Raw genomic sequence first — 129,625 nt, forward strand, 5'->3', positions numbered from 1 at the left:
TGGGAACTCGGGGGAAATGAGAAGAGAGATTGGTTTAGTAGGAGGGAGAGAGCTGAGGAATGGGCAAGCTTTTGAATGCAAGTTTTTCATTTATTGACTCCCATCCTTATTGACGTCTACGCCCATTGTCCATGACAGGTTTTTCAGGCTTTCAACTCCCTTTTCATTCATTCAATTGTATTTATTGAGCCCTTACTGTGTGCCGAGCACTGTACTAAGAGCTTGGAATGCACAATTCGGCAACAGATAGAGACAACCCCTGCCCAACAACGAGCTCACTCGTATATCTCTTCCCCCTAATCTCCTTGCAATGTACTTTATCATTAGAATCGAAACCATTTTAATTGTGATCTCCCTAAAATCTCCCCTGCTCCTCTACAGCCCCTTGCTCCTCCTGCCCCCTCTTCCACACTCATACATTCATTAGTTCACCCATTCTTATTTATTAAGCACGTACTGTGCGCAGAGCAGGGTACTAAGCACTTGGGAAACTACATTACAACGATAAACGGTGACATTGCTTGCGCACAACAAGCTCACAGTCTAGACCAGGAGGAGGCAGACATCAATACAAATAAATAAAATTCCATATATATACATAAGTGCTGTGGGGCTGAGGGCAGGGGGAAGGCAGAGAGCAAAGGGAGCAAGTCAGGGCGATGCAGAAGGGAGTGGGGGATGAACAAAAGTGGGGCTTAGTCTGGGTAGGCCTCTTGGAGGCCTTTCCACTCTCCCATTCCTACCAGCTGCATCTCCCACCTCCTCTCAAATTCTACCCCTTCCACCTGCGCCCAGACCCTATCCCTTCCCACCTTCTCAAACAATCGCCTCCTTTCTTCTCCCCATCCCGAATACAATCTTCAACAGCTCACTTTGCAGGGGTTCCTTCCCTACTGCTTTCAAACCATGCCCCGTTTCTCCTACTCTAAAACACCCTCCCTTGACCCCGTGCCTCAGTTTCCCCAGGTGTAAATTGGGGAGAATAATACCTGAACCCTGCCTCACAGGGGTGTTGCAAGAAGTGGCACTTGGGTAATAAAAGCACCCTCTAGAAACCCAGAAACAGAGTTTCCTGTAAAATGGGGATTAAGACTCTGAGCCCATGTGGGACAACCTGATTACCTTGTACATACCCCAGTGCTTAGAACAGTGCTTGGCACATGGTAAGCGCTTAACAAATTGACTTCTCTGGGCCTCAGTCACCTCATCTGTAAAATGGGGATTAAGACTGCGAGCCCCATGTGGACAGGGACTGTGTCCATCCTGATTAACTCGTATCTACTCCAGTGCTTCCCCAGACTGAGCCCTCCCTTTCCCTCTGCCTCTCCTCCCCTCCCCATCGCCCCTACTCCCTCCCTCTGCTCTACCCCCTCCCCCTCCCCACAGCACTTGTGCATATTTGTATATATTATTTATTACTCTATTGTATTAGTGAAGTGTATATATCTATGATTCTATTTATCGATTTTGATGGTATTGATGCCTACTTGTTTTGCTGTCTGTCTCCCCCTTTTATTCATTCATTCACTCAGTAGTATTTATTGAGTGCTTACTATGTGCAGAGCACTGGACTAAGGGCTTGGAATGGACAAATCGGCAACAGATAGAGACAATCCCTGCCCAATAATGGGCTCGCAGTCTAAATGGGGGAGACGGACAGCAAAGCAAAACAGAACAAAAAGCAAGACATCATCAAGATAAATAGAATCAAGGAGATATACACCTCATTATCGAAATAAATAGGGTAATAAATAATATATACAAATGAGTACAGTACCGAGGGGAGGGGAAGGGGCAAGAGCAGAGGGTGGGAGGGGGGGAAGGGGAGGGGAGGAGGATCAGAGGGAAAGGGGGGGCTCAGTCTGGGAAGGCCTCTTGGAGGAGGTGAGCTCTTTTAGACTGTGAGCTCGTTGGGCAGGGATTGTCTCTCTCTGTTGCCGAATTGTACATTCCGAGTGCTTAGTACAGTGCTCTGCACACAGTAAACGCTCAATAAATAGGATTGTATGAACAAATACCATAATTATTATTATTCCATGGAAATGGCCCTCTCCAAGTAAGGTCCCCCTCAACCTCCTTCTTACCAAATCCTAATCCTCAATTTTTCTGCTGCCTATCACCCCGTAGACCTTCCTCTTCTCCCGGAAGCATCTAACCTTGGCTTCGCCGACACTGTCCTCTCCTGGTTCTCTCTGGTGCCTACTCCTCCGTCTCTTTCACTAGTTCCTCTTCTGCCTCCCACCTTCTAATTCTTTCAGTCCTATTTGAGTGCTTTCTTGTGCCAACTGTAGTGATTGTAAGGATCCCTCAAGGTTCAGTTCTGCCTCCCCTTCTATCTGCCTTCTACACCACTCCCTTGGAGAACTCATTCATTCCCTGGATTTCAACTACAATCTCTGATCTTCCTCCTGTCTTTGTAGTCTCACATTTCCTCCTGCCTTAAGGACACGTCTGGTTGCATGTCCTGCAAACATCTCAAACTAAAACATGTCCAAAACAGAACTCCTCATCTTCCCAACCAAATCCTGTCCCCGCGTCTGACTTTTCTATCACTCTAGACAACACCACAACCCTCCCTGTCTCACATTTCATTACCTTGGCATTATCCTCAGCTCCATGGGGTACTTCGCCAACATCAGTGTCTGCAGCGATCCCGATCTCATCCTTGACAGAGAGGCGCCAGGGGAGTGTATAGCTGTGGGATGGGGTTGGGGAAAGCTGGGCAGAGGACACAGAGTCTGCTTTTAAAATCACCTCTCCATCCTCAGGTCTGCCAGTACCTCTAATAAAAATTATAATACTAATAATTGAGGTATCCGTTAAGCACTTATTCTGTGCTGGGGTGGGCAGCGTGGCTCAGTGGAAAGAGCTTGGGCTTCGGAGTCAGAGGTCACGGGTTCGACTCCCGGCTCTGCCGCTTGTCAGCTGCGTGACTGTGGACAAGTCACTTAACTTCTCTGTGCCTCAGTGACCTCATCTGTAAAATGGGGATTAACTGTGAGCCTCACGTGGGACAGCCTCATTCCCCTGGATCTCCCCCAGCGCTTAGAACAGTGCTCTGCACATAGTAAGTGCTTAACAAATACCAACATTATTATTATGATTATTATTACAAGCAAATCGAGTTGGACCCAGTCCCTGTCCCACGTGGGGCTCACAGTCTCAATCCTCATCTTAGAGCTGAGGTAACCGAGGCCCATAGAAGTGAAGTGACTTGCTTGAGGTCACATAGCAGTGAAGTGCAGAGCCAGGATTAGAACCCATGACCTTCTGACTCCCAGGGCCTTGCTCTTCCTCCCAACAGGATGGTGTGCTGAGTTCATTTCCAGATAGTGGGGCTGGAGCAGACTCCCAGCTGATTGGCAGCGATAGCAGGACCGTTGCCCCGGGGTGGGATACTTGCGAGTCCCAAGGGCATTCTTGGAACCAACCGTACTCTCCCAAGTGCTTAGTACAGCGCTCTGCACACAGTAAACCCTCAAAATACACCACTGATTGAATGGGTGATAGACACGATCGATCTCCTCAGGGCTTTCGAGATCGAATGTGTGTTGTTCTTCTGTGTACTGCCTATGAATCAGGAAGGTGGCCTAGGATAGCCCTTGGGAGGAAGGCCCATAGACATCGCAAGTGTCCGCTGCTCCACTGTCCCTAAGGACTTTATCCTCTTTGCTTGTTCTTACATCACTGTTATAGTATTACTAAATTATTTTATTTCAAGGCTCTCTGTGTCTTCGGTTCAAGGACCCACATAAGGAATAGAGAATCATTAAACTTTCTGGAATATGTATGAAAAAAGGCACCTCACTCCAACGATGTGACCCGTAAGGCTTTCACAGGGAAGCAGCGTGGCTCAGTGGCTTGGGAGTCAGAGGTTGTGGGTTCTAATCCCTGTGTGACTTTGGGCAAGTCACTTATAGAAGCAGCGTGGCTCACTGGAAAGAGCACGGGCTTTGGAGTGAGAGGTCATGGGTTCGAACCCCGGCTCTGCCACTTGCCAGCTGTGTGACTTTGGGCAAGTCACTTAACTTCTCGGTGCCTCAGTTCCCTCATCTGTAAAATGGGGATTAAGACTGTGAGCCCCACGTGGGACAACCTGATTCCCCTGTGTCTACCCCAGCGCTTAGAACAGTGCTCGGCACATAGTAAGCGCTTAACAAATACCAACATTATTATTATTATTATTATTATTAATTCCTCTGTGCCTCGGTTACCTCATCTGTAAAGTGGGGATTAAGATTGTGAGCCTCATGTGGGACAACCTACTTACCTTGTATCTACCCAGCGCTTAGAACAGTGCTTGACACATAGTAAGAGCTTAACAAAGTCCAAAATTATTATTATTATTATCAAGTCCATATCCCTAAGCACTTTGCAACTCACCCCATCCCCACTGAACTTCAATCAGTCATTCAGTCATATTTACTGAGCACATACTGTGAACAGAACACTGTACTAAGCACTTGGGAAAGTACGCTATAACAGAGTTGGTAGACTCATTCCCTGCTCACAAGGAACTCACAGTATAGAGGGGGAGACAGACATTAATATAAATAAATTACAGATATGTACATAAGTAATAATAATAATGATATCTGTTAAGCGCTTACTATGTGTCAAGCATTGTTCTAAGTGCTGGGATAGGTACAAAGTAATCAGGTTGTCCCACGTGGGACTCACAGTTTCAATCCTTGTTTACCAGATGAGGTAACTGAGGCACAGAGAAGTGAAGTGACGTGCCCAAGGTCACACAGCAGACAAGTGGCAGAGTCAGGATTAGAACCCACAACCTCTGACTCCCAAGCCTGAGCTCCTGCCACTAGGCCATGCTGCTTACCGTGGGGTGAAAGAAGGATAGAAATTCAAATGCAATTTCAACACCGAAATGGAGGGAGAGAGTTGAGGGCTCAGAGGAAATGAGTACATATCCTTATATTATTATAACCTATTGCTTCTCCCTTACCTATAATTTATATTTTTGCCTGTCTCCCCCACTAGATAGTAAATTACTTGAGGACAGGGATCTTTTCTACCAACTCTACTCTACTCTCCCAAGTGCTCTCCACCCAGAGAGTGCCCAGTAAATAACCATTGGTTGATTAAATTAAATTTAAATTAAATAATTGATTGCTGGAGTGATTATCCAGCTGAGCACCACGCATCATCCATGCTCTGACAATGACAGATTCAACAGCCTGAAAGTCACTGAAAATAAATGGCACTTACTGAACACCTCCACGTTTTGACCAAGAAAACTCGATGGTTACACTACCGGAGCAACTGCAGATGGAGGTGGGGCGTTCTGGGAGAGATGTGTCCATGGCGTCGCAACGGGTCAGAGACGACTCGACGGCATAAGACAAGGCGATCGAACACTTACGATACGATGGAGTTGGTAGGCAAGTCCACTGCCCACTTTAGAGTCTAAAGGGAGAATAAGTGAAGTTTGTTCTTTGCTTTTAAATACCTTAGCGGGTTTTTAAACAATCGGTACTCTGAGGCAGGGCAAATAAACCGATCCTTAAATTTCAGAGATGGCTATCGCTCCCCTCCCCGCCTTCCCTGAAAGAGACTTCCACATTCTCACCGTGCTCTCGTTAAACACCTTGGACCACACTTTATAGGGAAGCAGAGTGGCCTAGTGGATAGAGTGCCGTCCTGAGAGGTCCTGGGTTCTAATCCAGGCTCTGCCACGTGTCTGCTGGGTGACCTTGGGTGAGTCGCTTCACTTCTCTGGAGTAGTAGTAAGATGAGGATTGGGACTGTGAGCCCCATGGGGGAATCTGGATTTTGTCCAACATGACTAGCTTGTATTTTACCCCAGTGTTTAGTATATAGTAAGCTCTCAATAAATATTAAAAAAACATAAACACTCATTATCCACAGTTACCTTTATGTTTACTCTATCCTTGGACCTTTCTGGGATGTAGTTATAGTTATAACTACATTTATGGGAAGTAGTTATAATGGGATGTAGTTATAATCCCCTGTTTAATTTCTGCTTCGTCCAGAAGAGAGGTTTGGAAGTTTGGACCCCAGCCAGCCAGCCCGTTGGAGTAATTGGAAGCTTTGTGAAGTTTGAAGAATATGTGCTTGTGTGCAAGTGTGTGCGTGTGCATGTTTTCCCTGGGAGCCAGGAGAGAGAGAGCAGCCTAAGAATTTTGGCTCAGGCTTGGAGTATTTCCTCTCTGCGCTCTCACTGAGCCTCTTCATAAAAGCCCAGAGCGGGGATTCTATAGCAGAGGAAGGACTTGTTCTCTTCTACTCGTATCTCGGACTCGAGAGCATCTCCGATTCCCAGCGGGTTGGGGAGGGGCAGCCATGCATTTCGTCTGGGCTCTGGCTTGCATCTTAGTGATCCAGAAGAACGGCTTCTCCGGTGAGTGATTTTCAAATGCCCCCAAGTTCAGACTGAGGCATGTTAGAGAAACTAGCTAGTTCTGAGTGGCGATAGATCCTCTGACCCTAGAGGTTTTGGGGAGTTGGGGCTTCTTTGAGATAGGGGTAGCGGACAAGAATGAATTCTGTCATTTTTTTTTTTTAAAAAGGAGGGAATGGAAAAAGTGTGCGTGCTTGTGGGCTGTTTTGAAAAGTAACCACGGTCCAGAAACTGGAAGCTTACACATAGCGTCATCACAGCCCATGCCATACACGCAAACTTTTGGAAAAAGCCTGGCTGTCCTCTGAAGCTGTTTTGGCACTTGATCTCTTTTTTTCAGGATGATCCTGGTGGAATAAGTGGGGACCTTGTATCAGCCAAACACAGCTGTAACCCCAGCGGCGTCTCGCTTGTGCCCTAAATCAGGAACTTCGCCCAAGGCATCCTTGCCTAAGGCTGCCTTGATTCCAGCTCAGTCCCATAGTGGTCCTAGTCAGATCCCTGTCTCCCCTCCTCCATTCGTTCAATCGTATTTATTGAGCGCTTACTGCGGGCAGAGCACTGTACTGAGTACTTGGAATGTACAATTCGGTTACAAAATTGTAGACTTCTAGACCGTGAACTTCTATTTGTTGCCAAACTGTGCTTTCCAAGTGCTTAGTACAGTGCTCTGCACACAGTAAGCACTCAATAAATATGATTGATTGAATGACTGAATCCCTAAATGGAGAAAGCTGTTTGATTCTTCATCTTTTCTCAAGTACTCTTTTTTTCCTAGCCTCTGAAAACAAGTTTTTTCTCTGAATTATTTTTTAAAGTGTGGAAGTTTGAATTTATTTATTTTTTTTAAAAGCACAGCTGTGCCACCCCTTCTGCAATAAAAGTGATTCCAGGTGTATTTAATAATGTTGGTATTTGTTAAGCGCTTACTATGTGCCGAGCACTGTTCTAAGCGCTGGGGTAGACACAGGGGAATCAGGTTGTCCCACGTGGGGCTCACAGTCTTAATCCCCATTTTACAGATGAGGGAACTGAGGCACCGAGAAGTTAAGTGACTTGCCCAAAGTCACACAGCTGGCAAGTGGCAGAGCCGGAGTTCGAACCCATAACCTCTGACTCCAAAGCCCGTGCTCTTTCCAGTGAGCCACGCTGCTTCTCACGCTGCTTCTCACGCTGCTTCTGTATTTATTTGCCCAGGACACTGGCGTTTGGCTGGCTCAGATTTGTCTGTTGCTGTTATAACCCAAATGATCCTCTTTAAAACCCTCATAGTCATCAGACTGTATTCGGTCCCCCCATCCCACTCAGAATTCAACACCTCCCCCAATTCTGTTCTAGTCATCTTGATTGAGGTCAGAATTTGGAGACTTCACGGCTGCACGGTTTTGACTTTCTGCAGTGAAACTCATGGCTATTTGTTAGGATAGAGTGGGAAGGGGAAAAAAATGTTCCAGGGGAAGGACCGAGTCTAAGTCTTCAGGGCCAAAACAATTCTCTCCAAAAGTCTTCTCTCACTCTCTCCCTACTGGCTCCATGGCAAACCTCTGTCTGGGGTAGGGGGGTTAAAAGTGACTGACTTATTTTGTATTTTCCTGAACTTAGGCAAGCATGAATCAGTGCTTATGATAATAGGGATGATGGTCAAGTTAATGAAGGTGGGAGATTCCCGAGGGAAATTTCTTTTCCAGGGAAACAAGGGGTTTGGAATACAAGTGGTCCCGGAAGTTTCATCTCACTAGCTGCTAACCACTTCGGCTGTTCTTTGAATCTCCTAGTCTCTAGAGGAGCAGAAGCAGAAAATGCTGGGAACTTTGACCTCTCCAGGGACTCTTGGAATGAGGTGATGGCAGTTTCAAAGCCTTTAAAGCACACTTGGATTCTTCTCTCACCACTGCTCTCCCAGTTACCCAAGGATTTTCCAGATCCTTCCTCTACCCACAAAAGGCAAAACAATAATAATAGTAATAATAGTACTTCCTTGCACTCCCAGGGCCTCCTTCTTCCTAAGCATCCAAAAGCACTCTCTCATCCATCTCATTTAATTATTATGGTCTCTCTTTGAGGGAAGAGAGGGAAATAAAAATGATTCCCATTGTACGGATAGAGGAAATTAGTACAGAGAGGTTAAGTGACTTGCTGCAGGTTGCCCAGTGATTTAGAGATGGGACTTGGATGTCAGGCTACAGACTTCCCGCCCAGGATCTAACCTGCTAGCCCACCATTCTTACAGGAGCCAAACCAAACAAAAGCTTTCATAAGTCATAACCGCTCAGATAAGACAGAGCCATTTGAAGAGATTAGCTAATAACCATCCGGTCTCCATGGGAACCAGTGGTGCTTTTATAAAGAAGCAACTTGGCCTAGTGAAAAGAGCACAGGCCTGGGAATCAAAGGATCTGGGTTCTAATACTCGCCCTACTGCCCGCTGTGTGACCTTGGGCATGTCGCTTAACTTCTCTGTGCCTCCGTTTTCTCATCGGTAAAATAGGGATTCAGTATCTGCCCAGTGTGGGACAGGGACCATGCCCGACCTGATTATTTTGTACGTATCTCAATCTTTAGCACAGTCCTTAGCACATAGTAAGTCTTGCCTTGCTTTAAGCCAAGTCATCTCTCCCAGAAGGCCCCACCTCCATCTGCAATCGTTCTGGTAGTGTATCCATTGAGTTTTCCTGGTAAAAATCCAGAAGTGGTTTAGCGTTGCCTTCTTTCACCGACTAAATTTGAGTCTCCGCCCCTGACTCTCTCCCTTGCTGCTGCTGCCCAGCACAAGTGACTTTTGACTTGTAGCAGATTGCCTTCCCTTCACTAGCCACTGCCCAAGCTAGGAATGGAATGGGTAGGCCTCTGCTCGACTCTGCCTGCCCCCGTAGTTGAGATTGGTAGAGTACCGGATACTCTCCAGGTATGATCCTGTGAGGGGACATAGTAAATACTTAACCGGTTATTATTATTATTATTATTATTTTTAGTGCTCCTGCCCTCTTCATTTTAGCTGTAGTTGTACCTGCCCCAAGGAAGTGCTAAATTCTACTGGTTCTTTATTCTCTGTCCAAATGCTAGGTGAACAATCCTCACACTTAACTCTCTCCTTCTTGGGAGCATGGTTTAGTGGAAAGAGCCCCAAATTGGGAGTCGGAGGACCGGGGTTCTAATCCCAACTCCACCAGTTGCCTGCTGCGGGGCCTTAAGCAAGTCACTTAACTGTTCTGGGCCGCAGTTTCCTCAGCCAAGTAAAATGGGGATTCTGTACCTGTTCTCCCTCCCCCTTAAACTGTGAGCCCCCTGTGGGACAGGGACTGTGTCTGACCTGATTATCCTGCATCTACCCCGGTGCCTAGCACAGTACTTGGTACATAGTATGTACTAAACAAGGACCAAAGTTATAATCAGGTGCTCTTGCAGAGGGAGCTGATTAGTGTTGAGTAGGGCCAGTTTCAGACATTTGGCTGCTAGTGTAATGATGATGATGGCAGTTGTTAAGCGCTTACTATGTGCAGAGCACTGTTCTAAGCCCTGGAGAGGATACTAGGTGATCAGGTTGTCCCCCATGGGGCTCACAATCTTAATCCCCTTTTTACAGAGGACGGAACTGAGGCCCAGAGAAGTGAAGTGTCTTGTCCAAAGTCACACAGCTGACAGGTGGCTGAGCCGGGTTTTGAACCCATGACCGACATAATGTGTAACTTAATGTGGTCATCAGCTTGTCCTTTCTTACCTCACTTTGCTACTCTACTAGTACAACCCAGCCCACACACTTCACTCCTCTAATGCTAACCTTCTCCCTGTGCCTCAATCTCACCTATCTCGCCACTGACCTCTCGCCCCTATCCTGCCTCTGGCCTGGAACGCCCTCCCTCCTCATATCTGACAGACTGACTCTCCCTCGCTTTAAAGCTTTACTGAAGGCACATCTCCTTCAAGAGACCTTCTCGGACTAATCCCTCCTTTCCTCTTCTCCCACTCCCTTCTGCTGTACCACTTGCCTGCTGTGAGCCTTGAGCGAGTCACTTAAGGTCTCTGGCCCCCAGTTATCACATCTGTAAAATGGAGATTAAATCCTACTCCTTCCTACTTAGTTTGCGAGTCCCATTCATTTATTCATTCAATTGTATTTATTGAGCACTTAGAGCACTGTCCTAAGCGCTTGCAAAATACAATTGGAAAAATAATACTGGTATTTGTTAAGAGCTTACTATGTGCCAAGCACTGTTCTTAGCGCTGGGTTAGATCCAAGGTTATCAGGCTGTCCCAGAGTCACACAGCTGACAAGTGGTGGAGCTGGGATCCGAACTCACGACCTCTGACTCGCAAGCCCGGGCTCTTTCCACTAAGCCACGCTGCTATCTAATAATGGTATTTGTTAAGTGCTTACTATGTGCCAAGCACTGTTCTAAACACTGGGCTGATACAAGTTAATCAGGTTGTCACGTGGGGCTCAATGTCCTAATCCCCATTTTACATATGAGGTAACTGAAGCACAGAGAAATGAAGTGACTTGCCCAAAGTCACACAGCTGACAAGCGGGCGGAGCCGGGATTCGAACCCATGACCTCTGACTCCCAAGCCCGAGCTCTTTCCACTGAGCCATGCTGCTCTTCAATAGCCACTCTGTTTGACAGGGACTGTGTCTGACCTGATGATCTTGTATCTATCCGCAGTCCACAATACAGGGGGTGGCACCTAGTAAGCGCTTAACAAATACCACAGTTATTATTAATATTATTGTAACCCCTTACTGTAACCCTCTATTAAAGATATAGACATCCTTGGAGGGAGACATTTCGGAAACCCAAATGGTGATGCTCCTAAACGTTTCCACGGCTAGTATTTCAGTGCGATTCCACTTTGTGTTTAGAGATACTAGCAGTGGAAAGTCTGCTCTCTTTTAGAGACGAAACAGTGCAACAGATAATCTGAAAGTAATAATAATAATGTTGGTATTTGTTAAGCGCTTTCTATGTGCAGAGCACTGTTCTAAGCGCTGGGGGAGATACAGGGTAATGGATTGTCCCACGTGAGGCTCACAGTTTATCCCCATTTTACAGATGAGGTAACTGAGGCACAGAGAAGTGAAGTGACTTGCCCACAGTCACACAGCTGACAAGTGGCAGAGCCGGGAGTCGAACCCATGACCTCCGACTCCCAAGCCCGGGCTCTTTCCACTGAGCCACGCTGCTTCTCTGAAAGTAGATTTGAGAGCAATTGTGCTCCTAGACATTTAACTGCAGGTTGCAATCTTTCAGCTGGTTGAGAATGCTTTCTCCCAAAAGGAACCCTCTAGACTGTACACTCTAGACTGTAAGCTCACTGTGGGCAGGGAATGTGTCTGTTATACTGTTGTGCTGTAGTCTCCTCAGCACTTAGTACAGTGCCTTCTACACGGTAAACACTCAATAAATATGATTGATCGATGGATGGATTATAAACTCGCTTCAGGCAGGGATTCTCTATTGCAAAGCAGCGTGGCTCAGTGGAAAGAGCACGGGCTGGGGAGTCAGAGATCATGGGTTCAAATCCCGGCTCGGCCGCTTGTCCGCTGTGTGACTGTGGGCAAGTCACTTCACTTCTCTGGGCCTCAGTTACCTCATCTGTAAAATGAGGATTAAGACTGTGAGCCCCACATGGGACAAGCTGATCACCTTGTATCGTCCCCAGCACTTAGAACAGTGCTTTGCACATGGTAAGCGCTTAACAAATGCCAACATGATTATTACTGCTGAATTGTATTTCCCAAGCAGTGCTTAGTATAGTGCTCTGCACGCAGTAAGCTCTCAATAAACACGATTGAATGAATGGATGAATGACTGTAGAATTTCAGGCCCTTGCAGATCTACTATTCTCTGTGCCTCGATGCTGACCTCTCGCCCACATCCTGCCTCTGGCCTAGAAAGCCCTCTCTTTTCATATCCGACAGACAATTACTCTCCACCTTCAGAGCCTTACCGAGGGCACATCCCCTCCAAGAGGCCTTCCCTGACTAAGCCCTCCTTTCCTCTTCTCCCACTCCCTTCTGCATCACCTTGACTTGTTCATCATTCACCACCCACCAGACTCCAGCTCCCCCCCAGCACTTATGTATATATCTGTAATTTATGTATTTATATTAATGTCTATCTCCCCCTCTGGACTGTAAGCTCATGATGGGCAGGGAATGTGTCTGTCATAGTGTCGTGTTGTACCCTCCCAAGCGTGCCCTGCACACAGTAAACACTCAATAAATATGATTGATTGACTGATTGACCTGAGTCTTCCACCTTTCTTTCCAAGTCATTTATCGTTCCACTCAGGGGCCTTCGAGGAGGATAACAAATTATGTCTGTGATTTTTTTCCCGATAAAAGTTGGGGGGATAATATTAATTGTGATATGTCTCATGCTCCTACTAGGTGCCTAGCTCTGAGGTAGATATAATAATAATATTGGTATTTGTTAAGCCCTTACTATGTGCCGGGCACTGTTCTAAGCGCTGGGGGAGATACGGGGTCATCAGGTTGTCCCACGTGGGGAGCACATTTTCTTTTAATCCCCATTTTTACAGATGAAGTAACTGAGGCGTAGAGAAGTTAAGTGACTTGCCCAAGGTCACACAGCGGACCAGAGGCGGAGCCGGGATTAGAACTCACAACCTCTGACTCCCAAGCCCGGGCTCTTTCCGCTGAGCCACGCATAAGATAATCAGGTAGGACACAGTCCCTGTCCCACAGGTGGCTCACCATTTAGGCAGGAGAAAGAACAGGTATCAAATTCCCACTTTGGATGTGAAGAAACTGAGGCACGGAGAAGTGAAGTGACTTGCCCAAGGTCTCACAGCAGGCAAGTGGAGGAGCTAGGATGAGAACCCAGACCAAGGCTCTTCCAAGGACCAGGCTCTTTCCACTAGGCAACACTACTTCTCATTATAGGCTTGACTCTGATGGTTTTGGTGTGCTTATTTGGAGTTCTAAGGATATGATGGGTACAGGTAAACATCTGTTTTATTTTACTCTTCAAAGTGCTTAGCACAGTACTCCTCACACAGTAAGAGCTCAAGAAATACAAACGATCGATGGGTTGGAAAACCGACTCTTTTTCTTTTATACTCCAAAGTTTCTGTCAATCAAATCTGGCTTCATTTTCGGGGAAATAAAAGCAGATCTCTCAGTTGGCATAGAAGGAGTCAGAAGAGTGAAGCGTGAGATCTACAGATCTGACCCGGCATGGATTTGTATTTTTAGCTACTGTGGTTTAAGTTCCTGTTGTCAGTGGCAGAGGCTGGAAGGCAAGAGAATGACAGGGAGTGTGGGTGGATGGGTGAAAAGAGACTTCTGCTAGTTGTACTTGGATGCATCTGCCTTTTATTATCATTGTTAATAATTTATAATAAAAACTGTGGTACTTGCAATGGTATCGTAATGATATCTGTAAGCTCTTACTATGTGCCAGGCACTATACGCGGCACGATACAAGCTAATCACGTTGAGCACAGTCCATGTACCACATGAGGCTTACAGTATTAATTCCCATTTTAGAGATGAAGTAACTGAGGCAAAGAGAAGTTAATGTTTTGCCCAAGGTTACAAGTAGCAGAGTGGGGATTAGAACCCTGGCCTCCACCTGACTTTCCCATCACTGTAGTCAGCACCACCAACCTTCCTGTTTTACAAGCCCATAACCTTGGCGTTATCTTTGACTCCTCTCTCTAATTCAACCCGTATATTCAATCCACCACTAAATCCTGTCAGTCCCACCTTCACAGCGTCGCTAAAATTTGCCCTTTCCTCTCCATCCAAACGGCTACCACATTAATGCAATTACTCATCCTATCCTGTCTGGGTTACTGTATCAGCCTCCTTGTTGACCTCGCAGCTTCCTTTCTCTCCTCACCCCAGTCCATAGTTCACTCTGCTGCTGCTCAGTTCATTTTTCTACAGAAACTTTCAGGACGTCACCGCCCCCCCTTCTCAAAAAACTCCTGTGGTTGCCCATCCACCTCCATATCAAACAGAAACTCCTCACCATTGGCTTTAAAGCCCCTTCCTACCTCTCCTCCCTTCTCTCTTTCTACCGCCCACCCCGCACGCTCCGCTCCTCCGCCGCCCACCTCCTCGCCGTCCCTCGGTCTCGCCCATCCCGCCGTCGACCCCCGGGTCACGTCCTCCCGCGGTCCCGGAACGCCCTCCCTCCTCACCTCCGCCAAACTGATTCTCTTTCCCTCTTCAAAACCTTACTTAAAAATCACCTCCTCCGAGAGGCGTTCCCAGACTGAGCTCCTCTTCCCGCTCTACTCCCTCTGCCATCCCCCCTTTACCTCTCCGCAGCTAAAGCCTCATTTTCCCCTTTTCCCTCTGCTCCTCCACCTCTCCCTTCCCTTCCCCACAGCACTGTACTCGTCCGCTCAACTGTATATATTTTCGTTACCCTATTTATTTTGTTAATGAATTGTACATCGCCTCGATTCTATTTAGTTGCCATCGGTTTTTACGAGATGTTCTTCCCCTCGACGCTGTTTAGTGCCATTGTTCTTGTCTGTCCGTCTCCCCCGATTAGACCGTAAGCCCGTCAAACGGCAGGGACTGTCTCTATCTGTTGCCGACTTGTTCATCCCAAGCGCTTAGTACAGTGCTCTGCACATAGTAAGCGCTCAATAAATACTATTGAATGAATGAATGAATGAACTCCATCACCTTGCCCCCTCCTACCTCACCTTGCTTTTTTTCTACTATTACCCAGCGCACACACTTTGCTTCTGTAATACTAACCTTCTCATTGTGCCTCCATCTCGCCTGTCTCGCCGCTAACCTCTGGCCCACGTCCTACCTCAGGCCTGGAATACCCTCTCTCCTCAAATTCATCAGACAATTACTCTCCCTGCTTCAGAGCTTACTGAAGGCACATCTCCTCCAGGAGAGCTTCCCTAAGCCCCCCGTTTCCTCTTCTCCCACTCCCTTCTGCATCGCCCTAACTCCCCCTGTTCTTCCTCCCTCCCACCCCCACTGCACTTAGGTACATATCTGTAATTTTTTTTTTATATTTTTGCCTTTCTCCCCCCGTTCTAGACTGCAAGCTCATTGTGGGTAGGGAATGTGTCGGTTTATTGTTGTATTATACTCTCCCGAGTGCTTAGTAGAGTATTCTGCAGGCAGTAAATGCCCAATAAATATGATTGAATGAATGAACTCAGGTCCTCTGACTCCCAAGCCCGTGCTCTTTCCACTAGGCCCTGCAGCTTCTCATTTAGTTTATGCTAAATCGTTGTACTAAGTGTTGGAGTAGATATAGATACAATAAAGTTTGTCAGAGTCCCTTTCCCTCATGGATGCTTACAGTGTAAGGGGCTTTTTGGTATTGGGTAGCTCAGTACATTACATTTATGGATAATCAATGATCTTTATTTTATGCTCACTGGATGCAGAGCACTGTACTAAGCACTCAATACTGGGACAACGTTAGGGATCTAGGTTGAAAGATTAGCTTCTCTCCTCCTGCTCTTCCACGTGAGTATTTGCCTGGGGATCTCTTCCTTAAACGCACCCCTTTTTCTTTAAAGCAAAAGTTGTTTTAGGGAGAAAGTAAGGGACATGCTTGAAACCTAGGTCTCCAACTGTTTCCAGGGGACTATTGTATGTATGGGCATGTAACAATAATAGTAGTAATAATTTTGGTATTTGTGAAGAGAAGCAGCGTGGCTTAGTGGAAAAAGCGCAGGCTTGGGAGTCAGAGGATGTGGGTTCTAATCCCAGCTCCGCCACTTGTCTGTGTGACCTTGGGCAAGCACTTAACTTCTTTGGACCTTATTTACCTCGTCTGTAAAATGGGGATTAAGACTGTGAGTTGACTCCGTTCTCTCATTCTCCCCACACATCCAATCTGTCACCGAAACCTGCCGGTCTCACCTTCGCAACACTGCCAAGATCCACCCTTTCCTCTCCATCCAAACCGCTACCTTGTTGGTACGATCTCTCATCATAACCCGACTGGATTACTGCATCAGCACCCTTTCTGATCTCCCAACGTCCGGTCTCCCCCCGACTTCAGTTCATACTTCACTCTGCTGCCCGGATAATCTTGCTGCAGAAACGCTCTGGGCATGACACCGCCTCCTTAAAAATCTCCAGTGTTTGCCTAACAACCTTCGCATGAAGCAAAAACTCCGCACTATTGGCTTCAAAGCTCTCCATCACCTTGCCTCCTCCTACCTCACCTCCCTTCTCTCCTTTAACATCCCAGCCCACACACTGTGCTCCTTTGCCGCTAACCTCCTCACTGTGTCTCGTTCTCACCTGTCCCGCCGTCGACCCCCGGCCCACGCCCTACCTCTGGCCTCCAACGCCCTCCCTCCTCACATCTGCCAAACTAGCACACTTCAAAGCTCTACCAAGAGCTCACCTTCTCCAGGTGGCCTTCCAAGACTGAGCCCCCCCTTTTCCTCTGCTCCTCCTCCCCTCATCGTCCCTACTCCCTCCCTCTGCTCTACCCCCTTCTCTGTCCCACAGCACTTGTGTATATTTGCATATATTCATTATCCAATTCATTTTAGTAATGTGTATTTCTATAATTCTGTTTATCTATTTTGATGCTATTGATGCCTGTCTACTTTTTTTTTGTTGTCTGTCTCCCCCTTCTAGACTGTGAGCCTGTTGTTGGGTAAGAATTGTCTATATCTGTTGCCAAACTGTATTTTCCAAGTGCTTAATTCAAAGTTCTGCACACAGTAACCACTCAATAAATATGATTGAATGAATGAATGACAACTTGATTAAAACCCTAGTGCTTAGAACAGTACTGGGCACATAGTAAGTGCTTAAATACTATTATTAATCATCACTTAGTCACTTATGCCAAGCACTGTTCTAAGCAGAAGGGTTGATACAAGGTAATCAATCGGGCTGTCTCAGTTGGGGCTCACAGTCTTAACTTCCATTTTACAGATGAAGTAACTGAGGCACAGGGAAGTTATGTTCTCTACAAAGCATGTGTGTTCTATAGCTCTAAAAGACCCACAGTGTATTTCAGATGGCACTCCTCAGTGACACAATCAGTCAGCAATTCTCCGACCTCCGCCCCAGCCGAATTTCTTTCTCGTTACAGAAACAGGACGGCTCCACCCAAGGCACTGCTCCAGCATGAATAGCGGCCACTGTATTTCATGCCAGAACAAAGAGAACAGAATGTGGAGTTGAAAATGGCAATTCCTCCCTAGAGGAAGTTGGACCAAAACATGGGGAATTAGAGAAATTGAGAGTGGGGTTGGTTAGATCCCATTCATTTATTCTTATTTATTAAGCACTGATTGTGTGCAGAACCCTGTACTAAGCAGTGCTGATCTGATTTTCTTGAATCTCAATAATAATGTTGGTATTTGTTAAGCGCTTACTATGTGCAGAGCACTGTTCTAAACGCTGGGGTAGATACAGGATAATCAGGTGGTCCCACATGAGGCTCACAGTTAATCCCCATTTTACAGAGGAGGTAACTGAGACACAGAGAAGTGAAGTGACTTGCCCACAGTCACACAGCTGCCAAGTGGCGGAGCCGGAATTCGAACCCATGACCTCCGACTCCCAAGTCCAGGCTCTTTCCACTGAGCCACGCTGCTTCTCTAATCTCAATCTCAACCGGCACCTAGCACACTGCTTTGTCACATCAGAAGCAGCGTGGCTCAGTGGAAAGAGTTCTAAACCCAGCTCTGCCACTTGTCTGCTGTATAGCCTTGGGCAAATCATTTCACCTCACTGTGCCTCAATTACTTAATCTGTAAAATGGGGTTTGAGATTGTGAGCCCCACGTGGGACAACCTGATTACCTTGTGTCTTCCCCAGGATTTAGAACAGTGCTTGGCACATAGAAAGCACTTAAATACCATTACTATTAATAACATGCCACAGTTTTTATTAGGGTCTTTTACATAATAGGTCAGTCTGGAAGCTGAATTCTCATCTCCACACCCAAGCTCTCCCACCATTAGAACAGGAAGGGCTGAAGAGTTTACTTTGGATCTCGGCCCCCACCCCCGCAGATGGATCTCTGGTCTCTGCCCACCCAAGGACCACCCACCGGGTGGGCTCTGAGCCCCTCTGCTGGAATGCAATAGAAAAGGGCCAGATGGAACAAATGGTAGAATCCAAAGGGTAAAGTCTCTTACCGGAAATAATAATATTATTTGTTAAGGATTTATTTGGTTACAAGCACTGGGGAAGATACAAGATAATGAGTTTGGACACAGTCCCTGTCCCACATAGGGATCACTGTCTAATGGAGAGGAAGAACAGGTTTTACAGATGAGGAAAATGAGGCCCAGAGAAGTGAATTAACTTGAGAAAGGTCACAGAGCCGACAAGTGGTGGAGTTGGGATTAGAAGCCAGGTCCTCTGATTCCCAGGGCCATGCTCTATTCCTGAATTTTCTGGGAACAAATGTGTTTCTACCATAGATCTGGAGTTTTTCATATTAGATATTTAAGGGGGTAGAATACAAAACCGCAAGCGTATAGAGACACTCGTGCATGTGAGGACTTTGCTGGGGTTATCCCAGAGCTAGGGAGAGGCCTGGGTTCACGGAGTTCTGGCCTTGGACAATCTACATATTGGCTGAAACAAACAGTAAACATCGTTCATCCTGATTAACTCAGTGCTTCCATTGTCACTGTGGAATGAATATTTCCAAACAAAGTCAGGAAAGGTTGAAGCAATTCCAAAGAGCGGTAGATGCCCAGGTGAAAATTGTTCTTTTCATATCCAATGCCATAGAGCTGTTATCTTAATTTCAGAAAAACTCTTCTCGGGGGAAACAGTGCTTGGGCACTGTGTTTCCAGATCCTTCACCTCTCTGGGGACAACAGTTCGGAATCAGCAGCACGGCCTAGTGGAAAGAGCATGGGTTTGAGGGTCAGAGAACCTGGAGTCTAATTCTGACCCTGCCACTTATCTGCTCTGTGACCTTGGGCAAGTCACTTAACCTCTCGGTGCCTCAGTTGCCACATCTGTAAAATGGGGATTCAATACCTGTTTTCTCAAATCAGACTGTGACCCCCATGTGGGACAGGAACTGTGTTCGACCTGAATTATCTTGTATCTACTCCAGCACTTAATGCAGTCCTCAACTCAAAATAAAGGCTTAAAACAAGTATCATCATCGTAGTATAGTGGATAGAGCATGGGCCCGGGATTCAGAAAGTCTTGGGTTCTAATCTCAACTCCTCCTCTTGTCTGCTGTGTGACCTTGGGAAATCGCTTCACTTCTCTGTGCTTCAGTTACTTCATCTGTAAAATGGGGATTGAGACTGTGAACCCCACACGGGCCAGGGACTGTGTCCAACCCAATTTTCTTGTATTCACCCCAGTGCTTAGTACAGTGCCTGGCACATAGTAAATGCTTAACCAATCCCATCATTATTAGCAAAGATCTGGTGCAAAAGAACTGAGGCCTTCCCCAAGAGGATTTAGCCCCCTCAGTGCTAGTTGGTTTGTTCCAAAAAGACTGAGACTGGTACCACATCATGCCTGGAGGGGACTACAGGGCATAATCAGAGAAGCAGCGTGGCTCAGTGGAAAGAACCTGGGCTTGGGAGCCAGAGATCATGGGTTCGAATCCCGGCTCTGCCACTTGTCAGCTGTGTGACTGTGGGCAAGTCACTTGACTTCTCTGTGCCTCAGTTCCCTCATCTGTAAAATGGGGATGAAGACTGTGAGCCACATGTGGGACAACCTGATGACCCTGTATCTACCTCAGCACTTAGAACAGTGCTCTGCACATAGTAAGCGCTTAATACCAACATTTTTATAATTAGCCTTGAGCTCAGGGCCAGCCCGGCAGCCGGGCACCAACCTGCTCTGGGAGAAGTCACCTATGCTCAGCAGGGTCATGCCCCCAAGGATGCCCAGCCTGCAGCCAGCCCACACAGACCTCATGCCACCTCAGCTCTCCGGCTCATCTGGAAGTTAACCATCTCCTCGCTTCCCAGAACTGTTCTTCTGGGCAGTGGGGTCTGCTTGCTTTCTTCCAGAAGCCTAGATGACCAGTGGCCTGGGACCTGCTTCTGAGCATTTTAGCGCAGAGATTCGGAGCTTCTGAGCTCCCCCTGCTTCCGAGTACGTGGGGAAGAGAACCCCAGCTCTCTCTTCTGAGAACTTTGGGTCATTCATTTAGTTGTATTTATTGAGCACTTGCTTTATGAAGACCACTGCACTCAGTGCTTGAAAGAGTACAATATAACAATAAACAGACACATTCCCTGCCCACAATGAGCTTATAGTCTAGAGGGGGAGACATAATATAAATAACATGACTAATATAAAATTACAGATATGTATGTAAGAGCTGTGGGGCTTGGGGGGGGGGGTGTGATGAATAAAGGGAGCAAGTGGGGGAGACGCAGAAGGGAGTGGAAGAAGAAAGGAAGGCCTCTTGGAGGAGATGGGATAAGGCTTTGAAAGCGGGGAGAGGAATCGTCTGATTTGAGGAGGGAGGGTGTAAAAAAGTTGGCGATGAGATAGAGGTACAGTATGAAAGGTCACGGAGCCTAATTTCTGCCTGACGGGAGGTAAGTCCGACTCACCTGGACACACTGTCCAACGTGCTTATGTCTCCCAACAGCTGCAGAGCCCTACAGGGCCTCCCAAGGAAGAACGCCCAGGCCTGGCTGGTACAAGGAACACGAGAGTCTGCACCATCGCTTAGATAAGGTCGAAGAGGTAATGGCCCTGAGGGGATGGAGTGGGACAGGAAGGATGGACTCTGTCTGATCTGATTGTATTTGCATCTATCCCAGTGTTTAGCAAAGTGCTCCGCCTATAATAAGCGCTTAAGTTATTACTGAGGAAAAGAAGTTTTCCCAGGCTTCCTTGCCACGGATGCATTATACTTCGATCTCCTCTATCACTCCCAAGACCACTTGTCCACGTCCTCCATGTAGCCGGGAAGTCCCTCCCTTCTCAAATCCGACAATTACTCTCCCCACCTTCAAAGCCTTATTGAAGGCCATCTCCTCCAAGAGGCGTTTCTGAACTAAGCCCACCTTTCCTCCTCTCCCACTCCCTTTTGTATTACCTGGTTTGCTTCCTTTGTTCATCTCCCATCCCATCCCCCTGGCCCTTATTATTATTGTACTTGTTAAGCACTTACTCTGTACCGAGCACTGTTCTAAGTGCTGGGGTAGATACAAGCTAGTCAGGTTAAACACTGTCCCTGTTTTACAATGGGCTCACACTCAATCTCCATTTTAGAGGTGAGGTTACTCAGACCCAGAGAAGTGAGGTGACTTACCTAAGGTCACACATCAGACTAGTGGCAGAGGTGGGTTAGAACCCACATCCTTCTGACTCCCAAGCCTGTGCTCTATCCACTAATGCCACGCTGCTTTTCTTATGTACATGTCTGTAATTTATTTATATTAAAGTCTGCCTCCCCCACTCTAGACTGTAAGCTCATTGTACATTGAACTGCACTCTCCCAAGTGCTTAATACAGTGCTCTGCACACAGTAAGGACTCAAATATGATTGAATAAATACATCGTTCCCACATTGCTCCCACCTTCCCATCTTTCTCACATCTGGCAGACCACGTCTCTCCTCACCTTCAAGCAGCACAGTCCAGTATGGAGAAGCAGCGTGGCCTACTGGAAAGAGTATGGGTTTGGCAGTCAGAGGACCTGGGTTCATTCAATAGTATTTATCGAACACTTTCTACGTGCAGAGTGCTGTACTAAGTGCTTGGAATGTACAATTTGGCAACAGAGACAGACAATCCCTGCCCGGTGTCGGGCTCACGGTCTAAATGGGGGAGACAGACAGCAAAGCAAAACAGAACAAAACAAAAACAAGACAACATCAAGATAAATAGAATCAAGGGGATGTACATCGCATTAACAAAATAAATAGGGTAATAAATAATATATGCAAATGAGTACAGTCCTGAGGGAAGGGGAGGGGGAGCAGAGGAAAAAGGGGGGACTCTGGGAAGGCCTCTTGGAGGAGGTGAGCTCTCCGTAGGGCTTTGAAGAGGGGCTCTGCCATTTGTCTGGTGGGTGACATTCTTCTCTGTGCTTCAGTTTCCTCAACTGTAAAATGGCATTAAAAGTGAGAGTCCTTATGTGACAGGGACTGCTTCCAACATGATCCTAGTGCCCGGCACATAGTAAGCACTTAACAGATGCCGTTATCAATATTTATGGGCTACTCATCCCCTCAGCAATTCTTTCTGGAGTAACCTTGACTCAGCCGGGCTCAATCCCAAGACAGTCTACTTTGGAGTTTTAGGAAGTCCAGGGAAAATGTGTCCCATCATAAAGCCCAAATACACCTGAGCCCATCTGGAACGGGATACTTAGCAGAAGCTCCACTATTTAATTGATAATACTTGTGTCTGGACTTTAGCAGCCTTCTCAGCTTGACTTCTCACAGAAAGGCAAGTCCCTCTCAATTCTTCAGTCAGTCAGTGGTGTTTACTGAGCACACACCGTCTGCAGTGGACTGTACTAACGGTTTCAAAGAAGTGGGAGCAGGCCTGCCTGTCACTTGGCATGACTGACTGGAAAATTCATTTATGTTAATGTCTGTTTCCCTCTCTGGACTGTAAGCTCATTGTGGCCAGGGAATGTGTCTAGAATACAACAGAGTTGGTAATCGCCCAAGCTTTAAGCACAGTGCTCGGCTCATAGTAGGTGCTCAATAAATACCATTAAAGATGGTGACGAGAGTTGGCGGCTCTGTGCTCCTCTAGGATGTGCGTGTAAATGGGAGGCCCCTAGACTGTAAGTTCGTTGTGGGCAGGGGATGTCTGTTTTTATTGTACTCTCCCAAGTGCTTATTACAGTGCTCTGTCTGGGGATAGTGGATAGAGCACAGGCCTGGGAGTCACAAGGTCATGGGTTCTAATCCTGGATCTGCCACTTGTCTGCTGTGTGACCTTGGGCATGCCATTTCACTTAACTGTGCTCCAGTTACCTCATCTGTAAAATAGGGATTGAGACTGAGCCACATGTGACAAAGGGACTGTATCCAATCCAATTTGCTTATATCAACCCCACCACATAGTACAGTGCCTGACACATAGTAAGCACTAACAGATACCATTATTATTATTATTATTACTTTTATCTCACCACCAACCTCTTCCCCACATCCTGCCTCTGGCCTGGAATGCCCTCCCTCTTCATTTCCAACAGCCAATTATTTTCCCCACTTTCAAAGCCTTATTGAAGGCACATCTCTTTCAAGAGGCTTTGCCGGATTAATCCCTTCTCCCACTCCTTTCTGAAGCCACACTGATTTGCTCCCTTTATTCACCACCCATCCACCCTCAGCCCCTTCAACACTTCTGTACCTATCTGTAATTTATTTATATCAATGTCTGTCTCCCCCTCTAGGCTGTAAACTCATTGTGGGCAAGGAATATGTCCTGTTATTGTTGTATCGTACTCAGGGAAGCAGCATGGCCTAGTGGATAAAGCAGGGGCTTGGGAGTCAGAAAGACCTGGGTTTTAATTCTGGCTCTGCCACTTGTCTTTTCTTGACCAAGTCACTTCACTTCTCTGTGCCTCAGTTACTTTATCTGTAAAATGGGGGTTAAGACTGTGAGCCCCATGTAGAACAGGGACTGAGTCCAACCCATTTTGTTTGTATCCACCCCAGTGCTTAGTTCAGTGCCTGGCCCATAGTAAGTGCTTAACAAATTCCACATCAATATTACTCTCCCAAGTGCTTAGAAGAGTGCTCTGCACACAGTAAGTGCTAAATATGATTAAAATACCCAAGACTATTTAGGGTTCTTCTCCCCTACAGTGAAGATCTGATAACAGCTGTTGGAGCCCTAGGCAGGGGGAGGCAGGAAGGACCCTTCCCTCTAATTAGGTTGGCAGCAGGAAATCTCGGGCTTCAGTTTTTCCATGAGGAAAACTGAGATGAGTGACCGCTTCACCGCCTGCCGCTTCTGAGCAGCAAGGACCTCTGTGATAGTAGGTAATTGGGTTGGACACAGTCCCTGTCCCAAGTGGGGCTCACAGTCTTAATCCCCATTTTACAGATGAGGTCCCTGAGGCACAGAGAAGTAAAGTGAATTGCCCAAGTTCACCCGGCAGACAAGTGGCGGATCCAGGATTAGAACCCAGGTCCTGAGTCCCAGGCCCGTGCTCTATCCACCAGACCACGCTGGACAATTATTCACCACTCTCCTCTGTGACTTCTCAGCCTTTATCCCCCTCTTAAACTTCCATAACTCCATCCACCAAGAATAAAAGTCAAATGCTCCTTGAGGGCAGGGATCATGTCTATCAACTGGATCGAACTCTTCCAAGTACTCAGTGCGGTGATCTGCACAAAAGCCGCACTCATTCATTCATATTTAGTGAGTGCTTACAAAGAGCCCTGGCTTGGGAGTCAGAGGTCATGGGTTCGTATCTCCGCTCTGCCACTTGTCAGCTGTGTGACCGTGGGCAAGTTACTTAACTTCTCTGTGCCTCAGTTACCTCATCTGTAAAATGGGGATTAACCGTGAGCCTCACATGGGACAACCTGATTCCCCTGTATCTACCCCAGCGCTTAGAACAGTGCTCTGCACATAGTACGTGTTTAACAAATACCAACATTATTATGTATTGTACAAAGCACGTGGGTGAGTACAATACAACAGACACTTTCCCTGCTCACAACAAACTCATTAAACACTAATGATTGATTGAAATGAACCTCCTTTCCCAAGTATTTTTCAGATACGGTTACTGACCCTATGAGGTCACTGAAGTCCAGCAGAGAACACTAGAATACCCTTGTAATGTCGGTGAAGGACCAAAAAAGTGCTCAAGGAGCAGGAAGCGTGGTTAATGTCTGCTAATTCTGTTATATTGTACTCTCCTCAGTGTTTTATAGAGTGTTTTACACATAACACACGTGGCTTAGTGGAAAGGGCATGGGCTTGGGAGTCAGAGGTCATGGGTTCTAATCCCATTCCATGATTTTGGACCAGTCACTTAACTTCTCTGGGCCTCAGTTACCTCACCTATAAAATGGGTATTAAGACTGTCAGCGCCACGTGGCATAGCCTGATTTCCTTGTACCTACCCCAGCACTTAGAACAGTGCTTGGCACATGGTAAATGCTTAACTACCATCATTAATTAATAATAAAGGAAACAGCTTGGCCTAGTGGATGGAACACAGGCCTGGAAGTCAGGAGGGCCTGGCCGCTAATCTTGGCTCTACCACTTGTCTGCTCTGTGACCTTGTGCAAATCACTCCTCTGTGCCTCAGTTACCTCATCTGTAAAATTGGGATTAAGACTGTGAACCCTATGTTGGACTGTGTCCACCCTGATTAGCTTGTAACTATCCCAGGGCTTAGTACAGTGCCTGGCACATAATAGGCACTTAAATACCAACTCCCAACACCCCACAAAAAACAAAAGTGCTCACAAATGCCACTGATTGACTGATTACATGGTCCACAGCCCTGGCTGTACTGGCCACACATTCCGGACACGGGTGGAATCACGTGCTACTGACCAACCCCAAATGCTTTCCAGAAGTGACCCTACGGTTGAGCTGATAGAGATGGAGTGAGGAGACGGGGCTGCTGCTACTTGAGCATGGATGGCAGCGGAGTGACTCTTGCAGCTGCAATAGCTGACGTACCTTTATCCCGTCACCTCCCTCCCATCCCAATCCTTCAACTTTATCCAGAAACTGGGTTGTTCTACCTTAAAATGGAATGTGAATTCTTTCCTAGGCTCTGTGGTTCAGAATGAGCTGGAGGAAAAAAAAAAAATACTGTCTTGAGCCCCAGGTTCATACCAACCAGGACCTTCCGTCCAGGGAGCCTCGGTGACATATAGTAATAATAATAATGACGGTATGTGTTAAGCACTTACTTTGTGTCAAGCACTGTTCTAAGTGCTGGGGTAGATACAAGGTTATCAGGTTGTCCCACATGGGGCTCACAGCCTTAATCCCCCTTTAACAGATGAGGTACCTGAGGCACAGAGAAGTTAAGCGACTTACCCAAACTCACACAGGGGATGAGTGGAGGAGTCGGGATTAAAACACACGACCTCTGACTCCCAGGTCCAGGCTCTTTCCACTAAGCCATGCTGCAAACCACCCCTCTGTTCACCAAGGTTACTGGGGGAAGTTTTTTATCACTTAGCTTTACCAATATGCAAGAGAATGACACAAACATACTCACTCCACCAAGAGTCCAATACCAGTCTATGGTCAAGGGATCCCATTCTGCCGACGTTTCTTCTTTCTGCTTCCGAGTGCTGCTCTCAGCAGGCTTGCTTCTCCGCCCACTCTGGCTGCTGCCCCTAAGTGCCCCTTTACAATTCAAAGGGGCCTTCTTTTATCTGGCTTAGGTGTCCCAGCTGTGGCTCTATGTTGCAGTCATCGACTGGTCCAAGCCCGTTATCAGGTAGGGAAGGGAGAGAAAAATCCCGCCTTCCTCCATGTTCCTCTCCCACAGGCCCACAATCACCTGTCTCAGGTAGAGCCCGTCAGTGCTTTCGCAAGTCTCTTCCTTCTTGTCGTTTGTGGGTTCACAAAGAGTCACTAAAAAGGCAGCTTGTTGTGAGCTCACCGCATCACCTCCTTCAAAACATTTATTTCTAAGATGGGGGGAAGCAATGCAGTGTAGTGGAAAGAGCACAGAACTGGGCGTCAGAGGACCTGAGTTCTATTCCCAGCTCTGCCACTCGATGGATGTGTGACTCTGGGCAAGTCACAACTTCTCTGTGTCTGTCACCTCACCTTGGCTCAGTGGAAAGAGCCCGGGCTCGGGAGTCAGAGGTCATGGGTTCGAATCCCAACTCTGCCCCTTGTCAGCTGGGTGACTGTGGGCAAGTCATTTCACTTCTCTGGGTCTCAGTTCCCTCATCTGGAAAATGGGGATGAAGACTGTGAGCCTCACGTGGGACAACCTCATTCCCCTGTATCTACCCCAGTGCTTAGAACAGTGCTCTGCACATAGTAAACGCTTAAATACCAACATTATTATTATTATCTGTAAAATGTGGATTAAATCCTAGTCCTCCTACTTCGACCATGTGGGACAGGGACTGTGTCCAATCAAATAATCTTGTATCTACCCCAGCGCTTAGTATAGTGCTTGGCAAATAGTAAGCACTTAAAGTACCATAAAAAAGAATACAAAACCCCCCAGAACAGTCTTAGTTCTTCAGCCAGGTTAGTTGGCTGGACCAAAATACGAAGGAAATAAAAGAGAATGTCAAATCTGTCATTTCAGTAAGAGGCCACAAGAGGGAAGGAGCATAAAAAGAAAGTGAAGTTAGTCTTCAGCTTCTCCACAAAGAGGTGGATTTTGTCAAGGTTTTCTACCTTTGTGCAGTTTTCCACTGGAGTTCTTCTCGATTCTATCCTCATGTCTTTTCCTTGATTAGACAGTGGACAAAACTGTGGAGCACATGGAAAGCGAAGTGAAGAGTTTACTCCGTCTGATGGACAAGATAGCCGTTAACCTGCCGCCCGGCTCCGTCGGCCCCTCCGTGGATATCTTTGGTGACGGTGCGTATCTCCAGCTGCTTTCCACTAAACTCGACCCCTGTTTTCCCTCACCCCCACTGCTCTTCCCCTTTCCAAACCTAATCAGCCTGGCTTATTTTTTTTTTAAAAAGGTATTTATTAAACACTTGCTATAACTGGAAACAACTAGATGGCATCCAATAATATGTATCAGGCACTGTTCGAAACGCTGGGGTAGGTACGAATTAATCAGGTTGGACACAGTCCGTGTCCCATGTGGGCCTCAGTCTCAATCCTTACGGATGATGTAACCGAGGCACAGAGATGTTAAGTGGCTTGCCCAAGGTCGCACAGCAGGCAGGTATTAGGTGCTCTGACTCCCAGGCCTGTGCTCTTTCCACTAGGCCACGATGCTTCTCAGCTTTAAAGAGAGATGGTAATATATTACATAATGTACTATATATATAGTATATACATATTATATATATGTACAATATATATAATGATGATGGTATGTTAAGCGCTTACTATGTGCCAAGCACAATACTAAGCATTGAGGTAGAAACAAGATAATCAGGTCATATACAGTTCCCATCCCACATGGCTTTCAGTCTGAGAGGGAGGGAGAATAAGTGATTCATAACCATTTTATAACAGCTGAGGAAACAGGCACAGAGAATAATAATAATGCTGGTATTTGTTAAGCTCTTACTATGTGCCAAGCACCGTTCTAAACGCTGGGGTAGATACAGTGTTCTACCTCCTTCTCCCCGCCCCACAGAACTTGTGTATATATATGTACGTATTTATAATTATATATCTATTTTTATTAGCGATGGGTATGTATCTATAATTCTATTTATCTATCGTGATGCTACTAATGCCCGTTTACTCGTACTGATGTCTGCCTCCCCCCTTCTAAACTGTGAGCCCTTTGTGGCAGGGATTGTCTCTATCTGTTGCTGAATTGTACTTCCCAAGCGCTTAGTACAGTGCTCTGCACATAGTAAGCACTCAATAAATACTATTGAATGAATGAATACAAGGTAATTAGGGTGTCCACGGGGGGCTCATAGTCTTCATCCCCATTTTACAGATGAGGTAACTGAGGCACCGAGAAGTTAAGTGACTTGCCCAAAGAAGTTAAATGACTTGCAGGATTAGAACCCATGACCTGTCACTCCCAAGCCCGAGCTCAGAAGTGAGTCCCCTCAGCCAGCAAATGGGGGAGGTGGGACTAGAATCCAGGTTGTCTGAATCCCAGGCCCTTGCTCTTTCCACTAGACCACGATGGCAGATCCAGAGCCTAAGTGATCGAGGAGGCAGTCCCACAGCCAACAACAACGACAATCATGATTATCGTGGTACTTGTTAAAGTCTTATTATGTGCCAAGTACTGTTCTAAGCGCTGGAGGAGATACAAGTTAAATCAGGTTGGACAAAGCTCTTGTCCCACATGGAGCTCTCACTCTTAATCCCATTTTACAGATGAGGTAACTGAGGCCCAAAGAAGTGAAGCAACTTGCCCAAAGTCACACAGCAGACACATGGCAGAGCTAGAATGAGAACCCAGATCCTTCTGACTCCCAGGACCATGCTCTAACCATTAAGCCATGCTGTTTCACAGGCAGGGTCTCCCCTCTAATTGGAGTACTAAATGAGGGGGACACTGGTTCTGCCTTTCCAGAACTTTCCGATGCCAGCGCTAAGGCTTCCGAGTATGAAACTTGACCACTGTGTGTTCTTCAGCAGCTGAGGCACCAAAAACAGGTGCCCAAACTCAGGTACGACAGTGTCATAAGGGCACCCCTTCTCCCTTCAGCGTGGCTTGGAGGCAAATGCCTGGGCTTGGGAGTCAGAGGACATGGGTTCTAATCCCGGCTCCACTACTTGTCTGCTGTGTGACCTTGGGCAAGCCACTTCACTTCGCAGTTCCTCAGTTACTTTATCTGTAAAATGGGGATTAAGCCTCACATGGGACAACCCGATGACCTTTTATCTACCCCAGCACTTAGAACGGTGCTTGGCACATAGCAAGTGCTTAACAAATACCATAATTATTATTCCATTCAGCACACAGGTGTGTGAAGAGGGAGTCAGGCCCACTTACCTCTCTCCTCAGTGACACGACCAATCATCCAGTTAGCTTCTGCTTTGCTCTCTCGCTATTACACATTTATCTTTCTTTCAGACCCCATCTGAGCACCCGCAGAGTCAAGTGGAAGATCTAAGGTGTTTAAAACAGTCCATCGGTCCTCGGTCTGGTTCTCTTTCCTACAGTTAGTGGCATTATCACCGCCTTCTTTCTCCCCTCAGTAGAAATGTCTATCATTTAATAAAAGACAGCATATCCCATTTTGGCTGTGATTCCATGAAACCCGTCACTGAAAGGCACCTATTTGCTTCACTTGACCTTTTGTTCCATCGGCTGGACCAGCTGAATCCAATTTCCTCCTAGCTTTCCTCCAAGAGGAAATCAAGGCTGATTCTAGGATCCCGTCAACCGGAGTCGTTTCCAACGACCCCTCCCAATTCCCCTCCCCTAGGCCTTCCTCACTCTTTTATTCCACAGAATGGCAGTCCTAACAGCCTTGCAAATCAAGGGCCAAGGATGTCACATGTTTTATCCATGTTTTATCCCATGGGAAGCAGCGTGGCTCAGTGGAAAGAGCCTGGACTTCGGAGTCAGAGGTCATGAGTTTGACTCCCGGCTCTGCCACTCGTCAGCTGTGTGACTGTGGGCAAGTCACTTCACTTCTCTGGGCCTCAGTTACCTCATCTGTAAAATGGGGATTAACTGTGAGCCTCACGTGGGACGACCTGATTACTCTGTATCTACCCCAGCGCTTAGAACAGTGCTCTGCACATAGTAAGCGCTTAACAAATACCAACATTATTATTATTATTATTGTTATTATTATCCCCCCTCCTCCCCTGACCGTTCAGTCTAGGCCGTTCTGCTAGTGAAAAGAACTGCTCAACCATCAGCGATTTATGGCAGGGATGGGTGGGAAAGCTTTTAGCCCCAGGGAGAACCGTGTTAATGGAAGGTGGATCATAGAGATAATAATGATAATTGTGGCATTCATTAAGCCATTACTATGTGCCACATGGGGCTTCACAGTCTTAATCCCCATTTTAAATGAGGTAACTGAAGCTCAGAGAAGTTAAGTGACTTGCCTAAGGTCTCACAGCAAACAAAAGAGGTACAGCCAAGTTCTAATCCTCCTGACTCTCAGGTCCGTACTCTATCCACCAGGACATGCTGCTTCTAAAACTAGATCCTTAGGTTTAATTGGGAGAGGGCTCTCAATCATATTTATTGAGCACTTACTGTGTGCAGAGTGCTGTACCAAGTGCTTGGGTGAATACGACACAACAATGTAACAGCCATTCCCTGCCCACGGTCTGGCAATGGGGGCTTGGGGGGAGGGTTTGGAGGCAGATATTAATATAAATTACAAATATACATCCTGTGGGGCTGGGGGCGGTGGTACTACAGGAGGGAGTGACGCAGAAGGGAGTGAGAAAAGAGAAAATGAGGGCTTAGTCATCATGCCCCACTTAACCTCCGTAACCAAACTATCTTCCCTTGATGACCAAATTGATACTCTCAACACCACCCTCTCTAATGAACCCAACTCACGTGTTCCCCTATCCCTTGGTCGATCTCTTACCACTAACCCACAGCCCTGGATCACCTCCACAGTTCGCCTCCTTGGCTCTTGTACATGAGCTGCAGAGCGCTGCTGGTGGAAATCTAAACATCAGGCTGACTTCGTCCACTTCAAGTTTATCCTTGCGTGCTTTAACTCCGCCCTCTCCTCTGCCTGGCAAAATTATTTCTCCATCCTTATCGATACCCATGCCCATCACCTTCGCCAGTTGTTCCAGATGTTTAACTCCCTCCTCAGGCCCCCTGTCCCATCCACCCCATCCCTCACCCCAGTGACCTGGCCACCTACTTTATTGAGAAAATTGACACTATCAGGTGTGATGTCACCAGAATCCCCCCTGCCCCTCCCCCCTCCTGCCTTTTTCAATTTTCCCATCTTTCCCAGGAGTTTCTCTAGTTGGGATTGCCTGCTTTCTTTCAAAATCCACTCCTCTCCACCTGCACCTCTGACACCATTCCTTCCCACCTTATCAAAACATCTGCCTCCCCCTGCCATCTTCAACTGTTCATTCTCCAATGGCTTCTTTCCTACTGCTTTCAAACTTGCCCATGTCTCCCCATCCTAAAAAAAAACTCTCTCGACTCCATGAATCCCTCCAGTTACTGCCCCATTTCCCTATCATTCCTCTCCAAACTCCTTGAGTTGTCTACACCAGGTGTCTCAAATTCCTCTCCTCTTATTTTTTTCTTGACCCCCTCCAATCTGGTTTCCATCCCCTTCACTCCACAGAAACCACGCTCTCAGAGTTCAACAGTGATCTCCTTCTTGCCAAATCCGACGACTCCTACTCCACCCTAATCCTCCTCAATCTCTCAAACTGCCTTTGAAACTGTTGACCACTCCCTTCTTCTGGAAAGGGCACCCAACCTTGGCTTCGCTGACTGTCCTCCCCCAGTTTTCCTCATCTCTCTAGCTAGTCATTCTCAGTCTCCTCCTCTGTCTCCCACCCCTTAACTGTGGGATCCCTCAAGGTTCTTTTCTGGGTCCCCTTCTATACTCCACCTACACCCACTCCCTTAGAGAACACATTCATTCCCATAGCTTCAACTAGCACCTCAATACTGAAGATACCCAACTCTACATTTCCAGCCCCGATCTCTCTCCCTCTTTGCAGTCATTTATTTCCTCCTGCCTATAAGACATCTCTACTTGGATGTCCTCCTGTCATCTCAAGCGTCATGTCTAAAACAGAACTTATCTTCCCATTCAAACTTGTCCTCCTCAACTTTCCCATCACTGTAGACAGCACCACCACCCTACCCATAACTTTGTAGTTATCCTTGACTCCTCTCACTCATTCAACCCACATATTCAATTCATCACTAAAGCCATCACTTTGACTTTCATAACACTGCTAAAATCCATCCTTTCCTCTCCATCCAAACTGCTACATTAAGACAATCCTTTATCCTCTCCCACCTTGATTCATGTATCAGCTTTCTCGTTGACTTTCCCAGCCTCCTGTCTCTTCCCTACTCCAGGCCATATTTCACTTGGCTGCTCGGATCGTTTTTCTACAAAAACCTTCAGGCCACATTTCCCTTCTCCTCAAGAACCTCCAGTGATTGTCCGCCCATCTCCGCATCAAACAAAAACTCCTCATCATTGGCTTTCAAGCACTCAATCACCTTGCCCCCTCTTACCTCACCTTGCTATTCTCCTACTACAACCCAGCCCACACACTTCGTTTCTCTAATGTGCTGGGTGACTGTGGGCAAGTCACTTCACTTCTCTGTGCCTCAGTTACCTCATCTGTAAAATAGGGATTAACTGTGAGCCTCATATGGGGCAACCCGATTACCCTGTATCTACCCCAGCGCTTAGAACAGTGCTCTGCACATAGTAAACGCTTAACAAATACCAACATTATTAACTTTCTCACTGCGCCTTGATCTCCCCACCGACCTTTTTCACACATCCTACCTCTGGCCAAGAATGCCCCCCTCATCATATCTGCCAATTACTCTCCTCCACTTCAAAGCCTTATAGCCCCTTTATTCATCCCCTCATTTATGCACATAACTGTAATTTATTCATATTAATCTTTGTCTCCCCATCTAGTTGTAAGCTTTTTGTGGGAAGGGAATTTGCCCATTTATTCTTATATTGTCCTCTCCCAAGTGCTCAGTGCAGTGCTCTTTACACAGTAAGCACTCAATAAATACAATTGAATGAATGAATGAATGAATGAATGAGTGACAGGAAGGCATCTTGGAGGAGATATGTCTTCAGTAAGGGTTTTAAGGTGGGGAGAAAAATTGTCTGTCAGATATGGAAAGGGAGGACATTCTAGGCCATAGGCAGGATGTGGGCAAGAGGTCGGCGGCAAAATAGACGAGATCGACGTACAGTGAGGTTAGTATTAGAGGAGCTGAGTGTGCGTGCTGGGTTGCAGTAGGAGATTACCCAAGTGAGGGAGGGGAGGGCTAGGTGATTAACTGCTTTAAAGCTGAAGGTAAGTGGAGATGGATGCGGAGTTGGATGGACAACCATTGGAGAATCACCAGTCTTCTGGAAGGAAAAGTCAGTGCAAATCCCTGGTCAAGTTATGTAAGGGCAAGCCATCGCTTCAGTGAATCAACCAATTAATTGTATATATTGAGCACTTACTATCTTCCGAGCACTGTACCATTTGCAAGAGTACATCGTAATAGAGTTGGTAGACATATTCCCCGCCCACAGGAGCTTAGAGGCTAGAGGAGGAGCTTACAGCCTAGAGGGCTGGAGTCAAGACTGCCCTCCCTTCACATTTCTGCCAAATCCCCCATCTAGGAAGTGGAGACCTGCAGCTCATCACACCTGAGAGAAGAGAGTGGAGACAAATGACAAAGCATAGATCCTGGCTTTCAGTTTTGTTTTGTTTTTAGAAAACTCAAGACTAAGCCCTCATTTTCCCATACTCACCCTCCCCTCTGCATCAACTGTGCACTTGACTGTGTAGTCTTTAGCATTTGATGTACCAGCCCCACAGCATTTATTTACATATTCTGATACCTTACTATTTCCCTTATCTTTAATCAGTCAATGGCATTTATTGAGTGCTTATAATATGCAGAGCACTGTACTAAGTGCTTGGGAGAGTAATAATAATAACAGTGATAATCATAAAAACAACAATCGGTATTAGTTAAGTGCTTACTATGTTCTAGGCACTGTTCTAAGCTAAGAGGTACATATAGATGATCAGGTTGGACCTAGTCCCTGTCCCACATAGGGCTCACAGTCTTAATCCCCATTTTCAGAGGAGAGAATTGAGGCACAGAGATGTTAAGTGACTTGGCTGAGGTCACACAACAGACAAGTGGCAGAGCAGGATTAGAACCCAGGTCCTTCTGTCTCCCAGATCCATGCTCTATTCACTAGAGAACACTGCTTCTTTTCCAATACAGCTGGCAGACACATTTCTTGTCCACAGTGAGCTTAAAGTAATGTCCATCTCCCCCTTCAGACTATAAACTTCTTAATTAATGGTGGTATTTGTTAAGCGCTTACTATGTGCAAGGCACTGTTCTAAGCGCTGGGGGATACAAGGTAATCAGGTTGTCCCACGTGGGGCTCACAGTTTTAATCCCCATTTTACAGATGAGGTAACTGAGGCACAGAGAAGTTAAGTGACTTGGCCAAAGTCACACAGCTGGCAAGTGGCGGAGCCGGGAATCGAACCCATGACCTCTGACTCCCAAGCCCGCGCTCTTTCCACTGTACCACGCTGCTTCTCTAAACTTCCTGTAGACATGGATTGCATTTACCAACTATTTTATGGTACTTCTCCAAGTGCTCAGTACAGGGCTCTGCGCAGAGTCAGTGCTCATTAGATACAACCGATTCACGGATTTTTCTAAATGTATTTAGCTCTCAGGGATTTCCCCTACAGACGCCCATCCTCACAGGGAAGATTCCAACGTACAAACCCCACCCTCGGGAACAATCTCCAAAGATGAACTTCAAAGTGATAGAAAAAGCCCAGGGCCCAACTCCATCCCAAGTTAGCCACAAAGTTGATTGATGGGCAGGTATCTGTTAAGCGCTTACTATGTGCAGAGCACTGTTCTAAGCGCTGGGGTAGATTCAGGGTCATCAGGTTGTCCCACGTGAGGTTCCCAGTCTTAATCCCCATTTTACAGATGAGGGAACTGAGGCCCAGAGAAGTGAAGTGACTTGCCCACAGTCACACAGCTGAGAAGTGGCAGAGCTGGGATTCGAACCCATGACCTCTGACTCCCAAGTCCGGGCTCTTGCCACTGAGCCACGCTGCTTCTCTAGCAGCCGTTGCTCTGTGGGCACTGCTCTGTTTCAGCGCCTTCTCTACGTGCGCCCTCTACCCCAGTGGCGCCCGTAGCCGGTAGCTCTGACTCACCGGCCACGGGGATATGGTGGCGCTGAATGAAAAGAAATGAAAAATTCATTTCTATAACATCAAGGTGGAAGTTTTTAATTTTACAGTTGGCTTTAAGATACAGATATTGAGGCTAAAGGCACATTCTCAAACAAGGAAGAGCCCTGTGTTTCGTTGGGAATCCTTCTTACATTCTTGCAAAGAAGATTAAGCAGATAACTTCTCTTAGGACAGTCATTTTGGGCAACAATTAGACACATTTTCATCGGACACACCAATGAGCCTCAAATATCCTTCTGTAATGAGGATGGTATTCCACATTTTGTATACAAACATAAGCTGGAGACTCGGCCATGGCGCTGACTGTTAAAAAAACAATAAAATAAAAAGGTGTGGCTTCAAAAAATATAAGGCACAAACTAAGAGCAACATGATTTAGGGGTCCAGCAGGAAAATGGGACTGTGCAATACCGGGAGGGAAATAACTTCTCTAGAAGCAGGATGTAATAAGCAATGTGATGAATCTGTGGCTCCAGAGTAGAGGTTGATTGAAAAAAACATATATATATATATATATATCCTGAGAGAGCAATCTAAAATTAATAGCCACTTCCTTCTGCACTGCTCTACTACTGGTGAAGGGAGAGGACGCAGGCCGTTCCTCTACTAAGTTTTACTGAGCTGAAAAAAAAAAAGTTAAGGGTTTCTTTTTTTTTTAATTTTTTAGTCTTTTGTTGTAATATTCTTCTTGGATGGCTCGTATGCTCAGTCATTACCCCCGCAGAGCTTCAGCAAGATCTTCTTGTAGTCCCCCGATGTATCTCCCTGGTCATGGAAACAGAGAAATAAACCAGGAAAGGGAAACCAGGCTCCTTTTCCACATCTCTACTTCCCCATTTTCCCCTCCATCAAAAAGGTCTGTTCCAGGGCTCCCTCCAGGCCGTGAATCAACGTGAGCCCAGTTATGCCGTTCGGCTCGTCTCCCATGGCAACAGGCTCCAGGAGGCCTAAGGGCCCAAGTCCCTGGCTGTATCATACTCCAAGCGGCTCTGGAAAGACGCCCACGAGCAGGCTGGTTCAAGTCAGAGCGTTACCAGCTGGACTAACCCCATGGACCTCACCATTAGGCACGTTCCCGTTTATAATAAAATAATAGTTATGGCATTTTGTTAAGCACTCACTGTACTAAGCAGTGGGATGGATACAAGCAAATGGGGTTGGACACAGTCCCTGTCCCACGTGGGGCTCACAGTCTCAAACCCCATTTTACTGATGAGGGAACTGAGGCCCAGAGAAGTGAAGCAACTTGCCCAAGGTCAAACAGCAGGCAAGTGGTGGATCAGGATTAGAACTCATGACTTTCTGACTCCCAGGACCGGATTAACTGTGGCCCCAACAAAGTCAGCATGAAAATAGGCACCAAGGTTCTTTTCTTTATGGTACTTGTTAAGCGCAAACTATGTGCCAGGCACGATACTAAATGCGGGGGTAGGTTTACGTGGGCCTCACAGTCTTAATCCTCTTTTTACACGAGGTAATTTGAAATACAGGGACGTTAACTGACTTGCCCAAATGGGGCTCACAGTCTTAATCTCCATTTTACACATGCGGTAATTTGAAATACAGAGAAGTTAAGTGACTTGCCCAAGGTCACAGAGCAGACAAGTAGTGGAGTCAGGATCAGAATTCTAGAACTCAGGTCCTCTGATTTCCAGGCCCCTACTTTTTCCACTAGACCATGTGCCAATTCAATAGCTAAGCACCTATTTCTTGAAAATCATGGGGAAAATCATAAAAAGGTGTGGCTTCAAAAAATATAAGGCACAATAAAATAGATAATATATTAAAAAAAAAGAGAGCCACAAAGACTAGCATCAGTTTACCTTGGAGTCATGATGAAAGTCATAATTTTGAAATTATGAGCTCCCTGAGGGACAGGGACCATGTCTAATGCTCAACTGTATATACTCTTAGAATTTAGTACAGTATTCTGCAAATATTAAGTGCTTAATAAATACATTGCTACTACTAGTATTTACTGAGCACCTGGGTGCAAAGCACTGTTCTAAGCAGTTGGGCTAAGTGCAGGACAGAATCACAAGGAGTTTTCAATTTAATTTACAAAACTTACAGGTAGGATGAAAAAGAGAATGGAAAGGTGAATCGGAAAGTAAATACTTGGATAACAATAACAACGGTGGGGGGTTTTTATGGTATTTGTTAGGCACTCACCATGTGCCAGGCACTGTACTAAGCACTGAGGTAGATACAAGTGAATCTGATTGGACACGGTCCAAGTCCCACATGAAGCTCACAAACTTAACCTCCATTTTAAGTGCTCTATCCACTCCGCCATGCTGCTTCTTGAATCCCCACTGAATGTATGAGGAAACTGAGGAAAAAATATACATTGATATGCCCAGATGTGCTATGCTTTGGGGCAGCAGCTCTGAGTGCTTGAGTGCCAAGGAGGTAGTTGGGAAGATGTCACCTGGAGAAAAGAAAGGTACTCGGGGAAGACCTCTTGGAGGAGGTGGGATTTCAAGGAGGGCTCCGAAGATGGGGGAGAGGCAGGGTCAATTGCACACCAGCTCTACCCCTTGTCCGCTGGGTGACCTTGGGCAAGTCACTTAACTTCTCTGGGCCTCAGTTTCATCATCTGTAAAATGGGGATTGAGACTGTGAGCCCCACATGGGACAGAGACTGTGTCCAACCCCATTTGCTTATATCCGCCCCAGCGCTTCGTACACTGCCTGGCACATAGTAAGCGCTTAATAAATACCATAGTTGCTACTACTATTATTTTAATGAGCAAACCACACTCAGGTTCCTGTTTTTTTTTACATCCGGCAGAAGGGCCTCTGACATTCAGACTTACCGAGATATCCGTGTACAGGGACTTGCCGTACATCTTCTTGTACTCAGCTCGGATGTCCAGCAGGTCAATCTCACTGCGAGACACCAGGATCCGGATGAGGGTGCGATCTTTAGTCCCGGCTCCCTAAAGAAAGTTCCCAGAGAGCGTGAGCAGAGAGGCCGCTATCACCTTCCTCCTTCTCAAAGTGTGGAGGAGGAGGGAGAAGAAGGGAGGAGAGGGAGAAGGAGACATTTTAAAGTATTGGGGACCCCGACTGGCTTGCTGAGGAAAACTTGAGGCTGCTTCTTCCTTTAGGAACAAATTTACTCAATTCCTCCCCTTGTCTAATGGGAGCCGGACTTCTCCACGGCAATTAATCAATTAATGGAATTTATTGAGTACTTCCTGGGTGTAGAGCACGGTACTAAAACATCTGTCTTATGCCGTCGAGTCATTTCCGACCCATATAGACACTCCAGACACATCTCTCCCAGAACGCTCTCCATCTCCAATCGTTCTGGTAGTGTATCAGTAGAGTTTTCTCGGTAAAAATATGGAAGTGGTTTATCTCGGGAGAGTACAATACAATGGAACTGGTAAACACAAACCCTGCCCTCAAGGAAATTGCAAGCTAGTGGGAGAGTTCTGAACCAGACAGGCCAGGGCTGAAAGAGGAATCGTCCCAGGAGAGGCTGAGGAGAAACTCGGAAGACGTTCTTTCAATGCTGTTCTCCTCGAGCCCATTCGGGAAAGTTTTTCTCACTGCATAGACGGCTCTTGGGTCCCAGGACTTACCCTCATAGCTTTATTGAGTCTTTCGGCAAAGAAAGCTGGAGTGTTCTTGAGGCATTTTACTGAAAAAGAGAAACCCCGGGGTCGGTTAGACTTCTCTACTGGATTCCGACTAAATCCATGCCCTGCTCAGTGCTCGTTCTCCTCTCGGCGAGCACTGCGGGTAGACGGGAACAGCCCCCCTCTCGGTTTGGCCGTTGAGACTTCACAGTTCCCCAGAGCCCCAGTGTACCCGGGGCCAAGCACTCACTTTGGGGGTCCCTGAAGCCAGTGTGAATCACTGGAAATAATCCAGAAATGAAAACGGTGACACTGAGTTGAACCTGTCCCAATCGTGGAGGAGTAGAGGAAAGGAAAGGGGGCGAATAAACGGTTAGTGCATTTCCCTCGCTTAGATCCTAACTCGGGGCTCGTTTATGGTAAGCACTGAATAGGAACAAATAAGCTAAAAGAAAACTAGTGAGCCTGTTTTCTGACTCAGTCAGGACATAGAGAGGGCAGAAACTTGCCAGGACTGGTTTGGGAAATTCCAGTTAAAAGGCTGACATATTTTAGGGCAGTATTTCCTCCTTAAACCCACTCGCCCAGCAACCTCCAACTTCCTGAGAGTCACTTACATCTCGCTTGTCAAATGGAAGACCCCTGCTGATAGTTCATTTTTCCCCAAACTTTTACCCAATCATGACTGACAAGAAACAGGCAGAGGAGTTAGGATCAGGGAGGGGACCGGGAAAGTTGGAGAAGCAGCCTGGCTTAGTGGAAAGAGTACGGGTTTGGGACTCAGAGGTCGTGGGTTCTAATCCCAGCTCTGCTACTTGTCAGCTGTGTGACTTTGGGCCAGTCACTTCAGTTCTCTGTGCCTCAGTTACCTCATCTGTAAAATGGGGATTAAGACTGTGAGCCCCACATGGGACAACCTGATGAGATGAGCCTGTATCTACCCCAGCGCTTAGAACGGTGCTTGAGACACAGTAAGCGCTTAACAGATACTATCATTATTATTATCTGGTCGTTATGATAGCTCTCTCTCCGGATCAAGAACATGAGTTTGCTTTTTAAAACTCTATCAACACCCTTGCCTTCTTTTCGGTTTGTACCCTATCATATTATCTATTTTGTCAGAGGGATAAAAGGATCAAATAAACTCACTGGGCTGTTGGAGTGGTCAGAGTGACAAAGCCGCACCCCAGAAAAAAAGAGGAAAAGTGACAAATGTAGCTCTGAATCTGGCTCCATATTTCCCCTAAATGGCATGCAGGTTACAAAAGTCAATCAGAAATCAAGCCATACTCTTACTTGGAAAGGTGTTTGGTAACTAAGATAGTGAGAGGCAAATGGAACTCTGATCAGGGTAAGATGAGAGAATCTTGAAGGGCACAAGTGTTCAGGTCCACACAAATGCATTATTTTACAGAGATTGGGGGAAAAAAAAAACACACACGAGTTGAGATGTAAAGTACAGGAAAACCCACTCAGTCGCTCATGAGAGGGGCAAAACTGGAAACACCAGACAGAAATGCACACAAAAATATATGAAATGAATGTTTCCACAGTAATGCTTGCAATTCAATAAGTACACCACCAAAAAATTTGGATAAAATACGTGGGAATTACCATATATGCCATCCAGAAAGCTTCGAAGAAGGCAAACAAAAGAACAAAAAACATTTTGCCAATTAGACTTTGGGTGAATGTGTTGACAAGGGAGGGATGGGGGGGAAAACAGGACACAATGAGCCTTACAGTGTGTCATAAAAATGAGTGTTTTCAGGATCTCCAAGTTTTCCTTTCACCCAGGGGTTGGATTCTTCCAGATACTACTCACCCATGATCCGATATTGTCCTGGCACACGTGCTATTGGAAGAATGTTCCCTAATCTCTCCATTACCATCAGCCAAAACACAGTTTGAGAACCCCATTTGAGCAAAACTGAGCTTACTATTTCAGAGAGTACTCACTCCAGACTGAACGTGGACCAAATGCCATCACCTTATTTGCAAACCAAATTGTTCTGGGGCATTTACAAATGTGAGAAGCATCTTCTGAAATCCAACACTGAATGAACGTTTGGGGTTGGGGGGCTGTATATTTTTACAGAATTTCCAGGATGTGATTCAATTTCCTCAGAGACAGCAGTACCCATACATACAACCCATACAATGATATTCTGGAAATTCCCTATTAATATGCAATCACTATTTTCTTCAGAGCTCCTAGGCTCTAGAAAACGGTTTGAGAGGGAAAGTGGACTAAATAAACAGAGGTAGCACCGTTGCCAGTATCACTTACATAAGGCTACATTCTGGCAAAGGGAGAGGAGTAGAAAGTAAGTGGAAGTAAGTGGGATCCGGGATTTTCCAGAAAAAGGAAAATGTAGTGGGAGAGAAAGAAAAAAACAAAAACAAAGTGTATGTTTCATAATTTGCAAGCAGGAGGAGTTTCCTAGTAACAAACAAAAACAGACTAGCAATTTAACTCAGTTTAACCCAGTACTCCCCAAAGCACCGGACACAGACCAGGATGCATGAACTGACTCCTTTCCAAATTCAGACTCGGCCTATTGGCTAAGCACTCCCTTCCCTAACCTCACAGCTATCTGTTTAGGAACCGTCACACTGAACCCAGGGGCCGCTACTGGTGAGGCCAAGCCAGAAGAGAAAGATTGGGCTGACCAGCGACAGGTAAAAGCACCGCTGACCCGAGGGAGTGAGAGCCCGGGGCTGCTGGTTCTGGGCCCTCAGGGGAGGAGACCGTTGAGAGAGATACACACCCACGGCCAGCATCCCTTGCTCCAGGTCTCCGGACATCTCCCGGCAGATACTCTTCTCGATATCCCGGTTACTCATGCGTTGATACTCGTTGAAAACTAGGAGGAGAGAGGAATCTTCATTATTCATTCATTTATTCATTTGCATTTATTGAGCGCTTCCTGTGTGCAGAGCATTGTACTTAAATGGTTGGGAAAGTACAATTATAACAATTAACAGACACATTCCCTGCCCACAATGAGCTTTCAGTCTAGAGGGGGAGACAGACATTAACTGAAATACATAAATCACAGGATTTGACCCTGCTATAAGGAACATGCTGACTTAATATTCTTTCTTACCTGTTGACCTAATGACCTCTCAGGAGGACTCCCTTACCTCAAGGAGCCTGGAATGGAGACGGAGGGCCCAAGCGCTTATAGCTGGAGTCAGCAGCACCGTATCGCTCTCCAGACGACACTCCACACTGACAGGGGAATGGCTAGGCCCACGTCGGGGAACCCTGGCCCACCCACAACTCTCTCTCACCCATGGGTCTGCTACACCCTCCAAAGCTACATACAAGCCAACAAGAAGAGGCTCTGGACCTCTCCGTTTTCTTGGGGGTGGTCTAGACGTCAACCCAGGGGATGAAACACACTTGATACTCCCCTGAGTATGAGAGGGGTTCCATTTTCATCATGTGAGTGTCCTTGCCTGTCCTGTCCTCTAGACTGTAAGCTTGTTGTGGGCAGGAAATGTGTCTCATATACTGTACTCTCCCAAGCGCTTAATACAGTGCTCTACGCAAATTAAGAGACCAATAAATGCGATTAACTGACTGACTTGCCCCAGAGAAAGGTGACTTGTTACTAAAATTGTCACCATTTTTAGGCACGTTTCCATTTTATTCCCACTCCTTAAGGCAAGCTCATACACACACAGCTCTCCTGTAAGACAGGGGTCGCATTCTTGCACAACTCGTATTAAGAAAATTTCCCACTGCAGCGCTCACCCTCTCTGATGCCAGGACCTGCATACAAACCATTTGGTCCCAAAAGCGGTAATTTGCTATATCCTAAAAGGCTCGCATTGCTGTTCTGACAGTCCCTGGTTCCCTAACAACATTCTAGCCCAGCATGGACTGAAATCCCAAGTTAAACAGAATTGAATGTATACTCCCCTCTTCCTCCTACCCCTTGGGTATTGAGGCTCTGAATCAACATAGTTCAAACAAAAAGGGTCCATCCAACTAGACTGTAAGCTGCGTGCGGGAGGGGATCAGCTCTACCAAACTCTATCGTACTGGACTCTCTCCAGGGTTTAAGTGTGCTCTGCACACTGTAAGCATTCAATAAATACCACTGATGAAGTGATAATGGTTTCTACAGTATTTGTTAAGCATTTTTGTGCCATTTAATATTGTCCCCATCCCCAACCCCACAGCCCTTATGTACATATCTTTAAATCTTATTAATGTCTGTCTCCCCATCTAGACTGTAAGCTCGTAGTGGGCAGGGAATGTGTCTGCCGATTCTGTTGTATTGTGCTCTCCCCCGAGCTTAATACAGTGCTCTGCACATATGATTGATTGATTGCCAGGCATTGTACTAAGTCTTGGGGTAGATACAAGTTATTCCGGTTGGACACAGTCCCTGTCCCATATGGGGCCCACAGTCTTAACCCCATTTTACAGATAAGGGAACGGAGGCCCAGAGAAGCCAAGTGAGTTGCCCAAAGTCACACAGCAGACAAGCGGCGGAGCTGGAATTAGAACATAGGTCCTTCCGACTCCCAGGCCCAAGCTCTATCCACTAGGCCACGCTGCTTCTCAAATCTGAAGGGGTCAATCTGGGACACTTCACCTGCAGTCAGGTGTGCCCTGCTTCGGGTGCACAGAATTGCATTGAACTTGGATTCATCGGTGCCAAGACGGTTCTCTCCAGCGGCGTACAGCTCCTAGCAGGAAAGGAGAATTCATACAGCTCAGAAGCAGAGACCATTTCCGAGGATTCTATTTTCTTATAAATGAAACTTATCTTGTTCATTAGTTTCTGAAGCCATGCCACTAAGGAGACCTCAGCCTGGACACACTTGGGACAGACAATCAGGAGAAAAAAATGCTGAACCTGATTCACTCAATAATCAAAGCAACTGCTTCCCTGCTTTTTATGTATTTGTTACGTGTTTACTATGTGCCAGGCACTGTATTAAGCTCTGGGGTAGATACAAGCTAATGAGGCTGGACTCAGTCCTGGTCCCAACATGGGGTTCACAGTCTTAATCCCTCTTTTATATATGAGGTAACTCAGGCACAGAGAAGTGAAATAACTTGTCCAAGATCACACAGCAGACAAGTGGCAGAGCTGGGATTAGAATCCAGGTCCTTCTGACTTCCAGGCCCATGCTCTATCCATGAGAGCCGGGTTCTAATCCCAGCTCTGCCAACTGCTTGTTGTGTGACCTTGGGCAAGTCACAAACTCTGTGTCTCAGTTTCCTCAACTGCAAAATGGGGATTCAATATCTGTTCTCCCTCCTACTTAAGACCATAAACCCCACGAGGGACCGGGACTGTGTCCAACCTAACTGACTTGTACCTACCCGAGCACTTAAACAGCATTTGATGCATAGTAAGCACTTAAAAATACCATAAAACAAATTAAAACACACAGATACTGAATCTCTATTTTACAGATGAGGGAACTATGGGACAGAGAAGGGAAGTGGCTTGGTCAAGGTAACACAGCAGATAAGAGGCGGAGCTGAGATTAGAACCCAGGTCCTATGACTGCCAGGTCCTTGCTCTTTCCACTAGGCCATGCTGTTTCTGGAAGCACACATTTGTGAATTGATAGTTACTCCGTAAGTATCCGATCAGAAAATGGTAGAGCCTCAAGGAGGCGTCCATGCAAGCGCTGATGCTCTGTAGGTCTGCTCCTGATATAATTGGCTAGTTTGTTGATGGAGAATGTCCTGGAGAGACTTTAGACGACATATCCCCAGCCACTGAAACTGGATTGAAGGTGTGCTTCTCTGGCTCTCTTTAAGGAAGTCCCAGGCTCTCCAAGAGGGATAACAAGATTGTACACAAAAGGTGGGGAGAGAGAAAGGAGACACACACACACACACACACACACACACTCCCCCCCCCCCCCCCCCCCCCCCCCGAGAAAGATCTCTGATATCATCAAGTCCTTGCTAGGATCACCTACCAGGGAAGGGAAGCTCTTCCAGGAAACAAATACAATTCTTAATTTCTATACTACCAACTTTCACAGCTCAGGTTTGTAACTAAAAACAAATGTTAATCAACACCAAAAGCACCCCCCCCCCCAAACCCCGAATCACACCCTTCCTCTTCTTCCCATCCTCCTACCGCTAAGGCTTCTTAATGCATTCTACAAAGGCAGTAACTTCGATAGTGATCACCCTGAAATTCCCATTTATTAACAAAGGCCATAGAAGCTGTGTGCACTGAAGGGAAATGCAGTGTTCATTGCAACTGGCTCAGAAAACTCCCTAGTGGACTGACAGAGGACATGGATGTGTCACTAACCTGGGCATCTCTTTGGGCGAGGGAAAGGTCGACATTTGTGCTTTGATCTCGGTTGCCCTGGAAAAGGGACAAAATTACACTTAAGCACAATTCAGCAAACCATCACTTCAGGTAGGCAATTACTGATTTTGGCCTCTGTAGCTGGTTGGCCAAGAATTTCCTTCATTGCTCTGAATAAAATCGTTCACGATCATTTCGCAGTTCAGATGACAAACACCCTTTGTTTTAAAACCCCAAACACCGAGTTGACAGAATACCTGGGCAAGCGATATTAAAAGCCTCTGGAAATGTCCTGACGTGTCACTTCGAATGGCGTCCTCGAGAGTTTTCTTGAATTCTGAAAGGAAGACACACTTAGAACTACCTGCCCACCCCAAGACCGCTGGGAGAAGAAAGCAGTTAGACAGATTTTGGGAAAGAGAAACCAGAAACCATTAGAATCCTGACCTAGAATTCAGGCTTTGTATGGCACTGGAGGAGGATGGGAGGAAATGGGCTGGAGGGGGATGGGAGGGGGCAGATTTAAAACAACAACAACAAAAAAACCCAAACCAAAAGCCTTCCAAGGTAGAAGGGAGAACTTTTCTGGGTTTTTAGAATTCCCAGGCCAGAAGAGACTTCCAGAGATCACCTCCTCCTCCTCCCTGCCTCTACCTAGACTGGGTGGCAATTCAACTATTCCAGATGGAGAAGAAGCTTTTTCTGAAGCCTTGTATGAAAACACTCAGGAACTCCTTCCAATGTTTACATATAATTGCAAGGGAGGGTTGCAGATCAAAATATGAAATGTAATGTAGGGTAATGGAGGTACTCTCCCAAGTGCTTAGTACACTGCTCTGCACACAGTAAACACTCAATAAATATGATTGAATGAATAATAATAATGGTGCTATTTGTTAAGCACATACTATGTGCAAAGCACTGTTCTCAGTGCTGGGGGACACACAAGGTGATCAGGTTGTGCCACGTGGGGCTCACAATCTTAATCCCCATTTTTCAGATGAGGTAACTGAGGCACAGAGAAGTTAAGTGACTTGCCCGAAGTCACACAGCTGACAAGCGGCTGAGCCGGGATTTGAACCCGTGACCTCTGACTCCAAAGCCTGGGCTCTCTCCACTGAGCGATGAATGAGGTGGGTGCCCCAGGATTAGGGGAAAGCAGAACTAAGGCCCGGGGCTCAGGCTCAGAAACCACACAGCTTCGGCTGCTTCGACCGAGGGGCTCTGTGTCTGAGGCGACCAAGTCGGAGGCCTCCAGCCGGACGAACCTGCTTTGTACGTCCTGTTGATTTCTTGGATGTGCTCGTTACTGCGGGAGGCTAGGATTTCGATCAGGCATGCTTCGTCGGTGCCAGCACCCTGTGGGAGGAAAAACCCCACACACTCATGCACAAACATCTGGACTTTCCAGAACACAGGGAAAAACATCTGAGGGGACACAGCTAGCTGGGATCCTTCCCGGGCAAACTTAAAAAAAGAAGGGATCTTTTTTAAAAGAGCATCTCTCTTCTTCTGGCCTTTGGCCCTAGATCTGACTCGACTGGCCTCTACAGATTGCCTATAAACTCGCTGTGGGCTGGAAATATTGTATTCCCCCAAGCGCTTAGTACAGTGCTCTCCACTCAGTAAGCACTCAATAAATACGCTTGACTGACACTGCAGGCCCAAAGGACAGCAAACGTCTCTCTAACCAGTCCCCTCTCTTGGGACCTTCCTATCCACAAGGACCTCGGGAAAAGAGAGACAATAATTCCTCTCCATTGGCTTTAAAGCACTCCATCACCTTGCCCTCTCTACCTCACCTCGTTTCTCTCCTTCTCCAACCCAGCCCACACACTTCGCTCCTCTAGTGCTAATCTTCTCACCGGGACTCGATCTCACCTATCTCGCCACCGACCCCTAGCTAACGTCCCGCCCCTGGCCTGGAACACCCTCCCTCCTCTAATCTGACAACCACTCTACCCCACTTAGAAGCCTTATTCTCCTCCAAGCAGCCTTCCCTGACTAAGCCTCACTTTTCTTCATCTCCCACTCCCTTCTGTGTCATCCTGACTTGCTCCCTTTGCTCTTCCCACCTCCCAGCCCCAAAGCACTTATGCACACATCTGTAATTTTACTTATTTGTATTCATGTCTATCTCCCCCACTCTAGACTCTGAGCTTGTTGTAAGCAGAATGTCACTATTCATTGTTGTATTGTACTTTCCCAAGTGCTCTGCACACAGTAAGCGCTCAATAAATACCACTGAATGAATGATGATTCCCAAGGAAAATCAATTTCCTAGTAGCTAAGGGACCTCAATATCACTTTGTTCAGCACCAGAACATGAAAGAACTTCTTTTATCCCAGGTCCAGGGACCCAGCAGAAAGGCCCCTCTGTTAGTGAGGACAGTCTAAATATATTTGGAACTATAGTAATAATAATGATGATGGTACTAAGTACTTTTTATGTGCCAAGCACTGGGGTAGATAGACGATCATCAGTAGTTTTTACTAGGGCTTACTGTGGGCAGAATGCTGTACTTAACATTCAAGAGAGAGTAAGTAGGCAAGATCCCTGAGCTCAAGAAGGTTACTATCTTCCCAGAGGCAAAACAGGGAGCGGATGCTAAAATAAATAACAATAGTGGGAAGCGTTAGACTTTAAAATTCTGTTCCTAAGCGTTGCCAAGGAGGGAGGAGTTTGAATACCCAAATGCTTAGATGACACAGAAGTGGAAACAGAGCAGCAAGATGAGATATTAATCAGGGAAGGCTTCTTGAAGGAGACACAATTTTAGCTGGGCTTTGAAGGTGGGGAGGATGTTGGTCTGTCACACCAAGAGGGAGAGTGTGAGCAAGGGATTGATAGCTAGAGATATACCATCGAAGCAGAGTAGGTGGATGTTATAGCAGCAAAATGTGCAAGCTGGGCTGTAGTGTGAGACAGTGAGGTGGAGGAGGGAGAGAACTGATTGAGTGAGTGCCTTAAAGCTGCAGGGAGGATGGTGGGGAAACAGCTGGGCAACCTCAGTGAGAGACTGACTTGAGTGCTTTTGAAAGATTGGACACAGCCCCTGTCCCACATGGGGCTGACATTCTAACAGAAAGGAAGAACTGATATTTATTCATCATTTTGCAGATGAAGAAATTGAGGGACAGAGAAGTTAAGGAGCTTGCCCGAAGTCATCCAGCAAGAAACTAGTAGAGCCAGAACTGGAGTCCTGGTCTCTAGATGCCGTCAACATCCACGTCCTACCTCTGGCCTGGAATGCCCTCCCTCCTCACATCCGCCGAACTAGCTCACTTCCCCCCTTCAAAGCCCTACTGAGAGCTCGCTTCCTTCAGGAGGCCTTCCCAGTCTGAGCCTTCTCTTTTCCTCTGCTCCTCATCCCCTCCCCATCGCCCCAGCTCCCTCCCTCTGCTCTATGCCTCTCCCCGCCACACAGCACTTGTGTAAATATGTACATATTTATTATTCTATTTATTTTATGATGTGTATATATCTATAATTCTATTTATTTATATTGATGCCATTGATGCCTGTTTGTTTTGTTTTGTTGTCTGTCTCCCCCCTTTAAGACTGTGAGCCCACTGTCGGGTAGGGATTGTCTCTATTTGTTGCTGAATTGTACTTTCCAAGTGCTTAGTACAGTGCTCTGCACACAGTAAGCGCTCAATAGGATTGAATGATCTCTCCCCTAGGCCACACTGCCCCCTTAAAGCCCTTCTCATTATGCCCGAAACCACACTTCCTTGCTTTTCCCCCCTCCTTCTGGTATCTGTTAAACGCTTACTATGTTCATCTCCTTTTGGGGCCCTATTATATCGAAAGATGAAACGTGAGGGGTATCCCTTCAAAACTGAGGAAACAGTTTCCCGATCTCCCTCACCCACCTCAGTGACCATCATCAATGCTGAATAACTCCCCAAATACCCAAAGTCATCAATTAGCTAAAAACAAGTCTGTTACCAGCAAACTACTCGCAGTTTATGGAAATAAACAAGGGAGAATCAACTGTAAGCTCCTTGTGGTCCCAGATTGTGTCTACTAACTTTATTGTGCTCTCCCAAGCAACTAGCATAATGATTTGCACAAAGTAAACTATAAGATCCCTGAGTGCAGAGATGCTATCAATTCACTCTCCCAAATGCTCAGTACAGAGTAAGCAGTAATTTATATTAATGTCGGTCCACCTCCGTCCCCCTCAGACTGTTAGCTCGTGTGGACAGGGAACATGTCTGATAATAATAATTGTAGTATTTGTTAAGCGCTTACTACGCGCCAGGCACTGTACTTAAGCGCTGAGGTGGAGACAATGAAATCAGGTTTGACACAGTCTCTATGCCGCATGGGGCTCACAGTCTTACGTCCCATTTTACAGAAGGGGTAACTGAGGCACAGAAGTTGTGACTTACCCAAGGCCACAAAGCAGACAAGTGGCAGAGGCGGGATTAATAATAATTGTGGTATCTGTTAGGCGCTTACTGTGTGCCAGGCACTGTACTAAGCGCAGGGGTGGACACAAGCAAATCGGGTTGGACACAGTCCCTGTCCCACATGGGGCTCACAATTTAATTCCCCATTTTACAGATGAGGGAACTGAGGCCCAGAGAAGTGAAGTGACTTGCCCAAAGTCACACAGCAGACAAGTGTTGGAGTCAGAGTAGAGCCCATGACCTTCTGCCTCCCAGTCCCGTGCTCTATCCACTAGGTTGCACAAAATGTAACTCAACAAAATGTGGTATTTGTTAAGCGCTTACTGTGTGCAAGGCACTGCACTAAGCACTGGGGTAGATACAAGCAAACTGGGTTGGACAAAGTCCCTGTTCCACACGGGGCTCACATTCTGTTGTACACTACACTCTCAGGTGCTTAGTACAGTATTTTGAACCCAGTTAGTGCTCAATAAATCTCTGATTAATTGATTGGTGACTCTCTTGAGTTACCTCCTCCCACCTACCGACTCTTGTATTGCACTTTCCCAGGTGCTCAGTACAGTGCTCTGCACATCGTAAGCTCCATAAATACCACTGATTGAGACACCCTTCTGTTAACAGGGGATTTGTGGAAAGGCATGTAATCCTTACCACCACTTCCTTCTAGATCAAACAACCGAAAACAAACCTTGATAGCTTCCTTTATTTCAGAGACATCATAGAGGACCGGTGTCTTCATCATGGCTAAGATGGTTTTCTCGAAGTTTCCTGAGAGCTCTGATTTCAGGTCCTTGATCAAATCCTGAATGGAGATGAGAATAAAAAAAGCCTGAATCTCACAAGTTTTTGTTTTTTGAGTTACTCTGAACATCACCACCACTCATACAACAGCAACCTGTTGTTATTTGCCAAAACCTCTCCATGTCCCCCCTCGCAAACATACAGATGATCTGAAATACGTTTCAGGGACCAGTGATGGTCTTCTGAAGGACATTCAGCTCTGAGGGCAGGAGGACCACATACAAGGAACGGGGCATACTTATTAAAAATAACATAATAATAATTGTGCTATCTTTTAAGTGCTTACTAAGGGCTAAATATTTGAACTGATAAAATCCAATCAAAAAGGACACAGTCCTTGTCCCATATGGGGCTCAGAGTCTAAAGGGGAAAGAGAACGAGTACATTAATCCCATTTTACAGATGAGAAAGGGAGACAAGTTAAGTGATTTGCCCAAGACAAGTGGTGGAGGTGGGACGAGAACCCAGGTCTCCTGGCTCCCAGACCTGAGCTCTTCCTACAGACCCATGCTGCTTCTCATCACAATTCCTGTATGCTTGAAAGCCACCTGTCTTTTTGCCTCAATCTCTCTCTTAAAATGGGAACCAATCTCTGTTTCCTTGCCCTCAGAGGCAAGATCAGTCCCAAATGATGCCCGAGTCCTTGGAGAAGAGGCTGATGGCCACCGGCCAGTGGTCAATGAGTGTTCCAAACCCCCAAATCTAGGACACCAACGAATGCAAGTGAGCACTGAAGTGCCTCCATCACAGTTTACCTTTCCATAGGCAGTTTTGAATGACAGGAGGATCTTCTGCCTTTGCTTGTTGGAGCGGCTTCCAAGACAGTCGATGATGGCCTGCTCGTCGGTCCCTGGGGACAGAAGTCAAAGGTTCTGGCAGGGGTCAGGGCAGAACTCACCTAAGGGATGTAGTTATTGAAATGGCCTTCTTCATCCCTAGCCACACTTTCAGGGAGGTAGGAAGGAAAATCTCTCCCCCTAATATAGCTATGTACATGCATATATACATAACAAATATATATACGCTTCCCCTAGCTACAAATTATTTTAATGCCTATCTGCCCTGATACTACTTAAGGGCAGAGGGCACAACTACTAACTCTACTGTGCCCTTCCAAGTATCTTGTTCTGTACACAGAGAACACAGATATTTTGGGCTGATTGATTAGTCATGCTGAGAGGATCACACCTCTTGTATCTTTGTTCATAGAGAATCACTCAGTAGCATTTATTGAGCACATACTCTGAACAGCACCGACGGGTATAACATGCTCCCGGCTCTCAAGGAGCTTGGAGGTCAAACCCAGGCATAGGACCTGTTTTGTGTGGCCACATATGATTCCGATTTCTACTTCTGATGTCTCCCTCCCATTTTGACCGTGAGCCCCATGTGGGGCTGATTAACTTATATCTACCCCAGCACTTTTTATGGTGGGACACATGCTAAGGGCTTAACAAATGCTGTTACTATTATCAGATAGCCAAACCACCAGCCGCAGAATCCCACTTTATCCCTCTACTACTTGTCCCAGGGCTTGAGGAAGATGAGGAGACTCTTTACCCTAATATTTCTCCCCCGGCCTTCCTGGCAGACTGCCATCTTCAGAACAAACATTTTGGGTCACTCACCAAATCCCTTCATAGCCTTCCTCAGAACTTCTGCATCCCTCAGAGGGTCGAAGCCTGGTGCATCACTGATAGTGCCTCGGTTTCCAAACTAATTAGATTAAAAAAAATACACAAAACAGAGGTGAGGGCTGGTTTGAAACTTGCCCAAGTGGCAGCAGATGAACACAGCATAAACAAGGGATAGTTTCATAGGGAAAGTTCCCTTTCTCTAAAGGACGGCACAATCCTTATCTTTCTGCCACCCTCCACAATTTCTGGAAAGAACAAAAAACAAAGGAAAATTCCAGAGTTAGGGCAGCCCAGTGAAGCTCATTCTAGAGACAGAATTCTTCTTGAAGGTGGCTTGGGTAGAACGACAGCAACAATGTTGTTTCTGACCTTAGACGTACAGCTCCTTATTTCTCTTTTAACAACCTACTGCCGGAATATACATAATGAGGGCCCTCAAGTTCTCATTGACGGTGATTAGAAAGGAGATGTCCAGGTGTGAGGGTGGGTGGAGAAAAGACCAGGTTATTCCCATTCTGCAGATAGGGAAACAACCCCAGAAGCTTAAACAGTGTAACCATGGTCCCAGGGCAAGTTGGTCATGAAGCTGGGACTAGATTTCCTGATTCCTCATCCAATGTATAAATCATTTGGAAAGGAGCATTATAGACTACACTTTAAACAACTCTTGATTATTCAAAGGTTGACAATTCAGTTTCTATCTCAGGCCCCCAGCTTCTCTTCCTTCCTTCTGCCCATCTTTTGACGACTTCTCTGCTCTCAGCCCCGTTCTCTGTCTCATGAGCAGGAACAGGAGATGAAGGGGGGGGAATACAAACCAGTTAATTTTAGTATTTCTATGAGGAGAATGTTGAAGTAACGGTTAGGAGGAGGTCTTCTCACTTTGTCAATTTTAACCAGTTTTCATATCTGGGATCAACTGCAATCCAATTAAGGGAAGATGGGAAAGGAAAATATCAGATGGAGGGAGAGTGGAAAGAAGAAAGGGCCACTTAAAGAAAACCAATCTATCTTCTCCGTAAACCCTAGCTGGATGAAATGAAAGTTTCTGCTTTCCCAGCTAGCTCCTCTCCCTTGGTTCACCACGAGCGTCGAACGCTGCTCACCCTAGCCCCTTAGGCTGTCCCCCTCTCAAGCCCTGGGGAGTGGTATTCGGGTTCCGGATACGCAAGAAGCCCCCACCTGCGACGGAGTGACAGCTGGGGTCACGGATCCGGAGTAGGAAGGCATGGAGGGATTGCCCGCAGGGATGTTCGGGTAACTTGGCATCGGCTGCTGTTGCCCAGGCGGGGGCATCGGCTGCTGCCCAGGGTAGGCGAGCGGCGGCTGCCCCGGGTAGGCCCCCGGGGGGTGCTGCCCGGGCGGTGGCATGGGCTGCTGGCCTGGCACGGGAGCGCCTGGGTACCCTGGGTAAGCTGGCATCCCCGACGCCGGGTTCCCTCCGGGCGGGGGGTACATTCCGTACGGGGGAACTGGCTGCTGGGCTGGAGGAGGCTGGCCGAAACCTCCGGGCGGTATCGGGGGGTAACCGCCCCCTCCGGGAGCGCCGGGGTACATGTTGGGTGGCATATTCGCGCCTCCGAAAGTGCCCGACATGTTGGACGCCTGTTAAAAGACAAAGAAAGGTGAGTAAGGCCCCTCTGGACACCAGAAACACGAAGCCATCGGTAACAGGGACAAACAGCCTAGCTACCGTGTGCCACTGCCCCAGAAGCGCCCGGCACTCTGGCCCTCCGCTGAGCTGGATCGCTATATGGACGAAAGCCAGCTGGGCGGCTTCCTCTAGGGAGATTGCACAGAAGCCCTTATGGCCTGGAAGGGCAGACGGCTGTCCTGCACACGGTGAGCACACGAGTACCATCGATTGATCGTTAGCACCCTCTCCTCTGCTGGCTTGGGAGGTGAAAGAATCAAAAGTCTACGTTTGCCCCTTCAATCCCACATAGTCAATCCATCACTAAATCCTGTCAGTCCCACCTTCACAAAATCCCTAAAATTCACCCTGTCCTCTCCATCCAAACTGCTACAGTGTCAATACAATCACTTACCTTATTCCACCTGGATTACTGCAGCAGCCTCCTTGCTGACCTCCCAGCTTCCAGTCTCTCCCTACCCCAATCAGTACTTCACTCCGCTGCTGCCCAGATCATTTTTCTACAGAAACGTTCAGTACGTGTCATCTCCTCAAAATACTCCAGTGGTTGCCTATCCACCTCCGCATCAAACAAAATCTTCTCACCACTGGCTTCAAAACTCTCCACCACATTGCCTCCTCCTACCTCACCTCGCTTCTCTCCTTCTACAACCCAGCCCGCACACTTCGCTCCTCTAGTGCTGACCTTCTCACTGGGCCTCCATCTCGCCTGTCTCACCGCCGACGCCGGCCCACTTCCTGCCTCTGGCCTGGAACGCCCGCTCTCCTCAGATTCATTCATTCATTCATTCAATCGTATTTATCGAGCGCTTACTATGTGCAGAGCACTGTCCTAAGCACTTGGAATGTACAACTCGGCAACAGGTAGAGACAACCCCTGCCCAACGATGGGCTCACAGTCTAAACGGGGGAGACAGACAACAAAACACAACAAAACAAATTCGAAAGACAATTACTTTCCACTCCTTCAGAGCCTTATTGAAGACACATCTCCTCGAAGAGGCCTTCCCAGGCTAAGCTCTACTTTTCTTCATCTCTCACTCCCTTCTGCATCACCCTGACTTGCTCTCTTTGCTCTCCCCTCTCTCCGAGCTCCACAGCACTTATGTACATATCTGTAATTTTATTTATCTGTATTGATGTCTGTCTCCCCCACTCTAGACTTTAAGCTCATGTGGGCAGGGAACATGACTGTTTATTGTTGTACTGCACTCTCCCAAGCACTTAGTTCAGTGCTCTGCACACAGTAAGCGCTTAACAAATACATTGAATGAATGGAAAGTCCCCAGAGCTTGTCCATGACCTGCCCAAGCCCTAAGACAGTTCACTCCCAGGGCCTAAAGGCTCTGGACTTGCAAGATCAGCATTTTTTCAATCCGGCCGTGATTCTTCCCCTATGGACTCATTTTAGTGGCCTTCTGCCAGCTCCTCTGTACGGCAGTAATAATAATAATAATGTTAGTATTTGTTAAGCGCTTACTATGTGCCGAGCACTGTTCTAAGCGCTGGGGTAGATACAGGGGAATCAGGTTGTCCCACGTGGGGCTCACAGGTAATCCCCATTTTACAGATGAGGTAACTGAGGCACAGAGAAGTGAAGTGACTTGTCCACAGTCACACAGCTGACAAGTGGCAGAGCCGGGAGTCGAACCCATGACCTCTGACTCCGAAGCCCAGGCTCTTTCCACTGAGCCATGCTGCTTACTCTAGCCACGCGTACTAATAATAGTGGGAGCAGCAGTGACAGTATTTATTAAGTGCTTTCTGTGTGCAAAGCACTGTACTAAGCACTTGGAACTAGACATGGTCCCTGTCTCCCAAGGGGCTTAAAATCTAAGAATAAGAAAAGGAGAAGGAGTTGGCAAAAGACACCTACAGAAAAATGAAGGACATCACAACATAGAGGACAAAAACAATAAAAAAACCACCACAAGAATAACAGGGTACTGGGATTAGAAGGGCACAATTCCAGGATCCATGTGGCTCAAAGGCCAACAATTCCCTTCGTCTTAGGAAGCAGCATGGCACAGTGGATACAGCACGAGCCCGAGAGTCAGAAGGTCATGGGTTCTAATCCTGCCTCTGCCACTTGTCTGCTGTGTGGCCTTGGACAAGTCACTTCACTTCTCTGTGATTCAGTTACCTCATCTGGAAAATGGGGATTGAGACTGTGTGGCCCACCTGGATCAGGGACTGCGTCCAACCCAATCTGTTGGTATCCACCACAGCGCTTAGTAAAGTGCCTGACACAAAGTAAGTGCATAACAAATACCACAGTTATCATTATTATTGTTGGGGGTGCAGACTCCCCAGAGTTCATGATGACTGTAATGAGATTTACTGCACCCTCAACTGGGTGCAATAAACTCTACTATGAGACAGCTTTCCCTAGGCTACCCCACATAAACTTAAGCATGATAATGTCAATCAATCGGTGGCATTTATTGAGCGCTTATTGTGTTTAGAGCACTGTGCTAAGATCTTGGGAGGGTAATTTTTTTACGGTATTTGTTAAGCACTTACTATGAGCCAGGCACTGTACTAAGTGCTGGGGTAAAAACAAGCGAATCGGGATGGGCACAGTCCCTGTCCCACAAGGGGCTCACAGTCTTAATCCCCATTTTACAGATTAGGTCACCGAGGCACAGAGAAGTTCAGCGACTTGCCCAAGGTCACCCGGCAGACAAGTGGCAGAGTCGGGATTAGAACCCAGGTCCGTGCTCTATCCGTTAGGTCACGTTTGGAAAAGATGCTAGGAAATCATGACACTCACCATTCCTGCAAGGTAGTCCTGATTGAACTGACCGGCGTAGGCGGACACATTGTCGAGCCCGATGGGAGGCCCGCCGGCCGGGGGGTAACCTCCGCCAGCACCCCCCCAGAGACCGCCACCTGGAACCCAACACAGAAAAAGATGATCAGTCCAAAGCCGAATACTCTGATGAGTCTCAGACTCTAGTCATTTATAATAATAATAATAATAATAATGTTGGTATTTGTTAACCGCTTACTATGTGCACAGCACTGTTCTAAGCGCTGGGGTAGATACAGGGTAATCAGGTTGTCCCACGTGAGGCTCACAGTTAATCCCCATTTTCCAGATGAGGTAACTGAGGCACAGAGAAGTTAAGTGACTTACCCAAAGTCACACAGCTGACAAGTGGCGGAACCAGGATTAGAACCCAGGTCCTTCTGACTTCCAGGTCCGGGCTCTATCCACTACACCACGCTGCTCAAAAGTGGATCTCCATTACACAATTGATACAAAACATTGCATGGAGAAACGCAGGTTTTTCCCACAACAGAAGTCTCTCCTGGTACTACAGAGCCAATCGAAGGTATTTATTGAGCGCTTACTGAGTGAGAGGCACTGGATTAAGCGCTGAGGGAAGACAATACAGGAACAGGTTGGCCCAAGTAGATTCCATGTTGGAGGGAACAGCTGTGTATGTGTCTGTGCTGTCAGTTGAGGTACGAGGCTGTTCGTTTCCAGCCTCTGCCTCAGCTTGACTGCTCCGTACCGCCCAACGCTATAGGCCGCACACTCAGTTTTTCAGCCAAACTTGCACACACGGATGGGAGCTTAACATCAGCAGCCTCATTTAAATAAATATTATATTTAAGAGTGTATTATTATTTTTATTATTAATAATAATAATAATGGTATTTGTTATGTGCTAGGAACCGTACTAGGTTTGGGGGAAGATTCAAGCATATTGGGTTGGACACAGTCCCTGCCCTACATGGGGCTCACAGTCTTACTGCCCATTTTACAGATAAGAAAACTGAGGCCCAGGGAAGTAAAGTGACTTGACCAAGGCCACACAGCAGCACAGGTGGTGGAGCCGGGATTAGAACCCATGACCTTCTGACTCCCAGGCCCTTGCTCTATCCACTACGCCACGCTGCCATCCAGATAGCTTACTATGTATGAAGCACTACGCTAAATGTTGGGGTGGATATAAGTTAATCAGGTCAGAGAGGGTCCCTGAATCACATGGGTCTCACAGTCTAGGAAGGAGAATTGGTATGTAAGCTCGTCATGGGCAGGGAACATGTCTGACAATCTGTTGTACTGTACTCTCTGAAGCGCTCAGTACAGTGATCTGCACATAGTAAGAACTCAATAAATGGGAATGACCGAATCCCCCTTTTACGATGAAGAATCTGAGAACCAGAGAAGTTACGTGACTTGCCCAAGGTCACAGTCATTCATTCAGTCATGTTTATGGAGTGATTATGGCGTGCAGAACACTGTACTAAGCGCCTGGGAGTGTACAATACAACAATAAACAGCACACTCCCCGCCCACGGCGAGGTGGAGCTGGGAAGGAAACTCTTTCCGCTCGGCCCCGCTGCTCCTCAAAGATGAAGAACAGAAATACATACATACTTCATTGTAGTGCGTATACAAGCACACACACACACAATACCACGCAACACTTTGTGATCTTTTAACTTTCTAGTATTTAGACAGCAATGAGTGGCAAGTGTGTACAGCTTTCTATTATTGGACATAATGGAGAAATGTGCATAGAAAAGTGTCCAACATGGTGCTATCTTTGAACCATCTGCCCTCTAATCCTGTAAGCCCATCAATGGGCAGGGACTGTCTCTATCTGTTGCCGATTTGTCCATTCCGAGCGCTTAGTACAGTGCTCTGCACATAGTAAGCGCTCAATAAATACTAGTGAATGAATGATTTTTTTTAAATTGAACTTGTTAAGCATTTACCATGTGCCAAGCATGGGGCTAATCACTGGTGTAGCTATAACAATCAGGTTGGCCACAGTCGTGTCCCACAAGGGGCTCCCAAAGGCGGAGGAAGAAGGATTTACTCCCCATTTTACAGATGAAGTAACTGAGGCACAGAAAAGTGAAGTCACTTGCCCAAGTCCACAGAACAGACAAGTGGCAGAGATGGGATTAGAACCCAGGACCTCAGGCTCCCAGGCATTTGCTCTTTCCACTCTCAGACCACTGATTACAACCTGATTTTACTCCTCCATGACATTCTTCAAGAAGAAAACTTCTGCATTATTGGAGACCTCCCTGTAAATGTGTTTTCTCTTCCAATGAGTTTGAAAGGCCAGAGTAACCTGAGAAGCCCTCCCCCACCCCCCAATAAGTTTTTAAACAGGTTTGTGGCATACAGAGCTTTTTAATCAAGTATTTAATGAGGTTCTTCAATTAGCATAAGGAAGAAAAATCAATGGCTGGAACCTATAAACAGCAAAATATTCATTTCTACCTGATGAAATAATAATGATGATGATATTTGTTAAGCACTCACTGTGTGTCACGCATTGTACTAAGTGCCGGGGTGGATACAAATAAATCGGGTTGGACAAAGCCCCTGTCCCACATGGGGCTCGCTGCCTTAATCCCCATTTTACAGATGAGGTAACTGAGGCACAGAGAAGTAAAGTGACTTGCCCAAGGTCACCCAGCAGAAGATAATAGCAGCGTGGCTTAGCGGAAAGAGGCTGGGCTTGGGATTCAGAGGTCGTGGGTTCTAATCCCAGTTCTGCCACTTGTCTGCTGTGACACCTTGGGCAAATCACTTAACTTCTCTGTGCCTCAGTTACCTCATCTGTAAAAATGAGGATTAAAAAATGTGAGCCCCACGTGGGACAATCTGATTACCCTGTATCTACCTCAGCGCTTAGAACAGTGCTCTGCACACAGTAAGCACTTAACACATACCATAATCATTATTATAATAACAGCAATAATAATAATTATAGTATGTGTTAAGTGCTTACTGTGTGCCAGGCACTGTTCTAGGCACTGGGGTAGATCTGAGCAAATCAGGTTGGACACAGTCTCTGTACCACGTGGGGCTCACAGCCTTAATCCCCATTTTACAGATGAGGCAACTGAGGCACAGAGAAGTGAAGTGACCTGCCCAGGGTCATCCAGCAGACAACTGGCAGAGTTGGGATTAGAACACGGGCCTGACTCCCAGACCTGTGCTCCGTCCTCGAGGTCACTAGGAGTGGAAGAGCGGGACCGTAAGGTTTACGGTGGTGTTGCCTGAAGACAGGAGGCTGGACCGGCTGAACTTTCCTAGTCCTTCCCAGGCCTACGATTCTGCGACTCAGCTAGCAGTAGCGTGGCTCAGTGGAAAGAGCCCGGGCTTCGGAGTCAGAGGTCATGGGTTCGACTCCCGGCTCTGCCACTTGTCAGCTGGGTGACTGTGGGCAAGTCACTTCACTTCTCTGGGCCTCAGTTCCCTCCTCTGTAAAATGGGGATGAAGACTGTGAGCCTCACGTCGGACAACCTGATTACCCTGTGTCTACCCCAGCGCTTAGAACAGTGCTCTGCACATAGTGAACGCTTAACAAATACCAACATTATTATTATTAGTATGTCATAGTATTTATTAAGCACTCACTATGTGCAGAACACTGTACTAAGCCCCGGGTATGAATACCTAGGAGGGGATTAGACACGGGACCTGCAAGTCAGTGTTTGCCTCACTTCACAACTCTTCTTCGGGGTTCAAGGCTGCAGCACGGGTGTCCTGATGAAAGACAGAAGGTCACTGGACCCACTGACCCTAGGGGGGAGACCCCTCAAATAGTGCTTCCCTGCTAGTCCAATCGACAGGACTAGAACGTCATCTCGTGGCTCAGTGGAAAGAGCCCGGGCTTTGGAGTCAGAGGTCATGGGTTCGAATCCTGGCTCGGCCACTTGTCAGCTGTGTGACTTTGGGCAAGTCACTTCGCTTCTCGGTGCCTCAGTGACCTCATCTGTAAAATGGGGATTAAGACTGTGAGCCCCACGTGGGCCAACCTGATTCCCCTGTGTCTACCCCGGCGCTTAGAACAGTGCTCGGCACATAGTAAGCGCTTAACAAATACCAACGTTATTATTATTGTTTATCCGGGAGAATTAGGATCCAACCAAGGAGAGAGTCTGAGGTCGAGGGTCACAAGTGAGAAGCAGCGTGGCCTAATGGATGGGCCTGGGAGTCAGGATGACCACGTTCTAATCCCCGCTCTGTGTGACCTTGGGCAAGCCACTTGGCTTCTCTGTGCCTCAGTTACCTCGTCTGTAAAATGGGGATTAAGACTGTGAACCCCCTGTGGGACATGGACTGTGTTCAACCTAGTTAGCGCTTAGTACAGTGTCTGCCACACATTAAGCGCTTAACAAATACCAGTTAAAGAAAAAAAAAAGTCCCAGTCTAGATCTCTGGCTCATTCCCCCAAGGTCTGGGGAGCTGTGTACTGGACCTAGGGGATTAGGCCGCACCCTCAGGAACGGTTGCTCTTACTGCGGCGTTTAACTGTGGCTCGTGAGGTGGATTTTCCTCTCTTTCAGCAACTAGGTTTGCTTTTCCCCAACAGGGAGCAAACTATGTTCCAGGAAAAATGGGAGGGAGAGGGGAAAAAACAGCTTGGGGGCTGTGAGCAGAACAAAAAAGGTTATCACTGGCACCCATGGGGACAGGCTGACCAATAAATACCACACTCCATCACCTGTATCTGTTAGTGCAGTCTAACTTCTCAGCCCCTTCTCCTGGCAGGCTGCCTTCTCTGACTCTGAAAGGTGGCTAGTTCTCAGGGTCTGAAATCTCTCAATCTCTCTCACTCACACAGTCACTCTCCCAATCTCTCTCCCTCTCAATCTCCCTGACAAAGAACAAGCAGAGTTCAGGTGTGTGACTGCAGTCCCTTCTGGAAAAAATCTCTTTCACTTAAAGAAACCGAATTACTTCAAACTCTTCTTACCTGGAGCCGCTGGAGGGTAGCCTCCGGCCGGTGGAGGATAACCTGGATAGCTCATTGCTTAAACCTAAAATGAAGAGGAAAGTACATTATTCCCTTTTCTTCCTCTCTCAAGCTTTATTACATTTTATGTTAGCCGAAGATTTCTGGATCAATACCACAACTGTTATCATCATTTAGAATTTAGCAACTTTCAAGCACCTCCAATAATAACCAGTGTGACTCTTTCAATCCCGTTATTTAACTGGCTGAGTTCTTTCCTTCTCGCTCCTTGTTCGATGGGGATGTGCAGGAAATGAAAAGGGACTACGGTGCCCCAATTTCCTCAACTTTGTACCAGAGGCCTTGCTCCCACACAAATATCCTATGTATAGAACGGACAATGGAAAAATGGCCTTTGGGAAAACATGAGAAGAAGAAGGAAGAAGAAGAAGGAAGAAGGAAGAAGAAAGAAGAAGAAAGAAGGAGAAGAAGGAGAAGTCCTTCTTCCTGACTGGCACCACAGGACAATAATAATAATGATTATGGTACTTGTTAAGCACTTACTATGTGACAAGCACTGTTTTAAGCACTGGAGTAGATACAAGTTGGTGAGGCTGGACACCGTCCCTGCCCACATAGGGCTCACACTCTTAATCCCCAGTTTACAGATGAGGTAACTAAGGACCAGAGAAATGAAGTGACTTGCCCAAGGTCATACAGCAGACATGAGGTGGAGACAGGATTAGAACCCATGACCATGGCAAGGCTCATGCTCCCTAACTTCAATCAAAAGTCTTGATTACGATTTTCAATAATAATGATAATGTTGGTATTTGTTAAGCGCTTACTATGTGCAGAACACTGTTCTAAGCGCTGGGGTAGATACAGGGTAATCGGGTTGTCCCACGTGAGACTCACAGTTGATCCCCATTTTACAGATGATGGAAATGAGGCACAGAGAAGTTGAGTGACTTGCCCACAGTCACACAGCTGACAAGTGGCAGAGCCGGCATTCGAACCCATGACCTCTGACTCCCAAGCCCGGGCTCTTTTCACTGAGCCATGCTGCTTCTCTAATGATATTTATTCATCATCATCATTGATACTTACTAAGCACTTATTGTGTGTGGCGCACTAAAGAGTGCTTGGGAGAGTATAATGCAACTGCGTTGGTATATACGTTCCCTGCCCTAGTGCTTATTCATTCATTCATTCAATCATATGTATTGAGTGCTTACTGTGTGCAGAGCACTGTACTAAGCACTTCGGAAGTACAATTCGGCAACAGAGAGAGACAATCCCTACCCATCAACAGGCTCACAACTAGAAGCGGGGAGACAGACAACAAAACAAGTAGCTTACTGTGTGCCGAGCACTGTACTAAGTGCTTGCGAGAGTCCAATACAACGGAGTTGGTAGACATAGTCCCTTCCCATTCATTCATTCATATTTATTGAGCGCTTACTGTGTGCACAGCACTCTACTAAGCGATTGGAAAGTATAATTCAGCAACAAAGAGAGACAATCCCTACCCAACAACGGGCTCGAGCTTACAGACTAGACAGGGAGATGCACATTAAGATAACTACGGATATTCATTCAATCATATTTATTGAGCCCTTACTGGGTTCAGAGCACTGTACTAAGCGCTTACCTAAGTGCTAGGGGGCTGAAGGTGGAGTGAATACCAAGTGCCTCAAGGGTACAGATCTAAGTGCACTGTAGTGCAAAAGGGAGAGGGAGTAGGGGAGATGAGGGTTTAGTTGGGGAAGGCCTCTTGTAGGAGATGTGATTTTAATAAGATTTTGAAGGTCGGGAAAGTGGCGGTCTGTCCTATATAAAGGGGGAGGGTGTTCCAGGACAGAGGGAAGCCATGGGCAAGGGGTCACTGGAGAGATTGATGAGCTCGAGGTACACCTCGTGTCCAGAATTTATTTTTACCCCATCACCCTCCCCTCCCCATCTCCCAGCTCAGTCCCACTCCCAGCCAGGAGGGGAAAAACTGGGGGAAGGAAGGGTATTTGGTATTTGTTAATTGCTTACTATATGCAGAGCACTGTTCTAAGCGCTGATGTGGGAGGGGATGAGGGGTGCGAGGACAGCTCGATGCTACTGGCCACCAGGCCTGCAGCGACGGCTGGGACCCCATTCTACCCGGATCAGTCCCCGCCTCCACCTCGGGTTGGAAAGGGGAGAGGGGCTGGTGAGGGAATTCCGAGACCGGTTGCTATTCCTGGCCTAGGGCTGGCAGAAGGTGTGCTCGATCCAGCTCTTGTGGACGAACTTTGATGGGGCTGGGGGCCGCTAGGCCTGTTTGGATGGCCGTCCACGGCTTTCATCCAGTTGCTCGGGGGGGAGGGGGATGTGTCGTCTATCTTTTGATGGACAATCATCAGCATGAGTCATTTCCAGTTTAAAGTTCACGGAAATCCTTTTCCCGAATTGGAACCAGAGAGTTGTTTTGTAAGCGCAATTACTGCCCCTGGAAAACGGACAAGCAGCTGTAACTGAGCTCAGCTCGGCCCTGGTTTCCACCTGCCTCGGGGGGACACTTCACCTCCAAAAAGAAGGAACAGAATGGACAAGAACCGCCAACAGACCTCCCTTAATCCTCTGCTTATTCCACCAGTCCCTCCAGGAAAACAGATGGGAGGCCTTAAACAAAGCAAATGTGTTCCAAACACACCTTCTTCCGAAAACTAAATAAGCTGAGTCAGAGCAGGGAGAATCAGCCCACGCCCTTTGCCAAAGTTAATATCACCAAGGAGGAATATGAAAATATACACACCTTCAACGGACACAGGTAAAGTAAAAAAAAGCCCCAAGAATTCAGAGTTGTTCCCTTTTCCACCATTCACTGGGTCCTGTTTGCTTTGCAGGGTTTACTCACATGCTGGATCCATCCACCTCACCCTTAGCCTCCTGCTGCAACTGAGATTTAGGATGGTCTAAGAGTAATCAGTGGAATTTTCTGAGCACTTGCTGTATGCGGAGTACTTCTACTAAGAACTTGGGAGAGTAAAATACACCAAAGTTGTAGACATGTTACCTGACCACAACGAACTTACAGTCTAGAAGATACAGGAAGAACCACTGTGCTACTGGGAACAGGTGACAAAACGTCGGCTTTTTTTAATACTGGGTTGTACAAGAGAAACGCTGTATCTATTCCTCTAAGCTTCTTCCTGTAAGTACATTTTCCCAGCTTCCTATGGCAACAGAAGCTGCAGTTCCTCCAGAGAAAAAACGGTTTCTTAATGGGGATTTAACCGAAGTAGGAGGGATAACAGGCACTGAATTCCCATTCTGCAGATGAGGGAACGGAGGCCCAGAGAAGTGAAGTGACTTGCCCAAGGCCACACAGCAGGTAAGTGGTGGAGCCAGGATCAGAACCCAGGTCCTCTGGTTACAAGACCCGTGCTCTATTCACTAGACCACTCTGCTTCACTGGTGGATAGTGCATTATCATTACATTATTAAAACATTATTTGTTGAGTGCTTACTGTGTGCAGAGCACTGTGCTATGCTCTTGGGAGAGTACACCACAACAGAATAGGCAGACATATTCCCTGCCTACAAGGAATTCGGTCTAGAAGGGGAGACAGACAATTAAAGAAATTATATAAAGTATATAAGTGCTGTGGGGAGGCAATGGGATTTGAGGTGGCTTTTAAAGAGGGGAGGACTGTGGTCAAAAGGTTTTGAACAAAGAGGGGTCCCAGGCAGGAGTAATAATAATAATAATACTGATGATACTTGTTAAGGGCTTACTATGTGCCAAGCACTGTTCTAAGCGCTGGGGTAGATACAAGGTAATCAGGTTGTCCCACATGGGGCCCACAGTGTTAAACCCCATTTTGCAGGTGAGGTAACTGAGGCCCAGAGATGTTAAGTGACTTGCCCAAAGTCACACAGCTGATAAGTGGCAGAGCCGGCATTAGAACCCACCACCTCTGACTCCCAAGCCACTAAGTCATGCTGCTTCTCGACACAGCAGGAGGAAGGAGGAAGAGAGTGAGCAAGGAACCAGAAGTAGGACAGTTAAGAATGAGGAAAAGTGAAAAGGTTAGATTGGGAGGAATGAAGAGAGCGAGTTGGTGTGAAATGGGAGATGGGTTGATAAGTAAGAGGGAGTGTCATTCACCCAGTTCTATTTCAGAAAGTCTGGTTTTCAGCAAGTTGGTCCCTTGGCAGGGATCGATATAACACTGACTCTTTTTATTTTTAAATACCCAATCTTCTTTTGATTCCTGCACCACAGGAGTGGTGTCTGCATATATAAGGACATGAGAAGGGATGCAATCGTTCTGGTCAAGGGTGAGGAAAAGGGAGGGGGTCAAGCCTAATCCTCCCCATAAAAGAGAAAATGTTCTACATTCTGGACAGACTTCGGCAAAATGGTCCCTTTCCTATATTACATTACACTGAATGCCCAACATATGGTATCAAAAGTGACTTGGGTAGAAAGAGTGAGAGAGAGAGAGAGAGGGGAAAAAGACGGAGAAAGAGAATGAGAGAGAAAGCAAAAGAAAGAGAAAAGTGATGTAATGCCTTAGAGCTGATGGCCTAGAATCTCTGCTTTATGTAGTGAAGAAGTGGCAACTTCTGGAGTGTTTTGAGAGGGGAGCTGTGTGCATAATGATGTTATCGGTCAGTGTGGAGAAACTGGCTGCCCATTGGATATGAGATATTCCTATGCAGGTCTCATTTTTACTTGGATCCATCGCAGCTCTTAGTACAATCCCTGGCACATAGTAAATGCTTAAATACTATAATTATTATCTTTCTAATTTCCCAACTATGTACAGTTATGGGCTCTTCTCTCTTGGAGAAACGGAAAAATTGGACTGCAAGCAAACAGAGCACTGCTCCCCAAACTGAAGGAGCCAGACAGGAATCCTGAGGGTATCTCACTGTCCCTCCCACATGGGCTTGAGAGTGTATTCTCCCAAGAGTTTAGCATAGCACTCTGCGTACAGTAACTAAGAACTCTATGAACACACTAAGAAGCAGCGCGGCATAGTGGATAGAGCACGGGTCTGGAAGTCAGAAGGACCTGGATTCTAATCCCCGCTCTGCCACTTGTCTGCTGTGTCACTTTGGGTGAGTCATTTCACTTCTCTGTGCCTCAGTTACCTCATCTGTAAAATGGGGATCAAGACTGTGAGCCCCTTGTGGGTCATGGACTGTGCCCAACCAGATTAGTTTGTAACCACCCCAGAGCATAGTACAGTGTCTGGCACATTTACTAAGTGCTTAACAAATACTATATATTAAAAAAAAGACAAATTCCTCCTGGCACACCTGAAGGGAGACCTTATTCTATTTTTTGTTCGGATTTCCCTCCTCGCCCACTTCTGTTTTATTTTTGTCTCTCCTTTTTTCAGTTCTCCTTTTCCTTCAGGGATTTCTCCATTTTGCCCCTCTTGCCCATGGAGCTTTTTTTTTCTTTAGGGTTGTGATCTCTGCTTCATCCTTGGTGGTACTTTGAGTCAAGCTCTGCAGAAAGGAGGCATGTGAGGATAGGAGGACTCTTGTTGCTAAGTCACTGTGCCCAGTCACAAGGGACAGGGGGTGGGGGCAAAGAAGAGAAGTAGCCAGGAGGCCACATCCAGACTAGTTCCAGGGTGAGGACCTTGCCCACAGCCCTAGAGCCAGGATCCTAGCTGAGAGACCAAAAGATCCGGTTTTGTCAACCCCTTAAGAATAATGATGATGGCATTTGTTAAGCACATACTATGTGCCTGGCGCTCTACTAAGAGCCGGGATGGATACAAGCAAATCGGGTTGGACCCAAGTCTTGTCCCATGTAGGACTCACAGTCCCAATTTCCATTTTACAGAGGAGGTAACTGAGGCCGAGAGAAGTGACGTGACTTGTCCCAGGTCACACAGCAGACAAGCGGCAGAGCCGGGATTAGAACCCATGACCTTATGAGGCTCAGGCCCGTGCTCTACCCACTATGGCGGCTTCTTCTCTTAATGGTCTTAATGTCCTCATTCCCAGACCAACACTCTCCCTCACCCAACCCCTTCCCTTCTCTCTCTCTCTCTCTACACCCTCCTCTCCTCCCACCTAGCAATAATAATGATGATGGTGTCTGTTAGGCACTTACTATGTGCCGAGCACTGTTCTAAACATTGGGGCTGATACAAGATAATCAGACTGTCCCACTTGGGGCTCACAGTCTTAATCTCCATTTTACAGATGAAGTAACTGAGACACAGAGAAGTTAAGTGACTTATCCAAGGTCACACAGTGGTGGAGCCGGGATTAGAACCCAAAACCTCTCACTCCCAAGCCCATGCTCTTTCCATTAAGCCATGCTGCTTCTCCTAGCAAAGCCTAGTTGAGCGTTAGAATAAGCGCTGGGGAGGGAGAGACTGAGATCTGAGGTCTGTTTTCTGTTGTGACTCAGGAAAACTAGGCAGGCTGGACAATATTTTCAGCTGTCCCTAATAATAATAATGATAGCATGTAAGTGCTTACTTTATGTCAAACACTGTTCATTCAATTGGCTGGACAATATTTTCAGCTGCCTCTAATAATAATGATGGCAGCTGTTAAGTGCTATGTGTCAAACACTGTTCAATCAATCATATTTATTGAACACTTACTGTACTAAGCACTTGGGAGAGTACAATATAACAACAAATAGACACATTCCTTCCCACATGAAGCTCACAGATCTAAGCAGTGGGTAGACACAAGCTAATCAGTTTGGACACAGTCCCTGTCCCGTATGGGGCTCACAGTCTTAATCCCCATTTTACAGATGAGGGAACTGAGGCCCAGAGAAGTGAGGTGACTTGTCCAAGGTCACACAGCTAGACAAGTGGAGGATCCAAGATTGGAACCCAGGTCCTTCTGCCTCCCAGGCTCAAGCTCTACATTCCCTCTCCTGCCCCAAAAGGTCTGCACCAGGGGTTGGGCCTCCTTCCCGGGGGTTGGGAGTTGCGGCTATCAGAGGTCAGGTGACCCAGGAATGCAGCATCTTCCAGCCCCTCTGCATTCCTCCCCTGAGCTGCTACCTGCAGCAAGGGGAAACAAGTCATAGATGAAATGTCATCGAAAGACCAGAATGAGACTGTTGCTACCTCTGCAGCAAAAACCTCGTTGCGCATTGACATTTCAGAGGTGGAGGAGCGAGGTAAACTAGGTTGCTGGTCAACTAATCAATGGTACTGATTTACTTTTTGATATTTAAGCACTATTTGCCAGGCACTGGTCCTTTTTCCTCATCTTCCATTCCCTTCTGCATCGCCTCAACCTGCTCCCTTTGTTCTCTCCCCCTCTCCCTGCCCCACAGTACTTATGTATATATCTGTAATTTTATTTATTTATGTTGATGTCTGTTTATTTGTATTGCAGTCTCTCTCCCCCCACTCCCTCCCAGACTGCAGGCTTGTTGTGGGCAGGGATTGTGACTTTTATTGGTGCATTGTACTTTCCAAGAGCTTAGTACAGGCTCCTCACACAGTAAGTGCTTAATAAATGATTGACTGAATGATACTAACCACTGGGGTAGATACAAGGCTTAAAACATTTTTCACCTGAGCACCCTTCCATTTACTTTCCTATTTTTAAATGAATTTGTGTCTGTATCTCCTATTAGACTCTAAGCCCTCAAGGGCAGGGATTTTTTTTGTGGTAGCTGTTAAGCGCTTACTATGTGCTAGGCACTATATTAAGCACTGGGGTTGACACAAGGCAATCAGGTTGGACACAGTCCCTGTCCCACATAGGGCTCACAGTCTTAACCTCCATTTTACAGATGAGATAACTGAGGCACAGAGAAGTAAAATGGGGATTAAGACTGTGAGCATCATGTGGGACAAGGACTGTGTCCAAGCTGATTAGCCTGTATCCACCCGAGTGCTTAGAACAGTATCTGGCACATAGTAAGCGCTTAATAAATACCATTTAAAAAAAGACTGAAATGGAAAGCTTGATGACTGGGATAGTGAGGGAGTCAGTAGGGTGGTATAAGTGTGGGATAGCTCAGTGGGTAGGTCAGTTGGAAAAGAGGTGAGATTTTTCTAAATTTCATAATCAATTCTTAATTTTTAGAATAAAGAAGGAACTTCAGCTCTCGAAACTTAGGAATGTATGTCTCTATTTTTATATTCTATTACTTCCTCCTCCCTAGAACTTATTTTAGAGTCTATCTCTGCCACTAGACTATTATAATAATGTAATGTGATGGTAATTATGTAAATGACATTTTCCCAGACAAATGACATTTACACAACAAAACCACAATAGAAATTGTGACACACTTCCTCTAATAATAAAGAAGCAGCATGGCCTAGTGGAAAGAGCACTGGCCAGAGAGTCATAGGACCTGGGTTCTAATCCCAGCCCCACAACCTGTCTGCTGCATGACCTTGGGTAAGTCACATAACTTCTCTGTGTCTTAGTTCCTCATCTGTACTTCAACTGAGCATCTCACGTGGAAAAGGGGCTGAGTTCAATCTCCTTCCAGTGTACCAACCCCCATGTTTAATATGGGGCTTGGCATATAGTAAACACTTAAATACCACAATTTTAATCATTATTAATAATGTTAAAACACAACGATGTTCCAAATAAAAGATCTCTCATACCCTTTATGTCATTTGTTTTCCTTGGAAAGCTACTTAACATAATGGTACATTACAATCTTAAATTCCATTAAGACAAATTCCCTCTGGAAATTCGTAATTCATTCTTCCTATATCTCAATGACTGGACTGATTGATTAAATCTAGCCCGTGAATAGAACTGGTTAGGCTCCACTCCAGGGAGAAAATTACTTTTGAATCAATCAATGGTATTTATTGAGCAATTTGTGTGGAGCATTGAACTAAGCACTTACAAGAATACAACAGAAGTGGTAAACATGCTCCCTGCCTACAGTGAGCTTACACTAAGTGAAATTTCCTTCTGGATTTTGTAACATCATTCCTCTATCTCTAGGTTTACCATCCAGGAAGACATCCCATAATATGATACAATTGGCTCTTTTAGGGCCAAGGCTATTTTTTAAATAGTGCATGAATTTTCTGTGTTTTTAAAAATTGGAATGACCAGTTTTAGGGGTTTTTTTGGCTTTTTTTTTAAAGGGGGCAGAGGGGAAGCAAGTTTAAATTTCATCTATTTCAGGGGGTTTTAACTTTTTTTGGATTTATACACAGCATGTGCAAGGCAAAAATTTCTTCAAACACTAATTAGTCTTTACGTGATGGCAAATGACCCTACAAAGGCTCAACATCGCAGAGAGCAGCTGGCGAGCACAGCAATCTGGCGACTCAAACCTCACTGTCCAAAGGGAGCTTAAAAACAAAAACTGAGCACTTGAAAGAAATGGCTCTCTGAAAGTGACAGAAATGATGACAACCACACAAGAGCTTTAAAATAAAGAAAATATTTAACTGAAATGTGTGGTCTCTTTTTAACATATTTCGGTTACCCAAGGAAATGATGCAAAGTGGGGAGTATGGAAGTCATCTAGAAAATCAGAAATGTGTGGCATCTAAAAAAAAAATAATAATGATGATAATAATTATGGTACTTAAGCACTCATTATGAGCCAAGTACTGTTCTAAGCACTGGGGTAGACAGAAGTTAATCAGGCTGGACAAAGTCCCTGTCCCTCATGAGGCTTACAGTCTAAGTAGGAGGGTGTAGGATTTAATCCCCCTTTTACTGATGAGGTAACTGAGGCACAGACAAGTTACATCACTTGCCCAAGGTCAAACAGCGGGCATGTGTCAGAACTGGGATTAGAACCCAGATCCTCTCACTCCAAGGCCAGTGCTCCTTCCATTATAATAATATTAACGTTGGTATTTGTTAAGCGCTTACTAATAATAATGTTGGTATTTGTTAAGTGCTTACTATGTGCCAAGCACTGTTCTAAGTGCTGGGGTAGATACAGGGTAATCAGGTCCCACATGGGGCTCACAGTCTTAATCCCCATTTTCCAGATGAGGTAACTGAGGCACAGAGAAGTTAAGTGACTTGCCCAAAGTCACACAGCTGACGAGCAGCTGAGCCGGGATTAGAACCCATGACCTCTGACTCCTAAGCCTGTGGTCTTTCCACTGAACCACGCTGCTTGCTGAGCACTGTTCTAAGCACTGGGGTAGATACAGGGTAATAAGGTTGTCCCACGTGGGGCTCACAGTCTTCATCCCCATTTTACAGATGAGGTCACTGAGGCACTGAGAAGTAAGTGACTTGCCCAAAGTCACACAGCTGACAGGTGGCGGAGTCAGGATTAGAACCAATGACCTTTGACTTCTAAGCCTGTGATTTTTCCACTGAACCACACTGCTTATCTACCCAGACAAAGCTACCCAGATATCACATTCCAAAATAAATGCTTCTGTTGACAGTTGAGAAAATATCAAAATATTTCATCACCCAATTACATTACATTGACTTCAGTCAATTGTAACAGAATTAGGATCAAGTCATAAATCAACTTTTAAGTTTTTCTTAAATCCACTTTGGCCAAAAAAAAAAAAATTTAAATATTACTACTGAATTTTTTAAATGATGGAAATGAGGGCACAGAGATCAGAGAAGGAAAGTTTAAAATCTTGAATAATGCTTTAAAAAAATATGAAAAATTTGGAAATTTCTTGTTTACAGATTAACGTCCTTGTTTGAAAAAGACAGATGGATGGGCTGGTGGAAAAAATGATTAAACCAATACTTCTTCGACCAATTTTGCTAAGTGCTGAAAATTGTTCACTGATAAACACAAGGCTCTAGTGTGGCTGATAAATGCCCACGGCTGGCAGCAGTGTAACCGACTTCCCCAGAAAAACAAACCAACCTGCCAGCACTAGCCCAAGACACAGGAGACTGGGTGGGACTTGCCTTTTTCACCTCTTTCCCCAGTCAGCACATTGACAACTAGGAAAGATCATCTCCTTCCAAACCTGGATTTCTCAAGTGACATTCCCATCAGTTGATGTGACCCTAGAAACAGGTCATCTGAGCCAAAGAATCCCCCTCTACACCGTAAGCTCATCAAAAAACCTTTTACATTTTCAAAATTATTTAATAAATGTGGTATTAAGTGCTCACTATGTGCCAAGTACTGTCCCAAATGCTGGGGGAGTGGGGGAAGTAGGGAGGAAGGGAGATACACGATACGTTGGACCCAATCCCTTTGCAACCCAACCACCCTGGTGACTGATTAAGTGAAAAATAGACCCACTGCAAAATTCTACAGATAATAATAATAATGGTATTTGTTAAGTGTTTACTATGTGCCAAGCACTTTCTCAGCGCTGGGCTAGATACAAGGTAATCAGTTTGTCCTCGTGAGGCTCGCATTCTTAATCTCCATTTTACAGATGAGGTAACTGAGGCACAGAGAAGTTAATTGACTTGCCCAAAGTCACACAGCTAAGTGACAGAGCCGGGATTAGAACCTACGACCTCTGACTCCCAAGCCTGTGCTCTTTCAACTGAGCCACGCTGCTTAAAGCACCACAAGCCACCTTCACACGGCATATGTGACTCTATACGAAATATCATTTTAAAGCAGCGCAAGCTAAAATTTACCAAAAGCCCCAGACTAAAAAAAGAAGAGCCCGGCTCAGTAATCATCATTAATACCAGATGGGCAACTTACTCCATTTCATGGCTGTGGAGTGCCCTTTAAGTGTTAAGCTGAAAGTAAAATCATTTCTTCCAGTTACAAAGTTACTAAGCGGGCCAGAGACCAAAATGAAAGACGGCAAGAGTCACGTCAATTCTAGGAAGCAACACCCCCTAATCACAAAGCTCACGGAGCTGATCATATTCCTGTCTGATTTTGCAGGTTCCAGCCCTGCTGGACGACGGACGGTTAGGTGGGATTGGCACCGGCATGTTCTGTAGGGTGGCATCCAGTGGATGCGAGAAACATTTTCCAAAGTATTCCTGTTCTTAATGTCACACCAAGGCACGGTACCTAAAGATTTCTCCGTCTCCAGACCTTGTCTGCTGTGTGGCCTTGGGCATGTCGCTTAACTTCTCTGTTCCTCAGCTACCTCATCTGTAAAATGGGAATTAATACTGTGAGCCTCGTGTGGAATATGGACTGTGTCCAACTTGATTAGCTTTTATCTTACCCCAGCACTTACTACAGTGCCTGGCACATAGTAAACATTTAAAAGATACCGTTAAAAAAAAAAAAAGACAGGTCCTGTGTCTGACCTGATAATACTATATCATCTATCCCAGCACTTAGTATAGTACGTGGCAGAGAGTAAGTGTTTAAAAAATACCATACATTATTATTATTTTTTATTATTATTAATATACAACTCAGAACAATGTTTCGTGAGAATCAGTGTGGTCTAGTGGATAGAGCACAAGCCTGGGAGTCAGAAGGACCTGGGTTCTAATCCTAGCTCCGCCACGTCTGCTCAGTGACCTTGGGTAAGCCACTTCACTCCTCTCTGCCTCAGTTTTCTCATCTGTAAAGTGGAAAATTAACACTGTGAGCCCCATGTGGGACAGGGACTGCTTCCAACCTGATTATTGGGTATCTACCCTAGCACTTAGTACCTGGAACATAGTAAGTACTTAATAAACACCATTAAAAAAAATAAGCTCTCCGAAAGCAAGGGAGCAGTGACTCAACAGACTTGAGGACTGGCCTAGGCAATGTGAGCTCCTTTCACATTTTGTCATTGCATAGGTTAAAAATCATTGCAGCCGCTCATTCCTGAACTAGGGTTTCCTTTCTGAGCGAGCCTTTCAGAAACCACCATTTCCATGAGAGGGATAAAAGGGAATCATTCATTTATTCATTGATTTCACTATTGACTACATTAACAAAGAGTAGAAGAAAGTCCAGGCAACCCAGTGAAATCTGACCCTGAGAAGCAGCGAGCCCTGGTAGATAAAGCACGGGCCTCAGAGTCAAAAGCTCCTGGTTTCTAATCCCGGCTCTGCCACGTGCTGCTGTGTGACCTTGGTCAAGCCACTTCGCTTCTCTGGGCCTCAGTTGCCTCATCTGCAAAATGGGGCTTAAGATTGTGAGTCCCACGTGGGACACAGACTGTGTCCAACCTGATTAGCTTCTACCCGGAGCTTAGTACAGTGCCTGGCACACATTAAGTGCTTAACAAATCCCATAAAAAACAAAAACCCTGGGATTGGAGCTGAACTGGATTTACCAGGAAACCTTGTCAAGAAATTTGAGAGCCAGAAGCTCTTCTGCTTTGTCCGTCTCTCTTCTAACAAAGTAAGGAGCCCGTCGGATGCAGGTGTCCGGCACAGGAGCTTCCCCAGGCAGCCCCGGCTCATAGAGATTTTCCTGGTGGTCTCAGTGGGGTCTCGGTGGGCTTGGCCAACCCTGCCAGGAAACATGGCTCAGCATCATAGTTTGGCATCAAAATGAGGAAGGGTAATCAATTCTGTCCTCACTTTTCCATTTCTTTGACTTTTGAATATTCTAAACGATAATCAGCTGCACAACAAAGACCCATTTTTACTTTCATTTGAGTGTGGCTTATCAATCAAGCCATCAGTCGTATTTTCTGAACGCTTATGATGTACAGAGCACTGTACTAAGTGCTTGGGAAAGTACAACAGAATTAGCAGACTTGTTCTCTGCCCATAAAACCACAGAATATTAGGCATTAGGAGATCCGAGTTCTAATTCCAGCCTTACCACTAGCCTGCTGTGTGACCATGGGCAAATCATTAAAGCATTATATGCCTTCGTTTCCTCATCTGTAAAAACAAGAAAAAGAAACCCACCTCAGATTGTAAACCCTATGTGGGCCGGGGAGGCTTAGCACAGTGCTTGACTCAAAGTAAGCATTTAATAAATACCTTAATGATCATTTTTATTCCAGCACTGTCCCTTGAACAAGCATTTCTACAGCAGAAGCCAGTTTTATGCCCTTCACCTAAGGATAAAGAAAAAATTGTATTTCCACCTCTTTAATCCTATTTAAAAAGAGGGTGACCTTCAAGGTATTCCCCGGTCCAGTGACTTGTAACACTGTAGGGAAATCTGACAACCTTAGCATTTCTTAGTGCTTCAAATGTAGAAATCAGAGCTCACAATCTCAAATTCCTCTCCTTCCAACATAAACAAAACTGGACACAAGGCACAGGAACCAATACATATGTTCACTTGAATATTTCCTTAAATGGTTGAGCTGCTCCATCAGAATATTTGGGGAGGGAATGTCACTACCATTGTATTGTACTTTCCCAAGCGCTTAGTACAATTCTCTGCACAGAGTAAGTGCTTAATAAATACTATTGAATGAATGAATGAAAATAATAAACTATTTCTTCAACAGTTTTGCCTTCAGGCAACACAAATCCCCAAACCACAAACTTCTAAACTAAGAAAAGTCATCACAGAGCAGGAAGATGTAGCATCAGAATGCAGAAAATCCCAGTTTTCTGGGTCCAAATTGCCTTCTGGATCCCAAATCTCAACCCATATAGTAACTAGCCAGTGAGTCATATCATCAGGTTTGGTAACTGCCTGCCCTCAGCAGTGGAAACTATTCTGAGAATTAAAAGGGCAAAGGAATCTGTTAATGGGAAGAAGCAGACGGGAGAAAGAAGCAAATATCTAGAGGCCACCAGGGTTTGGGTGTGGAACATACAATTTATTTACTGTTTTGGTTGAGTCTTCAAGCAGAAAAATACACCCAAATATGCCAGAAGGACAGTATGAATCTGATTTTCCAGCCCCCAAATGCTGAAACCACACTGGAAACTGGAAATTGGAAAAATTTTCATTCACTCCTAATACACAATCAAATTTCAGGAAGTTTACTGGTGGGAGTGAGGGCAGGAGTTTAGGATGCCAGACTGCCATCTCAGGTTGGGATGGGGGCTAGATGGGAGAGAGGAGAGGAATGGAGAAAAAGGGAGGGGAAAGGGAAAAGAGGAGATGGTGAGAAATGGGGAATGGAGGAGGAAGGAGGAGACCTGCGAGCTCATTGTGGGCAGGAAATGTGTCTGTTATATGGTTGTGTTGTACTCTTCCAAGCATTTAGTACAGTTCTCTATACACCGAGAGCGCTCAATACGTAAGATCGATTGATTGGGATGGTAAGAAAAACAAACATCGGAGTGCCAACAGTCAATCATATTTATTGAGCGCTTACCGTGTTGCAGAGCACTGTATTAAGCTCTTGGGAGAGTACGATAAAACAATAAAACAGACACATTTAAACCCAGCCGATGCTGCTTACTTTCACTTTCAGGCCCCTATGCTTAAGGAGCCCATTTTGTTTCTGCTCCAAACCCTCACCCACACCTCCATGGCTCTCAGAAACGCAGCAACTGTGAACCGAGCTAACCGCCCACGTTTCTCAACATGCAGGCAAAATCCTTGGCATCTCGCCTCCCACCCTCTCCTCCCCGGTTCAGGGGAGGCGAGGGATCACTTATACACATTGCTAAACACAACTCAACTGCTCGAATGGCGGAGAGAGGAAGGAGGAAGAGAGAGAGGCAAGAACAAAGCATCTGACTTGCCACTCCCACACTGACTCAGAATTTCAAACACAAACTTGTCCTGGAGTTCGGAAACTTGTTCCCTCTTCCGGGACAGAACGCATGACCGAAAGGCCTCTCAAGACAAGGAGCCGCGATTACCCCGGCTGATTATCTTGTACCTACCCTGGGGCTTGGCACAATGCTTGGCACCTAATAGGTGCTTAATGCCACCCTCACCGCCACTGAAAAAGAAAACTCAAGCAGAAGTCCTCTAGTTTGGGCCTGGGCAGGTGAAGTTTCCCACAGGGAAGCGGGGTGTGTGTGTTTGTGTGTCTGTTTGTGGGGGTAGGAGGTGTTCTGCCACACCGGCCTTGTTATTAAGGCCTTGAACGAAGCTCCTTTCGCTGCCTGGACACACTCATGAAGCACTAGAGAAGCTGTGTGGCTCAGTGGAAAGAGCCCGGGCTTGGGGGTCAGAGGTCGTGGGTTCTAATCCCTGCTCCACCGCTTGTCAGCTGTGTGATTTTGGGCAAGTTGCTTTACTTCTCTGTGCCTCAGTTACCTCATCTGTAAAATGGGGATTAAAACTGTAAGCTCCACATGGGACAACTTAATCACCTCGTATCTACCCCAGTGTTTGGCACATAGTAAGCGCGTAATATTCACTTAACTTCTCTGTGCCTCAGTTACCTCATCTGTAAAATGGGAATTAAGACTGTGAGCCCCACGTGGGACAACCTGATTCCCCTGTGTCTACCCCAGCGCTTAGAACAGTGCTCGGCACATAGTAAGCGCTTAACAAATACCAACATTAAATCATCAGGAGTGGGTAGCAGAACCACACCACAAAGAGTAAACTACCAGCCCCTTTGTGTTTCATTTTTTTGGACAACCGGGTCCTTCTAGGAAAGGGGCCTAGAGAATAGAGCACAGGGCTGGGAGTCAGGAGGACCTGGGTTCTAAACCCTGCTTCACCACTTGTTTGCTGGGTAACCTTGGGCAAGTCAGTTCACTTTGCTATGACTCCGTTGCTTCATCTCTAAAATGGAGATGAAGACTGTGAGCCTCACGTGGGGCATGGACTATGTCCACCCTGATTAGATTGTAACTACTCCAGCATTTAGTACTCTGCCTTGCACATAATCAGTGCTTAATAAATACTATAAAAAAGGGGGGGGGCAAGTCAAAGTGAGTGCTCTCTAACCCACACCACCTAATTAACATGGAGGAGAGTGCAGTATTTCAACCACCCTTTAGTTTGCATGAACTCCATACATTTCACTTTTTCTCCTTCATTCAGTTGTATTTACCGAGTGCTTACTGTGTGCAGATCACTGTTCAAGCACTTGGGAGAGTACAATACAACAATAAATTGCAACATTCCCTGCCCACAACAAACTTACGGTGGGTTTAGAGGACGATTATTAGACTAGCACTCAAAATAAGCACACTCACTTACTCCTCATCTAGATGTTTCCAAAATCTTACTTTCAAATATGGGAATTCCCCCAAGACCTTCACTTCCCATGTCAAGAGGAAAGGGTGAAGGCAGGAAAGGGAAAGGGCAAAGGCACTATGATCTCCTCAAGATTTTTTCTTTTATGGCATTTGTTAAGCACTTGTATGTGCCAGGCACTGTTCTAAGCAGTGGGGTAAATTCAAGTCAGTCAGGTTGGACTGCCCTCCCTGTCCCACATGGGGCTCACAGCCTTAATCCCCATTTTGCAGATGAGGTAACTGAAGCACAGAGAAGCGATGGGACTTGCCCATGGTCACCCAGCAGACAGGCGGTGGAGTTAAGCGCTTATTATGTGCCAAGCACTGTTCTAAGCACTGGGGTAAATACAGGGAAATCAGGTTGTCCACGTGGGCCTCACAGTTTTCATCCCCATTTTACAAATGAGGTAACTGAGGCACAGAGAAGTTAAGTGACTTGCCCAAAGTCACACAGCTGACAAGTGGCAGAGGCACGATTAGAACTCACGACCTCTGACTTCCAAGTCCATACTCTTTCCACTAAGCCACTCTGCTTCAAGTCCTTCATTCATTCATTTGCTCATTCATTCAATCATATTTATTGAGCGTTTAACTGTGTGCAAAGCATTGCACCAAGAGCTTGGGAGAGCACAATACAACAACAGACTCCCTGCCCACAGTGAGCTCACAGTCTAGAGGGGAGTCCTAACAGTTGGTGGCGAGGCAGGAAGCTGACAGACACATTGAGTCAAAACTGAATTCAGTATTTCTTTTTTCTCCCCACTAGCCAACTCGCAAGGTATACTGCAGGGCACCCAGCACCAGGGAGGAACCAGAGAACCCCAAAAATCTGCTCAACTGCCTTCTTTTGAACACTTTACCTGTAAATACTTGGACTGTGAGTGCTTACTATGTGCAGAGTACTGTACTAAGCGCTTGAAGCATATAATTCGGCAACAGATAGAGACAATCCCTGCCCAGTAACGGGCTCACAGTCTAAACGGGGGAGACAGACAGCAAAACAAAACAAAACAAAATAAAACAAGCAGTCTAGCACAGACATCATCAAGATAAATAGAAACACAATATACTACATCTACCCCAGCGCTTAGTATAGTGCTTGGAACAGAGTAATCATTATTATTATAGGAAGCAGAGTGGCTCTAGTGGAAAGAGCAGAGCCCTGGGAATCAGATGCCCTGGGTTCAAATCCCACCTCTACTACCTGTCTAGAAGATGAGCTGGTTGTAGGCAGGGAATGTGCCTGCCAACTCTTTTATTGTACTCTCTCAAGTGCTTAGTACAGTGCTCTGCACATAGTAAGCACTAGATAAATGCCATTGATGATGATGATGGTGTGACCTTGGGCAGGTCACTTAACTTTTCTGTGCATCAGTTTCCTCATCTGTAAAATGGGAGTTAAATCCTATTCCAATTTAAAACTGTGAGCCCCGTCTGGGTCAGGGACCATATCCAACCCTATTATCTTGTACCTATCCCAGCACTTAGTACAATGCCTGGCACACAGTAAGCACTTAACAAATACCAATAAAAAAAATGAGAAGCAGCACGGTGCAGTGGATAGAGCATGTGCCTGGGAATCAGAGGGTCATGGGTTCTAATCCCAGCTTCACCACTTGTCTGTTGCATCGCATTGGACAGGTCACTTCTGTGCCTCAGTTACCTCATCTGTAAAACGGAGATTGAGGCTGTGAGCCCCATGTGGGAAAGGAACTACGCCAAACTTGATTTGCTTGTATCCACCCCAGCACTTAGTACAGTGCCTAGTACATAGTAAGTACTTAAATACCACAAGTGTTTCCCAATCCATCCTTCTGCCAGTGGTCTTGTAATGCAGCTACTAAGCCCAGGAGGTCCAGGTGAGATGGTGCGTGGGTGAAGCAGCCAGGACCAGCAACCCCTCCAGCAGAAACACTTCAAGGGGGTGTGTGTCTTATTGCTGGTAGCTCACCCTTGGGATCTGGGACCCCAGTGGGTCTCAGCCCGAGTGACCAGAGGCCAGAAATACTGTATTCTGCTGGCCAGTGTGCAAGACATATATTCTTATTCTCATTTTCTCTCTTTCTCTCTCCTTCTCCCCCTCCTTCTTCCCACAGTCACACCCACAGAAACCATCTCAGCATCAACCATCAATCTCTGACAAAGGGCAGTTGAAAGGGACCACAGTACCAAGACATTTTTCAAAGTTAATAATAATAATGTTGGTATTTGTTAAGTGCTTACTATGTGCAGAGCACTGTTCTAAGCGCTGGGGGAGACACGGGGGAATCAGGTTGTCCCACATGGGGCTCACAGTCTATAGGACTGTTATAGGACTGTTTATAGTCCTAAAGTTATAGGACTCTTGTCATACTAAAGCAAAAAATCTGAAGATTTTCTTGCACTGGATTAGAAGTACAGGACTAGGATTAATTTCAAGTTAAATTTGACAGAAAATAATTCGAAACAACAACCACACCTTTTCCTTAGGCAGCAGCTCTGGCCCAAGAAACTCCAAACCGTGTGCAGGTGTTCCATGATTGTTTTCAACATCTCTAAACTCTAGCTAGGGAACATCATTCCCGCTTTACAAACAAGGAAGCTCAGAGTAACTCATGACTCCTCAAAATGTCAGTGACAAATAAATGTGGTACTTAACCATTTACTAGGCACGAAACACTGTACTAAGCACTGGGTTAGAGAAGAAGCATGGTATGGTGGATAGAACACAGAACTGGGAGTCAAAAGGGTGTAGATTCTAATCCTGGTTCCGTCACTTGTCTGCTGGGTGACCTTGGGCAAGTCACTTCATTTCCTCTATGCCTCAGTTCCCTCATCTGTAAAAGGGGATTGAGACTGTGAGTCCCCTGTGGGACTAGACCTTGTCCAACCCAATTTGCTTATATCCACCACAGTGCTTAGAACAGTGCCTGGCACGTAGTAAGTGCTTAACAAATACCACTATTATTATTATTATTAGGTTGGAAACGATCTCTGTCCCACATGAGTCTCACTATTAAATACAATATGTATTTATTCCCCATTTGATAGATCAGGAAACTGAGGCACAGAGAAGTTAAGACACTTGCCCAAGATCACACAGTGGGTAAATGGTGGAACCAGAATAAGAACCCAGGTCCTCTGCCTTGTAGGCATGGTCTCTTTCCACTAGCCCACATTGCTGCTGAAATGACTCACTGATTATTCTTTTATAATTATTGTTCTGAATATTCTAATCCAGTCACTCCTAAATGTTCTTCCTCAAAATCCTTACTGTCCTTCATCAAAATCCCTACTGTCCGCTGCCTACGCCTCACCAAACCTCCCTTTTATATTTCACATCCTCACTTTTTTTGCCCCTCCACAGGAAGTACTCAATAAATACCATTGCCTGAAGCTAGTAGCTCCCAGTTCCTTCTCTTTGCATCGTCATTCTTTCATTCAATTTTATTTACTGAGCGCTTACTGTGCACAGAGAACTGTACCAAGCGCCAGGGAAGAGTACGATATAACAATAAGCAGGCACCCAACGAGCTTACAGTCTAGAGGCTATCGTCGTCACCCTCAAGCAGATTCCCTGACCCCGACAGTCATTTCCGGCTCGAAAGTTCCCCACGTGGCCCATCAGAGACCCTGCTTTATGACCTGACCCTGGCACACCAACTAATCTGTCCTCCTTTGCAGGTTTTTAACTTCTCCCCCCCGAAGCCTCGACATCATCCCCCTGCCCTCTCCATTTCTGTTCTAGGGAAGTGGGAGTGTGGTAATGCCTGGCTGCATTCAGAGCTCCTTAATGAACCAGCCCCATGACCATGACTGCATTTCTTTGTCAACCCAGGCCGCAGTTTCCCCCAAAATGACAACGGACAGATAATGTTTACTTGGGCAATCCAAAGACGGTGCAATAACTGCTGTTTTCTTAGCAATCTTCCTAAGGAAGAAACAGTGATGCTCTTAAAAAGATCATGGTTTAGGGGCAGAGTATTGTGGGCCTACTAGGTGCAGTGCTTGGTACTAAAACCTGTTAAGTACAAAATATAAAAGAGTGCTCTCCTACACCTTCCCCTGTATTTAGATTGGCATTGCAAATCTCATTCAGTCAGCCAGTTACCTCCAACTGCTTATTCAACAACTCAATCAACAGCATTTATCGAGAGCTTACTGTTTGCAGAGCACTATATTAAGCATTTAGGAGAATATAATCTGATAGAGTCGGTCTACCTGTTCCCTGCCCACAAAGAGCTTACAGTCTAGACGGGGAGACAGACATTCAAACGGCAGGGAGTGTCTCTATCTGTTGCTGACTTATTCATTCCAAGCGCTTAGTACAGTGCTCTGCACATAGTAAGCGCTCAATAAATACTATTGAAATGAAAATTAAAAAAACATTAAAATAAGTTACTTATACGCACTCAAGTGCTTTTGGGCTGAGGGTGGGGTGAATAAGCAGCGTGGCTTAGTGAAAAGAGCACGGTCTTGGGAGTCAGAGGTCGAGGGTTCTAATCCCAGCTCTGCCACTTGTCAGCTGTGTGGCTTTGGGCAAGTCACTTTGCTTCTCTGTGCCTCAGTTACCTCAGCTGTAAAATGGGGATGAAGACTGTGAGTCCCATGTGAGACAACCTCGTATCTATCCCAGTGCTTAGAACAGTGCTTGACACATAGTAAGCACTTAATACCATCATCATTATTAATATTAATAAAAATAAAAAAAGTGTAAAAATCCCATTGCAAGTGCGATGCAGGTGCCGGAGGGACTAGGGGAAATGAGGGCTTAGTTGGGGAAGGCCCCTTAGAGGAGATGTGATTTCAGTAAAGCTTTGAAGGTGGAGAGAGTGGAGGTGGAGAGCGCCATAGTCTGTCAGACATGAAGAAGGTGGGAGTTCCAGGCAAGGGTAGGACGTGGGCAAGGGAGAAACAGATGAGATGGAGGTACAGCGATTACGTCGGTGTCCGAGAAGCAAAGTGAGCAGGCTGGGTTGTTGTAGGAAATCAGTGAGATAAAATAGGAGGAAGCAAGGTGACTGACTGCTTTAAAACCATTGGTTAAGGACTTCCTGTCTGACATCTACTTTACCAGGGTAGTTTACAATGACTAGCCCAGGGCGACCTTCAGTTAATTGTAGAATTTAACTAGCTAAGGGAGGGTAGTGGTAAGATCCACCCCCAGACTACATGCACTTAGTTGCCTTTGGGCCTATAAGAATACCCAGGGTCAAAACAAGAGGTGGTAGGAGAAATACATCTGGAAGCCTGAAGAAAAGACTGGGAAAGCCAGTACCCAGTGTTCGTTGTGGGCAGGGAATGTGTCTGTTTATTGTTGGACTGTCCTCTCCCAAATGCTTAGTACAGTGCTCTGCACACAGTAAGTACTCAACATATACAACTGAATGAATCACAATATTTACTGAATGCTCACAGGTTGAAGAGACTGAGTAAGAGGAAAGACGCATAGCCTAATGGAAAAAGCACGGGCCTGGGAGTCAGACGACCTGAGCTCTAATCCCAGCTCCACCATTTACCTGCTGTGTGACCTTGGGCAACTCACCTAACCTTTCTGTGCCTCAGTTCCCTCATCAGCAAAAGGGGGATTCTATTCTCCTTCCTACTTAAACTGTGAGCCCAATATGGGCTGATTATCTTGTATCTACACCAGTACATAGTACAGTGTTGGTACGTAGCAAGCATTTAACAAATGCCACAATTATTATTATTAATAATGTATTTTACTTTGCCAGGCCTGTTTCAGAAATTCAGGATTGCTTCCCAGGCTCATGTATACTGGTGCTGAGCTAAACTTTTGTGTGGAAAAGAATCTACTGCTTTCTTCCACCCACGAGACCTTGGTCCTATCATTCCCTGGGTCCCATCACCACTACAGCCTAGCTGCACAATCCGCTCCTCTAGCCCCAGCATCTCGTCTATCTTCCCGCCGAATCCCCTTCCCACAACCTCCCCACTTCTACATACACCAGACCACACCTCTCTCCACCTTCAAAGCCTTATTAAGGTCTCATCTCCTCCAAGAGGCCTTCCCTGATTAAGCCCTTTTTTCCCCACTCTCTCTCCCTTGTGCATCATCTACGCACTTCATTCATTCATCCGGTTCCATCGTATTTATTAAGCACTGTACTAAGCATTTGGATCTGTGACCTTTGGGCATTTGATATTCTCCCCACATTCAGCACACAGCACTTGTGTACATATTTTACATACTATAAATTACTTAATGTCTGTCTCCCTCTACACTATAAGCTCACATTGAGAGCAGAGAACCTGTCTACCAACTCTTTTGCATTACATTCTTCCAAATGCTTAGTACAGTGCTCTGTTCACGGTCAGCACCCAATAAATACCACTGATGATGATAATCACTCTTCAGGGCTCCTCACTCTCCAGGTCTTCTCAGTCATAAAATGAGAAGAGTAGCCCTGCCTCCTCACTGAGTGGTTTGTGGTTCTTGCTGCTTGTGGTTGTTGCTGCTGCATCCGAGAAGTATTATGCCGCAGGATTTCTGCTCCCCATAAACAAAATCCTGAACCGTGAGCCCAGCCCTGCCGGTGACACGGTAGATGTGGCACCTAGGATGTGCAGTGGAGACGTGCCTTCTCCTCAGAGTTGGTGGGAGACCTACAGGAAGCCTCTTTGAGGTGGTGGGAGCCCAAAGTTAGTACAACCATCAGCGCTCGCTCCCCTGGAGAGCGGCTTCTAACCCCCACACTGTGAATCAGGTGGGGTCAGAGAGGCAGGAAATATGGGGATGAGGGAGGAAGGGATGGGTGCATGTGAGATGGAGGACAAAGAGGCACACATTGCATCTTTGAAGTACTGTTCTCTGGTCGTTCCTGCAACTGCTGTTACTGTAACCAGGAAAAATGGTGGAGGGAAGCAGAGAGGTGCTGAAAGGAGAACTGTGCTGCAGGGGTGGCTAAACTAAACCCAGCCCAGCCACGGTGCTATTTCACTTGCCATTCCCTCCATCCCCAGTGCCTCCCTACTTCTTCACCTCAATTCATCATTTCCCATCCTCCCTTGAAGGCCTCCTTCCATGGCATTTTTGTAGATATTAATTCACACAGTCTATTACTCAACTAGTTTATTAACTTCCCAGAGCACCTAATACAGCCTCATAATACTTGTATTTGTTAAGTGCTTACTATGTGCCAAGAACTGTACTAAGCTCTGTACTAAGCAGTCACTGTCACATATGGGGCTCATAGTCTAAGCATTTATCATTCATTCATTCATTTACTCAGTGCTTACTTTGCGCAGAGCACTGTACTAAGCGCTTGGAAAGTACAATTCAGCCATAAAGAGTACCCTGCCCACACTGGTCTTGGGGTCTAGAAGGGGGGAGACAGACATCAAAACAAGTAAACACGCATTAATATAAATAAATAGAATTGCAAATATGTACATATATACAGAAGTGCTGTGGGGAGGGGGGGTAGAGCAAAGGGAGCGAGTCAGGGCGATGGGAGGGGAGGGGGAGCTGAAGAAAAGGGGGGCTCATTCTGGGAAGGCCTCTTGGAAAACGTGAGCCTTCAGTAGGGTTTTGAAGTGGGGGCAAGTGTGATTGTTTGGCAGATGTGAGGAGGGAGGGCGTTCCAGGCCAGAGGTAGGATGTGGGTCAGGGGTTGACGGCGGGACAGGCGGGAACCCAGTGAGAAGGTTAGCGGCAGAGGAGCGGAGAGTGTGGGCTGGGCTGTAGAAGGAGAAAAGGGAGGTGAGGTAAGAAGAGGCAAGGTGATGGAGAGCTCTGAAGCCAATAGTAAGTTGTTTTTGTTTGATATGGAGGTTGATAGGCAACCACTGGAGATTTTTGAGGAGGGGGTAACATGCCCAGAATGTTTCTGTAGAAAGATAATCTGAGCAGCAGAGTGAAGTATGGACTGAAGTGGGGAGAGACAGAAGGTTGGGAAGTCAGAGAGGATGCTGATGCAGTATTCCAGTCGGGATAGGATGAGTGTTGGTATTTGTTAAGCGCTTACTATGTACAGAGCACTGTTCTAAGCGCTGGGGGAGATACAGAGACATCAGGTTGTCCCTTCACAGTTAATCCCCATTTTACAGATGAGGGAACTGAGGCACAGAGAAGTGAAGTGACTTGCCCACAGTCACACAGCTGACAAGTGGCAGAGCCGGGATTCGAACCCATGAACTCTGACACCCAAGCCCAGGCTCTTTCCACTGAGCCACGCTGCTTCACATGGTAGTGGTTTGGATGGAGAGGAAAGGGAGGATCTTGGCAATGTTGTGAAGGTGAGACACGCAAGCTTTGGTGACGGACTGGATATGTGGGGTGAATGAGAGAATGGAGTCAAGGATGTCACTGAGGTTGCGGGCTTGTGACATGGGAAGGATGGTTGTGCCGTACACAGTGACGGGAAAGTCAGGGAGACGACAGGTTTTGGGAGGGACGATAAGGAGCTCTGTTTTGGACATGTTGAATTTTAGGTAGCGGGTGGACATCCAGGTGGAGATGTCATGAAGGCAGGAGGAGATGCGAGCCTGGAGGGAGGGAGAGAGAACAGGGGAGGAGATGTAGATATTTGGGTGTCATCCACATAGAGATGATAGTTGAAGCCATGGGAGTGAATGAGCTCAGCAATGGAGAGTAGACGGAGAAAAGAAGGGGACCAAGAACTGACCTTTGAGGAACCCCTAGTTAGGGGATGAGAGGGGGAGGAGGAGCCCACGAAGGAGACCGAGAATGAATGGCCAGAGAGCTAAGAGGAAAACAAGGAGAGGACAGAATCAGTGAAGCCAAGGTTGGACAATGTGTTGCGGAGAAGGGGATGGTCCCACAGTGTCAAAGGCAGCTGAGAGGTCGAGGATGATTAGGATGGAGTAAGAGCCGTTGGGTTTGGCAAGAAGGAGGTCATTGGTGACCTCTGAAAGGGCGGTTTCAGTGGGGTGGAGGGGATGGAAGCCAGATTGGAGGGCGTCCAGGAGAGAGTTGAAGTTAAGGAATTTGAGGCAGCGGGTGTAGACGACTCGCTCCAGGGGTTTGGAAAGAAAGGGTAGGAGGGAGATGGGGCGATAACTGGAGGGGGCTGTGGGATCAAGGGAGAGTTTTTTTAGGATGGGGGAGACTGGGCACGTTTGAAGGCAGACGGGAGGAAGCCGTTGGAGAGTGAGTGGCTGAAGATGGAAGTTAGGGAGGGGAGGAGGACTGTATTGTCTGATGTGCCCTGGAACTCCCTGTGGGCTGGAGGTTGGGTCAAAGAGAAGCAGGGCAGCCCAGTGAATAGAGCACAGGCCTAGAAGTCAGAAGGGCCTAGATTCTAATCCCAGCTCTGCCACTTGCCTGCTGTGTGACTTTGGGCAAGTCACTTCACTTCTCTGTGCCTCATTGATCCCATCTGTAAAATGGGGATTGAGCCTGGGTACCCCCTGTGGGGCAGGGACTGTGTCCAACCTGATAAACTTGTATCTACCCCAGCGCTTAGTACTGGGCCTAGCACATAATAAGCACTTAACAAATACCATTTTAAAAAAAAGTGTCATCTGTATTGCTGAAAATTGATTCTTTTCATTTTCCTGGAGTTCAGATAGGTGCTCCTCACACCAATACAGCTTCAACTTCCAAGTAGAACAGTCTGTGGCTAACCGCTTTTAAGACATTTCTCTTTGGCTGGGGAGAAAGCTTGAGGCAGAAGGAAAAGGAAGTTATACGCATTTATGAAGTGAGAATCTTTCTCTTTAGCAGAACTGGCATAGGGGAACAGGCCCACATGGCTCCTCGCACCCCACTCTTGGGCGGGCTGGCACCCATAGAAGAGGAATTTAGCTGACGACTTGGGAAATATATTTGAACATTTTGGCAAAGGGCAAGGGATGGAGCACTGGGGTAGACACAGGGGAATCAGGTTGTCCCACGTGGGGCTCACAGTCTTAATCCCCATTTTACTGATGAGGTAACTGAGGCACCGAGAAGTTAAGTGACTTGCCCAAAGTCACACAGCTGACAAGTGGCCGAGCTGGGATTCGAACCCATGACCTCTGACTCCAAAGCCTGTGCTCTTTCCACTGAGCCACGCTGCTACTGTGGGTCAACCAAGTTATTTAACTCCGTTGAAAAGGGCATTTAGTCTTTCAAGTTTTTGGGCAATTTACCAAATGTAATTTCTGGGAAGAGTTAATGCCTCCCTCCAAAGAAAAGCATTGATAAAAAACAGTCCACTAGACTGTCAACTCCTTGAGGACAGGGATCCTGTATCCCAACTCTATTATAGTGTACTCTCCAAAGTACTTAGTAAATCACAGTCAGTGCTCAAATATCATTGTGTATTTTTTAAATTGTATTTGTTAAGCTCTTACTATGTGTCAAGCACTGTTCTAAGCGCTGGAGAAACACAAGTTAATCAAGCCACATTGGGTTCACAGTCTAAGCAGGAGGGAGAACAGGTATTGAATCCCCAGTTTACAGTTTAAGAAACCGAGTCACAGATGAGTGACTTGTCCAAGGTCCCACAGCAGGCAAATCATGGAGGCTGCATTAGAACCCAGGCCTCCTGGCTCCCAGGCCCGAGCTTTAACCATTAGGCCACACTGTTTCCCTATCTGAATGATTGATTGAACACCATTGCCAATAGGATGGAATCAGGTCTTTACAAATCAGTCAGTGGTTGTTATTGCACACTTACTATATGTGGACCACTGTACTAAACCCTTGGGAGAGTACAAACTGAATTAGCAAACGTGTTCCTTGTCCCCTGTCTTGTCTTATGCTGTCGAGTCATTCCCGACCCATAGCCACTCCACAGACACAACTCTCGAGAACGCCCCACCTCCATTTGCAATTGTTCTGGTAGTGGATCCACAGAGTTTTCTAGGTACAAATACGGAAGTGGTTTGTCATTGTCTTCTTCTGCGCAGTAAATGTGAGTCTCCGCCCTTGACTCTCTCCCGTCGCCCAGCACAGGTGAGTTTTGACTTGTAACTGATTGTCTGCCACTCGCCAGTCACTGCCCAAGCTAGGAATGGAATGGATAAGCCTCTGCTTGACTCTCCCTCCCGTAGCCTAGACCGGTAGAGTACTGGAAACTCTCCCAGGTGCGATCCTGAGAGGTCCCTGCCCATTGTGAGCTTTAAAGTCTATAAATGCTACTCAAAACCCCAGCAAAAAGGAATCTTTCAGGCCCAAGCCAGCAGGATTTGCTGGAGTTGGAGAGATTTATTTGCTGCGGTTGGACTTTGTCTCACGTGTTTCTCTGCAGCATATCCTTGGCCCCTCGATGCTAAACACAGAATGTTGACTTAATCTGGTTTTAATACGAAGACGGTGCCCGGCTTTCCAACTAAAGCCAAACCCCCACAACCTATTACAGGGACTTTAGTTTTATATGCAGTGTTTATTAACCTTCCTGCCTGTGTTGTACAAGTCACACCTTTTTTATAAGCTCAAAATTCCAAGGTGCCAGGCCAAGTGAATAAAACACTCTTTGTGGCCAATCTATTTTGTGCAGAAAGAGGCTGTATTTACTGAACTGATGCCCAGGGGCAAGGAACACTGAGGTTTCTCTGAGATGTGACAGCAAAAGCTTTGGTTTCAACCTGTGTCTAGAGAGTGTTGGAGAAACCAAGATGTGGAGGGCGGAGTGTTCTTTTGGGGATCCAAATTTAGAGTTGGCAAGAGAGCACTAGCAGTGTCAGTGGAGTGGGAGAGGCAGGCTGACCAATTGGGAATTGTTTTGAGGAAATGGGACCCTGCGGTTAAGGACTCTCTCTCATCAGGGCTTAATATTATGGGAAGCAGCCTGGCCTAGTGAATAGAGCACGGGCCTGAGAGTCAGAAGGACCTGGGTTCTAATCCCGGCTCCACCACTCATCTGCTCTGTGATCTTGGGCAAGTCACTTAACTCGTCTGCTGTGTGATCTTGGACAAGTCACTTAAACATCTCTGTATCTCAGTTACCTCATCTGTAATATGGGAAGTAAGACTGTGAGCCCCACGTGGAACAGGGACGGTGTCCGACCTGGGTAGCTTGAATCTATCCCGGTGCTTAGAATAGTACTTGATACATAGTAAGTGCTTAATAAATACCATCATCAACATTATGCAGACCGAATCTACCAGCACACTTTAGAAGTGGGAAGAGTACTACCCAAAGAATCAAAAGACCTCACTCCTTATCCAATTATAGCCTTACTAAAGCACATCGGCACTCAAATACGATGGAATGAATATCTCCTCCAAGAGGCCCTCCCTAAGTCTTCATTTCCTCTTCTCCCACTCCCTTCTGTGTCACTCTTTCACTTGGATTTGCACCCTACATCCACCCCACCCTCAGCCCCACGGCACTTACGTACACATTTATTTAAATATTTACTTTAATGTCCTCTGACTCCCACTCCCAGCCCCATTCACTTTCCCCTAGACCACATTGCTATGTGCAGAGTATTATATTAAGTGCTTGGGAGGGTATAAAACAGCTGGTAGACATGATCCCCGCCCTCAAGCAGCTTATGATCTAGTCCCATCCAATGGCAGGGGGAGAAACTGCAATGAAAATCAGTCCTATTCATCAAGTGCTTACTGCATGCGGAATACTGCACTAAGTGCTTAGGAGAGTATCATATGAGAGAGAGTATCATATAATAGACAAGTCCCCTGCCCACAATAATAATAATAATAATAGTGTTGGTATTTGTTAAGTGCTTACTATGTGCAGAGCACTGTTCTAAGCGCTGGGGGAGATACAGGGTAATCAGGTTGTCCCACATGAGCCTCACAGTCTTAACCCCCATTTGACAGATGAGGTAACTGAGGCACAGAGAAGTTAAGCGACTTGCCCACAGTCACACAGCTGACAAGTGGCAGAGGCATGATTAGAACCCACACCCCGCTCCAGTCTATTCTTCACTCCGCTGCCCGGCTCATCTTCCTGCAAAAACGTTCTGGGCATGTCACTCCCCTTCTTAAACACCTCCAGTGGTTGCTTATCGACCTCCACTGGAAACAAAAACTCCTCACTTTAGGCTTCAAGGCTCTCCATCCCCTCGCCCCCTCCTACCTCTCCTCCCTTCTCTCTTTCTACCGCCCACCCCGCACGCTCCGCTCCTCCGCCGCCCACCTCCTCGCCGTCCCTCGGTCTCGCCTATCCCGCCGTCGACCCCCCGGGCCACGTCCTGCCACGGTCCCGGAACGCCCTCCCTCCTCACCTCCGTCAATCTAATTCTCTTTCCCTCTTCAAATCCCTACTTAAAGCTCACCTCCTCCAAGAGGCCTTCCCAGACTGAGCTCCCCCCTTTTTCCCTCTGCTCCCTCTACCCCCCTCTTGACTTGCAGACAAGAGAAGCAGCGTGGCTCAGTGGAAAGAGCACGGGCTTTGGAGTCCGGGCTCATGAGTTCGAATCCCAGCTCTGCCACTTGTCGGCTGTGTGACTGTGGGCAAGTCACTTAACTTCTCTGGGCCTCAGTTCCCTCATCTGTAAAATGGTGATTAAGACTGTGAGCCCCACGTGGGACAACCTGATTCCCCTATGTCTACCCCAGCGCTTAGAAGAGTGCTCGGCACATAGTAAGCGCTTAACAGATACCAACATTATTATTATTATCCCACCTTCACCTCTCGGCAGCTAAACCCTCTTCTCCCCCCTCTCCCTCTTTTCCTCCTCCCCCTCTCCCATCCCATCCCCTCAGCACTGTACTCGTCTGCTCAACTGTATATATGTTCATCACCCTATTTATTTTGTTTATTTTGTTTAATGAGATGTACATCACCCTGATTCTATTTATTTGCCATTGCTTTATGAGATGTTCTTCCCCTTGATTCTATTTATTGCCATTGTTCTTGTCGGTCTGTCTCCCCCGATTAATAATAATAATAATATTAGTATTTGTTAAGCGCTTACTATGTGCCGAGCACTGTTCTAAGCGCTGGGGTAGACACAGGGGAATCAGGTTGTCCCACGTGGGGCTCACAGTCTTAATCCCCATTTTACAGATGAGGGAACTGAGGCACCGAAAAGTTAAGTGACTTGCCCAAAGTCACACAGCTGGCAAGTGGCAGAGCAGGGGTTCGAACCCATGACCTCTGACTCCAAAGCCCCTGCTCTTTCCAATGAGCCACGCTGCTTCTCAATTAGATTAGACCGTAAGCCCGTCAAAGGGCAGGGACTGTCTCTATCTGTTGCCGATTTGTACATTCCAAGCGCTTAGAACAGTGCTCTGCACATAGTAAGCGCTCAAACAATACTATTGAATGAATGAAGAGTGGCAGAGTCAGGATTCGAACCCATGACCTTCATTCATTCATTCAATAGTATTTATTGAGCGCTTACTATGTGCAGAGCACTGTACTAAGCGCTTGGGATGAACAAGTCGGCAACAGATAGAGACAGTCCCTGCCGTTTGACGGGCTTACGGTCTGATCGGGGGAGACGGACAGACGAGAACGATGGCACTAAACAGCGTCGAGGGGAAGAACATCTCGTAAAAACCGATGGCGACTAAATAGAATCGAGGCGATGTACAATTCATTAACAAAATAAATAGGGTAACGAAAATATATAAAGTTGAGCGGACGAGTACGGTGCTGTGGGGATGGGAAGGGAGAGGTGGAGGAGCAGAGGGAAAAGGGGAAAATGAGGCTTTAGCTGCGGAGAGGTAAAGGGGGGATGGCAGAGGGAGTAGAGGGGGAAGAGGAGCTCAGTCTGGGAAGGCCTCTTGGAGGAGGTGATTTTTAAGTAAGGTTTTGAAGAGGGAAAGAGAATCAGTTTGGCGGAGGTGAGGAGGGAGGGCGTTCCAGGACCGCGGGAGGACGTGACCCGGGGGTCGACGGTGGGATGGGCGAGACCGAGGGACGGCGAGGAGGTGGGCGGCGGAGGAGCGGAGCGTGCGGGGTGGGCGGTAGAGAGAAGGGAGGAGAGGTAGGAAGGGGCAAGGTGACGGAGAGCCTCGAAGCCTAGAGTGAGGAGTTTTTGTTTGGAGCGGAGGTCGATGGGCAACCACTGGAGTTGTTTAAGAAGGGGAGTGACATGCCCAGACATGACCTCTGACTCCCAAGCCCACGCTCTTTTCACCAAGCCACGCTGCTTCTCAGGAAGCTTACAGTCTAGTGGAAGAAGAATCAGGATGGCTGGTGAGAGGCTGGTAGAAAGGAGGTTCAGGTCTAGGCGCGCTCTGCCACTCGTCAGCTGTGTGACTGTGGGCAAGTCACTTAACTTCTCTGTGCCTCAGTTCCCTCATCTGTAAATTGGGGATGAAGACTGTGAGCCTCACGAGGGACAACCTAATTACCTTGTATCTACCCCGGCGCTTAGACCAGTGCTCTGCACATAGTAAGCGCTTAACAAATACCAACATTATTATTCCTAGCTCAGCTACTCGTTCATTCTTTCATTTATTCATTCAGTTGCATTTATTGAGCACTCACTGTGCGCAGAGCACTGTGCTAGCTACCATGCCAGAGACAGACCAGTCCCCTTTGGCAAAAATATGTCAGGTGGGGGGAAAATGGCTGACTTGCAGACAAGAGCTTCTGATATCCAATCATGTAGCTCTCTGTGTCTACTTCAATGTATGGCGGGGATAAGGTGTTATCAAAATAGCTGAGATAGCCCCAGGGACTGTACTCACTCCACCCTATCTTTTTTCCCCACCTGGAGAACACAAAGACTTCTGAGTGAGCTAGTTAAAAACTACATTCAACTCACCACCCACAGAGCACGCATTTAAAAGAGCTGCATCAATCATTAGCCAAGCTTCTTCTCTGTTTCTTTGAAAGCAGCACCCTGCCCCGTTCACCCACAAGCCGCTCCACTGCTGAAAGCAATTCCATCTGAACCCTGGTAAAATAATAACAGGATATAATAACAGGATCGCCTGGAGATAGCTGCTAGGCCAAAGAGTTCAACAGAGAAGCAGAGTGGTCTGGTGGAAAGAGCAGGGGCCTGAGAGTTGGAAGAACTTCTAAACCTGGTTCTGCCATTTGCCTGCTGCGTGACCTTGGGCAAGTCATTTTACTTCTCTGTGCTTGTTTCCTCATCTGTAAAAAAAAAATGGGGAATACCTGATCTCCCTCCTAAATAGACTGTGAGTCCTGTGTGGGTCAGGGACAATGTTCAACCTGATTAAGAGAAGCAGCGTGGCTTAGGGGAAAGAACCCGGGCTTGGGAGTCAGAGGTCGTGAGTTCTAATCCCGGCTCTGCCACTTGTCAGCTGTGTGACGGTGGGCAAGTCATTTCACTTCTCTGTGCCTCAGTTACCTCATCTGTAAAATGGGGATGAAGACTGTGAGCCCCACGTGGGACAACCTGATTACCTTGTATCTACTCCAGTGCTTAGAACAGTGCTTGGCACATAGTACTGGCTTAACAAATACCATCATTACTGTATTATTACCTTGTGTCTACACCAGGATTTGGTAAGGTGCTTGACACATAGTAAGCATTTAAAAACCACAAATTACCAGTGGCATAATAAACAATCATGACAATCTGAAACTTTCATTTTGTAAGCCCCTAGGGCATACTTTGCGGTCAAAAGTCACTTTTCTGACAGTGAACTTTATCCAGAGTTGTATGACTTAAAAGTTAGAGAAGCAGTGTGGCTTAATGAATAAAACACAGGCCTGAAGTCAGGAGGACCTGGGTTTTAATCCTGACTCTGCCACTTATCTGCTCTGTCACTTTGGCCAGTCACTTAACTTCCCCGTGCCTCTGTTACTTCATCTGTGAAGTAATAATAAAAACAATAATGATAGTGGTATTTATAGCCGGGCACTGTACTGAGAGCTGGGGTGGATACAAGCAAATCGGGTTGGACACAGTCTCTGTCCCACAGGGGGCTCACAGTCTCATCCCCCATTTTACAGATGCAGTAATTGAAGGTAAAATGGCGATTATGTGAAGGTTGTCCCACGTGAGGCTCACAGTTAATCCCCCTTTTACCTCATCTGTAAAATGGGGATTAACTGTGAGCCTCATGTGGGACAACCTGATTACCCTGTATCTACCCCAGCGCTTAGAACAGTACTCTGCTTATAGTAAGCGCTTAACAAATACCAACGATTAAGCCTGTGAGCCCTTTGCGGAACAAGGGCTGTGTCCAACCTGATTAGCTTGTACCTGCCCCAGCACTTAGTAGACTGCTTAGCACATAGTAAGCACTTAAATACCATAAAAAAGTGAAAAAGTTTAACCTTGCAAACCCATGAAAAAGAGCAAGGAAAAATAACCCCAAAGAGGTGGACTTTCCCAGGATACCAGAGTTTGAAGTGATAACACATTTTTTCAAAATGATTTACATTATTTATCTCAACTTAATCTTTACAACATCCCTGTGAGATGAGGAAGCAGGCTTTACATTGCTATTTATGCAATTATATTTATTGAGTGCATACTATGTGCAGAGCACTGTACTAAGTGCTCGGAAAGAGCAAATTCAGCAATAGAGGCAATCCCTGCCCACACTGGGCTTACAGTCTATTTACGGAAGATCAAGCTGAGCTCCAGAGAAGTTTAGTGACTTGTCCCTGGTCACACATAGCAGCCCAAGGACAGATTTGGGATCAGAACCCATGTCCACCACCTCCCAGATTTGTGCCCTTTTCACTGACCTGCAGAGCCTTAAAATAGGGCAAGACGGACTCCAGTTCCTAGGTTCAAAGAGCCAATATGAAACTGCAACCTCTCTGTGGCTGAAGCACCCTGGTAACTGAACCTTTCAAGTGCTGCACCTAATCCTAGATGGGCCCCAGGAACGCTGGGATGTTTTTCAAGGAACAATGTGCGGCAAGCAGTGTGGCCTAGGGGAAAGACCAAGGGCCTGGGAGTCACAGGACCTGGGTTCCAATCCCTGCTATGCCACTTGCCTGCTGTGTGACCTTGGACTCATCTTCCCTGTGCCTCAGTTTCCTAAACTGTAAACTGAGGGATTCAATACCCATTCTCCCTCCTTTTTAGATTGTGAATCCCATTTGGAACAGTGACTGTATCTGGCCTGATATATTTGTGTCTATACCTTCCAGTGCTTAGATCAATGTCTGACGTAGTAAGCACGTTAACAAATACCATTTTTAAAAAATGTGTTACAACTCTGGGGAGTTCCATCCTGCCTCTGGCCTGGAATGCCCTCCCTTCTCAAATCCGACAATCGTTCTCTCCCCCTTTAAAGCCTTAATGAAGGCACATCTCCTCCAGGAGGCCCTCCCTGATTAAGCCCCCCCATTTCCTCTTCTCCCACTCTCTTCTGCGTCCCCCTTACTCCCTTTGTTCTTCCCCCTCCCAGCCTGATAGCACTTATGTGCAAATCTGTAATTTATTTATATTAATGCATGTCCCCCCATCTTTTAGACTGTAAGGTCATTTTGGGCAGTGTCTTGTTTATTGTTATATTGTACTCTTCACACAGTAAGCACTCAAAAAGTATTATTGAATGAATACTAAAGGAATCAGGCATTAGCAGCTTTAAGATCAATTAATAAGGTCATTCCTCTTACCTGTCTAGTTGTTCTGGAGTTACATTCAGGGGCATACAATAGACTACAGGTCTTAGGTAAAACAACAGATGAGAAGCCTCTTTACACCAGAAAGCCTGTTTTTCAGCCTAAAACTGACCTTGTTTGTGACCAAAACACATCCATTTCTGTGATCACTCTTCTACTCCCAGTTTTTCTGGTAGTTTGTGCTTTCCAGATCCTTCCTGCCTCTCAGTCACACCCACCCCTCAAATACAGAAAGACTGTATTGTTGTTCATTTTCATTCATTCAGTAGTATTTATTGAGTGCTTAGTGTGTGCAGAACACTGTACTAAGCATTTGGGAAAGTATAATATAACAATAAATGGACACATTCCCTATCCACAACAAGCTTTTAACATCTATTAATTTTCTAGACTCATCCTCTTCAAATCATAACCAGGGTTTGTGACACTTCTTATTCGCTATTTTAAGATTAAATTGTAACTTTGAAACAACTTTTCTCCATAGCCATTACTATTAAATGGACTTAATGGGAGAATCCATTCATCATCATCATGGTGGAATTCATTAAGCACATACCTTGTGCCAAGCACTGCACTGTGCTGGAGTATATGCAAGATAATCACGCCAGACACAGTCTCTGCCCCTTATCATAGGGGCATCACCATAACTAGAAAGAACAAGTATTGAATCCTCATTTCACAGACAAAATTTTAGGCGCAGAGAAGTCAAATGACTTGCCCAAGATCATACAACAAGTGACAGAGCTAGGTTTACAACCCAAGTCTTCTGACTCCCAGGCCCATGCACTTTCCACTAGGCTGTGCTGCTTCAATTGTGCATTAAATAACCCAAGACCTCTCTGGGCCTTCTCTGCTGTTTTCATTTTTACTCTGCTGGTGGAGATGTAAGATCTTTGACCTCCAAACAACTCAGAAAAAGATATCTACCCCCAGCCTTGCTTTATCTACAAATAAGTTCCACATCACTGAAAGAGGGGCCAATAGGGTGCACCCAGATATCTTCCCTACGCCTCATTTAAATCCCTGGGGCCCAAATGCCTGCCAGATCACAAGGCAGATCTGTGACTTCCTCCAGGCCATACTGATTTTACAAGTGAAATTTTCCCTAGCCCCTATATCAGATGATTCACTGGAATCCTTCCAGATACCACACACCTGGATTCTAAACAAAGGTTTTTCATAAGTGCTATGCAACCTTTTCGTGCTGAATTAGTGACAAAACAGTATCATTTGAATTTTTCTTTCTTGGATAGCACACGGATTCCTGATGGGGGAGAAAGGTTAGATGAAATCCCCAAAGAACAAAGATCATCGATGAGACCCGCGTGTGCCTTCTCCCCGCAAACTCTCAGGATCAAGGATTCAGGTTAGAAACTGCAAGCCAGGGGACTGATGCAAGCAGGCTGAAATGTCTATAATGGCTCAAACAATGGTATTTATTGAGGACCGACTGTAGGCAGAGCAGGAGAGAGAGGATACAGTAAAAGTGACAGATCAGATCCCTGTCTACAGGGAAATGAGGAACACTTCATTCATTCAACCGTATTTATTAAGCACTTACTGTGTGCAGAGCACTGTATTAAGCGCTTGGGAAAGTACAATACAACAAACAGTGACAATCCCTGTCCATTAGGAGCTCAGAGTCTAGAGTTGGTGGGGGGCATACATCAATAGACATCAGTCAACCTTTTAGACTGTGAGCCCATTGTTGGGTAGGGATTGTCTCTATCTGTAGCCGAACTGTACTTTCCAAGTGCTTAGTACAGTGCTATGCACACAATAAGCGCTCAATAAATATGATTGAATCAATACAAAGAAATAAAATCACAGATGTATACATAAGTGCTGTGGGGTTGGGGGTGAGGGGAAAGAGCAAAGGGAGCAAGTCAGGGTGACGCTTTGTGCCGATCTCCTCTCTCAAAGGTTCCTCTAAAGGATCGATTTTAGTGTGCCCTCCTTCCCTTTCCTTTTTTGTTTCTTTAGGACCAGGTTGTAGATGAAGAGATGTAAGGATGATGCTCTGAGGGTAGGGGCTTAAACCATCTCAATTGCTTGTTCACAAAAATTTTAAAAAAATATATTGAGGCGGAGAAGGGGCAAGGGCAAATGGATCTTTCCAGAAAGGCAGAGCCTCGAAGATCCACACCTGCCTTCAGGGATGGGGATAAGCCATAAATAACATTCCAGCAACTGGCCTTAAAAAAAATCTCATCTAATTCTAGAAAGTTCCTCCCCAGTACAGGACTCTGCACACAATACCTGCTCAATAGATAACACTATTACAGTGAGTACAAAAAATGTACCAGCCCCTTGCAGGAGCAAATGGTAGAGAGGGTGACCTGCGTATGATTGCCTTAGCATTCCAGGATAATTATAAATGCAAATCTTGCAGGCAGATTGCGACTTTTGGGGTATCCCTCCTACCAGATCGGGAGCCCACTGTGTCTGACCTTGTACCCACCTCAGTTTAGAACTGGGTCTGGCACATAGTAAGTGCTTAATAAGTACCATTCTTCTTCTTATTATTAATAACAACCTCTGCAGGTAAGATCTCCTTGCTAAGCCACCCGGAAGGGCACAGCACACAAGGCCCACAGTCTGTCATCTGTGTATCAAGTCTCAACCATGCTGTGTGTTGAGGGAAGCCTGGAGGACTTCTTCCCTTCCCGCTCCAGACCAGATCCACCTGGTCGGAACTTGCTCAGGCCGGGGATGGGACACCTCCGGGTGTCGGAGCAGAGGGACGGACAAGAGAGGGAACCTCTCCGTGATGCCTGCAGGCCCAGTCTGATTGCTAGACAGGGCTGGGTGAAGGGGTGATGATGATGATGGCATTTATTAAGCACTTACTATGTGCCAAGCACTGTTCTAAGCACTGGGGTAGATACAAGGTAATCTGGTTGTCCCACACGCTCAGCCTTCATCATCGATGTGGCTTAGTGGAAAGAACCCGGGCTTGGGAGTCAGAGGTCGTGAGTTCGAATCCCGGATCCTCCACGTGTCACCTGTTTGACTTTGGGCAAATCATTTCACTTCTCTGTGCCTCAGTTCCCTCATCTGTAAAATGGAGATGAAGACTGTGAGCCCCACGTGGGACAACCTGATTCCCTTGTATCTACCCCAGCGCTTGTCACATAGTAAGCGCTTAACAAATACCATCATTATTACCCCCATTTTACAGATGAAGTAACTGGGGCACAGACAAGTGGAGTGCCTTGCCCAAGGTCACATGGTAGACAAGTGGCAGAGACGGGATCAGAACCCACGTCCTCTGACTCCTGGGCCCGTGATTCTTGCCACTAGATCACAATGCTCTCTTGGGTGCTGGGCGAGGCTCCCAGATGAGTAAGACTGTTGCATTTTTTTTTGCAAATTGACGTGCAGGCCCAAGGGGGCAAACAGTACTGCTGTTCTTTCCTCTCCCACACATATTTGGTGTGCTTGTCGGGGGGGGGGGGGTGGCGGGGCAGGGGGGAGAGAAAGAGAGAGAGAAGAAGAGAGAAGGAAGGAAGAGAAAGGATGAGGAAAGAGGAGGAAGGAAGTGGAAGAAGGAGGGAGGAATGAGGAAGTAGGAGGGAGGAATGAGGAAGTAGGAGGGAGGAGGAAGAAGGAGAAGGAAAGAGGGAAAGGAAGGAGGAAGGAAAGAGAAGGAAGGAGGTGAGAGAAGGGAGGAGGAGGAAGGAGGGAGGAGAAAGGAGGAAGAAGGAAGGAGGAGGGAGGCAAAGGAGAAGGAAGGAGGAGAATGAGGAGGAAAGGGGGGGAGGAGGAAGAAGGAGAAGGGAGGAGGAGGGAGGAGGAGAATGAGGAGGGGGGGAAGGAGGAGGAGGGAGGAGAGAGAAGGAAGGTGGGAGGAGGGAGAAGGAGGAAGGAGAGGAAGGGGAGAGAAGGAGGAAGAAGGGGGAGGAGAAGAGAAGGCGGAAGAAAGGGGGGAGGGGGAGCGAAACAGCATGGCATAGTGGGTAGAGCCCGGGCCTGCGAGTCCGAGGTCGTGAGTTCTAATCCCCACCCTGCCCCTTGTCTGTTCTCTGACCCTGGGCAAGTCACGTCACTTCTCCGGGCCTCAGTGACCTCATCTGGAAAATGGGGATTGAGGCGGTGAACCCCCCGGCGGGGGGAGAGGCAAGGACCGCGTCGGGCCCGATGGCCCTGTGGCCACCGCAGCGCTCGGGGCTGGGGCCCTGGCAGGGAGGAAGGCCTTAGCAGAGGGGGGCGATGATGATGATAAAGAAGAGGAGAGGCCGAAAGGGGGAGAGAGGGTGGCGGGGGAGGAGGAAAGCGGGGAAGGAGGATCACAGCTCAGCCGCCGGTCCTGCCCACCGCGGGCCGGGCGTGTTGGGCCGCAGGGAGAGCGGGGCGGCCGGGGAGCCCGGCAGGAGCTACTGGGGGGGAGGGCGGGGGCGGGAGGCCCTCGGGGGCTTGTCCTGGTCCTGTCCCCCAACCGCCCGACCGGCACCTCCTTACCGTAGCCCGCTGGCGACGCTGCTCCTGCTTCTCCTACTCCTGCCCCTGCTGCTCCTGCTCCTCCTGCTCCTCCTGCTCCTCCTACTCCTGCCCCTGCTGCTCCTGCTGCTCCTCCTCCTGCTCCTGCTCCTCCTCCTCCTGCCCCTGCTGCTCCTGCTCCTCCTACTCCTGCCCCTGCTCCTGCTGCTCCTACTCCTGCTCCTCCTACTCCTGCCCCTGCTCCTCCTACTCCTGCCCCTGCTGCTCCTGCTCCTCCTACTCCTGCCCCTGCTCCTCCTACTCCTGCCCCTGCTGCTCCTGCTCCTCCTACTCCTGCCCCTGCTCCTCCTACTCCTGCCCCTGCTGCTCCTGCTCCTCCTGCCCCTGCCCCTGCTCCTCCTACTCTTGTCCCTGCTGCTCCTGCTCCTCCTTCCCCTGCTCCTGCTGCTCCTACTCCTGCTCTTCCTGCTGCTGTACCTGCTGCTGCTCCTACCCCTGCTAGTCCTATTCCTGCTGCTCCTACTCCTACTCTTCCTGCTCCTGTACCTGCAGCTGCTACTGCTCCTACCCCTGCTTTTCCTGCTCCTGTACCTGCTGTTCCTGCTCCTGTACCTGCTGCTGGTCCTGCTCCAGCTGGTCCTGCTCCCGCGGCTGCTGTGTCCCTCCCCGCCCCCGCCTTCCGGACCCGCCCCCGGCCCGCCCATTAGATTCACTCAATACTCATTCATTCAGTGGTATTTATTGAGCGCTTGCTAGGTGCTGAGCCCTGGACTAAGCGCTTGGAAGGGACAACTGGGCCACACATAGGACCATCCCTGCCCAACGACGGGCTCACAGGCTAACCGGGGGAGGCGGACAGCAGAGCAAAAGAGAACAAAACAAAAACAAGGCCCCATTATCGAGATAAATAGAATGAAGGGGATGTACACCTCATTAAGAAAATTAATAGGGTAATAAATAATATACACAAATGAGCACAGTGCTGAGGGGAAGGGGGAGGAGCAGAGGGAAAGGGCGGCTCAGTCTGATCCGCAGCCCCGCCCCCGGACTCTCCAATTATTATTATTAATAAGAATAATAATGGTATTTGTTAAGCGCTTACTATGTGCCAAGTACTGTTCTAAGCGCTGGGGGAGATACAAGGTCATCAGGTTGTCCCATACGAGGCTCACGGTCTTAATTCCCATTTTACAGATGAGGCCACGGAGGCCCCGAGAAGTGAAGTGACTTGCCCAAGGCCACACAGCTGACCGCAGGCCCCGGGCCCGGACCCGCCTATTGACCCGGACCCTCCCTCGGTGTGTCACCCCCGGGGAGGTGGGACGAAGGAAGGGAGCGGGTGGCGACGCAGGTGACGGGTGCTCCGGGACCGGTCAACTGCAACGGAAAGGCCGAAAAATCCGGGGGAATCGTCATCATCACCATCATCATCAGAAATGATAATAGTAGTTGCAAGCACTTACGATGTGCCAAGCACCGTTCTAAGCAATGGGGTGGATCCCGGTTCATCAGGTTGGACGCAGTCCCTGCCCCATGTGAGGCTCACACTCTTAATCCCCATTTTGTAACTAAGGCCCAGAGAAGTTACGTGACTTTCCCAAGGCCATAGAGCAGACATTATAATAATAATGTTAGTATTTGTTAAGCCCTTACTACGTCCTAAGCACTCTTCTAAGCACTGGGGCAGATACAAGGTAATCAGCTTGTCCCACATGTCACAGTCTTATTCCCCATTTTACAGATGAGGTAACTGAGGCCCAGAGAAGTGAACTGACTTGCCCAAGGTCACACAGCAGACAAGTGGCAGAGCTGGGATTAGAATCTACGACCTCTGATTCCCAAGCTTGTGTTCTTTCCACGGAGACACTCTGCCTCCCCCTCATTCCCTCATTCCCTACCCTTCCTGCCCCCCGACCCCCCCAACTTCCCTGCTCCTTCCCTCTCGGCCCACCCCTTCCCTTTCCCCTAAAGCAGCGTGGCTCAGTGGAAAGAGCCTGGGCTTCGGAGTCAGAGGTCATGGGTTCGACTCCCGGCTCTGCCACTCGTCAGCTGGGTGACTGTGGGCAAGTCTCTTAACTTCTCTGTGCCTCAGTGACCTCATCTGTAAAATGGGGATTAACTGTGAGCCTCAAGTGGGACGACCCGATGACCCTGTATCTCCCCCAGCGCTTAGAACAGTGCTCTGCACATAGTAAGCGCTTAACAAATACCAACATTATTAAACCCACGCACGTGGTGGGGCCTACATCCTGCTGGCATCCCTAGGACCAAGGGACTATTGTTTGGGCCACGGCAATCCCAGAGGAAGAGAAGAGAAAAGGTCACACTCGCCCCAGGCCCTTGTAATAATAATAATAATGTTGGTATTTGTTAAGCACTTACTGAGTGCCAAGCACTGTTCTAAGAGCTGGGGTAGATACAAGGTTATCAGATTGTCCCAAGTAGGGCTCACAGTCTTCATCCCCATTTTACAGGTGAGGTAACTGAGGCACAGAGAAGTGAAGTGACTTGCCCAAGGTCACACAGCGGCCAAGTGGCGGAGCTGGGATAATAATAATGTTGGTATTTGTTAAGCCCTTACTATGTGCAGAGCACTGTTCTAAGCGCTGGGGGAGATACAGGGTCATCGGGTCGTCCCACATGGGGCTCACAGTTAATCCCCATTTTCCAGATGAGGTCACTGAGGCACAGAGAAGTGAAGTGACTTGCCCACAGTCACACAGCTGACAAGTGGCAGAGCCGGGAGTCGAACCCATGACCTCTGACTCTGAAGCCCAGGCTCTTTCCACTGAGCCACGCTGCTTCCTAGAACCCACAATCTCTGACTCTCAAGCCTGTGCTCTTTCCACTGAGCCACACTGCTTCTCTTGTAGGCCTTTGACTGCCAAGCAAGACCTGTAATTTATATTAGTGTCTATGCCCCCTGTTAGATTGCAAGCTCCTCGAGAGCAAGGATGGTGTCTACCAACACTTTTGCACTCTCCCAAATGCTTAGTACAAAATGTACTGTATAGATTAAGCACTCAATAAATAATAATGTCGGTATTTGTTAAGCGCTTACTTTGTGCCGAGCACCGTTCTAAGTGCTGGGGTAGACACAAGGGAATCAGGTTGTCCCACGTGGGGCTCACAGTCTTAATCCCCATTTTACAGATGAGGTAACTGAAGCACCGAGAAATTAAGTGACTTGCCCAAAGTCACACAGCTATCGACTGAATGAATTAACCCACACACTTTGCCCCTCTAATGCCAACATACTGGCCGTACTTCAGTCTCATCCATCTTACCACTGACCTCTTGCCCATGTCCTGCCTCTGGCCTGGAATGCCCTCCCTCTTCATGTATGACAATGTTGGGTAGGGATCATCTCTATTGCCGAATTGTACTTTCCAAGCGCTTAGTACAGTGTTCTGCACACCGTCAGCGCTCAATAAATACGATTGAGTGAATGAATGAATGAATCTCCTCCAAGACGCCTTCCCTGACTAAGCCCTCATTTCCTCCTCTCCCACTCCCTTCTGCATCACCCTGACTTGCTCCCTTTCTCCATCCTCCCGCACCAGCCTCACAGCATTTAGGTACATATCTGTAATTTATTTATATTATGACTGTCTCCCCAACTGCACTGTAAGCTCACGGTGGGCAGGGAATGTGTCTGTTTTTGGTTGTAAGTACTCTCTCAAGCACTTAGTAATAATAATGTTGGTATTTGTTAAGAGCTTACTATGTGCAGAGCACTGTAAGGGTAGATACAGGGTGATCAGGTTGTCCCCTGTGGGGCTCACAGTTTTAATCCCCATTTTACAGATGAGGTCACTGAGGCACAAAGAAGTTAAGTGACTTGTCCACAGTCACACAGCTGACAAGAGGCAGAGCCGGCATTCGAACCCATGACCTCCGACTCCCAAGCCCGGCATCTTTCCACTGAGCCACGCTGCGTACTCTGTAAACAGTAAACACTCAGTAAATGCGACTGATTGACTGACGGACATTTACCTAGGAGGGCTGGGCCAGATCCTCTTTCCCTCCCCAGCCGTAACTCGCATCAGGACACAGCTCCCGTTGTGTTGAGCCGGACTGTGGGGCTGAAATGCGATAGCATGCTGCCAAACTTTAAGGAGCCACTCATGGAAATTCTATAAATACCCCCGGGCACCCTGCCTGACTGCCTACCTACCCACCCCTCCCACCCTGTTCTCAGCAATATTCCCCTGAGACTTCACTCTTCAGTTTTGGCTTTTCCAGTCTTGAAGAATCGTGCGCGTAGACGAGCCCTGAAAATAAAATTTTCCTTGCCGTGCAGCATTTTTCAAAGATGAGTAGGTCAGCCACATGAAACTGCTCAGGCAAACCTCAAGTCTCAATTCTCATGCAGAAATTTCCATCCGTTTCACCGGCCCCTAGATTGTAATTGCTAATAAGCGAGAAGGAAGGAGCTCCGGCGACCGCAGGAGAGATACGCCTCGGTTGAAGGAGACACGGATTACACGCTGAAAATAGCTACTCTGCCACTGGGAGATGTTCATACAGTCATAGATTTTACTGTCGTTAGTATTTCAACTAGAACAGCGTGTGACATAACTCTCAGTTGAGTAACCCTGCTCTGAAAGACTCTGTTGAAATGTACTCAGAACGCGAAGGGATGAAACTTGTAGATTTTCCATTTTTGCTTTCTTCACCCCTGCTTCTTTGCAGCGTAAACACGCAACACTGAAACCCTCTTTATGATATTTTCCAAAGGGCCTAGGAACGAAGCCACGGCAAGGAGGAAAATGTTGTAAATGGGAAATAGGCATGCATTAAGGAAGTCTTGTAAATGCGAATGAAAGGGAGACTGGAGACTGAGTTTCACTGATTTTACCGTCAATTTAACACTCAGATGCTGTGTGGCTTAGGGAGCTTACCTCTTGGAGCCATACAGAGTACAAGAATCACTTCAGAGCTTGCTCTAGGAATTCTGGTAGGATGTCTGCCCGATGGATAGGGAATATCGGGGAACTTTCCAATAGCTGCCTTGTCTCTCCCCCTCCTCCCCCTTTCCCCATACCTCACTATTATTGGGTGTTTTTCAAAGTTGGTGCCATCTGGCAACTGGATCAGAAGAGAAAGGCAGAAGTGCCAACATCCCTGGGAAGTCTGTCAACGGGCAGGTTCCTGAGTCCATCAGAAGGTATTTGCAAGGGTTCAAGCTAATGACAAACATCCTCGGTATCAGATTCACTAAAGCCTCCATCATTTGGAATTGTGACAGTAAGAGCTACCGTCAGATCTCCTTAATAATAATGTTGACATTTGCTAAGCGCTTACTATGTGCCGAGCACTGTTCTAAGCACTGGGGTAGACACAGGGTAATCAGGTTGTCCCACCTGAGGCTCACAGTCTTCATCCCCATTTTACAGATGAGGTAACTGAGGCCCAGAGAAGTTAAGTGACTTGCCCACAGTCACACAGCTGACAAGTGGCAGAGCCTCTGTTAGTGGACTAACATGCAAAGATGTCACTATGATCTTTAAGAAGAAGGTGGGGAAATGTGGGGAAATGTGCCCTCACTGACAGACTTTTAGGAGTTTTGCTTCCTCTACTTTCCAGGAGACCTCGGAGCCTCTCCCTGGCCTCCTAGCCCTACAAACCTCGAGGTCAGGTTGATTCCTCCGTGTGGGAGGGTGGCCTGTACTCAGCACGATGGCCCATTCAAAAAAACCAATCAGTATCCCTGGTGACTAGTTTATTCAAGCCTCCATGACCGCAGTTCCAAAACATGGATGGTTTATTAATAATAATAAAGGTAATAATGGTGGTATTTGTAAAGCGCTTACTAAGTGCCAGACACGGTACTAAGCACTGGAGTAGATAAAAGATAATCAGGGTAGACACGGTCCCTGTTCTACATGGGCTCGCGGTCTTCTTCCCCATTTTACAGGTACGGGAACTGAGGCACAGAGAAGTTGAGTGATTTGCCCAAGAAGAGACAAGTAGTGGGGCGGAGAGATTAGAACCCAGGTCCTCTGCCTCTCAGGCCCGTGCTCTGTCCACTATGCCAGACTTCTAGTTTGGCAAATTGGCCTTGGGGAGCTCTTTTCCCTACTCTCTCCATCTCAATCGATCAATTGATTGGTAGTATTTATTGAGTGCTTACGGTACTAAGCGCTTGGGAGAATACAGAATTGATAGACACATCCCCTGCCCCCAAGAAGCTTACAGTCCGAATTTTACATTTCAAGTGCTTAGTGCAGTGCTCTGCGAACAGTAAGCGCTCAATAAATACGATTGAATGAGTGAATACAGGGGGAGACAGATGTTAAAATAAATTACGGTTATGAATATAAGGCAGATATCAAGAGCCTACAGAGCAAAGGTTGTTGCCAACAACTCATCCCTCTAGACTATAATAGGCTTGTGTGGGCAGGGAGAGTATCCCCCAACTATGTTATATTGTTCTTAGTGGATAGAGCACGGGCCTGGCAGTCAGAAGGTCACGGGTTCCAATCCCGGCTCTCCCACTCGTCTGCTCTGTGATCTTGGGCAAGTCACTTCGCTTCTCTGGGTCTCAGTTTTACCTCATCTGTAAAATGGGAATTAGAGTGTGAGCCCTATGTGGGACAGGATCTGTGTCCAACCGGACTACATTGTATCTACCCCAGTGCTTAGAACAGTGCTTGGCACATAGTAAGTGCTTAACAAGTACCATAATGATTATTATTACTCTCCCAAGCACTTAGTACAGTGCAATGCACACAGTAAACATTCAATAAATACAAGTGGTTGATTGATTAAATGATTAACAGAAGCAGTCCAGGCCAATCTCCCTTGGGTCCAGGTCTGTAAGGTGAAGGTGAAGAAAGTACAGATTGAGCTGTTTGCTTCCCCTGTCCTGTCTGGGAATTTTATGGGCCCCACCTCTAAAGTGATCCATGGCTGAGGGGAAGCTGGAAAGGATAGGGAACCAGGGAGCCAGAAAGAACCAATACACCAACCCCACCTGTTAACTTTAGATTTAACTGTTTCTCGTATACAATTTCAGGGGCCATCCTTGCATTCAGTCAATTAAATCAATCAATGATATTTACGGAGCACTTACTCTGTGCAGAGCACTGTACTCAGCGCTGGGGAGAGTACAATACAACAGAATTAGTAGACACGTTCTCTGCTCATAACAAGCTCACGGTCTAGAGTTGGCAAATTGTTTTCTCCCACGGCCTTAGTACCGTGGGTGTTTCGTGGGTGTTTCTTTATAGTATTTGTTAAGCGCCTACTATATGTAAAGCACCGTTCGAAGCGCTGGGGTAGACGCAATCTAATGAGGCCAGTCAGAATCCCTGTCCCACATGGGGATCACCACTGAAATTTTCACAGTCTAAGTAGAAGGGAGAACAGTCAATGAAACAATCAATTGTTTATTTAGCATTTACTTTGGACAGAGTACTGTAATAAGCGCTTAGGAGGGTACAGAGTTGATAGACATGTTCCTTGCCCACCGTGAGTTTGTTACAGTCTGGGGGAGGAGACAGACATTAATATAAATGAATAAATTACGGAATGTGCTCTGGGGCTGAGGTGAATAAAGGATGCAAATCCAAGTGCAAGAAATTCATCAGGTGATGTATCTCCATTTTATAGACGAGGAAACTGAGGCACAGAGAAGTTAAGTGACTTGTCTAAGGTCACACAGCAGACAAGTGGCAGAGCTGGGCTTAGAACCCAGGTCCTCTGGTTCCAGTCGCATGCTTGTACCACTGGGCCAGGGTGCTTTCCACTCAAAAAGGACTCAACTGATTGATAGACCCCTCTCTCTTTCAAACTCAGCTAGATTAATCTATGCTCCCCATACAGGGACAGTGTCCAGTTTCAAAAGTTCTTTTAAAATCCCAAGTTTATTATCCAGAGGGATTTACCGTTGTTGCCAAAATAGTGTTGTTCTATTATGGTTGTCATCCATTATATTTTTTTGCAAGCAGTGATGTCTTCAGAATATATTTTAGTTCTTCTGCCCATCAATCCCCTTGTGACATTCGCCAGGGTGATTATTCCCACTTTCCAGAAGTGGAGACTGAGGGTCAGGAAATGGAAGGGACTTAGTCAGGGTAGTGGCTAAAGCAGAATTCAAATTGGACAAGGCCAGACTCTTGCCTTAACTCACTGGACTTTGACCGCATTCCACCATAACGTTTGTTGGTAATACTCTGATTTAAATTTAGCTGCCCTCCATCTCTGCCTGCCTTTCTCCTACGTTGACCTCCAGTCACATAAAAAGCAAGTTTTTAAACCTTAGACTTACCTTAAGCTAGCAAGGGCAGAGGGCTCCTTCCTGGGTTTTGGGGCTTCCAGGAGCTGGAATCTGATACTGTTAGAAGGGAGTGCAATATGGAGTTATTAGAAGAAAAGCAGGAAAGGGAATGAAAAAGGTTGAGTCTGATTTCTTGGGAGTAGTGCTTCTCAATTGCTTTCATCCCATGATTTCCCCAAGAGTCTCCTCAACTCCTGAAGCAACATGGCCTAAGGGAAAGGGTTTGGGCCTGGGAGTCAGAGGACTTGGGTTCTTAGCCCACCTCTGTCACTTGCCTGCTGTGTAACCATGGGGAAGTCACTTAACTTCTCTGTGCCTCAGTTATCTCACCTGTAAAATGGCAATTAAGACTCTGTGCCCCATGTGGTGTATGAACTGTGTCCAACCGATCATCTTTTATCTTTTCCAGCACTTAGTACAGTGCCTGGCCCATAGCAAATGCTTGACGAATACCATTTAAAAAAACAAACAAACAAAAGAAGCCCCTCATACCCCACCACAAAAGGGAGTGAAAGCCGTGAAGAAGACGAGTCACTTTTTTTTTCCTTAGGAAAAAGTAAAAAGGTGGGGGGTGTGGATTGATATGAGGTTATTGTGGGGAGAAATTAATTTGAGGAGTTAAGGAGCAGATGTGGAGTCTAGGAAAGAAGATCATTGGTGATGGAGTTGGGAAGGCAGGTGCCATATGCCACCAGCATCTAACAGCACAACTTTCCAGCACCTTCACCCCATCAAAAATCTTCTATAATAAAAATGTTAGTATTTGTTAAGTGCTTACTATGTGCAGAGCACCGTTCTAAGCACTGGGATAGATACAGGGTCATCAGGTTGTCCCCCGTGAGGCTCACAGTCTTAATCCCCATTTTACAGTGAGGTAACTGAGGCACGGAGAAGTGAAGAGACTTGCCCACAGTCACACAGCTGACAAGTGTCCCACAACTCGGTACACACCTGACAAAAGGGGAAGAGGAAGGAACCAGGGCCGAGAGGGAAAGTGAAAGAAAAGAAGTGCAGGCTGTGAGCAGGACTTCCATGTTTTCACAACTCATTTTGGCTGGAATTCAAGAACATTCTTCTGACAGCATGCGTCTCTTTGTATATAGTGTGATACGCATCGGAAGATCGGGTTTTGTGTGTGCCTGGAGTGTCGGACCTGGGGCGAGGACTACACTGTGAGTTTTCTTTAATGAGGGGTTGTTGTTGTTATTATTATTATATTTATTAAGCACATATTGTATATCAAGCTCTATTCAAAGTGCTGGGGTAGATGCAAGTTAATCTGGTTGGACCAACTCCTGTCCCACAAGGGGTTCACAGTCTAAGTAGGATAGACAAGAGGTACTGAATCACCATTTTACAGATGAGGAAACTGAGGCACAGAGAAGTTAAGCGACTTACCCAAGGTCACACAGCAGGCAACTGGCAGAGCCGGGTTCTGCAGAAGTAACACCCTTACATTATAGAAGGATTGGATGTATTTTAAAGTTGTATTTTATGTATTTCTTAGGATAAAATGGAAAGGGAACTCAGGAAATTTGCTTGTCCAAGGGTTCTTGTCAAAAACTTCTCTTCTTAGAGAAGCAGCATTGCCTAGTGGATAGAGCACGGGCCTGGGAATCAGAAGGTCCTGGGTTCTAATTCTGACTCCACCACTTGTCTACTGTGGGACCTTGGGCCAGTCACTTAACTCCTGTAGACCGTAAGCTTGTTGTGAGCAGGGAACATGTCTACCAACTCTGTTATATTATACTCTCCCCAGCACTTAGTACAGTGCTCTGCGTACATGAAACACTCAATAAATACGATTAATTGACTCCTTTTGCCTCAGTTACCTCATCTGTAGAATGGGGATTAAGACAATGAGCCCCCCCGTGGAACACTGACTGTGTCCAATCTGATTAGCTTGAATCTACCCCAGCACTCAGAAGAGTGTCTAGCACATAGTAAGCACTTAAATACCATTAAAAAAATGTAGAAGTAGGACATGATTGATTGAAGTAGTGGCTTCCAGCCCTGCCTCGTTTTTGGCGTGAGACCTTGGATATATGCTTCAAATGATGATGATGGTATTTGTAAAGTGCTTACTATGTGCCAAGCACTGGGGTAGATACAAGGTTATCAGGTTGGCACAGTCTTAATCCCCATTTTACAGATGAGGTAACAGAGAAGTGAAGTGACTTGCTCAAAGTCACACAGCTGACAAGTGGCAGAGGCAGGATTAGAACCCGCAATCTCTGACTCCACACCCGTGCTCTTTCCACTAAGCTAGGTCTCTCTTAGTTTCTTCTCGCCCATCTGTCGGCACAGAAAAGGATCTTTTTCAAACGCCCAGCTGTTCTGTATTTATACACAATGCCTATTGATGGGGACCTCTGGGCAAGGCTAAACAATAAAGCTACATTTAAGGTAGCAATTATTCAGCGTTCAGGAGCACAGTTTTACTACAGTTTGGCCTAGCTAGTGGTGAGAGCATTGGTCTGGGAGTCAAGAAACCTGGGTTCTAGTCCCAGCTCCTCCATTGGTCTGCTTTGTGGCCAGGCACTTAATCGATCTCTGCCTCGGTTTTCTCATCTGTAAAATGGGGAGAAGATACCCACTCGCCCACCCTCTTAGATTGCGTGCCTCATGTGAGATGGGGATTGTGCCCGGTCCAGTTCTCTTGGATCTACCCGGGTACTTAGCACAATGCTTAGTGCTTTGAATTGTCTAATACCTTTCATGATGAGGATGATGATAATCTGTCTCCCAGGAGTATCCTAAAGTTTAACAAGATAGTGATTGTTGCACATGGATCCGTTTGAATGGGTTAGAGATATTAAATATTCAGCTACTCTTGGTGATAGCATCGATAGCCTCAGCAGTGAATACAATAGACTATAGGGAGAGGTTAGTTTCTCCTTTTTAGAATTATTGGCTCATAAAGCTGGGGAGACCATTTGGTCCAGGAGCACGCTCCTGGACAGGTAAGGAAATGTCTGTTGTTTTCTTAAAGAACTTAAGGGATGGTGACTCCCAAACCTCTCCTGGCATTCCATTTCTTAATAAGTTTTCCAGAATCTCTCCACTTCAGTACAGACTCCTTTCCCCTTGAGAAGCAGCATGGCATAGTGGATAGAGCAGGGGCTTGGGAGTCCCGAGGTCATGGGTTCTCATCCCGGCTCTGCCACTTGACTGCTGTGTGATCTTGGGCAAGTCACTCTCATTTCTCTGTGCCTCAGTTACCCCATCTGTAAAATGGGGATTGGCACTGTGAGCCTCATGTGAGACAGGGACTGTGTCCAACCCGATTTGCTTGAATCCACCCCAGTGCTTAGCATAGTGTCCAGTACATAGTAAGCACTTAACAAATACCATTATTATTATTATTATTATTAATTATTGTTCAATCTTCAGGGAATGACGAGAACAACTTTGTCAGCATTTTCCCTGTAAGCCTTGTAGAGACGTCAGATCAGCGGTCACCTCTCTTCCTTCTGCAGGCTAAACAATCTCAGCTTGTTCAACCTTGCCTCAAACGGGAGAACAAGAGTTAAAGGAAGAGAAGTAAAGACACATAGAAAAGGGAAAAGGAGTAAAAGTAAAAGAGCAATATCTAACCCAAGCTACGGAGGGCTCTATCTGTCCTCAGGACTTATTTCCCACCCATTTAGTCAGTTTTATTACTTTTCTCTGGACCCTCTCCACTTTCTGCACGTCCTTTTTAGAGTGTGGCGTCTACACAATGAGACTTAATATTCTAATCAGCTATATGTCGACGAGTGTTGAACATAGCTGAAGGATTTCTTCTCAAAGTCTTCCTGTCCTATTGCTATCTATATATCCATTCATTCACTAGTATTTATTGAGCGCTTACTATGTGCAGAGCACTGTACTAAGCGCTTGGAATGTACAAATCGGTCATATTGTAGTATTTTAGCTCCTTTTCAAATGACTGCAACAAATTGCTTAAATCAACTCAGTTCCCACTCAGATTTCAATGTAGTCCTGACTCTGAAACAGTGTGGTTCGTTTTTCGCTTCTAATTGCACCCTGTTTTTATGGGAACATTTTGGCAATTTGTCTGAACCTCCTCAAATTTTATTTTTTGTCTTTCCAAGTGTTGATGAGTCAATTCAGTATTGAGCATATTCTCAATCAATCAGTGACATTTATTGAGTACTTAATAAATACTGCACTGCACTAAGCCCTTGGGAAGGTACAATAAGAATAGAATTGGTAGGCATGATCCTTGCTCAGAGGGAGCTTACAGAATACAGGTCTTAAAAAATGTCTTCTTAGGAAACCACTTAGTAAGCCCCCCTAGTTTGACAGTGAGTTTAAAAAGTAATAATAATTGTGATATTTGTTAAGTGCTTATTACGTGCCAAGGACTGTACTAACCACTGGGGTAGATACAAGAACATCACGTTCCCCCATGGGGTTCCCAGTCTAAGTAGGAGGCCGGAGAGGTAACGAATATCCATTTTAAAGATGAGGGAACTGAGGCACAGAGAAGGTTTTGTTGCCTAGTCAAGGTCACACAACAGGCAAGTGGAGGAGCCAGGATTAGAACCCAGGTTTTCTAACTCCTCGGTCTATGCTCTATCTACTAGACCATGGAGCTTCTCATGATGACTACCTTCTACTGTGGAAAGAGCCCGGGCTTGGGAGTCAGAGGTCATGGGTTCAAATCCCGGCTCCGCCACTTGTCAGCTGTGTGACTGTGGGCAAGTCACTTCACTTCTCTGTGCCTCAGTTGCCCCACCTGTAAAATGGGGATTAACTGTGAGCCTCACGTGGGACATCCTGATTGCCCTGTATCTACCCCAGCGCTTAAAACAGTGCTCGGCACATAGTAAGCACTTAACAAATACCAATATTATTATTATTATTACTGATGACTATTCTCTAGAGGGAATCCTCAAATCAGTTTTCCAAACACCAAATTCTTCTCTTTTCCAACTTCTCAATGAGGATGCTATGTAGGATGAAACCGAAAGCCTACCTCATGTTCTTCTCATTTAATATTTACTGAGAATCCACATGGTAGTAAGTGAAGAGTGGAAATTTGGTTGTTTGTCTAGTAAATAAGGCTCTGGAGGCTGGAATGGAAAAGAGTGATTTGAATGAAATATGAGGCTTCTCATTTTAAACACGAGATATTCATTCATTCAATAGTATTTATTGAGCGCTTACTATGTGCAGAGCACTGTACTAAGCGTTTGGAATGTAGAAATCGGCAACAGATAGAGACAGTCCCTGCCCTTTGACGGGCTTACGGTCTAATCGACGAGCTTAAGGGTGATGCGTAACAATGACCTGTATTGGAGCCCAGGGATGGAATTTCCAGTTTCTTCCTTTCCCAAAATACGTGTTCTCCCTCCTATTTAGACTGTGAGCCCTATGTGGGCCAGGGAATTCATTCATTCATTCAGTTGTATTTATTGAGTGCTTACTGTCTGCAGAGCACTGTACTAAGTCCTTGATAAATACAATACAGAAATAAAGAGAAATAGTCCCCACCCACAACGGGCTCACAGTCTAGATTGGGGTCGAGGGGGGGAAGGAGGCAATGTGTCTGACCTACTTATCTTGTACATATTCCAACATTTAGTATAGTGCTTGGCACACAGTAAACACGAAAATACCACTAGTAAAGTAATATCTTTGGAAGGAGGTGGACGGGATCAAGGATCAGAGGGAAGGAGAATTGGAACTAAGATTATTTTGAAGGGAACGGAGATGTTCGTGTTAGGAAATTGTGAAAGAATTAAAGGTTATGTTGACAAAAAAAAAAAGAAAGCTGGTTGGGGAAAACTGGAGAAGGGGGTTTCGACAAACCGAAGTAAAATAAAAAAAAAAAGCAAACCCAAACTGTGTCCCCAAATTTACTAAGGGGGCAAAAGGGGAGTTGAGCCAGATGTTGAAAGGGGTCGTGAGCTCCCTGTACATGAACGCTAAATGACTCCCTCTTTTGGACATTTTGAGTTTTGAGACAGTTGCAGACACACACGCAAATCCCCCAAACGAACCACATCCATTTTAATTGAAACCACATACAAGAAGAGGCGTGAAAGAGAGATCGTCTAGCCAGCACCTGTCTCCCTTGTTTTCAGATGTGTTGCAGCAATAACTGCTGCTTGAAAATATTAAATGACATTTATAATGTCCAGTGATAGTATTGGGAACATCACTGGTAATAGTTATAATCCAGTGATGAACGTTCTTGGGCAGAACACACTGAAAAAGAGCTGACTTCTACATTCATTCGTTCATTCATTCAAATGTATTTACTGCGTGCAAAACACTGTACTGAGTTCTTGGGAGAGTACAATACAACAATAAACGGGCACATTCCTTGCCCACAATAAGTTGTGGGGTGGTCATAAGAAGACAATAATATTTAATCCTAAGAGTCTGGAAAAAGTCATGAAATGTGATGTGTAATAATTGACGCAAATATACAAATTGTCACTTCAGTGGTATTTACAGTGATAATGTATAGTTCTGAGAGCTGGACAGTGAAAAAACAGGATAGGAAGAGCATCGATTCTTTTGAAACGTGGTGTTGGAGAAGGCTTTTGGGAATGCCACAGGCTGCCCAAAAAACAAATAAATGGATTTTGGAGCAAGTTAAACCAAAGTGGTCTTTGAATGGCCAGATGACTCGACAGATTAGCGTATTTTGGAAACATAATCAGGAGGACTACTTCTCTGGAGAAGACACTAATGCTAGGAAAAGTCCAGAGAAAACGTGGAAGAGGCAGACCAGCAGCTAGATGGATAGAGAGCACAACAACAATAACAGAAGAACCTTTAGAAAGGTTACAGATTGTGGCAGAAGACAGGATGTTCTGGAGAAAATATATCCATAGAGTCGCTATGAATTGGAATTGACTCAATGGCACTTGGCACTCAATGGCATAATAAAGTCATAGGAGAACAGGATAGTCTGGAGCACATGGCCTTGTGGAAAGAGCACGGATGCAACTGGGAGTCAGGAGACCCAATCTGTAATCCTGTTCCCATCTCTGCCTGCTGGGTGACCTTGGCTAAGTCATATTACTTCCCTGGCCCTCAGTTGCCTCATCTGTAAAATGGGGAGGGGTGAGATGGTGAGGCCCATGTGACACAGATACTGTATCCACATAGAAAACCTTATATCTACTCCAGCTCTTAGCACATTGTAGTGCTTGCTTAATACATGCCATTTTTCTCATTCTCATTTAATTCTCACTCATCACACTTTCTACGCGAATCATTAATCAGCAGCAAAATGAACTGTGGTCTTTCACATTCCTGGCGCAGCCTCTGACACAACTCACTGTCACAGGGAATGTGTCTACAAACTCTGTTATGTTGCACGCTCCCTAATGCTTAGTACAGTTCACTGAATACAGAAATCACTCAATAAATATGATTGATTAATAGCTTCAAGGCATGAAACGAGAGGGAGAAGGTAGAGAGACAGGAGACTTAGAAAATGCACAAACTGGATCATCGGCCTTTGTATACCTGAGCACTTGCTGAAATTGCAGATGGAATTTTCACCATATAGAGAGCTTGCTTTCTAATTAAAACATTCTGCAGTTGAATTGCATCGAAGTGGCCAGTCAGCATTGACTTCAAACTCCTTCCCTCTGAATTTACTGTGATAGAGGACAGACTCTAGTCAGCTGGTTTTCTTTTTCTTTCTAGAGCTCCTTCTGGGTGTCTGGAGCCTCTGAAGTGATTGAGCGCACGGCCCGTAAGAAATGGAATCGATCAATCTTGCGTTGGCGTAAATGGTAATTCTTTCCACCAGTAGATGGGGACAGAAACTGAGAAAACGTTGCGAGGAGCATGGCATCCTGGAGACTCAAAATGCTGTGGTTATCGTATATTGGATTTGTAGCAGGATTCCAATATTAATAGTAAAATGGTTTCAACTATTACTATTATTCCCAAGCCCCATGGAATGCAGTCTGTTTTCATGTTACAGATCCCCTTGTTGATCATAAAACCTCAGAGAGTTGAAAAACAAACCTAGTTCCCACCACATTTCTGTCCTTCAGGCTAAATTTATAGGTCGGTTCGCACAAATCCTCTTCTAAACCTTTGATTACTAGATTATCAAGAACGGGGATCATTTGTCCCAGGCAGGTTGGGAGCGGATCAAACTTTTTGGGTCTATTCAGATTCCCATCTTAGCTCAGATGGCATAATGTACGGAAACGGTGAATGGCATTTATTAAGCGCTTACTGTGTGCAGAGCACTGTACTAAGTGCTAGCGAAAGAATGGTGCAATGGAGTTGGTAGACATAATCCTTGCCCCCAAGGAGTCTACACTCTAGAGCAAGAAAAAACAGTGCTGGGAGTGTCAAGAAGAATTAAGCCAGGCTTCAGAAGCAAAGTGGGCGGATCTCAAGTTTATTTCTTTTTCATTCAGACCTGGAACATTTTTCCCTCTATTGGCACGGGAGAAAAAATGTGTTTTTGGAAAGTTTTGTTTCTTTTTTTTTTTCTTATCATGAAACACAGTTGTTTTTACTCAGAATTCAAGAAAAAGAAAAATTTACTGGGTATTGGAGATCCTGAGTTAATTTCATTAAACAGACTTGAAAAAAAAAAATTCTGCCTGGAGAAAAGAGAAAGGTGCCCTTGAAAATAGCAAGCAAGGACTGGAACTGGAAATGCTTGAATCCGAGTCTAAATGGGTACTAGAGAATACTGTGACAGTTACTTTGGTAAGCATGTGCAGAATACTTAATGGTGGGCTTACACTCTGCCTCAAGGGGTGGGAGATGACCAGAGGGGCCTGTTAGAGGAAGATCAGATTCACAGTATCCCCAGTGTCACAAAGTCCTGCAGTGAGGCACAACACGTTCAATTTGTACAATTCAGATTTCTCTTCTTGGAACTCTACTTCTTTCAGAAGCTCCTCCTCTAAATATACTGGGTTGGAAGAATGTTTTGCCTTCCTTTTTTACTTTTATTTTTTAAGACACACTGCTCTTAGCAGAAAGTCCTCTGATTGAAAGTTTTCTTGCCAAATATTTCCAGATAATTAGCAGGCTAGATAGAAGCACTGTCCCCATTCTAAAGCGAATTTTCACCAGAAGACAGAGCTGCAGTACTTAGAAGGTTTTAATCATGCCAGCCAAGCTTCGTTTGAACCTTTATTAAAAAGACTAATAATATAACACTTTCAATACTATAGATTTTTTTTCCTGAAAAAAATATTCTTCACAAAATAAAATCCCTTAAAGTGAATTTGACACCGAATCCCATGGAGTATAGAAAATAGAGCACTTTTAAGGAACCAACCCCTTTCCAGCTAAGAGAGTAAATGATAAAAAGCCCTTTGGGGTGAAGATTTACAGCTGATAGGTAAGAGCTGTCAAAAGCTGAACAGGAGGGATTGATTGCAGAGAACAGCTGGGGCTGTGGAAGCAGGAAGAATGCAATGAGGTTATCAGGGACCCTATTGCCGACCAATTTTATACTTCATTTAGGCTGCAGTCTGGGACTGGATAGCCAGATTAATGGAGATCAGATACAGTCTTTCTTAGGGGTTAGCAGGGCAGATTCAGTTTAGCTCTGCTAAATCAAAGGTGGATTCGCATTGGCTAAAGGGGCCCGAAAGGTCAGGAAGCCTGACAAAATTATCCAGAAGCAGGAGTGCGTGCCAGGCAGAGCAGGGTTCCCCCCTTGCAGATATGCCTGATGGTATGTCCTATCCTTGCCTTCTTGAGGAACAAGGGAGCCTGCTGTGTGATGAGAAGGGACCCATGTGCAATGGAGATCATAAAAAGTTGAAAGGAGCTTTGAAGATCCATCCATCAATCATGCAAGCAATGGTATTTATTGAGCGCTTACTAAGCAGTGGGGAAATGACAGTACAACAGAGTTGGTGACCGTGATCCCTTCCCTCCAGGAACTTACAGTCTCCAAGAGGAGACAGGTGTTAAAATAGATTAGAGAGAGGGGGAATAATAGAATTTAAGAATATTTACAGAAATATCATGGGCCTGGAGTGAGTATCAAAGAGCTTAAGGAATACACAGCCAAGTTCGGAGGGTGGATAGAGAAATAAAAGGCTTAATTGGGGAAGGCCTCTTGGAGGAGATGCGATCTTAGGAGGGTTTGGAAAGTGGGGAGCTCCAGGCCAGAGGGAGGACCTGGGAAAGGTAGACAGCGAGCGATGAGATCGAGGTGAGGTTAGTAGGTTGGTGTTAGCGGAATGGAGTGTGAGGGCTGCTTTGTAGTAGGTAAAATAGGAATGGGAGAGCTGAGTGCCTTAAAGCTGATGGTAAGAGCTTCTCTTGGATATGGAGGTGGATGGACAGCTATTGGATGCATTTGAGGAATGGAGAGACTTGAACTGAGCATTTTTGTAGACAAATGTTCCAGGCAGTAGAGTGAAGCATGGACTGGAGAAGGGAGAGGCAGAAGGCAAGGAGCTCAGCGAAGAGGCTGATAGAGAAGTCAAGGTGGGATAGGAGAGTGCTTGGATCAATGTGATAACCATTTGCATGAGGAGGAGGGGATGGATTCTAAGATGCTAAGGTAGAACCGACGTGATTTGGTGCGGACTGAATACGTGGGTTGAATGAGGGTGATGAATTGAGTATAATGCCAAAGTAACGGGCTTGTGAGACAGGGAGAATGGTGGTGTTGCCAAGGACTTAATACAGTACTCTGCACATAGTAAGTGCTCAATAAATGCCATTGGTTGATTGACTGACAAGGTCATTGCCTTGCCTCTGGCAAGTGAATACCTAAACCACTCAGGACAGATGGTTGTCTGACCTATTTTTAAAAATTTCTAAGATGGATATTCCACAATAGCTTCTGATATCTGGTTTCAGTGTTCAGCCCCTTTTTTATGTCTAAACGAGTGCTCTCTCACTGTTGGTTGGATTTCAGAGGAAAGATTTCATTGCTTAAAAATCCCAGGCACAAGTTATTTTCCAAATTATGACCAAGAGGGAGGATATCCACCAGCAGCTCATAGAAAAGATAAAAAGAATAGAAAGCCAAGAAAATAATTGTCCCCAGTCATTGCTATTCAGATCACATTAAACTCTTGTTTAGTAGGCCTTCCATGACGAGGCCCTCATTTCCTCTTCTTCCTCTCTTTTCTGAGTCACTCTTCTCTTTCAATCTGTACCTTTTACTTACCCCTTTCTCAGCTCCCCAGCTGTACATACCCAAAATGGATTCATATTAATGACCGACTCCCTCTGCAAGTTCGTTGTGGAGAGGGAATGTGTCTACCAGCTCTGGTATGTCGTATTGTCTCAAGTGCTTAGTGCCGTGCTTAGCACAAAGTAAGTACTCAATAAATAAGGTTGATTGTTCGCTTGATTTTGTGGAACCACACAGATTTTCATCCCAGATTTATTTCTTGGTTGTTGCTGACAACCAGAGAGCCTGAGTGTAAACCTAGTATTTCATGCGAAATCAGTCTCCCACTTAGTCCTTTTTAGCAGGTGAGACGATTCTTGACTGTGGTCCAGTGAAAGGGAAGGAAGGAGAAGATGGCAGAGGCTCATTCCAGGAGATAATGTTCAGAGGACAGTATTGTTTTGTAAGTGGCCAGTAATGGGAGAAGAGCCAGTGGTGCTATTGATGCTGATTTGAGTTATTAGCAAAAAACAGATACAGTGTCTTCTTTCTGCAAAATATCAGTTGCACCAGCAGCATCTTGGAGCACCTTGGAACTCAAACAAAAATGGAGCTTTCAGAAATGTGTGTTGCAACTCACAAATCAAATTAAGGAACACGTGCAACCGATGGTAGCATACCAAAGCAAAAGAGATCCAGGGCTATGCAGATCACCACAAAATAGGCTGATGAAAAGTCTGAAGAAAGCGGAGAAGCCATAGACACATGCATATCGTCATCGCAGAATTAAACACTAAGAATTATATTATTTAAGCATTTCCAAGACCCTGCACTGTAAGTTCATTGTGGGCAGGAATATGTCTACCAATTCTGTTACATCGTACTCTTAATACACTGCTCTGAACATACTAAGTACTCAATAAATATGATTAATTAATTGATCCAAGAGGCCTTCCCCAACTAAGCTCTCATTTCCCCTACTTCTCTCCCTTCAGTGTCATCTAAGCACTTGGAGTTGTATCCTTTAAACATATGATATTCAACCCCCCTTCAGCCCCACAGCCCTCATGTTTTATTAATATTAAATGCCGTTGAGTTGTTTCTGATTCATAGCGACTCAATGGATAAACTTTCTCCAGAAAGTCCAGTCCTCTTCCATAATCTGCAAACTTTCTAATGGTTCTTCTATTATCATTGTTATGGTCTTTATCCATCTAGTTGCTGGCCTGCCTCTTCCATGTTTTCCCTGGAATTTTCTTAGTATTAGTGTCTTCTCCAGAGAATTAGTCCTCCTGATTATGTGTCCAAAATACGCTAATCTAAGTCAAGTTATTTGGTCTTCCAAAGACCTCTTTGGTTTAATTTGCTCTAAAACCCATTTGTTTGTTTTTGGGGTAGTCCATGATATTTGCAAAAACTATCTCCAGCACATTTCAAAAGAATCAACGTTCTTTCTATTCTTTTTTCACGGTCCAGCTTTCGAATCCAAACACTGTCACTGGAAACACTGTAGAGTTGACAGTTTGTATTTTGCGGCAATTGTTACGTCAGCACATTTCATGACTTTTTTTCCAGGCTCTTCATAGCAAGTCTTCCTAACATTAATCTTCAGCATAGTTCTTGGCTACTAGTTCCTTCATTATTGATTATCGATTTCAGGAGAGAAAAATGGTCATCTATTTCAATATTAATGTCTGTCTCCCCTTCTAGATTGTAAACTCCCTGTGGGAAGGGAACATGTCTACCAACTCTTTTGTACTCTCCCAAGTGATTAGTACAGTTTTCTGCACAAAGAAAGCACTCAGTAAATACCAGTGATCTATTAGGCAGCATACAATGATAGACACCATAGAAAACCAAAGCAAGAAAACCATTATGTCCTTTTGGAAGGCTATCAAACCCAGTTTGGCAGTAGGGTGGCTTCAGACTCCAGACCCAACTCATGATTTATTAAATGAGGATTAAAATTGTGAGCCCCTTGTGGGACATGGACTGTGCCCAACCCAATTTGTTTGTATCCACCTCAGAGTTTAGTACAGTTCCTGGCACACAGTAAGAGCTAATCAAATACTAGAATTATTATTATTATTATTGTTATCTGCCAAGATGTAATGTAATGTAATGTTATCCAACCTTCTCTATGACTGTAAAGCCTGAACACCATATAGATGCCACATCTGGCTTTTTGAGTAATTCCTTCAACATCCTTTACAGTAAAGACTCAATATCAAATGGCAAAACAATGAAGTTCTGGCACGAAGTCAGTCTCCCAGCATAAAAGATATGCTCTCCTCAACACCAGAATGAACCAGGAGACTGCTGAATGGAGAGTTGAAACTGGGAAACCACAAGCAAGGAGGACACAGGAAACATTTTAAGTGTGCCGGAAAATAAAGCCTCAAAGTTGTATTCCAGCTGGAAATTGGGATTCCGTTGCCGAGGATACGGTGGCAAGGAGTGGCTTTCTTTGAGCAAAACCTTCTTAAGGTATGAGGGACCAGGAAAAGCTCCTGAGGGCAGGGAACTTGTCTACCAATTCTGCTATAATGTACTCTCCTAAATCCTTAGCACAGTGCTCTGCATACAGTAAACACTCAATAAATATGATTAATTGATTGATTAAAGTCAAAGAAACAACAGCACCAGACTCTGCAAACATCAAACATATCAACCCAGCAAAAGACAGCTCTGAAAACTGTAAGCTCCTTGCGGGCAGAGAACGTGTCTACCAACTCTGTTGTATTGAACTCTCCCAACCACTTAGTACAGTGCTCTGCACACAGTAAACACTCAATAAATATCACTGATTGATTGACTGTGTACACAATGTGGTTGGGATTTTGGCCTTGTCAGCCATACGTGCCTCCTGAGGTGAATTTCACCATCTACAGTATCTTTATCAGTTACGAAGGACAATTCTACATGCTGGTGTCCCTGCAACATGCTCAGGTGAAACTGTTTTGGGGGGTTGTGTTAATTTTCAAGCTTTGCTATGAAGCAAGAAGGATGGTCCTGTAGCTGGCCAACCAAGCTTGCCCCTGCAAACCCTATCCAGGAAAACCCTTTCCCTCAGAGATGAAAGTACTGTTACCCATTCCATTTTTGGTTAAGTATCCTCACCTCCTCTCCCTTCTCGCTGATTTCCTCAAGAGTTGGCTGTTGGGAGAGGGGTGAATTTGATCAAAAACAGGTTGTGTTAGGATCCTCTCCCTTACTCTGTCCTGTTCCATCACTGAGTCCTTTCACAAGACTCCAAAGCATTTCCCCAAATTGAGTTTTCTAAAACTGTTAGAGATCCAGGCTATATCCTGGTCCACCCGGTAGACCGTGAGATTCTAGTGCTCCCTAATGTCTCCAATAAGAGAGGTGATTTCTTTGGAATCTATAGCCTTGAAACCAGAATCACTTTCCTAAGCTGACATTCCACCTTCCTGCCCCGCAATCTTAAGGAAACAGACCCACCCACCTCCCGCCCCTATCCTTAGAACCACCCCATTCTTTAGAAGATAAGGACATTTTTTGGGTGGACAGATCTGAAAAGGTCAGAAATAACCAGATCTTCTTGAAAGGGGCCAGATGGCATTGTCAGTGGAAAAAAAAAAGTTATATTAGTGTTCCAGCCAAAATGACGAGTTGGACAGGCAGGAAATATCTCTCTATGTGTTTGAAAGCCAAAGAAACAGAGTGTTTATTGAGTTTCTTCAGCCTTCAGAAAGCCTAGGCTGATGTTCTTGGGGGAAACTTTGACCCACATCTTGTTTTTCTCTTCCCCCTGGCTCAAGCTTCTTTTGCTCCAGCCTTGCTCTCATGTTTTTTTGGCTCCCAGAAAAAGAAAAATGAAGAAGCACAGCTGTTCCCTGCCCCCACATACTTGGAAATCTGAGTGAATTCACCGAGTGGTTCCAAAATCATTTCTGGCTTACTAGAACTCTGTCGAAGGGGGCAAGTCTCAGAGTGACCCGTCCTGGGATGGGAGTGTGAGACTCAGAGCAGGCTCCTCCCTAGCCCACGTGGGTTGGTCAGCTTTACGGCCTGTGCTTGTGCAGTTTGGACACCGGCCGTGGGGACTCTGCCGCCTCTCTCCCCACATGCCCCAGTGGGTCCGTGCCTGGTAGACCAGCGAGGAGAGCGGGCAGTGAGGGAGTTTCCAGAGCTTGCTCTGAAAGAAAGGCTTTTTGGAACAGCCAGTCCGTTCTGAAGCCGGTTCACTTTCTGTGGGTCCGGCCACACCAACGAACCTGGGCCCGGTCTTCTGGAGCCTGAGGAAAATGAGGCCAGGCTTAAAAAAATTCAACTGAGGCACAGTAGGCATAAATGAAAATCTATCCCCTTCTCAGGGTGGATCCTGTCTTTCCTCAGACTGCTGTCGGTCCTGACAGTGGGTGCATTCTCACCCCTAGGATATTGGTGAATGTTGGCAGGGTTGGGAAACATTATGTGGGCTAGTAAAAATGTGCGGGCTGAAAGATTTATTTCAACCCGTCTGCAAGGCTGGAGGAGTCCCATTCCCAGCGACTCTGCTGACTGAACTGTTTTTCCCTTGGGTTTTGCCCAATCCCGAGGGTTGAAGTGGTTTTTTTCTCCAGTAGGAAGAGCCAGAGGAACTGCTCCAAAGGTCCTCAAATTCCTTTCGTTCCTTTCCCCTGTCTCTAGGCAAATTTGAAAAGCAGTAGCCTTCTATCTTCCTTGCGTGCCCTAATTCTGGCCTGGAACCCCTCCTCCTACCTCACCCCTCGCAAGGTTGAACTGTTTATCTGGGAAAGAGGCGAGGAGCAGATGGCTCAGTGAAAAGAGCACAGGTCTGGGCATCAGAGGATGTGGCTTTTAATTCTGCTTTCGCCACTTGCCTGCTGTATGACCTTGGACAGTCACTTCAGTTCTCTGTGCCTCAGTTCCCTCATCTGCAAAATGAGGATTCAATACCTGCTTTCCCTCCTTCTTAAACTGTGAGCCCTGTATGGGACAGGGACTAAATCTGACCTGATTGACCTGTATCTACTCCAGTGCTTAGAACAGTGCTTGACACATACTAAGAGCTTAACAAGTACCTTAATTATTGCACAAAGTGAAGAGTGGTAATCCCATAGCCAATCTACCCACTGATGTCCCAACAGTACCCAGCCTCTGCCACCAGGAAAAGTCAAGGAAACTTTCCACTGGAGAGCTAGAAGATCCAGGACTCTTGAGCCAAACAAATGGAAGTGGAGTCTCTGCTTTCTTGGAAGGGAATGGCAACCTGAAAGATGCTCCTTCTCCTTTCTGCCTCTCCCCTCCATCATCATCATCACCTCATTCACTAGCCTGTAAGCCCCATGTGGACCACCTGATTTCCTTGTATCTACCCCAGCGCTTAGACCAGTGCTTGACACATAATAAGTGCTTAACAAATACCACAATTATTGTTATTTCACACACAGTGAAGAGTGGTAATGCCATAGCCAATCTACCTACCGATGTCTTCATTCAGGATTCAGTCAAAGAAACTTTCTACTGGAGAGCTAGAAGATCCAGGACTCTTGAGCCAAAGAAATGTTCTTCTCCTTGACGCTGTTTATTGCCATTGTTCTTGTCTGTCCGTCTCCCCGATTAGACCGTAAGCCCGTCAAACGGCAGGGACTGTCTCTATCTGTTGCCGACTTGTTCATCCCAAGCGCTTAGTACAGTGCTCTGCACATAGTAAGCGCTCAATAAATACTATTGAATGAATGAATGAATGAATGAAAGAAATGGAAGCGGAGTCTACTCTGTCTTGGAAGAGAATGGCAACCTGAAAGATATTCCTCTCCTTTCTGCCTCTCCCCTCCATCATCATCATCATCATTCTCATCATCATCATCATCATCATCTCATTCCCTAGACTGTAAGTCCCTTGTGGGACAACCTGATTATTTTTTATCTACCCCAGCGCTTAGAACAGTGCTTGACACATAGTAAGCGCTTAACAAATACCATAATAATAATAATAATGATAATTACTCTCCACAGAAATTATAGGCATGAAAGTCTAGGGGAAAGTTTTGATTGCTTGAAACTGTTGTTAGTCATCACAATACTGACTCAGAATGCGAATTCCTAACAACTAATCTCGAAATTCAGCTCCTTCCTCACTCACTCTCCTTTATTTATGGGTGTAATTATAATAATAATAACATTGGTGGTATTTGTTAAGCGCTTACTATGTGCCAAGCACTGTTCTAAGCTCTGGGGTAGATGCAAGTTAATCAGGTTGTCTCATGTGGGGCCTCACAGTCTTAATCCCCATTTTACAGATAAGGTAACTGAGGCCCAGAGAAGTTGAGTGACTTGCTCAAGGTCACACAGCAGACAAGTGGCAGAGCCGAGATTAGAACCCATGACCTTCTGACTCCCAGGCCCGTGGTCTATCCACTACGCCACATGTTTGCTTTTCAATCTAATAATTATAATAGTATTTGTTAAGCGCTTACAATGTGCCAGGTACTGTACTGAGTGCCATTTTCCTATATGGTATTTATTAAATGTTTACGTGGTGGCAAGCACTGTACAAAGTACTGGGGTAGCTAAGGTTTAATCGGGTCCCACATGGGGCTCAGTCTAAATAGAAGGGAGAACAGGTATTGAATCTCCATTTTGCAGATGAGGCAACTGAGGCACAGAGAAGTTAAGTGACTTGCCCAGGTCACAGAGCAGACATGTGGCAGAGCCAGGATTAGAACCCAGATGCCTTGACTCCGGGCCCATACTCTCTTCATTAGGCAATGTTGCTTCTCTATGTGTGACTAAATGTGTGAATAACTATACCTAGTTTTGTTGGACATATGTCTGTGTCTCCTGTCTCCCCTTCAGAGATAAAGGCAGGGATTGCATCCTCTCTCTGCTCTGTAAGCCTACCGTAGTACTCAGGGAAGCAGTGTGGCCCAGTGGAAAGAGCCTGGGCTTCGGAGTCAGAGGTCATGGGTTCGACTCCTGGCTCTGCCAATTGTCAGCTGTGTGACTATGGGCAAGTCACTTCACTTCTCTGTGCCTCAGTTACCTCATCTGGAAAATGGGGATTAACTGTGAGCCTCACGTGGGACAACCTGATTACCCTGTATCTATCCCAGCGCTTAGAACGGTGCTCTGCACATAGTAAGCGCTTAACAAATACCAACATTATTTACTCTGTACAGTACTCAGGAATCCATGGGAAAGCCTTAACTAGACACTGTTAACAAATGGAAAGGGAGAGAGTGATGAACCCCCACCAAATTCTTTATGAAAATTAACTGGGTAACCTCAGGAATGGAGGGAATATTCAGTCATGGATCGAAAACTGGCTTAAAGAGAGGAATCAAAGGGTAAGGATAATTAGGTACCCTTTTGGTAACATAAAAAGGGTCTGTGTGAGGAAATAGTTTAACACCTTCATCTGCAAAATGGGGTTTCGATGCTGACTCATCATTCACTCAATCGAGTTTATTGAGCGCTTACGGTGTGCAGAGCACCATACTGTGTGCTTGGAAAGTACGATTCGGCAACAGATAGAGACAATCCCTACCCAGCAACAGGCTCACAGTCTAGAAACGGGCTCACAGTGTTTTCCTCCTACTTAGGCAGTGAGCCCCAAGTGGGACAGCGAATGTGTCCAACCCGATTAGCTTGTATCTATGCCAGTGTTTAGTTCAGTGCCTGGCACATAGTAAGCACTTCACAAATACCATTAAAAAAAAACTGATATGGAAGAGGGAGCGTTCCAGGAAATCTCAAAGTTTGCAGATGACACTGATCTTCGGTGTGGGGCAGTGCCAAAAAAAAAAAGGGAGATAAAATCCAGGAAGATCCCCTTAAACCTGATTGAAGGGGTTGAAAAGTGGCAGAGAAGCTTCCATATGAGTAAATGCAAGGTCATGCTCGGGGAGAACAATCCGAATTACAATTCCATGATGTTAGGCTCCAGGCTATCAGTCAGGACTCAGGAAAGAGATACTGGAGTAATTGTTGATGGTTCTTTTAAGTGATTGTTCCAGTGTAGGGCAGCAGCCAAAACAGTCAACTGATGCTGGGCTTTGTCCCAGAGGGGAATAGAAATCAATGAATTAATGGTAATTTATTGACTCTCTACTGAATTCAAAGCAAGCCTCTCAGTGCCTAGGAGACTATAAAAGCACCACGTTTGCCCTCGAGGAGTTTACAATATAATGGCATATGGATGAAATATTTATTTTGCTGTTCTGTTAAGATATTTGTTAAGATCTTACTATGTGCAAAGCACTGTTCTAAGCGCTGGGGGGATATAAGGTGATCAGTTGTCCCACATGGGCTCACAGTCTTAATCCCCATTTTACAGATGAAGTAACTGAGGCACAGAGAAGGTAAGTGACTTGCCCAAAACTGACCCACAGCTGACCAGTGGCGTTGCCGGGATTAGAACTCATGACCTCTG

At 46.2% G+C, this 129,625-nt stretch overlaps 2 protein-coding genes across 3 annotated transcripts; one reads left to right on the plus strand and one right to left on the minus strand.

Moving 5' to 3' along the window:
* The first annotated feature begins 6,175 nt into the window (after nt 1-6,175).
* PLAC9 (placenta associated 9) lies at nt 6,176-30,178 on the plus strand. Of its 2 annotated transcripts, none has more exons than XM_029058970.2 (4): nt 6,176-6,379; nt 20,953-21,050; nt 27,742-27,865; nt 29,511-29,569. In XM_029058970.2, exons 1-4 carry the CDS (start codon nt 6,322-6,324, stop codon nt 29,552-29,554), a joined length of 324 nt encoding a protein of 107 aa, XP_028914803.1. In that variant the 5' UTR covers nt 6,176-6,321; the 3' UTR covers nt 29,555-29,569. The 2 variants fall into 2 exon arrangements, with proteins under 2 accessions (XP_028914803.1, XP_028914804.1); XM_029058971.2 differs by lacking the exon at nt 29,511-29,569 and adding an exon at nt 30,015-30,178 and having other exon boundaries at nt 6,188-6,379.
* A 5,727-nt stretch (nt 30,179-35,905) lies between these two features.
* Nucleotides 35,906-101,956, minus strand: ANXA11 (annexin A11). The gene is made up of 15 exons (XM_029060585.1): nt 101,873-101,956; nt 62,043-62,106; nt 57,076-57,194; nt 53,831-54,253; nt 52,640-52,727; nt 51,767-51,861; nt 50,899-51,012; nt 47,060-47,150; nt 46,049-46,128; nt 45,792-45,848; nt 44,100-44,193; nt 42,258-42,353; nt 39,490-39,548; nt 38,716-38,838; nt 35,906-36,661 (listed from the first exon to the last, which is right to left on the minus strand). Exons 2-15 carry the CDS (start codon nt 62,095-62,097, stop codon nt 36,602-36,604), a joined length of 1,554 nt encoding a protein of 517 aa, XP_028916418.1. The 5' UTR covers nt 62,098-62,106; nt 101,873-101,956; the 3' UTR covers nt 35,906-36,601.
* Nucleotides 101,957-129,625: the final 27,669 nt, after the last annotated feature.

Source organism: Ornithorhynchus anatinus, chromosome 3 (assembly GCF_004115215.2).
Source record: "Ornithorhynchus anatinus isolate Pmale09 chromosome 3, mOrnAna1.pri.v4, whole genome shotgun sequence".
Lineage (NCBI taxonomy): Eukaryota > Metazoa > Chordata > Mammalia > Monotremata > Ornithorhynchidae > Ornithorhynchus > Ornithorhynchus anatinus.

Coding starts and splice junctions, on each gene's coding strand:
- PLAC9 (XM_029058970.2), top strand. CDS start 6,322: ATGCATTTCGTCTGGGCTCTGGCTTGCATCTTAGTGATCCAGAAGAAC. Junction 6,380..20,952: donor CCAGAAGAACGGCTTCTCCG/GTGAGTGATTTT, acceptor GTCTCCCAACAG/CTGCAGAGCCCTACAGGGCC. Junction 21,051..27,741: donor GCTTAGATAAGGTCGAAGAG/GTAATGGCCCTG, acceptor TTCCTTGATTAG/ACAGTGGACAAAACTGTGGA.
- ANXA11 (XM_029060585.1), bottom strand. CDS start 62,097: ATGAGCTATCCAGGTTATCCTCCACCGGCCGGAGGCTACCCTCCAGCG. Junction 51,013..51,766: donor TCAAAACTGCCTATGGAAAG/GTAAACTGTGAT, acceptor ATCTCCATTCAG/GATTTGATCAAGGACCTGAA. Junction 38,839..39,489: donor GACTCAATAAAGCTATGAGG/GTAAGTCCTGGG, acceptor AACTTTCTTTAG/GGAGCCGGGACTAAAGATCG.